This window comes from Miniopterus natalensis, chromosome 18 (genome assembly GCF_054644295.1).
Source record: "Miniopterus natalensis isolate mMinNat1 chromosome 18, mMinNat1.hap1, whole genome shotgun sequence".
Taxonomy (NCBI): Eukaryota; Metazoa; Chordata; class Mammalia; order Chiroptera; family Miniopteridae; genus Miniopterus; species Miniopterus natalensis.
Window position 1 is genome coordinate 6,139,128 of NC_142098.1, and position 119,690 is coordinate 6,258,817.

A 119,690-nucleotide genomic window follows, 5' to 3' on the forward strand; every position below is an offset into this window, starting at 1 on the left:
ACTGGCCCAGTGGTTCTCACACTTCGGGGTGCACTAGAATCACCTGGAAGGTGTGTTGCAGCACACATGGTTGAGTTCCACTGCTTGTCCAGGACCAGCTTTGAGAACCACTGATGAACTGATGATCCAGAGGGGACAGGACGGGAAGAGAGTGACTTGAGTGGGAGAGGCTCATCTAGGGAGAGGAGGTCATGAGAGGAAAATTAAATTCCTTGAGAGAGGAAAAGAGTACGTGGAATTCTAAGATCCCTAAAGTAACAGGATAGAACCAGGGGAGAGCGGAGTGGTAGCCCCTCCAAGGGAAATGTGTACACCTCGGATGGCTGGACTGAGACCCAGGCCGTAGCACAGATCCCATGCCCAGGTGTGGCTGGAGGTCCCAGAGTTGCAGGGACCCTGTGAGTTGTCAGCTCTGCCTTCAATAGTGACCAGGAGCAAGTTCTAGTCATGCTGCTGGGAGGGTACTTGGAGTTGTGTTTAGTTTGATTTTAGAAAAATTAAAGGGTGACTTGTTTTTTAACACATCTAAGATCACAGAGTAAAATTCATACCTGCTACAGATGGTATCAGTGGTCAGCACCTTCATCTTCCCAATTGCAGGGGCTTAGCTGACAAGGATTCTCTTTCTTGAGCACAGAGAAACCAATGGTGGAAGGACTTCAACAGATAATACAGGTTAGTTTGTGGATAATCGCTCAGTGGAAGTGTCAAGAGTTGGTTGAAATCACTGCTAGTTTTCCCTATCACTAAAGCTTTTTATTTTATTTTTTTTGGTTAATCCTTACCTGAGGATATTTTTTCCATTGCTTTTTCAGAGAGTGGAAGGGAGGAAGGGATGGAGAGGGAGAGAGGGAGAGAGGGGGGAAAGGGAGAGAGAGAGGAGAGAAACATCCACGTGAGAGAGCCACAGCTACTGGTACCCTTCCACACAGGCCTCCACCCGGGGCGGGGAGCGAGTCCCCAACCCTAGGTACTGCTCTTGACTGGGAATCGAACCTTTGATCCTTTGGTCCCCTCTCCCCCCAGGATGCTCTAACCACTCTACAGCACCGCTAGGGCCGCTAAAGCTTTTTTAATGATAATAATAACAATCTTAATGGTGAGAAAAACACTGGCCAGGTGCTGAGGAGCTACCATACCAGGTACCATGAGCAAGGATCTCCAATTAGTTTACTTATTTTGAATCCCCCCAAATCCCTACATGGTAGGAATTTATTATTCTCATGTTATAAATGGGAGAAACTGAGGTTAATAAGTTGTCAGGAATAGAACCCGGGTCTGTCTTACTCTGTTTACATGGAGGATGATGTGGCTGTAAGGACAGATCACCTCTTAAATGTTAAGATTCAGGGAGAAGTCAAGGGCGGGGGTGGGGTGGGGGTGGGACGGCTGAGGCCGGACCTCAGGGAGGCCTGGACGGGGAGGTTGGCGGCTCCTCCCGGCTCCCCAGGGCCCTGTGGCCTCAGCTTGTCCCCGCACGTCACCGTCGCCCTTCTCAGCCTACAGATGCCTCGCCATCTGGTTGTCTGTGGCTGGGCTTTGGCCACCCCGGTACAGCTGTGCAGACTGGCCCCAAACCCCACTGCCAAGAGGGAGGATCTGACTGGCCCAGCTGGGGCCAGGTGTCCACCGTGGTCCGATCGGCTGTTTCAAGAGAGGGCGCGGGAGGGGGAGAAGGGAGGCGGAGGGGTGTGCGGGGAGAGGTCTCCCCGGGTAAAGGGTGTGCTCCGAGCAGGAGGCACCAGCTGTGCAGGCTCCCTGGGGCTCCCAGAAGGAATCACCCAGCAAGAGTGGAACCCCTTGCCCAGGTGTGGAGCCAGGCCCACCTGTGTCTACCTCTTGGCCCCACTGTAACCTTGGGCAAGTCCTTGAGCCTCTAAAGCCTCAGTTTTTCTCAGTTGTAAAAGGGAGAAACTAGGACCCACTCGACAGGACTGTTGTGAAGGGTAATGTCTACTCAGCATCCCGCACCTAACAGGCCCCCAGCATTAACGTCAGGTGGTCCCTAGGTTATGGGAAGGGTCCTTGCTGTGCGTTTTTCCAAAATAGCTGTATGGACCCTAATATCAAAATGAGAGAGGGTAAACCCATCCGTTTGTCTTCTAAGTCTTATTTCTTGAGTCTATCATTAACCTCTGCGTGACCTTGGGCTGGTTATTTGAATGCCACAGGACCTCAGTTTCTCATCTGTAAAATGGGCACAATCATTCCCACTACTGGCTACCTTCTCCAATGCAGAGCTGAGGTTTTGGTGGGCCCAGAGATAAAAAAGCAAGAACTTCTAGGAAAACAATCATTTACAGGATTTGTTGAAAAGAGAAAAATGGTGCTGAATAGAGCAGAAAATTCAAACACCCAGCCCAGAGGATCACGAAAAAAACCTGCAGAAAACTGGTTAGCTTATTCCTTCCATTGAGGCCCATTATTGCCAGGTATTCTAATTATTAAAGAGAAATTAAGAATAAAATATTCTATTTCTTTAAGAAATATTTAAGTATCTGGTATATGTTTAAAAACTTTTCATATTTGTATTAGTATTTAAAGAAAAAATCGTCACGGAGGTCAAATAAGACCTACTGTGGGGCCGCCAGTTTGAGACCCCTCCTCTGAGGCTGGCATGAATGTCTGGGCCTTACTCTGAATGTCTGGGCCCACTCCGGCTCTGGTCCAGCCTCTGGCCAGGCCGCGGCACCCTCCCCCACGGCAGCCTCCTCCTGCCTGCTGCCAGGGATGACTTCAGCTGGAAGACAAAGGGGCCTTCATGTTCAAAGGCCAGAGGAGGGGGACGGCTCATCCTCGGTCCTCCACAAACAAACAGGGTGGCTTTGATCTGGGCAGGGGTGGGCGCAGCAGCTCCAATTAGGCGATCAGCCCGTGACTGGGCTAAAGAATGTTCGTAATAAAATAAAAGATCTAAGTGGGGGTAATGAAGGGTAATGGAAAAATGGTGTCACTCAGGGTTTTCTCTGAGCTGGCCCATTTGAGGTGGATTAACCGACTAGTAGGGGAGAGAGGACAAGGGGCCCTCGCCCTCATCCTGGGTGCCCCGAAGAGACAGCAGGACCCCATTTCCTGACGCATGTCCCTCCTCACCTTTGCGGATGCCGCCCCTCCTTTCCAGAGTGACCACTGTCCCTCATTCAACTCAAGTGAGTCAAGACGTTCCCCGGGGACCCTCCTGGGGAGAAGATGCCCTGCTGTCCCACCTTTGTCGCCATCACCCTGCTGTGAGGTGCTTCACTCTCTGGAGCCTGACCCATGAGTCTGGTCCTGCCTCCCAGCAGGGCTTGGGCTACTTCCTTCTAGAAACTTTGGTTCCTTGGAGGCAGGAACCTGTGCGTTGGGATGGCAGGTCTTCCTCAGCGTCCACACGTGTGCACCATGGAGGAAGGGCCAAGAGAAGACATTGAGCTCAGGTCAATGGTGTGATATGTCAGTTTCTGCAGAAGGAAGCGCGGGAACACCTCCAGCATGCCAACTGCTTTATGCTCATTACCAGGCCTGCTGCACGTGGCTGCTCCGGTTGTGCCCTGCACAACCCATGGGGTGTCGTGCAGCTTAGGGAGTGTCTCCTTCCATAATTCCATTGTCTTTATGGTCATGCGGCAAGGCAGCCACTGGTTCTCAAGTGGGGAAACCGAGGCTCAAGGAGTTGAATAATGTTCCCCAAGCAGAATGACTAAGCTGGGAACATGGATCCTGCTGGCTCCTGTTTATGTTACTTCATCTGAATGCGACCCTGAAGGTGACAACCTGGAGTAGGTATGGAGTAGACACTGCTCTAGGGTTTTATGCTCATGAAATCATTGAATCCTTGCCCATCCCAATGAAGCGGCTACAGTGAATGTCATCTCCGTTGACAAACGCAGAAGCTGAGGCAGAGTGTGGACCAGACTGAGGAAGTTGCCCAAGGAGATTTAGGAAGCAGAGTTGTGGGTGTTTGAAGTCAAGGAGCGGGGCCCTCAAACCCCACGGTGTTACCCACTGCATGTCTCACCCTCATTCTTACTTCATCCTGGCTACTTGGTCTGATGTGGGTCTCCCCCGCCTTTTAAATTGGTGATTCCATTCGCATGAGAAAGCCCAGGGAGAGATTTATTCTGTTCCAGACCATCTTTGTCATTTCCATGTGTGCAGGGACCACTGATCAGGAATTTCCTGGAGCGATGGGGACCCAAGTCACCCAGCCAGCTCCTGGGGATCCATCCAGGGGCAGGAGGAGAAATTCCCAGGGTCCCTCCCTCCCTGCACCGGGTCCTGCTGCCGGGGAAACTGTGAGTACCGTCTGGATTTATCTGTAATATATGAAGAGAAGGCAGGCCTTTCCTTGACGTGGAGCTCCTTTGGCTTTTCCATCCTTTTTCTATTAGCTTCAGCTAATTTGTATGACGACTTCCTTTGCTTCTGAATTGGCAGCGAGTGGATGTGATGGGGTATTAGCCTTGCTCCTGTCTTCTCAGTGACAGGAGAAGCGGCTCTTTTTAAGAAGACGGGTGACTCCGAGGAGGTGGCTGTCTCCCATCCTCCTGGCGGTGGAAGAGGGGGAGTGTCCAAGAAACGGAGTTCTAGAGTGGCGGCTCTGGTTTAGCTCTTGGAGCAGAGGAGATTGCGGGGACAGGGAAGTCAAGCCAGTGCCCGGACAGGCAAATCCAGGAGGCCACTCTGGAGGCAGCTGTAGAGACACCTGTGCGTTTTTCCCCTCACTGGTCTCAGACTTTTGAAACCCATCAGACTTCTGAGCTAGGTTCATGAAGTCCTACCTCTCCCACTAACAGGCCAACCTCTCCGTGGTGTGGAAGTCCAGCTAGGACCGGAGCGGAGCGAGGACAGCCCCTGCCTTCCCGGCACTCTGCGGTGCTGAAAGTCCTTGGTGGTGGGTTCCAGCTGGCTTGCCCGCCCAGCCTGGGGAGGCCTCTGCTTTCCTCGGTCCACAGGTTCAACTGTTAATCTTGTCCAGAAGCCCCGCACATCACACCCATAATAGTATTTGACCAAGTGTCCAGGCACCCGTGGCCAAGTCAAGTTGACGCAAAAAATTCCCTATCACCACCTCCCACAGAAGCCAAGTCCTTGAAGGAGAGATGGCGATGTGTCCTATGCCCGCTGGCTTGGCATTGCTGGGAAAGGTCTGTGCATAGAAAGCCACATGCTACTCTGTGGGCCACGGTAGGGCTCCCTCGGGTAAACCTGACGGTACTCATGACCCCATCCTTGCTGAGGAGCACCACTAACCTGTACTCCACATCCCAGCAGTTGTGCTCACCCACCCATCACATCCACAGCCTCCAAATTTCCCCTCTTACCCTCAGCTCCAATCCTGGGTGGGCCAACTGCCTGCACCTCAGGGTGGACATCCTGTCCCCTCCTGCCTCTGACAGGCCACTCTCTTCCCGTCCTGGTGTGGCTGCTGGGGTGGCCTTCAAAACGCTCTCCTTTTGTCACATGCCCAGGATGCTGGACTGGCAGAGTCTCTGGAGAGGGGGTGTCTTCCCCAGCCCCTCTTAGAGCTGGGAAGCTGAGAGCTGAGGCCCAGAGAGGAGAAGGGACTTGTCTGAAGTGGCTGCCCGGCCCTTGGGCCCTGGGCTTCCTGTGTGTTCCCCAAGGGGCAGAGTGAGGAGGGGGATGTGGGGATGACCGGGAGTCCGCATGCAGGTAATGTGATGGGGTGGGGCGCATGTGTGTGCCTGACGTGTGTGCTGTGCACGTGAGTAGGTATGTGGGTATGTGTGGCTCCTACAGAATGACCTTGGGCAGGGGATGCTGAATGGGGGGCTGAGGGCAAGGGGGATGGGCGGGGGCCAAGTAGAGCTGGCTAATGGATAAAACCACTTCTCTGGGGCCCTAAGAGGGGGGGTGAGAGCTCCACTTCCTTCAGACACAAGCCACCTCTAGCATACCTTAGGGGGCTTGCAGTGAGCTGTTCTGCCCCAGATCTCCTGAATGAGAGGGGGTGGGGGTGGAAGTTCACCAGGGTCCTCCTGCCACCTGGTGCCAGGCAAACCCCGGGTCCAGCTCTGTGGAAGTGCTTCTAGCTGTGTGCCCTGCTGGTGCTCAGCCCCTCAGGGCACGATTTCTGCCATCTGTACAGAAAGGGTTGTGCCAGGCTGGAGGCGGTTTCCAAACACCAGCTTCCAGGCCAACATCTGCCCCTGGCCTTGGCAAGACCAGAAGAGTAGAGACAATGCAGTGAGTTGTTCATGAGCCTAAGTGCATTCAGTTTAACGGACCATCCTTTCTTCTGTGATGATGTCTTTCTTCTTTTTGATATTCAAATGCCCTTAAAAAATTAAATTATAGATGCTGTGCCTGTGTGTGCACGGTCATATGCGTATGGGAGGGAAAGGCAGAGTAGTGACCCAAGTGTGGTCTGAGGAGGCCTGGGACCCCTCAGAGCTTTTCAGGGGGTCGACAAGGTCAGAAATAGTTTCCTAGCGACGCTGAGATGCTCTGTGCCCATTTCACTGTGTGGACATTTGCACTGACAATCAGTAGCTGGTGGGTGCAGGAGCTGGTGGGTGCGCTGCAGTGAGAAGCACTGGTGAGGCTGTGATGCATTCGCAGGACGAAAACCAGAAGAGACAGCATCACTTAAGAATGTCCAGAAAGCAGGAACATTGATTGATTTGCTAATTTCTCCATCCTTGAATACAGCCATCTTAATGTTGTGTGTATTATTGTGTGCATAAAGCATTTCTCCGGCATGCCGAGATACAATAGTTATCTTAGGAAAAGTATCTGTGCCATTGTCTGAGTTGAGAGCTGAGTACCACTTTTACTTGGGGGAAAAAAAGAGTCACAGAGAAATTAGGGTTATTTGGACTTGACAGACGTTTTCCTGAAAAGGACTGAGACGTGCCTGGCACCTCGAGGAAAATGATGGAGAGTATTTATTGCCAGTGATAAAAATTCAAGCTTTCAAGATAATGGCTATAAATGCCTGGGATAGAATGAGCGTTCAATGACCACTATCCTTCCCTCCCCCACCCCCATCTCTCACCTTCTTCCCTCTCTTCTTGGTGGAGATTAGCTGCTGGGTCCTGGCTGGCAGTCTCTGAGAATTTAGCATGAGCACAGGGTAAGCTGCTGTAAGATTTGTCCCTCCAAATAGAGCAGCTAATAGAAGTTCTTTCTCTTGTGTAAGACTCCAAGTTAAGAGGTAGTCTGGGAGTGGGGTGCAATTTGACTCCATGAAATGGCTCATGGCCCAAGCGACTTGCATCTCGTTTTCTGCCCGCCCCATGGTTGAACCTGGACCTCTGCACTGTGTCTATGTTCCAACCTCTGTAAAGGAGGAAGGATCAGGTGAAGAGCAACACACATCTCTGCTTACATCCATCCACACATGGCAACACGTAGCTGCAAGGGAGGCTGGACAATGGAGTGTTTGGCTGTGTGGCAGTTCTATCACTAAAACGAACAGAGGGAAAGTGGGTACTGGGGCACAGATAACTGTTTCTACTACAGTGGATGTAATATCAGGAGAGAGAAATATGAGATTAGCAAACATGTGGCACCTATAGGCTCTCAACTTCAAAGAGATTCTCAGGAGAAAACCCAGAGAGGCTGACAAGGCCTCAGCACTCGGGCACTGCTTCCTATCCTCACCTTGTCAATCTATACATGTGATCTAGGCCATGTACCTTCAGGTTTTCTCCAAACATCTGAACCAATTAGGTGTAGGAGGGACCCTAGAGATGCCCCCTCATTCTATAAAAGGAAGACTGAGCTCAAGTCAGGGAGATTCTTGCCTGATGACACACAGTGAGTCAGAGTTAGGGTGGCCAGTTCTAAGAGGTCAAGTTCACCCATTTAAAGACATCACCAAAGACCAGGCTTGGTTTTGGATGTGGCAAGACTGGCCCAGGCACGTTGCTGACTTAGCTGGGCAAACATTAGTGCCTGGGCGTGGTCAAACTTTCTCTTCCTCTGAATGCCAGGCTTGTAGGGGTTAGATATCATAGATGGAGGCAGAAGTCATAGATTGAGTCCCAGATTACCACTTATAGATCATGTGAGCTTGGGCAGGTTATTTCAAGGTTTGAGACTTACTTTCTCCATCCATGAAGTGGGCCTAATACCTCTCTGACAGGTCCTGAGTTCTATGCATGGAGCAGTGGAGTTATGAGGACATTCTGCCTTCCTCGGGTAAGATAATGTCCCCCTTCCCCTCCTCACCTCCATCCTTTGGGGGACTTTTGCCTTGCCATTCCAAACTATGGTTGGTGTGGGGCTGCCAATCAACTCCATTTGGCCACAGGATTGGGCACCGAACTCAAGTTGACCTAACCAATCTCCTCTAGTGATTGGCCCAGGAATGTGCACATGACCCAAGCTAGACCAATCAGAATCCTTCCCCAGGATTTTTCTCACCAGAGCTGGGGAACAATAATTCTCTTTCACTCTTAGCACAGTTTGTTAGGTTACAAGTCTGAAGCTGCGCATGTCTGTCCTCCCAGTACCTGGGTTATGTGAGCCCAGAAAGTTCCTTTCTGCTTGGGCTAGTTTCAGTTGGATTCTGTGATTGACACTTATAACTAAAAAGTCCTGGAGAAAACATTATATTTTGGTGTTTTTATAATAATAATGAGAAACCCTTTTATCACCTATTTACCAGGTTTTGTGCCAGGTGCTCCACACATTAGCTCGGGACTCACCTCCATCTGTGGTATTTGTGTGCTCACCTCCCTGAGGCTGGGTTTGTCCAAACCCTTTGTGGAGCACCCAGCTTGGTGCCCGTCCTGTACTAGGTGTAGAGCAGCCTGATGACATCCCTCAGTGGGTCACCTTGGACTTGGCATCCAGTGTGAGGTGGCCAGTGCAGACAGCTGCCACCACACGGGTTCCACAGGCCACATGGAGCTGGCCCTCTGGCCAGGAGTTGGCTGGGGACTGAGGTGGCTGCATGAAAGTGGGAAGGATCCCTACTCCTGCTTGTCCCGAGCACCCCATCCTCAGCTCCTTCTTTCCTACCAGCATGTTAACAGCTGGCTCCAGAATTCCTCCTGGGGGCTGTGAGAGTGGGGGGGCAAGGAATTGTTTCTACTAAATCGCTTAGGCTGAAGGTAAGGCCTTCCCAGGGCTCCAGCTAGCGTGTGGTGTGTGTAAGGGAGCGAGGTGTGCACAGCCACTCACAGGGAGCCTGGCAATAGTGGGCCCTCGGCACAGCACAGCTTCTCACACTTCGGCCTCCCTGCCTGGACTTGAGGACAGGCGAGGACCCTGTCTGATTCATCCCTGTGTCCTCTGTGCCCAGCCCAGTCCTGGGACATTGGAGGGACCTGGTACCCGTTTGCCAAGGGACTGGGGAAATAATGCTGAGGACAGTGAGGGCATTTGTAAAAACTGGGCAGCAGGCGTCAATCTACACCCTGTCTTTTTCCCTTTGGGTGAGAGCCTGAGGCCAGGCTGATTATCACAGTCCCACCCCTTCCCCGCCTTCCATTTTCTTTGGGATGAGTTGACCAAGCAGAGGGCGAAACTGGTGGCCACAGGCTGGGTTCCAGCAGGAACACATGTTTCATTTGGCCTGAACCATGACTTGAACTTTTTAAAACTAGTTGACAATATTAAAATTTGGTGATTTCACCTAGAAACCTGGATTTCCAGCTACTCTTGCAAAATCAAAAGGTCCAGCAACTCCGGGCCCTCAGGTAGTCACTGGCTCTGAGCTGCAACTGTCCCTCTAGGCCGGGCATGCACCCCCAGGTCAAGCTGGTCCAAGCCCCTCTCCTTCGATTCCTGCCCCTCCCCTGGTGAGGTTGTGACCTTGGTTCTATGGAGTCTGTGGGCAGTGCCGGTGACCCTTCAGGTCTCAGTTTGGCAAATCATGGCCATGCGGGGGCTTCTGTCTGTATGGGGAGAGTTCTCACTGGAGGGAACCTGTGGAGGTGCCCTCCAAGTGTACTGGCCAGTGTGCCAGTGCTCACGGCCAGGCCTCCATGGGCACCGTCCTGCCCACTTTCCCTCCCTTCCCTACCTCAGCCAGCGAGCCAGGCTGCAGCATTGTTTTGGGACGCAAACATACACACGTTATTGGAACCCCAGATCAAAGGCGGCGTCCCACAGACCGCCTCTCAATGGTTCCTTTGTGCTGGCGGAAGCCTGTGAGGAGTTAGGACCCAGGCAGAGAGGAGGGGCTGGGAAGGGGCTCAGTACAAAGATACTTGTCACCCAGAGAAGTCTGCGACGATGATGTTAAAAGAGGCGCCAGGTGGAGGATGGACCCCAGCTTGCTGTTGGAAGATGCAAATTAGGGTTCTCAGTTCTGTGAAGAAAACACCAGGCCCTGTGTGTGGCTTCTGGGGAAGGGACAGCAGCGACTGGGTTCAGGAGCAGTGGCCTCTGTCTGCCCTGGGTGGGTGTGATATAAACAAAGCCTCGTGGAGCAATAGGGTGGCAGTGACCTCCTGTTGGGCACAGAGGCAAAGGAAACAAAAATGGCATGGGCTTGGAGAAGGCCGGGAACACCAAGGGGACAAGTGTCACCTCTGGTCAGATGGCTCGTTTGCTCAGCCATTCCTGCTTTTGTCAAACATTTCTAAAGCCCCTACTGTGTGCCAGGCACAGAGTAGTGCGAGGCGGGTACAAGCATGACTGACGGGGTCAGGGTGGGCAGGGTGCTCTGCTGTGCCCACCTCATCTGTAGAAGTGGCATCGCTCTCCCCCCGGGGCCTGGGCTGGACTGGCCGCCCTAAGCCCTAAGCGGTTCACACACATTGTCTCATTTATCTCTAGGGCTGGTTTGAACAAAGAAGTACTTTGAGAGTTCAGCTGCTGAGCCAGGAATCCTGCCTGCATGGGGGGGGCGGTTGGAAAGCAGGTATGAGAAGGGGGTTCCTAAGAGGGAACCCACGAGGACTGAATGGAGGTCAAGAGGTCACTGTGGTGCTGCAATTCGGAGGAGATGGGCAGACACTTGCTGACCCCTAAGCTTCACAGGGCCTCTGTCCTCAGCCCTCTGTCTACACTCTCTCCCTAGGGGATCTCATCAATGTCAGGCTTTAAACCCATCTATGTGCTTATGACTCCCAGGTACATCGCTCCAGCCTGCAGCTCACTTCTGAACTCTAGGCTCATAGATCCCGCTGCCTACTTGATCTCGCGGCTTTGATGTTCAACAGGCCTCTCAAAATAACGTGTGCAAACTGAAGGCGCTAGCCCGCCCTGCAGACCAGTCCCACCCACAGGCTTTCTCCTCTCAGTTAACAGCAGCTCCCTCCTTCCAGTGGCTCAGGCCACAGCCCTTGGCATCTTCCTCAAGGCCCCTTTCTCTAACTTCCAAATACATTCAGCATCAGACTTCTTACCTCCTCCACGGCGATTGCCCTGGTCTGAGCCACTGTCACGTCATGCCTGGGCTGCTACAGTCACCTCTCTGCCTGTCTCCTTGCTTCTGCCTGGTCTCTGGCCACCCCCCCCAATCCACACTCAGTTCTCAACACAGCAGCCCAGTCATTTCAGGCCTTGATTCTCTAGCTCCCACCTCCTTCCATTAAAGCTGAAGCCCTTTGCCCGAGGCCCACGAGGTTCTCGTGATTGAGCCTTGTCACCTTATGACCTCACCAACTCCTTCTCCTTGAAAGCCCCTCCCCCCCCCCGCTTCAGAGCCACTGGCCTCCTTGTTCCCCAAGTATTCTCACATGTGCCCACCTCAGGGCCTTTGCACTTGCTGTTCTCTCTGCCTGGACCTGCTTTCCCCTGGTACCTTCATGGTTCCCTTCCTCATTTTCAAGCCTTGGCTCTGGCCCCTCTATTGAAATTGCAGCCCTTCCCCTAGCATTTCCTCACCCTCTTTCCCATTTGATTTTCCCCCGTCAGACACACCACACCCTACATTTCACTGACTTACTTTTGTCTGTGTAAGAGACAAAATAATATAAGAGCCTGGTACAGATTAGGCCCTCAACAAATCTTTGCTGAATGACATAATTAATAAAAGAGAAGCACCTTTGTTTCTTGGGCCCCTCCTTCCTGACTTCTGTCCCTCCTCCCCAGGACTGTTACTCACTCAATGAAGAGGCGTTTTGTCACCCGGGTAGCTGCAGAGAAAGCTGAACCTTCTAGAGCCTCCGGGTGTGATCTACAGACCAGCAGTGTCAGCCTCATCTGGAAGCTTACCAGAAATGCTGATTCTCAGGTCCTGCCTTCCAACAAGTTCCCAGGGGAGCCACATTAAATTCCAAACTGCCCTAATCTAGGCTATTTGACCCTAAGCAAGAAAGGGGGACCAAGGGTCTCTCAGGGACCCAGGGCCAGCACACATAGGAAGCACTGACAAGGCCTGGACCTGGGAATACGCAGTATCAGGCACCGAGATTGTCTATCTGTCTCTCCCCACCCGGTTTACTAGCTCTGCTGCTCTCTGACTATGCCTACTCTGCTCTCCCTGCTTGTTGGTCAGCCCACATGGACTCCGCCAGCTCCTCCAGCGCCTGGGACTAGGGAGTTCCTCAGCTGCGGAGACCGCCGGGGATGGGACCTCAGGCTCTAGGCCTCTCTGTTCGAATTCTGCAGAGATGCCGATTGGTCAGGCTTGTGGGTCACACATCCAATCAGCTGTGGCCAAGGAGTGAAGGGGTCCTGTGGTACCAACAGGTAGCAAGGCCACCCTGAAGCTGTGCCCGGTGGGGTGGGGTGGGAGTGAGGGAGGGGGAGGAGGGGGAGAAGTGGGAGAGGGAGAGGAAGGTAAGCTGGAAGGGAAGGCAGGTGAGGCAGGCAAATTGACCATGAGCATCACTACAGCGGCTGCTTTTCCTCGTATCTTGAGCTGGGGCTTTAAGAAGCCCTTGCACCCACAGGGTCTCATGTGTACTAGGTATTTGATTGCTCAGAGGCTTCGAGGTGCCCAAATATGTCCTAAGACGCGGAAAATGCCCACCATAGACACATATGGGGGCACCCTCTCAGGGAGCCTGCCCACCCTGCCCTTTCCTCGAGGAGCTTTCCTTCCTGTCATCCTCTTGGGCTAGGTCCCTGGATTTAGTACTTGGAATCTCAGGCTAGTCCAGCATTTTCCAAAGTGTGTTCCACTTGTTTCTACTTGAGCTTCCTAAAAAGGGTTCCCTGGTCTGGTGAGTTAAACAAATAAACAAATAAAACCCTGCTTAGGTTGTTCTCCTTTTGGAGAATTGAAAAGCTCGGCTGCCCACTGAAGGTTCTGACAAGTCCTGCAGGAAAAGGAATGTGTATCCCTTTGGCCAAGGCAGGGCTGCCCAAAGTTTCCCATGGAGCCTTTTACACACATGTGGTATTTGGTGGAACCCATTTTGGGAGCTGCTGATCTTTCTGACCCTTTCTTCTGTTTCATAAACGGGGAGACCACGTGTGGTGATTAAGTGTAGGCTGACTGCACATAACTGGAAAATGAAGGCTTAAAAAGATGGGAGTTTCTTTCTCCTTTTTGTAAAAGAAACCTGGACATGGGCAGACTGGTACCATGACTGGAAGGGCTTCCCAGACAAGCCGGGAGAAGGGCAGAGGGGCAGGAACAGAGGAGAGCAGGGGCGCAATGAGGCCCGGTCAGTTCTCTCCCTCCTCCAGGGTCACCCGGGAAGTCTGCGTGTCCTCTGAACTTGCTAGAACACCCTAGACCCAGAGGAGTTGGTGGCACAAAAGTTCAGTTTAGTTCAGTCAACATTTAAGCTCCAGAAATGGTCCTTGGACTTCTTTCCTCTAATACCCAAATACAGTGGCTTGGGGTCCTCACCCCTTGTTCTGGGGAAAGCCCAGCTTCCCCCCACCTCATCTCCAAGGACTAAGGCTGATGGGGTCTGGCATTCCTCCTGGCTGCCTCTGGCTCCCACCTTCCCCTCCATGACCATCTACGTTCCAGACAGCCTGTGGCCTGTTGCCCTGTGGATGACGCACCTTGGGTCTCCTTTCTGACTCCTTCATTTTGTCCTGTGCCACTACCCCAGAAGTGTGGTGAGGATTTTGCCGAGGTTTGGAGTAACTGAGGGCAAGTCGAGCATAGAGCTGAGCAGGTGACAACTGCCAATCACTTATTAGTCATCATTGTCCTGAAAATTAATGCCCCCCCCACCTCCTCACTGCCTGTGCCCCTTCTGAGGCCTGTGTTATTTCTCTCTTCTCCCACTCTATTTCCCTCAAGACCCTTTTCTTCCCTTTCCTGGTTGCCATCTCCCAAATCCCTGTGCCTTTCTCATGCAGGACAGTTTCACTGCCCCCTGGCCGAAACCAGGTTTCCAGCCCCTGAGCAGTGCCTAAGCTCACCAGGGAACTGTGGAAAAGCCACTCCAGGGACGGGGAGGGGGAAGCACAGACTTGGACATTACGTTTTTCTTTAGTATACCTCAGATCAATTCTTGGCACCCTTCCCACTCTCTTATTGACCACAACACGCCCCAGGGCCAGAGGTAGGGCTGTGTGGGTTCTTCTCGTTCCACATAGAGCACCTCCTATGGGCAGTGCTGGGTACTGCATCTAGAGATGTAAGGCAGGCAAGACCCCAGAAGGAGCCCCAAGCGGAGAAAGAGGGGAGGGGACCTAGGCTATTCAGAGTGGCCAGAGCTCTTCAGGTTAGAAGGTCAAGGAGGGCTTCCTATAGGAAGTGGCATTTGAAGGGGGCCAGATCAGATGGCTTAACCTGGGGATAAGCATGGGGGTGGCTAATGAGGGTGATGTGGTGTTTCCCCCCCCAAACTTCCCAGCTCCACGTCTGACAGATTTCACCTAAACCAGCCTTGCTAAATCTCAAGCCCCATGAAACCCGTTTCTGCTCTAATCTCTCTCTTATCTCTTCCTTGCCTTCCTTCCCCATTCTCCTCCCCCAAAGGATGGGAAATCTTCAAAGAAAAAGATGTCACTGTAAGTATACAGCCCAAGAAGTGGGCCAGATAAATTATTAAAACACATAAAAAGACAGTGAGTCGTGGCTCAGGAAGCCAGCAGAGACCGAAGAGCCACCCCAGGTGGGTGGTGGGCTGGTGGACCCTGGGGAGCCCCTCCTCAGAGCCCTGGACAGGCTAAGTTTTCACTGGAAGGCCCACCTCTCTGGTTTCTTGCCCGGGGCCAGGTTGGTGGTGGGGGTGGGGGGGTGTCCCGATTCCAATACAGCAAGTCCCAGGCGCCTGCTGGGCTGGGAAGGGCCAGGCTGGAGGTGGAGGGGGGCCTTTGTGTCTGGGCTGGACATTTGGGATTTACTTCCCCCAAGACTCAAACTGGTAACTGCAGAGTTTTAGTTGTTGCTTTTATCTCTTTTTGAACTGTAAAAAGAAATTCCCGAGGGGAAGGGGGGATACTTTTTTCTCATGAAAGAAGAAAGCCATGACTGGTTTAAGGAAGTAACCAACTTTCTGAGTACTGTGAGAAAGAACACTTAGAGTTTTGCTTTGATTTCCACGCACCCTGGCACCGGTGTGGGGGTGGGGGTGAGAGAGACAAGCAGAAACCCCAACCAAAAGCCATTTCCTTAGATCCGGGGTCTGATTCAGATACCTCCCCCCTCCCACCCATAACCTGTCACCTTGCTCTGGCTCTTGCCTTTCCCTCAGGGTTCTCACTTCGACACAATTGACATTTTGGGCTGGATGCTTCCTTCTTTTGGGGCCTGTCTTGTGCACTGTAGGATGCTTAGCAGCAACTCTGGCCTCTTCTTCTAGATGCCTTCAGACATTGCCAAATGTCCCCAGGTGTGTGTGTGTGTGTGTGTGTGTGTATGTGTGTGCAAATTGTCCTCACTTGAGAACTATGGCTAAGTTAGTGTTGCCTTCTAACTTACCACACTGTTTGCCTGGCATCACATTAATTGTTTCTTGCCTGTCCTCCCAGCAGAGGATGACATGAGAGTGGGGATTGTCTATTTTGTTCACTGATATATCGTAAGTGCCTAAAACAGTGCTTGTCACAGAGTTGGCACTGAATCAGTGTTTGTTTCTAGACGGGAGACTCTCTCTGTGTGGTGGAATGTGAAGTCTGGACTGTGTTAGGACAGCCTGATGCAGGAGAACAGCATGGCAATGGGATCCACAGGCTTGGGTTTAGTTCCTAACCAGGTCACTGGCTGCTGTGTGACCTTGGACAAGTGACTTCACCTCTCTGAGCCTAGTAGGTTCCCTCTTTTGTAGACCAAATACAAGCCTGCATCAGAGAGTGGTTGGTTGTGAGGGCTATCCGTCACTTAGACCAGCGATTTTCAACCTTTTTCATCTCATAGCACATAAACTAATTGCTAAAATTTTTCGGTACTCCAAAAAATATATTGTTTTGCCAATTGACAAAAAAAAAAAGGTATAATTTTGATTCATTCACACTGGACGGTTGTTGTTGTGCTGGCTGTTGTCATTTTTTAATTTGACAGTCTAAGGGAAAAGAGGCCAGTGCCCCTGACTAAAGAATCAGGTATTGCATGTGGTACTCCGGTTGAAAATCTCTGACTTAGACAATGGCTGGCATATAGTAGGTGGTAGATATTCTTTAATTGCAACATATAATGGACAACAATTTACCTGCTTATAAAATTAGCCTTCGTTTCCACCAAAACGTGTGTAAAAACAGGAAGCTTGGAGGATGGAACTAAGACACTGTTGGGGGGAGATATGTCTGACTCTGGAAGGCCATGCAGCTCCCAAAGTCCTTTTGAGGCATGAAGCTGCTCCAGAGCTGTGATGTCCAGTGCAGTAGCCACTAGCCACATGTGGCCACTGGTTGCTTGCAATGCGGTTAGTCTGGGTTGAGATGTACTCTCAGCGTAAAATACACACTGGATTTCAAACACTTAGCGCGAATCAAAGAATGTAAAATATCTCATTGTTGAAACTATAATATTTTTGATATAGATTAAATAAAATATATTATTAAAATTAATTTCCTCTGCTTCTTGGAACTTTTAAAAACAAATGTGGCTAACTAGGAAATTTAGAGTTACGTTTGTGGCTCCCATTTTCTTTCCACTGGGCAGGGCCACACTAAGGAGCTGGCACAAAGGGCAGTCTTGCGTCTCCATTTTACAGATGTTAAAACTGAGGCGCTCACAGAGAATTCAGTCCAAGGGCAAAGCTGGTCTCCCTCCCAGCCCTGGGCTTTCTTTTCCCACGCGCAGGCTGTCCGGTACCAGGGCGAGCTTAACAACAGGCCTGTGGTGTCCCCAGCAGAGAGGGCATTCTCTCAGGGAACCACAGAGGTGGGGTGGAACCCCTTGATGTCGCCCTCCCCGCTGCAGAGACCTCTCCAGACAAAACAAATAAGCCCTTGGGTCTGGCGAAGTGCAACTGCGAGCGGAAACCAAGGAAGATCAAAGACCCATTGGTTACCCCCTTCCGGGCGCGCAGCTGGCAGCTCGCCCCGACCCCAGGCGGGCACCCACAGGCCCCTGGGCAGGGGATCCGAGCGATTGGCCGGCAGCTCGCTGCTTTCGGACACTTGTCGCCGCGAGGAGTGGGCTGGGTCCACAACTGGCAGGGGCGCGGTAGGGGCTGCGCCCAGACTCACATCCACACCCAGGGGGCGAGGCGGGGGGCGTGCGGCCAGGAAGGAGCCAACATTCCCCGCGAAGGCAGGTCTCGGGAAGACTCGCAGGGCCGCGCAGCCCGCGCGCAGCAGCGGCCTCTCCAGACCTCAGTTTCATCACCTGTGTATTGGGGCCCTGGGTCCCGCCCAGCTCGCGTCGAGGGAAAACGGGGTGAGGGGTGAGGGTGAGGGTGGGGGGAGGCACATTACTTATAGCGACAGGAGCGGCTGTCCTGGCCGGGCAGGACCTGGGAAGGTGTTTGTCCCAAAAGCCGCAGGCCAGCGGCCCCGACCCCAGGCCCAGCGCAGGGTCCCCAGCCCCCGCCCCGGCCGGGGGACGCGCGCGGCGGCCTGGCGGGGGCGCTGTGTGGGGCGGCGGCGCCCGCCGCGCCCGCCCCCGTCCCGCGGGCCCCGCCCCGCCCGCCCGGCGGCCCGCCTCGCCTTTGATGCGCCGCGCCGGCCAATGGGCGCGCGGGGAGGCGCGGGCGCGGCGCGGGCTGGGGGCTCGGCGCGCCCGGCGTCAGTCGGGCCGCGGCGACGGCGGCAGGAGCTGGTCCCGGCGCCGCCTCGGGCTGCGCTCGGCTCGGGGGCTGCTCCCGGAGGAGGGCCAGGCGAGGGGCGGCGAGCCGCGGGGCCCCGGGCCGCGCGCATGGCTTAGGGGCGCCCCGCCCGCCGCGCCCCAGCATGGGGAAACTTCACTCCAAGCCGGGTCAGTGCCCCGCCCGCGCGCCGCCCCGCGCCCCCGCCCGCGCCCCGGTCGCTAACTCTCTGCCTCTCCTTTCTTTCCGGCTCCCGCCGCCCGCGATGTGCCCGCAGCCGCCGTGTGCAAGCGCAGGGAGAGCCCGGAAGGTAGGGGGGCGCGGGGCGCCGCCGGGATGGATGGATCGGCCTAGCCGCGGGGTCCCGCTGCCGGCCGCCCCAGCCTCGCGCTGGCCACCAGTCGCGCACACCGCCCCGGGGCAGCCTCCGTGTCCCCTCCGCCCCCCCTCGGTCCTGCGCTCCCTCTTCTGAGCCCCAACCCCTCCCCTCGCGGTCCCCGCCCTCCGCGCTCACTGCGCCCCCTCGTCGGACTCCCCAGCCCCTTCCCCCAGGATTCTGTCCCTTCTTTTTTTGGCCCCCAGCCCCCTCTCCCGAGACCTTGGCTCCTGCGCCCGCTGTGCCCCCTCTCCTGACCCTCACCCCCTGTTCGGTGCACCCGGCTTCAGACCCTCACGCGGGTTCTCAGCAGCCCGTCCTCTGGACTCGCTCTTCTGTTCCCCAGACCTTCCTCCTTGGGCACTGCTCCCCCTTCGCGCTCCCCTCTGGGTCCCTGCTCTTGGGGCCTCGCTGAGCCCCCTTCTCCTGTCTCTCGGGCTGTGCCCCGGCTCTCCCCCTCCCAGCACCCCTGCCTCTGCGGCGCGCCCACTCCCTCCCTCCTCTCCGCGGTAACTTCGGGCCCGGGGGCCAGACTCAGGGCTGGTGTCGTCCCGCCCAGGTGACAGCTTCGCGGCGAGCGCTGCCTGGGCTCGGAAAGGCATCGAGGAGTGGATCGGGAGGCAGCGCTGCCCCGGCGGCAGCTCCGGACCCCGACAGCTGCGGGCGGCGGGCACCGTTGGCAGAGGAACCCGGGTACGATTCCCACAGCCCCCCCTTCAACCTCGGAGATGGGTCTCCAGACCCCCCCCCCCGCAACTTTTACCACCTTCTTGGCACAGCCTCTAAGTCCAGAAGTCCCTTCTGAGCCACCCCTGCCCACCAACATGACCCTGTCCGCCCCTGCCCTGAGGAACCTTACAGGTGACAGGGGTGGCAGTCTTCTGCCTGGTTGGGAGCAGGGGGAAAGGTCCTAGGTGAGGAGGTGGTGCAGGTCCAGGCGATGGGGTAGCTTGTCTGTGCTGGGAGGACTTGGGGGCCTGCTCTTGTTTTTGTGGCCAGCATTCTAAGGTGGGCTTAGAGGTGGGGCTGGGCAGAGGAAGCAGGTATCGAAGGGTATCTGGGTGGAGCTCAGGACTGTGCGGGCCTCCATATATGCTCTGTGTGTCTGTGGCACTGTCAGTACCATCTGCCCGGGAACCCCAACAGAGCAGCCTGCCGTCTGGGTGGCAGAGCTTGGGAGGCACTGAGGCCCGGTAGACCCCCTAGCCTGGCCCACGAGGAGAGCGCCTCATTCTGCTGTAGCCTGGGCCCACTCCTGAGGGTCCCCGAGGTTGGAGTTGTTCCTGGGGAAGCAGTAGATGTGACAGGGGAGTGAGCGAGTCCAGCCCCAGCTCCTGGCCTGGGACTGGTGTTCACAGATGTCCTCTGAGCTCTGGAACTCGGCACGGTCTTTCAGATGGTCTGCGTGGAACTCAAGCAAGCCAAGGATCAAAGGATGAATCAACTTTTTGATGTGACATTTAATTTTTTTTTAGCTTGGAGGGGAAAAGACTGAGTCTCAGGTCTGGTTAGTTCTTTGGTCTTGTCCATGGGCTGGGGAGGGGCCAGTGGAGTTTTCAGATGTGTGTGTGCATTTGAGTGGTGGGGCCTGGGCTGGCTGCAGCTCAGTGGCAGGGGCCAGTGCTGGGAGGTGAGCCTGTGGATAAAGCCGACTCTTGTGCACGTATGAAATAACCTCTGCTCCTGGGAGAAGCTCCCATCTGCTCCTCCACCCTCCACTTAGCTGGGAATTTCTCTTCCACATGTCTCGTCATCTGTAGACTGGGTTGGAACTGGAGCTGCTGTCCCCTAGCACGGGTCACAACTTGGTAGGTGGGGGCACTGTAGTTAGGGCCCTTTAAAAACAGACCTGCAAACTTCCCTGTCTCCCCCAGCATTTCCAGTTTATGATGTACATATTTTTTTAAAGCCCAATGAAAATGATCCGATTTAGCCATATGAACAAATGCATTTGTGGCTCAAGACAGAGCCAACTGAGTGGATTTCCATTAATCAAGTTTGGGGTTTTTTCCGCCTGTTTATTTTTACAAAGTATTCCTGCAGAATGACATTTTTTGCAGCCGCCCCTCCCCTTTTTCCCCCCTTTCCTAAACTGCCAGGCAGCCTGCTCCATGCTTTAGGGGAAACTTGAAATACAGCGAGGGCTTACTTCAACTGACTTTTATCTTCAAAGCCGTAACAAATGTTACCCGCATGTTTTTGGTGGGTCTCCTTGGCATCCAGTCCTGGAGGATGGGAGGGAGGAGGAAGGAAGGAGAGAAAAACAAAAGTCTGTCGTTTTTAATTAAATAGTAGTGTTCCCAGCAAAAGGAATGCGAGCCAGTAAAAGTTGCCATGGGGGGAAATGAGGGAGGGTGAGGAGGGGCCCCAGCTTAAGTCGGTGGCTTTGGTGAAGTCACGGAATTGTGTTGCCTGGTTCCTTCCCCCAGCTGAGGACAGCACGGGACGGTGCCTGCCCCCCTTCCACATCCCCCGTCTCAGAGAAACGCTGAGGGGTCATTAATGTTTGTTCAAAGCACTTTTGAAGATGCAAGACACAGAGCCATGAGCGTGACATATGTTGGTGGTGGAGGGTGGGCCCTGCCCTCCAAGATACTAAGGGGAGGGAACTTCTGCTTCCTCGGAGTTGTGCTTGGTGACTGGGACCCAGACACCTGGGTTTCCACCAGCCCTGGTCCACCTACTGGGTGTTCAGAGGTGGGGGTGGCAAGTGCACCCTGGGGAGAGGTCAGGTGAGCCCAAGGTGGGGGCCTGCAAGGTGATTTCAGGTGGTACCTGGAGGATACTTTTAATCCTAATAGTTACGGTTTTATCAGAAGAAAAAAAACTAGGACGTCAAACCCATGATTTCTTAGATATTATTGCTTCGGATGAAATTAAGTTGAAAGAGGTCACCTGAAGTTGACTCCGAGAAAAATAACTAAGTGCCAGTAGTCACAATGGTGAATGTGGGGACGGGATGCCCACAGTTTGGGAAACACTGATTGTGAGCAGGACCGCTGTGGGCAACCCTCAGTCTGATTTACTCCCTGACTTTCAGTGGCAGGGAAAGGGGGGTTGCAAGTTCCCCGGTTACATCATCAAGATGTAGCAGGATGCGGGCTCCCAAGCCTGCTGGTTCCAAGGGCTGCCAGAGCCCCCCCCCCCCCCCAGCCCCAGGCTGCCTTGGAATGGGCTCTGTCTCAGCCCCTTCCCCAGCCTTTCACCAAAGTGTCCGAGGGCACCTTAGTGGTTCTCTTATTATTGTTATTATTACTATTATTATTGCAATGATAACGACTGTTTATTAAGTGCCTGTCCGTGTCGAGCGCTTTGCTTACATTATCTTAATCCTCCTCATACCCCTGTAAAGTTACCAGCCAGCTGGTGGGGACTCTTTTTCTCCCTCTCCGGAGCACTTTCTAGAACAACGGCAGCCACCACGTGTGGCGAAGCCCTGTGCCGGAGCATCTGCCCGGGAGGGCCGCACCTACTACTTCCCAGAGGGGTGGCAGCCTGCCAGCTGCCAGTGCTTCGGGGTGAGGCAGGTTTTGGGGTGCACAGAAGCAGGAGGGGCCGCTGCTTGCCCTCTTCCTCCCTGACGGGGTCTTGATAGCTTCGTAAATGTTCAGGTGGGTGGGTGCAAGTCACACGCAAGGCCCTGGGGTGTCGGAGGGTGACCTCGTTGGCACTGACCTAAGCCTGTCTTCCTGAATGCAAAACGAAACGAGGCCAGGCTCTGCCACCAGAGCTTGTCACCTGTACAGGCCGTTGTACCTTTGTATACCTTCAGAAGCGCGCCTGTAAAATGGGCATAAGAACATTCTTATCCCCAGCCGGGTTATGGCAAGTAACTCTAAAACGGGGAGGCTCGCTAAGACACTGGTGGAGATGGGGGGCCCAGCTTATGAAAGCAGAGTCCCCCTGCCCCATACACTGGGGGCTCACCTGGAGGGACACAGGCTAAGGCTGTGGCTTCTGTCCTCTCTGTGGGTTCAAGGTGAACTCCAAGGGGACATGAGCTCAGGGGAGAGAAACGATGAGGAACACGAGGTATACAAGTGCTACGAAAGGAGCAATCGAGTGAGCAGCTCCTGGGCCTGACAGCAAGGGGCTCCACCATGAGAAATTAAAATAAGCATCGAAATCTGAAAGGGATGGGGGGATAGTCTTGGAAATGGGAAGCAGCAACAGGCACTACAAAAGAAAACCAGTTGGAAATTCTGGGTCTGGACACTATAATGGGTGAAATAAGAAAGCTTAATGACGTAGAGACATAGATAGAACCATACTTGGAGTAGCAGCCCGTGTGGCTGTGCCCGCTCACGGATTTAAGACGACCGCCTCCCCGCCCCCGTTTGGCCCCTTTGTTCTGTGAGAGGCCTGAAGGGAGCCTGAGCCCGGTGCAGGCAAGGCTGCTGCTGGAGCAAAGGTGGCTGCCGGGCAGTTGGGAAATTTGATTAGGGGACACCTAGTGCATTTTGGTATTTAGGGAAGATTGGGAGGGCGCAGGCCCGGTTGGAGCCCGCGGGTCCCTGTGGGGCTGGGCGCTGAGGTTGGAGGCCGGCCCAGCTGCTGCCCGAGTGCCGGATTCCCGGGGAATTACCCTTGAATGATACCAGTTGGCACAATTAAAAAGCCCCGTGTCTTCAGCATATGGAAAGTGTTAGGCCTCCTTACGTGGTTTCAAAGCTATGTGCCGGGAGGTGGACTTGACATTTGAGGTAGAGCATAAATTAAATATTTGCTGTTTTGGAATTAAAAGATGACTTGCTTTGAGGCTGGCAGAGGCACTTGGGCCTCCCCTCGCTGGCATCTTTGAGTTCTTCACGGAGGGTCTTTGCCCCTGGCACCCAGGCCAGCTTCATACCCTTGCCTAGGAGCTTTCTTTACCCCTGGGGAGGAGGGAGGAGGACTGGGCAGCCTGAGCTGGGCAAAGTGCCAGGTGGGCTTCTGGTTTCCAGTAGGCCTTGGCCCCTCAGGACGGGGCGTGGGGCGCAGTCCCATTCTGAGAGCTTTGGGCATCTCTGTGGCATGCTCTCTGGTCGAGGCCTCAAGGATGTCCTGTCTTCCATTGGAACTTTTTTTCTTTGAGGAGGCCGGTTCCCTGAGTCAGGCTGTGTGCGTATTTTAGTCCTTTGAACTCAGGAACAGTCCCTGTGTGTTCACATTCTGTACAAACCCAGGGACAAGCTAGACCAGAGGACAACCATTGCGTGTCCCACAAGCTCCTGGAACCTGGGGTGTGTGTCGTCTCTTCTCCCGGTGGAGATGTCAGAGTGAGGGGAGAAGGCGGCCAGTGGGTGCACAGAGGGTGCCCCTCTTTATATCAAGAAGCTCAGGCTCCATGCTCAGGGACCGAACTGTCCCCGAGGGCTTCAGACATCAAGGCTGAACCATCGAGGAAAGAGTCACTTTCTGGGTAATGCATCTTCCTTGTGGTAGCCCCCGGGCACGTAGTGGGCGCTCGGGAGCTATGTGCTGAAGGAATGAACGAATGAATGGAGGGTAGATTAGGTCACCGCCCCGGCCTCCTCCCACATCTGCTTCCCAGCCCCGTGGGACCGGACGCAGGAGTAAATGGATTAGAACTTTCAGGCGCTCAGCTGTTAATTAATTCCGATCAATAACGAATTGTCATTCCTCATGAACCCCCTAGCTGTGCCAGGCCTTGAAGATACAGTAGCAAAGAAAGAGACGCGTCCCTGTCCTCCAGTGGCATCCAGTGTAAAAGAGTAAGCAGGTAAACGGGCTGACTGACAGTAACACTCATGAGATGCTGTGAGGCAGCCTTTCGGCCAAGACCTGAAAGCCAGTGAGGAAGAAGTGTGGGCAGAGGGGCGGCACGTGTGCAGGGAGGTGCCCAGGCTTGCGCTTGTCCGTGGAAACGGGTGACTGTCGGGTTGGGCAGCCCAGAAGGGACTGTGGGCTCCACGTGGCTCCACAGCCTATGGGGACTGGACATCTCTCTGGTGCCCAGTCTTTCGCAAGGCCCTGCGCACTCATGGCTCTCAGCATGTTGAGCTACTTGTCCCTCTGGACATGTGTGAGGGGTGGAGCTGCTGCGCGGTCAGTGTGCCGCCCCAGCCATCAGCATGCACCCTAGAGCTCATTACTGCGGAGTGTCATGTACTTGGGGGCATTGCTCCAGCTGTTTGGATGGATTGGTGGTACCCCTGCCCTGTGGGGGTGGGGGGTCAGCTGAAGGGCCAGAAGCCTGGCAGTGGTGGGATGTGGAGGACCTGTGGGGTGGGATTGACTGCCCAAGGGCCAGGGGACAGAGGCAGTGACAAGTCCATCCCAGAGAGAGCTCATCCTGGCCCAGAACCGCTGTGAGTCTGTGCCTAAGGGAAGAGGGACCCTTGCCTTAGTTTACCAGATGTGTCCTAGAAAGGGGAGTGCAAAGTGACCCTCATGTCAGTGGGCAGTGCCAATGTCCCTGAAATCTGGGGGCTCTGGCATCAGGTACCCTGTGATCCTCCTAGTTCAGGGGTTCTTGCAGCCTCGCTCACTGGCTGTGGGTTCACAATGTGCTTTGGTTTAGAAACTTTTGGAATTTTTAGGTTGCTTGTTGGATTCCAAAGCAGGCACTTCTGGCTGCCTCCCCGACTTCCCTCTCTTTTTTCACTCACACATGTTCTTTTTGTGGCTCTTGTCTCTCACAGACATTCTTTCTCTTCCTCTCGCTCTCCCTCTCCCTCTCCCTCTCCCTCTCCCTCCCCCCTCTCCCCCCTCTCCCCGAGGAAGGAAAAAATTCAGACTCTCACAAACAAAATATCTGCCATTCCATCTGAGGGAGAACTGAGGCAGGAGCCCAGAATATCCTGGAAGAAACGCCAGCAAGAGCTGAAGGCCTCAGTTGTTTAATCTGGAAGGCGCTCTTTGATGTCACCGTGCTCCGTTTATCCTGGGAAGCTGCCTGCTTCTTTACGGCTGGCTTCAGCCTCTCGGCATGAAGAGCGGCTGAGTTCCTTCAGGGTGGAGGAAAAGCCTGATCACTCCCCTAAGGGCAGGCTTGGTGATGCCGCTGCTCCTGCCAGCCCAGGTGGGGAGGAGAGCCTTTTCCAAACAAGCATTTCCAGAGACATAAGTAATTCTTTGATAACTTCCCGGGAAAGCGGAGGGGCCTGTTTATCCATGTGGGCACCGGTCACGGGGCCTTGTGAGGAAAGCCTCAGGTCCCGCCACTGAAGTCATCCTCAGCCCCAGGAAGGTGGCATGCACGGGCTCTTGCCAGGGTGTGTGTTTGCTTTGAGGGCACCATGAAATTGGTCTAGGCTTCACTTTCCTTACTTGGTGAGCCACGTGGGCTGTGGCCGGTGTGTGTGGCCTTGTGTGTGGCCTTTCAGAGGACTCCAGGGAGCTGGGTGGGCTTCACAGTGGTGTGACATCAGCTGAAGAGCCCTCCCTTTGGGTCTTGGATTTTCCAGCTAAGAAGCAGGATAAAGCACTTATTATATTTTTAGCAACTATCTATTGAATACATTCTATTCAAAGTTATTTATGCATCTGTGCAATACATACTGAGTACGTACTTTAGGCCACGTACAATCTGCTCTATCAATCAAGCATGGTTCTTGTTCTCGTGGGGCTTACACTCTAGTACAAAATATTTTTAAAAACAAATTGTGGAGTCTAAGTTGTGGTATTTGCCTCAAAGGAGAAGTACTGGGTGCTCTGAGAACATTTAATGGGGATCACACCTAATCTGAGTGGTATTCGTTCCACAAATCTCTTGAGTGTGCTTAGGGTGTTGTGGAAACTGTGAGAAATAGGATGTAGTTCCTGCCTCACAGAACTTAACGTTTAGTGGAACTAAATGTCCATCTTTGTCTCTCATTGATTTTTCTTTTCTTATTGCATTGGTTACATACCTATACTGTTTCATAACCATTAAGAATGATGTTTGTTGTTTATCTGCTTAAGAAAGCTTTCTTCAACTCCTGGTTTGCTAAGGTTTTTAAAAGCAGGAATGATTATTGAATTTTATCAAATGTTGCTGGGGTGTTGATGGAGCTGATCATTCTTTGCAAATGTATGATTTGTATGCATGATTTGCATGGCTACATTTCCTAGTGCTCAGCTTTCTTTGCACTCGTAAACTAGATCCTTGTTGTGATAGATCGCTGTTTTAAAATGTTTCTGTGTTTGCTTTGCTAACATTTTACTTTGGATTTTGTATGGATATTCATGTCAGATTGTTTGGCTCATAGTTTGGGAAGGTGGGTATGGAACAATGAAGACAATGTTAAGGGACTATTAGAGGATGCTCTGGGGACACTGCGTGTTTAGAGCAGCAAGTGCCAAGTGGTCTACGGTCAGAGGTGGTCTTGAAGGAGCTGTGTTTTAAGCCCAAAGGTGAATGGGGGGAGGGGTGGCGGTGAGCAAGGCAAGGTGGGGATCTATAATGGCAGTGCGAGCGTGTGCAGGGTGGGCCAGCAGCATGCGGTGAAGACGGCAGTTCATTTGAGATGCTGATTGAAGTTCAGTTAGCTGAAGAGGGGCCTGGGCCTGGGCCTGGGCCTGGGGGCCTTCTCAGCCATGGTAGGGAGCTTAGTCTTTGTCCTTAGGGGAGACAAGGGTCAGGCCCTGTGTGAGGGGCCAGCAGGGCAGAGGTGAGCCCCGTGATCTGGGGGAGCTCTTGTGAATGGAAAGAAGGAATGTGGGGATGGCTTTCAGTTGTAAAAGTACTTTGGAGGACCAAGAGGAATCAAGTGACTGTCTTCTATGGCTCAGTAAGAGATTCCAGGATGTCTGCATTGGTCCCAGCACAGCACTTAGTTCTTAGCTGCCATCCAGGGAACCCTTGGAGCTATAAGTGATGGGCCAGAGAAGTCTAATAGGACATAAGGTAGAATAGGGTGGCGGTTAAAGAGCAAGGAGTCTGGAGCTCAGTGTCCTGAGTTCAAATCTTGCTGCACCGTTTTCTAACTGTGGGACCTTGGGCATAGCATTGGACCTCCATGTCAGCCAGGAGGAGAATGGGCTGTGGTCAAAGAGAACTCAGAGGGGTTCTGCTTTGGGTTTGGAGTGACGGTTGGGGTGTTTGAGATACAGAGAACAACCAGGTTTGGTAAAAATGTCTCGAACCAAGGGTTTGGGAAGTGCAAAGGCTCGGAGGCATGTGTGGTGCTTAGAGAAGATCTTCAGCCCACTTCGGCATGTGACTTAGGATGGGCCACAGACTCTGAGACTTCAGGGCAGAAATACGTGGTCCCACAGAGGGCCTGGGCCACGCCTGGGGGCGGAAGGTGCTGTTATGTCTGGTAACCCATTGTGAGCCCTTGCCTACCCACTGCAGATCTTCCCCTGTGACTATTTTTTTTACTGATGTCTGCGCACTGCAGCTTCTCTCCTTTCTGGCAGGGTGGGAGGTTGGGGGAGAACCTCCCCGCACGTGAAGTGGTGCCAACCTGGATCTGATCGGCTGGCCTGCACGTGCTGCCTGAGCCCCCGCCTCGAGTATAGAGCTGGGCCCTGGAGAGGGTGGGGCAGAGCATAAAGGGCTCCTGTTAGTGGGATGGGCCTGTCTACCCTCAGGCCACAGGTGAGGGCTGGGGAAGACCACAGCCTCCCAGGATGTTTTTCTAAAGAAACTCCCGAAAGCCACGTGCTCTGCCCCTTGCACAGAAGCTATGGCTTAGGGCGGCTCCACTGAGGGGGCTTGGGCATGCTCCTTAGGGGCGCCACTCCATGCCTGGCTTCTAGAGGGAGCCTCGTTACAGAGCGGCTTGACCTTGACTTCGTTTGTTTTCCCCTCGACTTTAAGAGCAGAATGACAAGGTAAGGAAACTACTACAAACCAGGGACACAGCTGCCCTTTCAGTGGGCACTGGAGGCTTCTCTTCCTGTTCCCCTGCCCGGGAATCCAGAGGGGCACACCTCAGTCAGTCCTGGGTACGTGCCCCCTTCTCCATGCTCTGTGGGCGCTGCTAAGTGCCCCCCGTGAGCTGAGCCCCTCGGGTGCTGCGCTGAGTGTCCGCTGTATCCAAACCCTGGGCCAAGTGCTGTCTGTGCTGCTCAGTTTTCACAGCGTTGTTATGAGGCAGGGACAGTTATCATCCCCATTCTACTGACAGGGACACTGAGGCTTAAAGAAGTCTACTCCTTATGCAGAGTCACCAGGCTTGTAAGTGGAATCTTGCTCCAGCCAGATTCAAATTTAGGTCAGTTGGATTTGAGAACCATCTTAAATCAGTTTAGATGACTTTTTCCCCCTTAAACTATTTTATTACCGTATTTGTGGCTCATAAAATCAATTCAGTGACCAGCATTTAAAAAATGAAATAGAAAAGAATAAATTTATGTCAGAACTTCACATGCAGTAAGAGTGAGTATTGCTTTGTGTAACTTTGTGTGTGCTTTGTAGACGTGGCTATAGATGTGGGCATCCATATTTGGAGCTGATTAGCTAGATGGACCTAGGTTATCTGTATCTACGCACGCACTTCTGCCCAAACCCATATGCACAGGGGCCAGTGATAAACCATAATTCTTACAGTAGGTCACCATCAAAGTTTGGGAAACACTGGGGTTTGGTCATGGGTGTGGGCTCTGAGCCTGCATGCCTGGCTTTTAGTCCTAGCTCTGCTTCTCACTAGCTGTGTGACCTTGGGCAAGTTCCCTACCTCTCTGTGCCAAAGTCTCCTTCGTTAGCTTCAGGCCTTTTGGTTTGTTGACTTGGTCAGAAGGAATTCTCCCAGGACGGCCATGGGTGCTTTCTTGCTTAGGGCCTGAAGAAAATGAGGAGTCCTTTGTGGGTCTCATGTCCTCTTGCCTGAGAAACCACCTCTGAGTGTGAGCAGTGGTAGCTGCCTCCCCGGTAGGAGGACACACGGCGGGGTCCTTGGAGGCTGGACAGAGCACAGTGTTGGGAATCCTGAGCTGGGGTGGGGTGGGGTGGGGTGGCTTAGCTAGCAGGCAGGTATCTATTGTGACCTCTCCTGGCCTTTGCCGCCGCCTCTCAGAATATAGTGAAGAACGGGAGGGTGTTTAGGTTGTGTTTGCTGTATAACAGATAACTCCAAAATGTATGACTTAATCATTTTATGATTTGCTTAAGGTTGTGCCTTTGCGTAGGGCCTGGCAGGGCTGACTTGTCTATGGCTCCATGTGGCATAGTTGGGGTGGCTCAGACAGCTAGGGGCCACTGCAACGGGTGCACTGGGTCATATGTCAGGGCCTCGGTGTTCTTCCAGGTGGCCTCAACACCTGGCTAGCTTGGGCTTCCTCATGGTATGGTGGCCTCAGGGTATCAGGCTTCCTCCCCAAGAGAGAGGAAGTGGGAATTGCCGGGCCTTCTTAAGGTTAGGACAAGCATGGGCAATGCCACGTTCTCTTGCTTAAAGCCATTCATGGGTCCGGCCCAGATGTAGGGGAAGGGACTGTACTGGGGCATAAATACTGGGAGGTGGGGTTCACTGGGGTCGTCAAAGTCGTCTACCAGAGAGGTTGTGGTCTCCTGGACAGAAACTATTGAGAGGCCGAGGGAGAAAAGGACTGCATGGTGTTGGTCGGGTCCTGGATGCTGGTGGTCACAGCTGGGTGGGCAGGGACTGTCTTGATGGAGGGACATCAGAGGCAGGCTGGAGTGGGTCATGCGGCTTCTGGGGAACACCTGCACGTGCAGAAATACATACTCGCGAGAGCGTCCATGGCTGCGTTATTCAGAAGAATGAACACTTTGTCACGGCTCAGACATCCGTCGCAGGGTGCAGGCTCGCGAGCCACGGTGCCGCGGCCTCACGCCTCTCCCCGCGGCGCCTGAGGCTGCGCTGGAAGGAGGCCCGCCAGCTGTGGCCTGAGCGGTGCAGGAGCCCAGCCCAGGAGGAACTTGGTCTTGGTTTTGGCATTACACAAAAGTCTCTTCGGGGCTACACGTCCTGTATTTGCAGGTGCACAGGGAAGGGTCTGGAAGGATGCCCCTCAAAGCCTGTTCCCCTGAGGAGTGCTGGGAGGAGGTGAGGAGAGGAGGAATTTCACTTTCTGCATTACGCATTTCTGCACTGTTGACTTTTCAGTGAGCGTGTACTATGTTTGTATCTTTCAAAAAGCTAGTACAAGAGAGTGAGGGTTGAGGAAATAGCATATGTAGGCAGCTCTATGGAGCTCTACTGGTGTGTGTGGGGCAGGGATAGGAGGGGGGGTGGGGTGGGAAGGACTCAGAGGCTGACCTGAAGACCACCTGCATCTGAAGCTCCTCAGTGCTGTTTAAATGCAGAGACCTTGGGTCCCTGTCCCCAGAGGCCCTCTGAGTCAGAGCCTCTCTGTACTGGCTGATAACTGTGCTGACGGGGACCCTGGAGGAAAGTGGGGAGGGGTGGGGTGCAGGGCGGAGGCGGCTGAGGCAGGATGGCACTCCCCGTCTGTAGAACCGTGGGATCAAGCGAGTGGCCCTGTGGAGAAGCCGGCACAGTTCCTGGCTTGTGACAAACTCTTAGTTCATGTCTCTGTCTCCTTCTGTGCCCTTCCCCATGGCTGTGGCTCCTTCAACCAAGTGGCCTCTGAGCTTTCCTGACCGTCATCAACACCTGGCCTCTGTTCCATGGTCACGGGGCCTCATTTTATACCTGGAGGAGGGGATGTTAAAGGCCCTCTACCTGGTGCTCTCCAGCAGGACTTCCTGTGAGGATGGCAGTTCTCTGTGGGAAGAAAGTTCTGTCCCCAGGAACTGTTAGCCACCTGTGCTCTGAGCACTGGAATGTGGCTACTGTGGCTGAGAAACTGAATTGTAAGTATATTTTATTTGAATCAATTTAACTGTAAATTTAAATAGCACAGCTCTGGACCAATGGAGAAGACCCAACACTGCAGTGCAGCTGGCTAACCCTAACCCTATCCCTAATCCTAACCCAACCCTATCCCTAATCCTAACAGTAACCCTAACCCTATCCCTATCCCTAACCCTAACAGTAACCCTAACAGTAATCCTGACCCTATCCCTGACCCTAACCCTAACCCTAACAGTAACCCTAACCCTATCCCTAACCCTGACAGTAACCCTAACCCTATCCCTAACCCTGACAGTAACCCTAACCCTATCCCTAACAGTAACTGTAATCCTAACCCTATCCCTAACCCTGACCCTAATGATACCGCAGCTCAGCTACCCCCCATCCTGAGGGCTGTCCAGGGAGTTGCTTGCAGCAGGTGGTGGTGGGAAGAAAGCTCTGCCCTCAGGAAGCACTGGGGAAACCCTCCGGGGGACTTCCCAGACCCAACCCCTTGGAGTCCTGGCTTTGGTCAAGCTTGAAGGGAAGCAGCCCCAGCTGGTCATTGTCACAGTCAGCGATGGGAAGGGTTGTGGGGTTCCAGGTGGGTGGGTAGGAGCACCTTCTGGTGTCATAAATCGAGGTCCTGCTGGGCAGCTGCTTCTGGGTGCTCGGGTGAGGACCCATCCCCTTGGCTCTGGTCTGGGGCGCTGCAAGGCAGAGCCCACCTCCGGGGCTGGAGCAGCTGACTGGGTGCGGCCTGCTTTTCCCCAGTAGCAAGAGCCAGTGTTTATCCAGAGCTTAATGGTTTGCAGATCCTTCCTCACAGTGATTTGTTAGGCCATTACTATTTGCAGAAACCTGGCCAAGGTCCATAGTCATCCCCTGGGGAAACTGAGGCAGACTGCGAGGTCTGAGACCGGGTTGCGTGTGGCTCCCATCCTATCCTCAGGGCAGAGGCTCAGAGAACGTTTGCCAGGTGAATGAGTGTGTCTTGGGGGGGCCTGGCAGCTTGGCCAGAGGGCCCGGGGTCTCAGAGGGGGCAGGGGCTCAGGTTCTGGCCTCTGAATCCCACCTCCTCTCTCAGGTTCCTGCTGCTCTGAGTCTCTGAAGAGCACCCCTCCTTGTTTCTTTCCTACCCCTCAGAAAGGGCCTTCCGCTTTTTTCTTATAAATAAAGGAAGTCGTGTGCATGGGTTAAAAAAAAAAACGGGGGGAAGAAAATTCAAAACAGTACTAAAGGGAACAGAGGAAAAGGGAGCCCTCCCTCCCACCTGATCCTCCGCCTTCCAGGTGTCCGTGGTCCCCAGTTCCTCGGAACTTTTCTCGCTGTACCCCGTCTCTGCACACTCACCCCGGCATGGACTGTGGGAGCCTCTCAGCCCACAAGACTGGGAAGGGTTGGCATTTGTAGGTTAATTGAAAAATTCATTTAAGATGAGGAACCATAAAAAAGTGACAGAGGCCTTAAACATTTTCTTTTAACTTAAGTTGCACGTTATAATCTGGTTCTGCTCCTGGCTTTTTTAACTTCACAGTGTATCTTGGAAATCATTCCACATCCGTACGTATAACCTTACTGCGCTGTGGCGCTCAGCCCTCCATTGTGAGGCCGGCCCGCAACGCCTTCCACGGATCCGTCAGTGGCCACTTTAGGTGGATGGTGTGCATTTCTGCGGCTGTGCTTCTGGCCCGCCCCAGCCACACACACACTCTACACCCTGATGTCATTGCCAGGGGTGACTTTACTACTTTTCTGGCAAAGCCAGTCTCTCCCCCAGGTTTTGTCTTCAAAACCCAGAAGGGAAGCGGCTTTGGGAGGAGTTTGTGGTTGAGTAAGTGTGGCCTTGCTCTGGTGGATTAGGCAGGACTTTTTGGGTTTTAAGCCCGTCTCACCTGTTTTATACAAAGGCACGTTATTGGCTCATGAAACTGGGAGCTTTGGAGGGTGGATTGAATTCAGGTACAGCTGGATCCTGGAGCTCTGGCTCTGACCCAGGATGCTGGTCTGTGCCTTCAGCTCTGCGTTCTTTTGGGTAGGCTTCATTCTCAGACAGACTCCCCCAGGTAGTGGTAGTTTGGCTCCCACCAGTCTGGGCTTTCATCTCCGGCTGGAAGAGAGTTCCAGCCAAAGCCCAAGCTGGGCTCCCTTGTTTTGATGAGTCACATGCCCATTCCAGAACCGATCTCTGTGCCCCTGATGTTCCTGGGAGTAGGGACTGGTATTAGCTACTCCCAAACCTCAAGGGCAGGAGGTAAGAGTGGGTGGTTCCCTAAAGAAAAGCCAGCAGTAAGGAGAAGGCTGTGAAATACATGCTGGGTGGGCAGAGAGCACCTGCACAGCCCGGCCCCCGGGGTAGGACTCCCTGACCACAGCTCTGGCCAGCAGCTGGCGAGCATGCATGGGAACAGGCAGCTGACCGTCTTGGGAGAACTACTCCTTGACAGTGGGCCTTGGAAGAGCCTGCATGGTTTGCCACCTCCTCCATACAGCCCACATGGGTCACAGCCTTACCTTCAAGCTCCTGGCCTTTCCATGAGGATCATAGATCTATGATCCTTAATGCTCAGCAGGTAGGTAACCAACCCTTTGGGGCGACCACTAATTCTATTGGTGTCTCTCTCCTCAAATAAATGCTCTTATACCTTTCACTCCACTTTCAGGGTGCCCATAGCCCCAAGGTTAAGAACCCTGCCTTAGTTTGTATGGCTAGTTTTTTAAACCTCATTTTAACTTTTTCCCCCCTACGTGGGCCTTCTCCCAATTCCAGGGGGCTCAGAGCTTTGAACCTTAGTTCAGATAAGGTTTATACTGAACCCTGTTGAAGTTGGGTCTTAAGTTTCCTCATCTGTGAAATGGGGAAAAGAATACCCACCTGCTGGAGTCATTTCAAGGATTAAATGAAATAATGCACATAGCGGTTTACTGCTTAGCCTGCAGTGAGCTCTCAGTAAATGTACCCAACAGCCTGCGGAGCTGTCAGTAGGTCTGCACTGTTCTGGGTTGACTTACTTTGTCTGCCCGGGTCCAGGACAGCACCTGGACAAGCTTGGGTGCTATTCGATGGGTGAAGAGAGACCACCCTTTTCGCTCAGGAGTTGCCACGTGATGATTTTTTTCCACTTCCAGATGGGGAAACTGAGGCCTGGGAGGTTTCAATGACTTAGCCAGGTGTCTCGGGGTTAGTTTGGGTTAGTTATGACTGCCTTTACACTCCAGTTATAGGGGACCCCTCCCTTCTAATCTGTGCCTTCTGCCTGGATAAGGGCAGGCCATAGGTGACAGCTCACCTGTGCATGGTAGCTGCTTGATGGATTTCCCAGGCTCAGCAGGGTCCTTTCCAGTCTCAGACCCCAGCCAGTGGGTCCCTGGCCTGCCCAGCTGGACACCGGGTCCAGGGTAGTGGGCATTGTTCTGTAGAAATTCGAACTGGGGCTTTGCTTTGAGATTAATACACAAAGTCCCTGTGGTTAGCGGCAAATTAATCACAGCGCTAAGGAGGGACTGTCTGGGTAGACATGACTTCATGAGCTTGTCATAAAGTCAGCCCCTGCCATGTTTCACTCTCCAAGATTTTTGACTTTCAGAAAAGGAAGCACAGATAGAGTTACCAAGTTTTGCAGAAATATTTGTACTGGGCAGAAGATTGCTTTATGGCGAAGCCAGTTATTTCAGGAGACAAGCAAAGGGCCCTTTCTTTTCACGTCTGTGGGAGGAAAATATTATGCCGGGAAGCCTGCTTCTTGGACAGGCCGTTCGAGAGGCTAGGCCACATTTCTGGAGCTGGGAGTGGGTGACAGGTGGTGTGAGGGCCTGGGGGACCCCGAGCGTGCCCCCACTTTCTCTTACCCCTCCATGGGGAGTTGGGGCTTGTTTCGCAGGTAGAGGTCCCCCCAGTATGTGAGTCTCCTCACTGGGGAGACAGCAGGTCTGGGGTCAGAGCTAGCTCTGCCATTTACCAGTGTGGGGCTGGGTCCTCACCTATCTGAGCCTCAGTTTCCCATGTGTAAACTGGGGGTTACATAGCTCTCGGTGGCATGGGCGTGTTGTCAGCGTTAAATGAGAGCATCCATGCCAAGCTCTTACTTGTTGACTTGGTTCACGCTCTCCGTGGAGGTGAGGCAGGTCGGAGGCCGACAGACGGGCCTCCCTTCATCCACGTTCCCAAACCAGCTTGTCCCGTGGCTCCCTTTGCTGGAGCCTTCGGGTGCAGGGGGCTGTCTCCTGAGTCCCGAGTGAAGACGTCCGGTCTGATGCAGCGGGTGGGAGGCCGGGCCACCCCAGCGTGGCAGATGTGTGGGCCTCCTTCCCTGCGCTGGGTCGGTACCGCAGTTCTCGGAAGGGCCTGTCCTCTCCGGGAAGTTCGGGGAAACATGTTGGCTTGGTGGTACTCAAGGAGGGTGGGTTTGACCTTTGGGGAGAAGAGTTTGCTCCCTCCCCCTCCCTCGCGCAGGAAGGATGCCTGCCAGGAGCTCTGTTTGCGTCTGGAGCAGCCATGTGCCTGATAAGGAGGCGGCATCCTTGCCCCCTTCTTGCTTCTGACCGTGATCCTTTTAAGTTGGGCCGTGGGGAGGGCTCATTTACTCTGTTCCCTTCCTCACCTCCCTTTCATGCTATAGAGTGCGAGGGAGAGTTTATCTTGTTCTGCAGGAGATCTGTCGTCTTGGCTTGGGAACGGCATCCAAGTTTACAGAATGGAGTCTGGTGCCCGGAGCCTTCGGGTAAATATTTTGGGAAGTTGGATTCCACCGGCTTTAGGGCCCGTGGGCTGGGCAGCGCGTGCTTTTCCGTGACTGGACGGCCGAACTTGGACTCTGCTGATACAGTGCCGGGTACATGCTGAGGCATCTTAGCACCCAGGATTCCTGCCTCTTCAGGGCCCCCTTGGGCTGTGCCTCCGCCCTCCCACCCATGCCTATGGCTGCTTCACTCCCTGCAAATACATCTGCCCCCCTTTATCCTCAGAGCCCCTTGTCCTTCTCGTGGAACCTCCAACATTCATTCACCACCCCCATCCCTGAAGCCCGCCCCCAAGCCTGCCCCCCGTTCCTAAAACCTCCACATCGCTTTGCTGACACCACCTGTGTTCTGCCCTGGGCTGACTGAGGCAGATAGGTGGGCCCTGGACAACATCCATGTTCTCCTGCCTCAGTTTCCTCATCAATACAATGGGATGGAAATAACAGACCCCCCTTCCTAGGGGGAGGGTGACAAGCTAATACCTGGGAAGCCTCAGGGCCTGCCATGCAGTAGGGTTTGGTAACATTTCAGTCTCCAGACTATACGCTCCTGGAGAGGCCAGTTTTCATTCACCTTTGGGTCTTCTTGAGAGCATGGGGTTCTGTCTGTAAGGCCTGAGGGCACAGGAAGTGGAACCCGCAGGCTGGGAGGGGTGGGTTCCTTGGCTGGAGAAAGTCTCTCAAACTTGGTTTGTAAAGAAGATAAACGCTATTGCTGTAGCAGGGTGGTTGCAGCACAAGGGACATGGTCGACTAGCCACTGGTGTCACACGGCCATTGAGCATTTGAAATATGGCTGATTTCTAAGGCTTAGTATGCAAACAAAGCATAGAAAATTCGTCATCAATGATTTTCACATTGATTATATGTTTTAAATGGAAGTATTTTAGATATGTTGGCTTAAAGAACATTTAATTTCACTTTTTTAAAAATGGGGCTACTGGAAAAATTAAAGTTACAAATATGGCTTTTGTTCTATTCCTATTGGGCAGTACTGGTCTAGATTCCATACCATTTGTTCTTGGGGACAGAAAAATCTCACTCTTTTTAGTTATAAAGCACAGATATACATATAGGTCTATATAAATAGACACAGATATCTGTGGTATTAACATTTCACGGTGGGGTGATAGGAAAAAAAGCCTAAATACGCTCTGTATGGGGCTGGGGGCAGGTAATGAAGAATGAGAGATCCTGTTTCAGAGACAGCCAGACCTGAATGAGATGCTGGCTTTGCCCCTAACTAGCTGTGTGACTTATGGTGAGTTCCTTAACCTCTCTGTGCCTGTTTCTTCACCTGTAAATGGGACTAGAAATACATCCCCACCTATCTGTCATGTCGATTAAATATGAATGCCTCTGAAACACTTTGCTCAGTACCTGACAAACAGAAAGCAGGTAATAGGACAGTTATTATGGTTATTCATATTAATGTGCAATTAATATTCATATGTAATTACTATTAATGTAATTAATATCCAGAGGCCGAACAGGGCTTCCACTTCCAGAATTTACTGAGTAACCATAATGACTTTTTGCCTCTGTTTTTCCATCTGGAAGATGTGTTGCTGGAACAACCTGCTCAGCACTGTGCCAGGATGTGGGTGGGGGTCTACACTGTGGGCTGGTCATGGTGGCCTTTGCTGGGCTCATGGCTGACCCTCTGGCTGTGTGGGAATCCAGCTGTCAGGGCTGTGCTGGGCTGGGCATCACCTCCCGGTGGCTGCTTTCAAAGGGAAAACCGGGAGGAAGGTGGAGGCAGACGGAGAGGGGCTGTCTGCTGACTGCCCGACACAGACAATTGGATTAAAGGTGCCCTTCAAGGACTTGGAAATTGTCAGTGACATGGGGACTGCAGGCAGCCACCTTCCAATAACAAAAGCAAATTCCCTCTTCTGAGATCACAGTTTGAGAGACACAGATGCTGAGGCTCTTCCTCCAGTGGGAGGAGGTGATGGAGAGGCCGGTGAGCAGTGCAGCTGGCTGTGCGGCCTGGTGCACTGGGGTTGATGCCCATGGTGGCCTTGGCGATTGGGTGCGGGTCTTCGGAGTTTCAGGTGGCCTGAATCCACGTGGAGGTTTCCAACAGCCTCTGGTTTATCTTCTGTATTTCAGCCAGGCTGCTCGTACAATGCAAATGGGATTTTATAGAACTGTGCTCCTACTTAAATCTCTACCTTGACTTCCCGCGACCTCAAAGGTATAGGGTCCTTCCCATGGTCTAAGAGACTGAGCATGATGCGCCCGTTTCCCACTTCTCAGCCCTGCTCGCTTCCTCCTCACCATTCGTGATCTTTTTGGAACACCCCCCACCCCCCCATCCCAGGGCCTTTGCACATGCTGTTCCTTCTGCTTGAAATGCCCTTCCCGATACTCTTTGCTGGGTTCTCCCCTGCTCGCCCATCAGGACTCAACTTCCACATCACTGCCTCAGAGCAGGCTTCCCGGAGGCCCCACTCAGAACCTGCTTCCTTCCTTACTACCGCTCCTGCTCCGGCCATGTCATCTCTGTCCTCATTCTTGTCCTCCGGGTGCTCGCCTCCAGACCAGTGCTCATCAGTGATTTATTCCTGTGGTAACTGAGTGACAGCTCACCTCCCACAGGAGCATCAACTCCGAGGTGTTGGGCAGTTACCCCCGGGGCTCCAAGGCCTGACACAGTGGGGGGCACGTGAGAGGGCCTGTTAATCTGTGCAGAATGAAATCGCTTTGCTGTACGTCCTGGGCAAGGCCCCTCTCCTCTCTTGGCTTCAACCATCCTGTTTGTAAGTGGGGGTGGTAGGACTCAGTCACTTCTAAGTTGCTTCCATCTTGGACTTTTTTAGGAATTAACCTGTGCTTTTTCTTGGACCCCATACGTTACTTGGAAGGCTGGGTGTTGCAGGGTCACGTGTCCTACCCTTTCCTTTGTGCTCCAACTGGGCAGGCTCATGGGTCTACTGTGGGACCCTGGGAAACAGAAATCCTCTGCGTACCTACTAGCCCTTCCCTACATGTGGGCGCTCGGCACCCCCAAGGTTCCTTTTAGTAATGAGCTTGGCTGCAGCGTGGCCCTGGGGCTTGAGCCCGTCTCTGCCCAGCCCAGAGAATGCTGAGGCCAAAGGGGTGCTGACCTGCCCATGCAGAAGAGGGAGGACAATGGGCTCTGAAACCCGGTGAGTCTGAATCCTGCTACCTATCAGTTATGTGACTTTGAGCAACTTCCTAACCTCTGAGACCTCAGTCTCCCCATCTGTAAGATGGGACTAGAGTTGACCCTCTTGGGGCTGGTGTATGAGTTCAGTAGCCGTGCTTGTGACCCCCGTGGCCTGGCATAGATGAGATGCTCAGTACAGCTGCTCTTGTTATGATTAATAATTATTCCTTCACGAAATTGTTCTCGTGAGGGAGAAGGAGATAGAAATCTTTCTGGAATTTCTTCCCCCATGGAAAGGTCTTCGTGATTTCCTTCCTTCTGGAAACCCCCTGCCCTCAGCACCACCCTCTCCCTGTCCCTCCATTGTTCCCCCTACACTCTGTCTGGTCACCGGCTAACTCATTAGTGTCTCCAGTTAGAGGGTTGCTATGGAGACCTCCTTGTGCCGAACTTGCCCTGTGGGCCGGTGCGTGCCCTGTTACCCCCCCTCGGGCCCAGGGGCTACAGTCAAGGGTTAGGGGGACAAGGGAGGCTCAGTGTGGAGTCTGGGCCTCCATCTTCCCCTTGAGCTGCCCTGTGGAGCCAGCAAGTGCTTTTTGGGGTCAAATCAGAACTGGCCGGGGCTCTGCCGCAAGGGACCTCCCTGCCTAGGCCGTCGTCTTGGCTCAGGGCTGGAAGAGGGTCTGCCCTGGCAGCCCTGTGGAATCTGAGACCTGGGGGGATTAGCACCCTTTCTGAGCGCAGCTCTGAGCCCTCTGGAGTGTATCTGGCAGCTGTTCCCAAGACTGCCTCTTGTGCATCGGGGTAACTGGGGAAATTCAACATATAACTTCTGGGTTCAACCCCTGGCGATTCTGACTCAGTGGGTGTTGAGGCCCCTTATGGAAATAGGCCAGGCCCGCTTCAGCCACAGGGATGGAAGGGGGAGGGGTGGCGACCCGAAGAGGATCAGGGTGTCATTGTCACAGATGGGGGAGGGGTGCCCAGCGGCACCAGCGACAGCTGTTAACTAACTATATCTGGGGTGCAGCCCTGGAGTCTCCTTTTAACATACACATATACATATATGAATATATATGAATGTATATGTATGTATATTACATGTGTATACATATCTATACATTTCTAAATTTTATTTGTGCCTTATCACAGCTTTTTTTTTTTTTTAAAATTATGTTTTTATTGATTTCAGAGAGAGGAGGGGAAAGAGAGAGAGAGATAGAAACATCAATGATGAGAGAGTCATTGATTGGTTGCCTCCTGCATGTCCCCCCCCGGGGATCGAGCCCGCAACCCTGGCATGTGCCCTGATGAGGAATCGAACCACGATCTCCTGGATCCTAGGACAATGCTCAACCATTGAGCCATGCCCAGCTGGGCCCTTATCACAGCTTTTTGAAGTAAACGTTCTCCCATTTTACAGATGGTAAAAGTGAGGCCCTGAGTGACAAGGTCCCTTCTTCCAGGTCATGAGTATCAAGTTCTGGAACTCGATATTGAATCTTTACTTAGGACTGCCTGTGCTCCCCCGGCTTCCCCACGGCCTCTCTTGGGACTCAGTTTTCCTGCCTGTCAGATGGGTACACTGTACTATCCTTGACCAGCACCCTGGTGGACAGTGCTTGGAAAGTGGAGCTGGGGATTGGAAACTGGGGTGCGTGAGTCACCCGTCCCGACGCAGGGTGACTCCTTGAAGTCAGGACTTGGGGCTGAGGTGTCCTGGGAGGGCCTGTTTGGTTTGGTTGACGTTTCCGAGTGATGCTGGGCCTCACTGGTACTCTGGCTGAGCTGACACAGCCGTCTTTCCCCAGGGACTAAATTTAGGATTCCTCGGCTGGTGGCTGGGCCTTGGCTTGTTTTTGGAAAGTCTCCATTCTGCTCCTCCCGCTGCGATGGCCAAAGCTCAGGCATGACCAGAGGACTGTCTTGCCTGGTCTCCACTCACACACTCCAGCCTGAATCGATCCTTCCGAGTTAATTAGCAGCTGGCCCCGCAGGCCTGACGTGGCGGGCAGGAGGGCCGTGCTCCTGGTGTGCCAGGAGCCAGGGGGTCCCCTCCCCACCGCGCAAAGGCAGAGGCCCTCTCACGGAGGCACTGGGGTTTTCTTTGGCACTCGGTGAGCAAATGGCTCCCTCTCCCTTTTCTTCTGAGCCCTGTAAAAATAAAAAGTTAAAAGACCCTCAAGTTTGAACAGTAAAACCAAATACATGAAACCAAGCTGTTTCCATGTGGGGGCCACAGGCTGAACACCCAAGTTTGAAACTTCCTCTCGTCGGAATTTATGGAAGGCTTGGAAACTTTCCCTTTTCCCTTTAAACATCAGAATTGGCTCGGGGCATTCTTTAAAAGCACAGCCCTGGTGCTGCTCGCAGCTTGATTTAATACAGCTTGAATACAATACTAACTTCTGAACCCGCTCTCTTCAGAGAGACGTGGAAACTTGTTTCATGACACCAGTAAGTAGGGTTTTTTTTTCCTTTAGCCAAGAAGTATATTCTAAGATTTATTAGATTCTCCACTGCCCTCCCCCTAGTAACCCAGATTCTCACTGGAAGTAAAGGAAGCTTGCTCAGAACATGTTCTTTAACTAGGGGCTGGAAGACAGGGAGACCAGTCCTGGGGGAAATGTTGGCTCTAGAAGATTCAGCAGTGGCCGGGGCCGCTTCACAAGCATTTGCTTCATAGACCAGAACCTTAGGACCTGGGCCTTAGGCATAGCAGCAGAGGGGTAATTGTATTTTGGGGAGACAGGGCTGAGTGGGAATGGGGGTGGGGACATTGGGGAGGAAAGTCAGCCTTCCTGCCAAGGGGAGGGGTAGGGTCGGTCAGCCTGTGTTCCTGGGAGAGGTTATCTGAAAAGCCAGAGATGTTTTCACAGTTTTCCCCCAGAACTAACTCAGATTCCTTCTCGCCTCTGCCTTTGTGTGTGAGTCTCACATCTGAGGGCTCCTTCCCAGGGCCATGGGGTCGAGTTTGGCCTTTAGGATGCTCAGGGGCTCCAGTGTTGGGAAGGGGGTGTGTGTCCTTTCTTGTTTTCTCTCTGGATGCAGCCGAGGCTCAGCTGGGTGACCTGCACACGTGTTTTTGGCTCCTACAGCATAAAACATTTTTAATCCACTAGTTGCCAGCATTTAAAAATTGGACATATTACATAAAAATCCAAATATGAGAGGATGGAAGATCTGGAAACACCAGGCCTACATTTGGGTGTGGCCATCATTGGGTGCACCTTCTAGAGCAGGGCTTCTCGACCAGAGCTGGAGCTGGGGACATTGGCAAGTGGGAGACATTCTTGGTTATCACAGCCTGGGACGGGTGGATGCTACCAGTATCTGGTGGATAGAGGCCAGCGGTGCTGTTAAATATCCTGTGTGCACAGGACGGCCCCTCATATCAATAATGCCAAGATTAAAAAACCCTGTTATGGGGAGCCTGAGGGTTTCCTTTGGCTTCAGAGCTCTCCAAGCCCACTCCTGGCTTCTGGAAGATTCTAAGTTCCCGAGGGGCTGGTTGCCAGCCCCTTGGCTTATTCCTGACTTTTGTTCAAAGTTGAGACTAGTTGCCCCTCCCCTGTCCCAGCAGTTCATTGGGTGGGTGGGCAGGATACACTCATTGAATAACTGTTTTTTCCAAAATAATTTTTTATAACTTATTCTTGATCAAGCTAGTAGGCATAATTATTTGGAGGCTTTCTGGTGGGCTGCATGTAGGAGGCAGTGGCTGATCTGGTGAAGCAAGGTGAGTTTTTCCTGCATTGCTTTTGCCTTGAGCTGCCCACCTGGTGAGGATTTGTTTTCTAGACCCATGGCATTTTCCTTTCTTCTCCTGATTTGGATTGAGTAACCCTAGTTATAGCAAATAAACCTTGATACTACAGTGGCTTACCATACTAGAATTATATTAATTGCTCATGTACCAGTCTGAAACAGGTATCTTGGTTAGAAGGTGACTGTCACCCATGTAGTGATTTAGTGGCCCAGGCTCCTTCCATCTTTTGGCTCGTTCATCGACCAGGGCTTCTGAGTTCTCTGCTTCCAGCTGATGAAAGAATGAGAGAATGGAAAAACTCTACCCACTTCTTATGATCCCTGGGTGTAAGGTAGCACATAGCATGTAGTTGCATGGCCCCATGATGCAAGGGTGCTGAGAAATGTAGTCCCATCTGGGCAGTCATCTCCCCATTGACAGCCCACACTGTGGAAGGGGGAGAGTGAGTATTGGGTGCAGGTATCTAACTCTGCCCCAGCCCCAACTTGAGTCCCTGGTTTGGTTCTGTCGCTGTCTTGGGTGCTGTCTCTTGCATTTACTCAGCACATCTTCTGCCAACTCCTGACGGAGATTTCGAGTCCTTGCTATGTGGGGCTACTGCTACTTGCTCAGAAGCAACTGCGTTGAAGGAGCTGGCTGAACAGTCAGTGCCCACTCTCTGTGGTCATTTTGTGGCTCTGGGTACTTTGTGGGCTTCCACAGAGCTGGTGACTTGTTTTTCTGATCCAGGATGATGTTGAGCTATTTTGCAACATCCCTCAGTGGCTGTGAGCCGCCAGGGCTCAAGGAGTGGGATCTAGGGGGGCTGGATTGTGTGGAGGGAGACTGCCTGCTTGGTCTCCCTGAGCTGTGCATGCTGGAAGGTGCATTTCTTGTCCAGCAATGCATTTGTCTCTTGTCCAGCCATAACAAGGCAGCTTCTGGACCAGATGCCAGCCTTGATCTGAGGAGCTCCCTGGGATGTTTCTGAGAAGGCCAGAGTGCATTGCCCGCCCAAGGATGTCTCAGCTAATTAGTCCATTAGAGTTGATGGGCCTCAGATCATGAATTTGGAGCTGTCTGCTAATTATGCCTCAAATGTGATTTTAGTTAAACGATTAAGGGCCCTCCCAGGGCTGCTCTCCCTGCAGCAGCCCCTTGGGCCTCTGCCTGGAGCTCTTGCCAAGATGAGGTTCTTCTCTGTCCTGGGAGAGATCTGCTCCCTCCCAGGGCCTGAGGGAGGCTAGATCTTACAGGTGGCCATTTCCAGACTGAAGTCTTTGCAAAGAATGTGGCAACCTCACACCTTCCAGACATTCCTGTATATGTGCATCGAGGGGAACGGTGCCACTCACTGGTCAGCACACCCATTTATTCTGTATGGGGTCTCAGTGGCTCTGGTGACCAGCAGGGACTCTGGGTCCAAAGCCTACTGCCTTCGCCTTGGGGTTCACCCCAGAACTGTCTGTGATTCTGATGGGAACGCAAATTTGCGTAGTCAATGCCTGTGCTGCAGATCCCCCCAGGCCTGCTGTGGATTAAACCTAAGGTGTGTTTCTGCTCCGCCTCAGGCTGCGTGCTGCCCCCGCGTAGGCGCTGGGCTGGGTGGGCTGCACGTAGGAGCTAAGAGGTTGTGGTGAAGTGGCTGCATCTTCTTTGTTGCCCTCCCACTGAGAAGTGGAGTTTATTCCTTACCTGGGATCTGGGCGGGTCCAGTAATTGCTTTACCCAGTAGAATGCTCTGGAAGAAACAGCTGAGAAGTCCTGGCAGCTTCTGCTTCTGTGCTTTTGAGAGCCCCGAGCTGCCATATGAGCAGCCCAGTGACCTGGCAGGAGAAACCACGTGGAGAGGTCACGGAGAGAGTGAGTCCCTGAGACAGAATGGAGTGAGAGGGGGACCCAGCTAGCCTAGGGTCTCAGCCAAGCCTGGCCTTCCAGCCACGCCTGCCAAAGTCCCAGATACAAGTGAGCTATTTCGGGTGCTCCAGCCCAGTCCCCATGACTGCAACCCCAGCCTCCATCTGCTGGCAGCTGCGCAGAGACTCAGGTGCCGGCATAGCTGACTGGCTGAGCCAGTCCGCCTACAGCATCATGAGAATTAATAAGTGGAGGTAATAAAGAGGCAGTAAAGCCACTAAGTTTGAGGACTGTTGTACAACAATAGATAACCAAAATAGAGGTGTAGCTAATGTCAGCTTGCGTGGAAGAAAGATGACATGTCCCCTGGCACGCAGTAGAGCGTCGCCTCATGCATATAGAAGGGAGCAGGGACAGAGCAGTAAGTGGTTTTATTTAAGGGACACAGCACACAGGTGTGACAGAGTGACAAGGGTCATTACTCCAGATGTGACTCAATCCCTTCATGGGTGTCAAGAGTTCTAGGATTCAAAGCCTGATCGAGATATGGAAGTTCATTGACAATCTCTCGTGGAAAGCAAACCCATGGATTTAAATGGGTTTTCCATTCCACACAGTATTGCTATTCACGCCCTTAATCTCAGGAGGGTTTTCCTGTGTCAGAGGGTGAGTATATTCCCGTGTATATACATATTTACATACATACAACTATTTTACATATGTGTGTTTATGTCTACTTAGCTGTTGCTGTGTAACAAGCCACTTCAGGGCTTAGCGACTTAATAGTCATCAGTCACTCCTCATACATCTACAGGTCCGTTGAGCGTCTTTATTGACCTGGGCCGGGCTGGGCTCCTCTGGGTTGGGTTTGTTTCTGCTTCTGAGGGCAGCTGCCTGGTCTAGAAGAGAACTGGCTGGGACCCGTCGATTCCTTCATGACCTCGTCACATCCCTCCAGCAGGCCAGCCAGGCATTTCCCATCGGTGACAGGCATCTGAGAGAGGAAGTGAACACCCAGGTGGCTTATCAAGTCTCTGGCTGAATCACACTTGCTCTGGTCCCGTTGGCCGGGGCAGGTCACAGGGCTGAGCCCAGAGTCAAGGTGGGAGGGCACCGCTGAAGGGTGTGAACAGATAGGGCCATTATTGCCATAGGCCTGCCATGGTGGGCTGAGGCACCTTTTTCCTGCCCACAGGCCCTGGAATTGCCACTTTCCTAAGGGGAAACTTGCATTGTTATTCAGCCTGTCGTTTTCTCATCTGTAAAATGGGCACCATGCAAGGTAATCAAAAGAAGACAAGTGTGAAGCATGTGGCACAGTGCCTGGCACAGAACAGGCACTTGGCAGATGTCAGCAATTATAATGATCAGCTTACTTATAAGCAACCCTGGGTCGCAGGCACATGGTCATTGGTAGCTACTGGCACTGGTTGGTGTCTGTTCCTTGGCCTCTATGGATAAATGATGGGTCTCTTCCAGCTAGGGTGTCCCCACCGACTCCATCTCCCCTGACTGTGGGCAACAGGGGTCTCGTGACACTACAGCCCCATCTTGCAGCCCCCATAGTCCCAAGGGCTCTGGGCTATCGTCTGTAGATGGGAACAAGTTGCTGACACCCAACCTAGGGTCCAGACGTTGGCCCAGGTGCCCATGGGCTGGATGCACAGAGCCCCCTGAGGAAGTCCCAGGACTGCTGGGGGGCCCTGTGGTGTAGTCTTCCCTGGCTCCCCTGAAGGGTCAAGAACGCTGCTGCATTTGGGAGGTGGGTTCATTTTTGTTCCTTTCCCCTCAAAACTTGGCCTTTTAAAGGGGTTTTGTTCCAGGGTAGGGAAACCTGTCATTAGGTTCAGATTTGGACTATGTGGTGCCTGCCACCATTCAGACACTGAGGAGCCCAGAGGCATGGCCAAAGTCCCTTGCTGGCATTTGTACCAAATACGTGGCTGGGCCCAGGGCTGGGATGCTGGCAGTTTCAGCCTGGTCTGCGCGGGAGCTGGATGGGGCTGTGGCGGGAGTGCCGGAGAAGGCGCCCAGCAGCTGGGCTCTGTCATCTTCTGGAGACATGGCCCCTGTTGGCCAAGGAATCTGGGCCTGCATCTGAGATGAAGCTGCTTTGGATGCACACCCCCGGCCCTGGAAGCGGCGGAGCACCCTGGGCAGTGGGCCCAATTGGGGACTTGGGGCCGGGATGCCGGGAACTGAAAGCTGGCCTGACTTCTGAGGCCTGTGGGGCTGGCTCTCCAGAGGCCTCGCTGCCTCCAAGATCCAGCTGCCAAGCAGCCTCGACTCAGGCAGGGCCTCCCGTCCTCCGAGCGCTGCTCCGCCCCTCTTCCCCCAGCAGGCCCCCATCCCTTGCTCTGTGCCTCAGTCCCTCCACCCTGGCTGCACAGTGTGTCTGCCTTGATTTCTCTCTTCTCTTCAATTAGAATCTGTAATAGTAGTAAAAACAATAGCAGCCAGAGTGACAGTGGTAATAGCTACCATTTATCTAGAGTCTTCCATGTGCTCAGGCGTGCTGAGCCCATTACGTTGAGTGTTTCATTGTGTCTTTGGCTATTTAACGAACAGGCCCAGGAGACCACCGTTCCTGTGTATGGTGAGGATGCTTATGTCCATTGTGTGTGTGCTTATCAGACTCGGCACCCAGTGTGGGCCTGGCTCTATGGTGCTGTGACTGTCCTCACGCTCTGGATAAGTGTCTGGAGTGGTCAGTTCACATGTGGAGCTGCTATTTCTGCCCACGGTCACAGCCACCCTCTTGCAGGCCTGGCAGGCACCCAGTGGGAAAGGCAGAAACACCCACACACATTCATGCCTCCTGCATGTCAAACCAGCAGATGCTAGAGACATTCACAAGCTGTCATCACTTTTGGGGCCGGGGGTCCTTCTGTTTTTCTGTTACAAGGGCATCTTTATGTACTTTTCATTCACCTTGATTTTTATTTATTGTACACACATTTCTATAGAGCTTCCGACGAGCCAAGGCACTGTTCTAAGTGCTTTGCAAATATCACCTAGTTTAATCATCACAGCAACTCCATGAGGTAAATATTATTTCCTGTTGCTACAAAGGAGGAAACTGAGGCAGAAGGAAGTTTAACACCTTGCCCAGCATCACACAGCTGGTAGGTGACAGAGCCAAGACCCAAACCCCAGGCAGTCTAGGGGCAGACTCTGGGCTCCATGCCACTCGGTGATGCTGCTGGCTTGTGGCTCCACTATGAGCTCAAGGCCGTTAGCACTTGACCTACTGTAAAATTAGGGCTGCTGGGGTCCTTCCTGCGTATTTCTTGAAGGTATGTGTTTGCACTTCATTCCACGAAGGTGCATGTGCGCTGTTTCTCACCCACGCAGGTGCAGGTACGCTGTTTCTCACCCACGCAGGTGCGCTGTTTCTCACCCATGTAGGTGCAGGTGCTCTGTTTCTCATCCATGCAGGTGCAGGTGCAGGTGCAGGTGCGCTGTTTCTCACTCATGCAGGTGCAGGTGCACTGTTTCTCACCCACGCAGGTGTAAGAGCGCTGTTTCTCACCCACGCAGGTGCAGGTGCACTGTTTCTCACTCCACACAGGTGCAGGTGCGCTGTTTCTCACTCATGCAGGTGCAGGTGCGCTGTTTCTCACCCACGCAGGTGTAAGAGCGCTGTTTCTCACCCACGCAGGTGCAGGTGCGCTGTTTCTCACCCACGCAGGTGCAGGTGCGCTGTTTCTCACCCACGCAGGTGCAGGTGCACTGTTTCTCCACACAGGTGCAGGTGCGCTGTTTCTCACTCACGCAGGTGCAGGTGCGCTGTTTCTCACCCACGCAGGTGTAGGTGTGCTGTTTCTCACCCACGCAGGTGCAGGTGTGCTGTTTCTCACCCACGCAGGTGCAGGTGCGCTGTTTCTCACCCACGCAGGTGTAGGTGCGCTGTTTCTCACCCACTCAGGTGCAGGTGTGCTGTTTCTTACCACGCAGGTGTAGGTGAGCTATTTCTCACCCACGCAGGTGTAGGTGCGTTGTTTCTGAGTCTGAGCTGCTTGTCTCTCTATGGTCAGTGCAGTGCCCTGGGCTAGCACTTTGGGACCAAGAGAGCAAGGTGCGAGGCTGATCCCAAGTCTGGGTGGGGGATACATTTAGATCCACAAATTACCTTCCTGCTCCCACAGCACTTCTACTCCAGGCAGTCCTGAGAGACTGACTCCTGGTTCTGTGAATGGGCGGTGGCCCTTAAGGGTGGCCTGAGGTAGCAGAAGGATGGAGGTAAGGGCCTGGCTGAACTGACCTCATCACGAGTCCATAGAATCAGGGACTTTTGGAGCAAGAAAGCCTTTGAAGACACCTTTTTTCCCTGCCTCCTCCCTTTTTCCAGGTGGGGAAACAGGTATAATGCGAGGTTCCCAGGCTAGCATTTTTCCCTCACCATAACCACATGTCTCCCATGAACAAGACTGGGAAGTAGGGCAAGACTACGGAGGGATTTGAGTTGGTTGAAAATAGGGAGCTACTAAGGACTGCAGATCAGGGAGGGATCCTGTGAAAATAAAGGAGTGTGCCATCTGGACTGGGGTGTGAGCCGAGGAGCTTGGGTGGCAAAGTGCTTTTCAGGTTCCTCTGGCTGAACCAAGAAGTCAGGCATGGAGGTTGCCTGGGGGTAGGCCAGGGAGCTGTGTGGGACAGTGTCGAGCAACCCAAGGGGCCGCTGTCTGCTCACGAGTGGAAGAACCTGGGCTGTGTGTGGCATATCACAGCCTGGGTCTCAGGTTGGAGAGGCCTTTTGCACCTGTCCAATTTGCATTCTGGGCAGTGGCTTGGCTGCTGCTGAGGACAGAGCTGGCTGAGGCTGCAGGAGACACCAGGCCTGTGTTTTGAGCAGGAGCCAGGGCTGGATTCTGGAACAGACAACCGGCCCAGGTCCAGTCCGTGTTGGCCCTAGATCAATGGAAGCCATCACAGGGCCAGTGCATTGCCTCCGAGCTGGGTGGGGCCTCCTGGGATTGCTGTCCCCAGAGTCACTAGCTCTGAGAACATTATCAGCATGTCCTGGTCTGCCAAGGGCGGTCTTCCCTCTGCCCAGGCCCCCTGACTCTGATTCCTGGTCTCTGCTTGACAGCTCACCCAGGATGTTTTTATCGACACAGAGAAAACACAGGGCCTGCTGGGAGGAGGAAAAGGAGGGGTAGCCGTTTGCTTTTTGGCTGCTCTTTGTGTTCAGACACTGTGCCAGCTCCGTGGGGCCTCCTCAATGAGTTTTTCCACGCATGTCGGGGAGACTGGCGACCCATAAGTAATAATAATACAGAGCGCCGAGGACTACAGTGGGGCATCACAGACAGCCGGGGCTGTACTGAGTCTGGGGACCCAGGGTGGCTTCTCCAAGAGGGGACCTTACAGCTGAGGCTGGGAGTAGGTATTATTAGGAAGTACATAGAAGGAGAAAGTCGGGGGAGCATTGTGGGCAGAGGGCAGGGGTGGGAAGAGTGGAGGGGAGACAGAATGGAAGGCATTAATCATGGGGGAAGGTGGAGTTGGGCAGTTGCAGGGATCGAGCAGGACTCATTCATCGGTTAATAACAGAAAACAAGCTCAAACTGGCTTAAACAAAGGGGACAATTCAGTGGTTCTTTTAACTGAAAAGTCCAGAGAAATACTGGCTTCAGGTATAGTTGGATCCAGGTGCTCAGACAGTTGTCAGAGCCCATTTTCTATTGCTTCCCCTCCTGGATCTGTTTTCCTCTGTGTTGGCTTTTTTTCTTAGTATCTCCCTGTAAAGAGGTAAAATGTTCTCTTGTGTCAGATTCCCATCCTCACATCTCATTCCTGTCAGCAGAAGAGAACAGATGTCTTAGAGTCACATCTCTTTGGCCCAGCTTGGGTCAGGTGCCCAGCCTTGTGGCCAGGGATGTGCAGAGTTTTCATGAGTCAGACTTGGGTCATGCATCCACCCTGTGGTTGGGGGAGAAATCAACCCTGTCCACACCTTATGGGTGAAAGTGGTAGTGGTGGGGTTTCCAGATAAAATACAGGACACTCAGTTAAGTGTGAGTTTCAGGTGAAGAACAATTTTTATAAAGGTATACCCCCAATACTGTCTGGGACATATTTATCCTAAACAGTGATTGAATCTGAGATCCAAATGTAACTGAGTTTCCTGTGTTTTTATTTGTGAAGTCTGGTGAGCTTCTGGAGGGTGGCCCTCCAAGGAAGGTCAAGGTCTTACCAGGAGAAGGAAAGATGGATGCAAGGGGGGTGGGGTGTGTGTTTCCAAATCACAGATGTGTACTGCGGAGGCGAAGAGAGGGACCAAGAGCTTTTCTTGAATCTTGATCCTTCCTGAAGGTACAGTCTGTGAAGTCAGCCCTAAGAACTATGGGTATTTGGTAAAAGAAGTCCCGGGGGGGGGGGGGGGTGAGGAACTCAGAATGGGCTTCTGGTACTTGAGTTAGGCCCTAGGGTTAGGGAGAGGCATTCATGAAGTGGGGGCAGGGTGAGTGGTGGGTGAGAGAAAATGTCCCATCTCCACCAGCCTGCCAGTTAGGACATCAGGGTCCCTGGCCCCTCACCTAGCTGGACTGGCTATGGGGTGACAGATGTCTTTGTCTGAGACTAACCAGCTTGCTGTCCACCAGCCTATCTGCTCCCTATGAATTCACCAAATATGTCAGGCTTCCTCCAACGACCAGTGGTAGAGAGCTGGGTGGTTGAGCAGCGAGCTGGGTAGTTGAGTAGAGAGCTGGGCGGTTGAGTAGAGAGTGTCTGGTTGAGCAGAGAGCTGTCTGGTTGAGCAGTGAGCTAGGTGGTTGAGTAGAGAGCTGGGTGGTTGAGTAGAGAGTGTCTGGTTGAGTAGAGAGTGTCTGGTTGAGCAGAGAGCTGGGTGGTTGAGTAGAGAGCTGGGTGGTTGAGCAGAGAGCTGGGCAGTTGAGTAGAGAGTGTCTGGTTGAGCAGAGAGCTGGGTGGTTGAGCAGAGAGCTGGGTGGTTGAGTAGAGAGCTGGGTGGTTGAGTAGAGTGTCTGGTTGAGTAGAGAGCTGGGTTGTTGAGCAGAGAGCTGGGTGGTTGAGTAGAGACCGTCAGGTACCCCAGAAGCAGAGCCTACAAATGAGGGTCCTAGGCAGGTGTGCAGGTGATCCATGCGGGGCAGCTCCCCGGGCAGACTAGTGGGGAGGGGAGGAAGAGGGGTAGAGTGGGGAAGAAGGCCAGCAAGGTGCAATTTCCAGCAAAGTCTTAGGCAGAATTTCCAGCAAAGTCTTGGCTTCCGCCTGACCCTGCAGGGAGCTCTGGAGTAGAACTTGTGCCTCCAAGTGGTGCCTCCTGGAGGCAAGGAAGCTGGGCTCCTGTTCTCCTGTTCTCCTGCTCCAGGCAGTCACTGGAGTCAGGGCCACCTGGGGACAGTGGGGGTGGGGTGGGAGGGTTTAAGTTCCTCTGAATCTGCAGACAAAGCCCTAGGGATGTCCTCTGAAGAAACCTCATACGTGTGGGCTGCTGGTGGGGACACCCAGACTGAGGGGTGAGCCACCATCAAAGGGCCTGGATAAGTTGGGAGGAGTTGCATGCTGTGAACCTCTCCAGGGGGTTTCTAATGCAAATTATCTTCAGAGTCTGGAGCAGTCCTTCAGAGAAGAGCCCAGGACCTTCCCCAGTCTACATGAACCAAAGCTTGTGGGAACTGGGCCTGAGGGTGTGAGCTGGCTGACTCAGAGCATCCCAACTTTGGTGGAATTGAGGGGCTCCAGTCCTTACTTCCTGCCCCTGTGGGGACTGATCTTTTTCAGACTGGTTTGGGTGTTCCTGATTCTAATTGTGGCTCTGCCACTCTTTGGCTCTGTGACCGTGGCCAAGCCCTGTCCATTTTTGAGGCCTTAGTTTCCTCATCTGTGCTCTGAGAGGTTCTTAACCTAAAGTTCACAAAAAAGGTCAATGTGCAGTTTTATTCCCTTGGCATTTTTCTAGGGGAGAAATTCTCAGAAGAGTTTGGACCTCCCACAGGTCAGAGCCTCTAGAAAAGGGCTCTGGCCTGGGCCTGACATCCTGGGACACAGGTGTCACATCCCAAGAACCCTGGCCTTCCTCTCAGGAGGCCTTGGTCCCTCCCAACTGCACCTTGTTCTTGCCTCCCCTTGCAGAGCCTCAGTCTCCTCATCTGTAAAAGGGCTGATTGTTCCCTTGTTGACCTCTTAGGGTTGTTGGGTGATCAGGTGACCCAAGGAGTGCAGTGGGACACAGTGTGGGTGTGAGGGGTAGAGTCACTGCCATGAATGCCTTCTTGTCCCTAGGCCCAAGAGCGTCCTCAGACCTTGGATGCTGGTTATCTAGCATCTCTCAGACCTCTGTGACTTCCCAGGGACCACTCTGTGGTCACTGGGGTCCCTTTTCATACAAAATATTTTTTTTAGGTCTTTGCTTGCCTCAGAGTTGAATGTGGTGTGCAGCTGTTGGGGTGGGGAGGAGAGAGCTGCCATCCTCCCCTGCTCCCAGGGACAGCTCAGCTGGCCCGATGCCATTTCTGGAATCAAGGCCTTGTCTGCATTACATGACCACAAAAAAGGGTCTTGCCAGCCCCCCAGCTCCCTATGCGTGCACAGCCAAGAGCGGTGAGAGGCAGGTGGTTTCTGGCCGTGGTCTCTTCATGGTCCGTGTGCACAGGGTCGCTGTGGGAGGGGGCAGTGGGGTCTGGGGGTGGAGAAGCCCATTGCCTCCACCTTCCTTCCCAGCTGGATTCAGAAAATCGCCTCTTTCACTGGAAAGTTGCAAACCTCACCACCACGACCCTCCCCGCTGACTTCTGTGTGCGAGTCCTTCTAGGACCAACTTGGGCTGGTTTCTGTTTGCTCTCATGCCTTCTCCAGGATGCTTTGCTGTTATTTCTGATTGTAGAAGTGATCATGCATGCTCATGTCAAGCAGTTTGACGACCTTGAGCCCAGTGCCCAGGCATGACCTCTGGGAACATTTTGTGCAGTCTGCCCAGCGCCTCTGGCTGCCTGGAAATGCACGTAGAGAATGTAGCCCATGCTGTCGAGTTCTCCCTGCCCTTCGGCAACTGCTTTCTCTTTCGGGAAAACATGAGGAATGTTTCTCCAAGTCAGTAAGTATAGAGCCGCATGTAGTTGTTCAGCACATATTGGTTGAGTGCCTCCTCCATGGTCATGGATATGGGGTGTGTCAGATGGCAGTCAGTGCCCAGGGGAAACTAAGGCCGAGCCTACAATTTCAAATAGAGGGGTTTGGAAGACCTCACCCTGGGAGCAGGTGACTGAGCTCATCCCGTAGGAGGGGAGGGGGGGAGGAACTCCAGGCAGAGGAAAGGGCCGTGCAGAGGGCCTGAGGTGGGACCATGCCAGGGGGAGAGAGGAGGGCAGAGAGGGGATGGGGAGACAGATGGTGGGTCTTTGTAGGACATTAGTAGGACTTTGGAGAATAGGAGAGGATGGGGGCAGAGAACAGGAACCGACTGCCACTGTCCAAGTGAGAGAGGACAGACTCTATGGCCGGGAGTCCGTGGTAGGTGAGGAGGTGAGCCCTTGCTGGCCTCAGGGACATTGTGAACGCAGAGCCAACCGACCAGATTCACGGTGGGGTGAACGCGCAGGGGTGGGGAGGTTGAAAGAAGCTGCAAAATGACCCCTGGGTTTCTGGCCTGAGCAGCAGGAAGGAGGGAACTGCCCTCGTGGATATGGGCAAGCAATGGGGAGGACAGGCCTGGGGCTGCACGACTCAGATTGCACACGGGCTTGAGACACCCTGGAATAGCTTGGTGCTTGTGGGGGGCAGGCAATGATGCTGTGTCATTCTCCATGGAGCAGCCGCTTAAAAAGCTTAATTTCTTTTTAGTATAAAACTATTGAGGGAGAGAAGACACGCAACACCACAAATCCAAATAGTTCTGAAAGCTGGACAGCGAGGAGATAGCTCCCAAATCCCATTCCCCAAGGGCAGCCACTATGATGGAAGTCTAGCATATCCTTCCAGAGAGTTCTGGGAAATGTGTCTCTTTTGTTTTTTAGCCAGTGGATCTGACCCTGGACCACTCCTCACCTGCTGTCCCACCTGACAGCCCCTGGGACCCTCGGAGGCTCACTCAGAGCAGAGCCATTACCTTTTCTGTTCTTTCATGTCCCGTTCTTATGTGACCCTCAAGGCACTTCTGTGTCACAGGCTCATCTTACAGATGTGGACACAGATTTATAGGCACAGAGCTGGTGACACCCAAATAGCTAATATACCGAATAGACTGAGCTCTCTGGGAGCCCAGAGAGGGACCTTTGATTCTGCCCAAATTCGGCTGTTGCAGGGAGGCTGGGTGTCAGCAGTCACTGGTGCAGGGGAGGGATAGACCTCATGGCTAGCAAGGGGGAAGGTGCTCCAGGCAGAGGAAGCAGTGCAGGCAGGCAAGGGTTTGGAGGCCCCGGCATGTGGTCCAGCCTGTGAGAGGAATGGGGAGGTCCCCAAGGCCCCCAAAGCAAGGACTAGGACCAGAGGGGCAGGAAGATGATTTCTGCAAGAGCTTGGGGGCCAGATGGGGTGGACTCTGTGTGTGTGAGAGTGTGTGTTATGTGCATGTTGTATATGTGTATGTCGCATGTGTGTTGTGTGAAAGTGTATGTATGTGAGAGTGAATGAGTCTATGTGTGTTACATGTATGTTGTATGTGTGTATAGTGTATGTGTTGTATGAGTCTGTTATATGTGTGTTGTGTGTTATATGGTGCGTGTGTGGTGTGTTATATGCATGTTGTGTTATATGTGTATCGTGTTATATGCAGTGTGTTGTGTGTGTGTTGTGTGTGCTGCATGTTGTGCATTACATGTGTGTTGTGTGTGTGAGAGCGTTATGTGTGTGTGTTGCATGAGTGAGTGTGAGTGTGCACACACAGCAGGAGGGGTCCAGAGTCTGGCCCAGACCATTGCCCTCTTGTCCTCTCCTGAAAGCGAGGACTCCTGGGATGTAGAAATGAGAGATCTTGTTCCACCTGTTTAATTGAGAGAAACAAGAAGCCCCAACCCCGCATTCTCCAGGGGTTCCAGGCTGCATGGAGCCCCCAATGGGGCTGGCTTGTGCTCCAGACAGGGGCGCACACCCTTTCTTCACAGTGAGGTGGCCGTGGTCTGTGGGGACGCCGTTCTTTGCTCGACAGATGACAGCCCTGCCTGTCATAAGCAGCCTGGCTCATAGCCACCCTGCTCAGCAGGGCACGCGCGCTGGACCCTGGCAGCAGAGCCAGCGCCTGTCCCGGGGCCAGGAGCTGCTGGCAGAAGCAGTTCCAGCTGCTCGAAGATCAGAGCCACATCACAGCGCCTTTGGCCTCTCCCGTTATCGGCACTCGGCTGTGCGGTGTGGTAGGCCAGTGCTGGGCAGGTCAGCCGTGTGGCGCGCCAGCTGTGTGGCAGGCAGTGGCGTGGTGGGGTCAGCGGTGTGCTGGGTCATGGGCTGGTGGGGTCATCTGTGTGGCAGGCAGTGGCACGGCGGGGTCAGTGGCCGGGCAGGAGGGCAGCTGAGTGCAGTCGGCGCTGGAGATGTCACTTGAGGCCTCACAGGGCCCACCTGTGACCAGGTGTACGGCATCCCTGAGCACAGTGGGGTAGATGAGAGGACAGGAAGGCAGAGAGTGACAGATGTCGGAGAGAAGCAGCCGCTCCATTTATGACCTGCTGGCCAGCTGGCAGCGTGTGGAGGGCCTCACCGTAGCACTCATTCCCCTGTGCCAGCTGTACCACGGTGCTGTTGTTTCCACATTCAGGTGAGGAAACTGAGGTACAGACAGGTAGAATCATTTGTGCGGGGTCACACAGTATAGGGCGGAGGAGCCAGGGCTTAACATCAGACCCTCAGGCCAGTCACCTCCCTTCTCCAAGCCTCGGTTTCCTTGGGGTGAAGCACCAGCTCCCCGGGTTGCTGGAGAGTTTAGTAACGTACCTCAGGTGCTGAGCAGAGCCCTTGGCACAGGCCAGGCCCTCACGACAGAAATGCTGCTTATTGTCATCACTGAGTCCTCTGTATTCATCACCTCGGTTACTCCCTCGCCCCGCAAGCCCATCACACCCTGGTTTCCACCATAAACACTCTTTTGATCGCTAGTAGGGAAAATCCCAGGGAAGCCAATAATGGACTCGCAAAGCCCCAGGGGCTGCCCAGCCCTGGACAGTCTGCCTTGTGTTAGGTCATCTCAGCCTAGAATCACAAAGGTTGGAAGATTCTGGGTAATGCCCAAGTTTTCTGTTGGCCTTAGCCAATTTTCTCCATGCCCAAAAATCACATTGTGGAAACAGGAGCTTTTGAGGAAGTCCTGCAGTCGGGGAGGGGGAATGCTTGTGGGGCTGTGAGCACCTTTTACTCGTCCTTACCAGGTGCTTGCCCTTCCCACCTGTTGGAACCAGCCTGGTGGCTCAGGGTGGGGGTGGGGGGAGAGGACTTCAACACTGGGCTCTTTAAGCTCGTAGTTCCCAAAGCATGAGCCACATTCTGTGGGGAGATGGGGCATGGGCTAAGTGGGGACAACTCCTGGTTTAATGGTTCTGTATCTGTTAAAAAATAAGCATTATTTTATTTTATTTTTTTAAAATATATCTTTATTGATTTCAGAGAGAGGAAAGGAGAGGGAGAGAGAGATAGAAACATCAATGATGAGAGAGTCATTGATCGAGCCCGCAACCTGGGCATGTGCCCTGACCGGGAATCTAACCCTGATCGCCTGGATCCCAGGTCGATGCTTAACCACTGAGCCACACCCGGCCGGGCAGCATTATTTTTTAACCCGCCCCCACTAGGACCTCACACATATGATTGCACTGGTCTTATTGCTTATGGCAATGGTAGGTTTGAGAGAAAGAGAGAGAGTAGCAATGTGAGGACAAGTGTGGCAGCCCCGTGAGACCAGGTTCTGGGGGTAGTTGGGACACAGGTGTGTGGATGCTGACCGCTTGCTGGGGGGACAGCCCAGGAGTAGACTTCACTGGCCCACACTGCTTGTGGCTTCTGCTGCAAAGCCATCTTTGGAGGTTCTCTGCACCCTGGAGGGTGCAGGGCCTGGGGCTTGGAGGAAGGGAATGTAGCGACCCCAGGTTCAGGCCCCGGGAGAAGCCCTTCCTGTTAAGCTCTGCCATGCCACTGCCTTCCCACTACCCACCCGCCTTCCACCTTTCTGATACGCAGTCCCTCAAGTCCAGAAAGTGTGTAAGGCTGCAGTCCCCAGGGTGCGGGGAAGGCATCTCTCAGCAAGGCCTGCCCGCAGTGGCGCGGGCTCCCCAGGATGCAGGCCAGGCTGCTTTGTACAGTGTGCTGGGAGAGGAGAGCTCGCCAGGAATTTCCTGGGGCAGCTCCAGGGCAGACTGCTTAGATGGAAGGGTTTCGGGGTGGCCGGGTCCTGCCTCCCAGCCTTTGCTTCCCTGGCTGGCCGATCCCAGCCCTGTGCATTCCTGGGATCTCTAAGTTGTACTGGGTTCTGTGGGTACCAGGAGTTTCCTTTGAAACCCGTGGCACCAACATCTGTTAGCTCTTAGAGCACAGAAAGATTGACAGAGAACTGCTGGGGCAGGCGGCGGGGGAAGATATTAAGCTCAGGAGTATGAAGTCGCAGAGACAAAGAGGAAAAACCCCAACTGAACTCCAGCCCGCTCCCCAAGGCCCTGCTTTGATGTGGTTTCCTGTCCCCGGAGGCCTTATAAGGCACTGTGCCTGCGATTCTGGGCTCCGGCTGGTGCTGGCTGCACAGGGCGCCCAGAGGAGCTGGCGTCTCTTCCTGGGGCCCCTGTGGGGCAGAGGAGGGCAGTGCTGGGATTCTGGAAGGAGATAGGTCTTGGCCCTGGGGCCTGAGAGGCCACCAAGCCCGGCCATTGGGCAGGGGGCAGCCTGGCACCAGGCTGGTGGGTCAGGAGGTCTGGGGATCCAGGAGGCCTTTGAGGAGAACTTGGAGCAGAGGCTGAGGCCCACTGTCCAGGGGACCTGGGAGCAGGGGGTGGGCAAAGTGATGGCTTCTTATGGGGTGGTGGTGAAGGGTGTGGGCTCTGGAGCCAGATGGCTCGCCTTCAGTCCTGGCTCTGGAACTGGTTGAGTGACCTTGGACGAGTCATTAACCCCTGTGCCTTAGTTTTCTCATCTGTAAAGTGGGGACAGTAATGGTACTAGATCAAAGGATTGCCATGAGGACTAAATGCGAAGCCCTATGAAGAGCGTGCCAGGCCCTGGCTGGTGTGGCTCCGTGGTTAGAGCATTGGCCTGCACACCAAAGCGTTGAGGGTTCGATTCCCGGTCAAGGGCACGTACTTGGGTTGTGGGTTTGCTTCCCATCCCTGGTCTGGGCACATGTGGGAGGCAACCAATCGAAGTGTTTCTCTCTCACATCAGTGTTTCTCCCCCCTCCCTCCCTCTCTCCCTTCTTCCCTCTCTCCCACTCTCTGAAAAGCAATGGAAAAAATATCTTCTGGTGAGGATTAATAAAAAACATATATATTAAAAAAAGAAGACGAGTGTGCCAGGCTGGGAGCGCGTTTCTAGGTGACCGTGGGTGCCTTGGCTCTGGCGAGCTTTTCCGCTTCTCCCAGGAATGGTCTGGTGGCCATCTGACAATAAGCGTAGGAGTAATAAGCAATAACCACTGACCTCTTGGGCCCCAGGCATGGTATCAGGCACAGTGCTGAGCACTTGATATTCAGTGGCTTACGTCATCCTCACACGCACCCGAGACATCGTGAGGGCTGCCCTCCCTGTGCACACATTGAGATAGTTCCTTCACCCAGAGGGCCCAGCTTGTGCCAGGCAGAAATGGGATTTGAACTGTGGTCTCACCAACTCCAGTTCCATGCCCTGCACCTCCTGCACTGTGGCTCCCAGTAGGGCTCCTTTCTGGCAAGAGGCCCGAGTGCCTTCCTGCACAGTGGTCCTGAGGACCTGGCAGGGGACCTTGCACGCAGGGCTCTCGCCCAGGGCTCTGCCGTGTCCCGTACCTCATGGGTAAAGGCTGTGTGGACCTTTGAGACCCTTTGGACAGATGGGTCTACTTGGCCACTGACCCACAGGAGCTGCTGGCTGGGCTGGTTTTCTTGCACTTCTTTAAGTGCGATCCTTGGTCCCTGGCAAGTGCCAGGGCTCTGAGCCACCTCTGTCTCTGTGCCCACAGGAACCCTGATTTCACTGTACATGCTCCGGTGGGGCATCAAAGGAGCTGGCTTGAGTCGTGGCCCTGCCCCTCATCGGCTGGTGCTCCAGAGCCAGGCACCGGGCCTCTTGGAGCCTCCTCCTCATTTAAACACAGGGCCAGTGGGAACCCCTTGATATGGAGGTTCTGGGGAGGGCTCTTTGCACTTGGTAAGTGGTGTGAGTGGCTGCCATTATTTCCGGTCTCATATGCTCCTTGAGGGCAGAGGGCGCTTTCTTTGTAGGAAAAAACCTAGTATCAATTATACCTGTCACTTCATAATTTGCAAATCATTTTTAAGAGCATTTATTCCTTGAGAGATGGAAAGAGGCGGGCCATTGTGATGCTTAAAGGACTTACTCTCTCTATAAGGTGCCTGGCACGGTGTCTGGCACATAAGAAATGCACAGGCATTGTCAGCTGTCATATTATTGTTGAGGCTTATCACTATGCCCATTTAATAGGTAGGCAGACTGAGGACCACGCGACTGCACTGCACTTCCCTGGGCCATCTGGCTCAGTGGATGAGATGAGTTTTTGCCGTAGTTGAGTATCTGCAGTGTGTCAGCAGACCATGGCGCTGAGGAGCTTTCGAAGTGTTATACAGAGCAGAGCGTGGTTTAGCAGGAAGAACTTGCCAGAACTCTGCTTTAATACATCAGAGAGCATGGTCCTCCCAGCAGACAGTTCTCAGAGAGCATTGAAGCCATCATCAGAGGATGCTGTGGGTGCGTTCTACACCTCACAAGGCATTGTTACAGGGTCCCAGACAACTGCTTTGTTGATGGTAACACCTGGAGTCTTTCAGCTCCTCCAAGTGTGCCACTAAAAGACACGCGTGCTCCAGAGCCTTTGTCTCGCGGATCCCGTCGGCCATGCAGGGAGCGGTCAGGGTGGCGGCTGGGGTCAGCACCGAGCCCCGCACTCCGGAGGACCTCAGCATGCAGAGGTCTGTGGTTCCCTTGAAGACAGTCCCCGGCTCCTGTGACAAAGTACCACCGCCTGCCAGCCTCTCTGTGGAGGCGGCATCCGTCTTCCCCTGGCATGAAAGATCGGCTCTAATTGGCTGCTGGGGCGTGCCAGCCACCTAATGATACCACCTGAGTGTGTCCCTTCCCTGTCACTGTTTCCCAGGTCCCCCGTCAACTCTGGCTGTGTTAACACAAACAGCCAGTTTACAAGCCCCGGAAATGTTTGGTGATTATAATAATTGGCGGAGGAGGGGAGGGGAGCCATCCGGACTGAGGAATCATGTGGCCTGGTTTTGAATCGGTGGGACACCTAGGGTCTGAATGGCCACCTTGTAACAACCTTTGAGAAAAAGACTGCAATGCCCTGAACGATTTTAAAGAAGAGAACAGAGAAGACCAACCCCAAATTCCCAAGCGTTAGCTGCTTATCTTTAAAACAAAACAAAATGAAATGAAATAGGAGAGTTACCCCCAGCTATGTCCAATTGGTCAGGTGGACTATACAAAGCAATTTTAATATTTTAATTTAATTTTTCTCTTAAGACGTGCACTGGGTTTTCTTTTAAGCATCAGAGGAGCAGGATCCCCCCAGCTTTTCAAGGAGAGGGTGCTTTTTCTTTCCCTTTTCACTTATTTTTTCTTCCAGAAAGGGTAGCTGGTGATAGCTGCTGAGTTTGGGCTTTTTTATCGCTTGCCATTTTGTGGTTGGAGAAGTGCTGCCACAGTGTAATTGTGGGCATCGGGAGCGATAAGGCCGTGTAATCCTCCCAAACTCACTGCTTCCTACATAAAGGAGCATTTCTCAAAGCGGGTGCCTTGGAACACAAATCCCACATCATGCTTTGGAAAAATAAAACTAGTCTAACGAGGTTCGAGCTACCACATTATTTGGGTACTCACAGTGTCCATTGCCAAGTAAGGGACCTTGTTTAACTTTGTTTAAAATAATCTTTTTTGATCACAGAACTCTTCTTGGCAGAAAACCAATAAATACAGAAGATAGTTTGACAACTAGCCTTAGCCTTTTGTCTGGAGTTATCCTGCTGGGCTGGGGTCAGAGAGATGGGACCTTTGTGGACATCCCAGAAATTTCCCAGCCTGTGGACTAACCAAGCTCCCTGGGCCAGCCTGACAGCCCCCTCGGGGCAGCCTGATCCAGCCGAGGGGGAGCAGCTCTGCCCTCTGGGATGAGCTACTTGCCACCTTTAACCCACGCGAGGGGACCAGGCAAGGCGTGTGCAGGGAGGCGTGTGTGTTGGGAGATGTGGGAGGTGTGATGGAAGTCAGAGCACAGAGGGTCCTAAATATCATGCTGAGGAGTTAGGGTTTATGTTAAGGGTGGTAGGAGCCCACCCTGGGGCACACGGGCCTCTATGAACCACCTAGACAGCCAGCCTCCATGGAGGAAGGATCCACATTGAGATCTCTTCTTGAGCCCACAGGGCAGGCTCCTTGGTCCGCCTGGAGGGATAGATGAGGGGCATTTTCTGATCTGGTCTTTGTCTTTTCCTGGGGTGGAGGGTGGAACTCTCCTTCTGAGGGAGCAGTGTGTCCCGTGTTGTTTTGTGGTGGGCTACGGGCCGAGAAAATCACTTCCTAAACAGCAGTGCGATGATCAGTTCTTCAGGTGTGATGGGATTGTCCTCGGTGGGCCCAGATTCCCACCAGAACAGTCAGAACAGGGTCCCTACCTCCTCGTGACCAGCCAGGCACATGCTCGCGACGCCACCTTTTCTGTCCCCGTGCCAGGTGCCTACCTGACCCCGAGATGTCCTTCATACCCCTCCCTGTCTTGTCTTCCTCCAGGAGCTCGTGGGTGAGGTTTTCAGAGAAACGCTCAGCGAGGATGAAGAGGAAGACTTTCGACTGGAAGGTACTAGAATCCATTACTTTCTTCCCAGAGGGCAGTGAAGTGGGGAAGGGGCCATCTGGTCTACCACATGCCCTGCAGACCCTCCAGAAAATCTGCAGTCCAGCTAGAGGGCAGGACTCGGGGTGGGGGCCGGGGGAGCTGAGGAGCAAGAGGGGAGTGTGGCTTCCATAGTCCAGGCCCAGAGTGGAGCCAGACCACGTGGGTTCACCTGCCGGCCCTGCTCTGTCAGCTGTGGGACCTTGACAGGTTGTTTGACCTCAGCTGCTCCGTGGCGAGGTGACCACAGTGGCTCCTCATGGGCCCCTCACGCAGTGTCAGGCATGCAGGGAGCACTCCCTGCGATAGCGATTATGTTTCCCATTTCTCCATTCATTCACCCACCTGGAGCACACGCGTGCACACACCCGCCCGCCAGCCCTCACCTCCCTCCTCTTAGTGGCCACGCCTTCTTTCTTCAAGGGGAAGCACCGTGCTGAAGAAAGAATTAGGACACTAGAGGAGAGGGCCACCGCCGCCACTGGCACACTAACTTGACTCTGGCCAAGCAAGGGACCTTTCTGAGCCTTTGGCTCCACATTTGTAGCAAAGCAAAGAGGGCCTTTCCCTGCCTGGCTTCCTGAGTTGGTGCAAGGAACAATGGCACCTACCGGTGTTTGCTAAATGGGATTGCATTTCCACTTTCTACTCTGACTCAGAGGAGAGAGTTGCTGAACTGATGCCTCCTTACAGCAGTGAGGCCCTCTGTGCTGGGGAGGGACAGGCAGCTGGCAGGAGAGCTGGGGGCCCAGGGGTCTCTGGGGAGAATCTAGGCCTTGAGAGGAGAGCAGACAGCCCCAGCAGGTTCTCGAGGGGAACTGTGGCCACATGTGGCCTGAGAGCCGTTATAAAGGTAGACCCTCAGGCCTGCGAGTCCAGTCTGCACTTTCATGGGCTCCTAGGCGACCTGTATGCACACTGCACTGTGAGAAGCACTGTTTTAGGAGAGTCATTCAAGTGTGTAGGAGGCAGGCTGGGGACCCAGGTATGTAGCGAGCTTTGCTCACTCAAGAGCAGGTCTTCAGTCAAGGGGGAGGCCCCATGGACAGACAGCTTTGTCCAGGCTGTGGGTGTTTTCCTTGACCGTGGAGGCCTGTGGATCTGGTGGCTGCACTCAGGGGCTCCCCACGTCTCAGTGGTCACCCTGACTCCATGGACAGATGCCAGGATTTGGTGCTTAGAGGAGATCTGGGGAGTCAGATAAAGGTCTGCAGGATGTAGGCCTGGGACTTAGGTTGACCCCAGACACTAATCTAACACTTTTTTCATTTATCTGTTCATTTACCCATTCACATGGGAACTTACTAGCAAGTTCATTCTCTGGTACATCCACTTCTCCACCTGTCATTCGCTTACTATCCATCCAACCACCCACTTGTCCACTCATCTATGTATCTATCCACCCATCTCTCACTCATCCCATCACCCACCCAGCCACTAACCCATGACTCACCCATAGCCCACCCATCCAGCACTCACCCAGCCACCACTAGCCAGCCCTTATCCATCACCCACCACCCATAACCCATCCTCTGCCCATGTAGTCATCATCCATCACTCTTCCCTTAACCCACTTAACCCCCCAGTTATCACCCATCTGTCTCTCCATCTGTTTTTCCAGCTACCCATTGTTTATTTCCTCCTGGGTTAATGTCCAAAATGAGGCACTTCTCTGCCCATTGAGGCCCAGTCTGAAATCATGCAACTGATTTCAAATGAGTTGTCTTTCCCCCTACAGCCAGACAGGAAACGGCCACCCATGGAACCCACCTCCCTCTACAAGGGGGGTGACTTTGGTCAGCACGAGCCCTGATGTAGTATAGCAGAAGGGGCACTGGCCCAGGAGCCCATCGATTAGGCTCCCTCCCAGCTCCGGCAGTGACCTGCTGTGGATCTGGGCCCAGTCCCTCTCTCAGGGCCCCCTCCCCCTCTGTAATGATGAGTGGGGACTGGTGGGTGCTCAGAGGATGGGGGCACTTTTCAGGGAGGATGAACTGCAGTGGGGTCGGTACTTACAATGTTGGGCACCTAGGAGGTGCCCGAGGGTCCCAGCTCCTGTCTAGGACAGGGCATGAATTTTGGGGGCACTTGGTCTGACCTCATAGCCCACTAGCTGCTTGTCAGGCTTCTAGGGCAGTCTGGGCGCCTTGCCAGCCATGGAGGGTTTTCAGGCACGTTGGTGCCACCATTGATGAGCAGGGGGTTGGGAGCCCCTCACCTGCTTCGGTTTCCCATCTGGGGGTTGGACTAGGTTTTCGGTGGTCAAGTTGCCCAGCCCCTTTCTTCAACAAAAGCTTACTCAGAGGCATACAACGTAAAGCGGCTAGAGCAGGTTGCAGAAGACATCCTGTTACAGACAGCGTGTTATCTTTTCTGTAGCAGAGGGCACCAGACACTACTGTTTCCTTGTTCATGTGTGCATCTGCCACATATGTGTGTTGTTGTGTAGCCAGAGGCCTAGGCAGGCAAACACAGTCTCTCCTGAGTACAGGAGGAGAAGCCTCAAACTGGAAGGAATGGTCCAAGAGGACTGTCGTGTTACCTGTAATTAATGTTTTAACTTTTACAAGAACATAATCATATATCTCTTGTGAAATGAAAGACTAATGACAGAATTAAAAAGTGAAAACAATAGGTAAATAAAGCAGTAAGAGTGGCAGCTCTGGCTTGTACCTGGCCTGCCTGGTAGAAGGCTGGGCCCAGTGACCAGCTGTGGCTCTCTGGCTGCCCACCCCAGGATGGGGGATGTGGCTGTGACCAGAAGGCCACCCCACTTGCTGGGCTGGTGAGCACAGGTGCTGTGAGTCCTGGCCTTGGAGAAGCGTCCACCTGGCCTGGAGGGGCTGGGGGTGGGGGCTCTGGGTGTCCCTCTGAGCGCCGGCCAGGGAGAGCAAGCTGAATCCTGAATCTCTTCTTTGTCTTCCTCTTGGCCAAGTTCATTGCCTCTTGGCGGGCTGGAGGGCTGTTTAAGGGGGGAAAAAAGGCCATCTGAGGCGTGAAGATAAAAAGAAGTCTTTTAGCCATCCCAGGAGAGCGTGGCTTTAGCTCCTGCGTTGTTATGTAAAGCCGGCCCTAATCCAGCGTCTTACCCGTCTTAACTGGCCAGCTGGGGGCACAGGGAAGGGGATTAGGGCTGGGCTGTGCGGGCAGGGCTGCTGAGCTCCTTTTGAACTGTGGGGAGAACAGTAAACATCAGAAGTCCCAAGCTCCGAGCTGGCTGGGCGTGGCGGGGGTGGGCACGGGGCTGGAGTGGGGAACAGGGGAGTGGAACCCTCCCTCTGCTGACCTGGCCAGGGCAAGGTCAGCCCCACGCCTCACCCCAGCACCCACGGACTTCCCAGCCTCCCCAGTGGGACAGACTGTGGCTTGTGACCTGAGGTGAAAATCAGTGCCAGGCCTGTTGGCAGACTCGTCACTGAGCAGCTTCCGGGAAGTGCTGGGCCTGGGGTCTCCTCCTGACCCAGCTCAGGTGACAGCTGCTGCTCTGCGCCCGTCAGAGGGAAAGACCCATAAGTGGGTCTCCTCTCTCCTTCCCACCTACTGCTGCTCCCAGCCCTGCCCAGCCTCTTGTCTCACCTCTGCCTCTCACCCTCCAGCCTGTGCCCACTGACCCTCAACATCCCCAAGTGCCTGTTTCTTGTCTTCCAACATCTTTGGGGGTGAGGGGAGGCAGAGTGCAGTCCGCTTGGCATTTCCTGTAGAAAGCTGACTCCTAGAACCCAGTCTAGCATGCTGGTCCCACTCGGAAAGGAGCCCTCAAGACCACCCTTGTTAGGCGCCCCTCTCCCTGGGGGTACAGCTGCTTCCTCCTGCTCCCCACTTCCCAGCCTGGGTTGGGCCTGGCAGGGCCTGTGGCATCTCTGCTTCCCCTGCCCCACGGACAGATGTGCCTGGAGCAGCTGGTCCTGCCCAGCAGGGCAGTGGTGTCGGGACTGAGACCTGGGGGCCTGTCCAAATGTGCACTGTCCCTGAACATTGCCTCTCCCAGCTGAGGCCACAAGAGGCACCTTCTTCCTCCCTCAGGTCAGACCCCCGTTTCAGCCTGGCTTTCTGAGACTCACTGTGTGACTTTGGGTGAGCCACTTAACCTCTCTGTGCTTTCGTTTCTTCGTTGGGGGCAATCAGCATTTCTTCCTCAGGTCTCTTGTGAAGACAGGAGCTCATCTGCTAAGCCCAGAGAACAGCCCTGGCTGGCCCAGTGTGTGTGAGCTGTCGGGATTTGTGTCATTTTGTGGGCCCATCTTTCTCCACAAGGGGCCAGCCAGTGGTTATAGTCATTTACTCGTCCAGATCAAACAAGGCTACTTTCAAAGCTTCTCTAGTGCTATAGAATCTCTGTCTCCTACTCCCAGAGCATGGCCCAGGGTCTGGCATGCCACAAGTGCTCAATAAATACTCACTAGAATGAATTCAGTACAAGGAAGTCACTGAAGTCAGGTGACCCTCTGCCTTGGGCCACCCAGGCTGGGCCCTGTAATCCCCTGGGGCCCAGGCCAGTCCATCCAGACTCCGGGGTGTGAGGTGTCAGCCCTTCACAGAGCTGAGGAACCCTTGGAGGGCCTTTTCATCCCCTCCATTTGGAGTTGGAAAGCTGAGACCAGAGAGGGGATGTAACCTGTCCAAAGTCACACAGCCGATTGAGGACAGAAATCAGGCCTGGAGTCCTCCTCATGCAGTGAGTACTGACCGAGCCCCCACTGCAGGAGGGGGGCCCTGCCGGACCTGGCTTGTCAGCTATGAGCAAGGTCAGGGTCAGGGCAGTCACGTGGTGGAGGCAGGGCGTGAATAAATAAACCGGGAGTGAGCCTGCGAGTTTCTGCTGGTGGAGTAAACTTAATCTGCAAAGGGGTAAGACCAGGTGAAGGGTTGAGTGTGACAGGCCTCTCTGAGGAGGTGACATTGTCGCTGAGATGCAGGTTCCAGGGAGGAGCCAGTCATGGGCGGATGTGGGGGGAGAGTAGTCAGAAGGAGCGAGCAGAAGTGGGGTCCCGGAAAGAACAGAGAGGAGGCGGCTGGGGCAGGAGCTGGGGCAGTGGGCGAGGGTGGAGCCGTACACTTGGGCTTCACGCTTTTGGAAGAGAAAGGCTGGCCCGGCTGCAGGCAGGGGAGGGCCGGATCCTGACTTCCATTTCACCGAGATGACTGGCTTCTGAGAAGGCTGGGCGGGCGGAGGGAGGGAGGGGCTGTGCAGAGGGGAGGTGAAGGCTGCAGTGTCGCCAGAGGGCACGTGTTGGCCTATGGTGGAGCAGAGTGGCTGGGGAGGAGGGGCCTGAGGGGGGGGGATGGGGGGATGAAGGAGAGGAAGGGGTCCTGGGTGCACCTTAGACTCCTAGCTTACAGAGCTAAGAAAATGGTGCTGTCACTTCTGAAGAGGAAGTTTGCCCAGGTGACAGTCAAGGCTTTGATTTTTGGATGTGTTGGAGTCAAGATGCCTGTTGGACATCCAAGTAGAGATGCTGAGTAAGCAGGTGGTCACTGAGCTGGGAGTTCAGGGAGCAGATGGGGGGAGAGAGACAGATGGATGGATGGATAGATAGATGATAGATAGATAGATGATAGATAGATGATAGATAGATAGATAGATGATAGATAGATAGATAGATAGATAGATGATAGATAGATAGATAGATAGATAGATAGATAGATAGATGATAGATAGATAGATAGATAGATAGATGATAGATAGATAGATAGATAGATGATAGATAGATAGATAGATAGATAGATAGATAGATAGATAGATAGATAGATAGAGGCACAGAGAAACAGGGAGGGAGAGGGAAGGAGGGAGAAAGAGAGAAGCAGAGAGGGGGGAGGGAGAGAGCAAGAGAGAGGGGGGCAAGGGAAGGAGGGAGAGGGGGAGAGAGGACTTCTTGGGACACAGACACCGAGGTTCCCCGTGACCCCTGGGCAAGGCTGGTCGATCGGAGGGGCTGGCTGTGGTCCCTGGGAGTCGGAGAGGAAGGGGAGCTCACTGGAGAGCAGCAGCACCCCCCACCCTAGGGGCAGGTGGCCGCACCCACGGGCTTCTCTCCCTCAGTTCGGAGCCGGAGCCGGAGCCAGGCCCGCTGGCCTGCCAGTCAGTCGCCTGACTCCACTCCTCTGCAGTCCCCGGAAGCCCGGGTTTCAGCGGCGACAGCAGTTTCTCTCAAGTCTGCTACTCATAAAAGCTCTGCTCGCACAGTGGAAACTCTGACTGGTGTCAGATACCGGGGAGGCTTTCATAGTTTCAAGTAGCTCGGGGTTAGATTTTAAAAGTTGGATTTCATCACATGTTTTAACTTGGGCGGGGATGGGAGAGAGTGGAAGGGACATGATATTTTTAGCCCAAAGAAGGCTTTTTTCCCTTCCCTGTCCCTCTCCCCGTGTTTTCCCCTCCCTCCCTGAACAGATGTTCCGTCTCAGTCCCGTTTGAACCTCACAGCGAGTGCTCATCATCTTGATGCTCCGATGAGAGAAAAGGCCAGGGTGCTATTTGTTGGGAAGGGTCCCCCCAAACCCCTCTCCTTTTTCCGTTCCTCTTTCCCCTCAGTCACAACTGGCACTGAAATAACATCTATTTACAGTAAAGTGCATCGTGTGAGGCAGGAGGGTGGGGAGACCCGGGGGGCATTGCTGGTCTCGGGAAGGGTGGCCACGCACTGGTAGGAGCGACCAGAAACCACCTTAGCGGGTCCTGTGTTGGCTAAATTAGTTTTAGTGGCAGTGGTTTTTCCTGAAAGACAGGGGCTCTAAGTAATGGATTGTTAATTCAGGATTCTTTTGGTTCTTTTGGATACTCTACCCAAATTCGCTAAAGCTTTGGTGCAATTGAAAAATCCTAGGGTAGAGCTTGGGTGAAAAGGGCTGGCTGGACGCGGGAGCTCCAGCCACGTCGTCCACATGCTTGCACACACTCTCTGTCCCTCTCTGTCACCTCGCCTTTGCCCTGTTGGCTCCTCCCCAAAGGTGGCCAAGGTGATGGTCTGGGCTCACGTCCTAGGGGCTCAGCCACTACAGGAGAGGGCTCCAAATCTCACTACTTCTTGCAGAAGTTTGATTCTCTCTTTACTGGCCAACCTGAGCCTAGGGTTTGTGGGACCCAAAGCTCATCCCTTTCTGGGAGCCCTTCTTTAAGAGAAAGAATACATGATTCTTTTGTAACTATGGACTAGATCTATATCCTGAGAAACCTAAATAAACATCCTCAACTCAGCCTCCCCTGAGCTGGATTCCAGAGAAGTCGCTCTGATATCACGTGACACGGGGAAGTATGGGAAGTCAGAATGGAAAGAGACAGCAGTCTTAACGATTAAGGATAAAATCCCTCATTTTGAAAATGTCATAAAAACACCATGTGCACACACTGCTGGTTCCAAGTTGGAAGGGGCTTGTGCATGGAGGGGCCCAGACGCTCAGCTCATTTGCTTCGCCAGGAGCTCTCCTTTGCTGCTGACCTGGGACCAGCCACAGTGGCCACCAGGATGGGATGAGCTGGGTCGGGTCTAGGTACAAAGTGTACCCCTGAGCCGGAGTGGGGACCAGCCCCCGTAAACCACATGGATTGAAATGGGGGTGCCGAGGCCCACCAGAGGAAGTCCATATGCTGTGATCGGAAGGAGAATGGTTGCAGAACAGGCAGGAACAGGTGTCGCTGGTGTGACAGGGTGCAGAGAGTGGCCCAGGAGTCAGGAAAGTAGGATTTTAGTTCTGTTTCTACACCTTCTGGGTCCAGATCCTAGTTCGGCTGCTCTTGCTTCATTTTGATGATGACGTTGACTCCACATAGTGTGACAGGCCCTGTGCTATGTACTGAGGCCACGGGAGGATCGGTTAACTGAGTAATGGTGATAAGGGTGTAGCACGGCTCCCCAGTCCCGGGGCCTGCGGGCATGCTTCTCGGAGGTGGGGAGGCTTAAGCCGAAGACCTGAAGGATGAGCAGGAGTTGGAGAGACAGAAAGAGTGCTCATGGCAGGGGTCACGCATGAGGGCATGGCAGGGTCAAAAGGTGAAAGGCAGTTCCGGTGGAGGGACGGGCTGAGAGGCCCGAGTGGGCAGATCCTTTTCAGAAGGAAATGGCCTGATCGAGTTTGCTTTTTAAGCTCACTCTCTTCTTTTGTCAAATGCAGACAGTAGCACGCTCTGCGTGGCGTTATTGAGGGGTGTTAAAGAAACAGTGTATGTTCTTACCCACTTTACCGGTGTCCCCAGTGCAGCCCACAGCCGTGGAGATCTGTGCATCTCCGGGACCCCCGCTCCCCAGGGAGAGCCTCCTGCACAGAATGCAAGAAACCATTTGGCCTGGAATGTACACACGATACCTTTCTCTTTTTACGCACAGCAGATTACCCCACCTAATTATATTTGGCATAGGCTAATATTAAAATTCATCTGCCTTTCCTCTGACAGCTGCTGTCGGGGGTTGGGGAGTCAGAAACATCCTGGCAAGCCACCCCGAGACGAAAATATTTGCGGCAGATAATCTGTACGTGGACCATTGAGAAAGGACAGTGGATGTGTTAGGGCGAGTGTCCAAACTCCAGCAAGGAAGCACTGGCCTGTGTTAAATCTGACACTGTGTTAACCGAGTGCGAGCCAGGTAACTGGCCGAGACAGATGTCTGCGGTGCCTTGGAGTGTTATGGTCATTTCTGGTCTTTGGTGGGGCTGATTTAGTTATAACCCTGTTTCAAATTTGTCTCTTCTTCCAAAGTTTAATATTAGCCAGACCTTTCTGGATTGTGTTAAAGTAAGCGGGTATCCGCTGGTACCATTCAGGGTATGGATTTTAGCCTAAGTACGGGATTCAGGTATAACCTACCCCTTTTCAACCATCCCCTTCCCCAGGCTCAGCCAAGCCGGAATCTGTGGTGTGCTTGTTACGTGGCCTTCCTCGTGTCTACCGTGTCCACCTGTGGGATTTGGTGCCGTTAGCACACCATGGTGGGCAGCCTGCTCTGTGCACGTATGGCACATGCCATCCACTGTGGGCAGATCTGGGCCAGTAGCCAGCAGGGCCTCAGCCCTCAGGAAACTGGCATCGTGGCTGTGTGGACGTGGCCGGCCCCCGTGAAGCCATCAGAAGATCCCAGCTAGGACTGCACAGAATAAAGTGCTAGCTGATGGAATGAGTTTAGACAGCACTCTGCTAGCAACAAATATGTTTGTGGAAATTAGAAAAAGGGGCCCCTCCTCAAGACACCTTTCACCATCTGTCCAAAAAATGTCATAGGCAATCCTAAATGTACACTGCCGAACACAGGCAAGGCACGGCGCCTCCTAGAGCTGTACCGGTGTACAGCCTGCTTCTCACAGCCAGCCTCCCAGTGACCCCAAATGACTCTGCCCAAGCCAGGGGAGCAGAGCCCTGAGGTGCTCATCCTGCCTAGGAGGGTGGCGTGTGGGCCGACGAGTCTGTTTTATTTCACAGCCCTTCTTCTTCTCGAGCTGTCTGGGTGGCGCCAGCTGTCAACGGCCCGTGCTGGGTCTGCTATGCCATCCTGCTCCCCAGGTCACTGCTATTTGCCAGGGTAAACAGTCCCAAGAAAGTGGCCATGGCTCTCCCAGCCTGCTGACCCAAATGAGCCCGGGTGCCTCCTCCCACAGGGCCCCTGGGTGGGGTGGGGGATGGGAGTCGAGACCAGGATCAAAGTTGCCACATTCAGGTATTTCCTCCCTGTCCCAGTGTTCCTCAAGCACCCTCTTCTCTCTCTCTTCCTCCCCACCCCTCTTTTTTTTTAAACTGGGGGAGGGGAGAAGGAAGAGACTGTCTTTGATCTCGGTGGAGGAAAAAAGTCTGTTCTGTTCAGGCTTTTGGCTAACACAACAAACAGTGTTTAAAATTTAACTTTGCTTAATTAATTAGTAATTCTGTTTAATGCTGTCTGATCTCCCTCCAAAAGGTATTTTGAAGCTTGAGAAGGGAACATCAAAGGGAGCCGGGTGAAGATGGTCAAGTAATGCATTTAATCTGGCAGTTGCTGGGGGTGGAGCGATGCCAGGCTGCGGCGAATGCGGGAAGCATCATCTGGTAAACATAGCCCGCTCCTTGGCTCCTCTGCTCCCGTGCCAGGGTGCAAGGAGGGACCGGGAGCGGTTTCCAAAGAAAAGGAGCTCCACCCACTGCCCCCAGACTCATTTGAGCTGAGAACTGGCTTTGAGAAAGCAGTGTTGACATCTCCTTTCTTCCGTGGTGTGGCTGGGCAGGTTGTGTACTGCTCAAGGGTTCCCAGTCAAGCGGGTGAGCAGCAGGTGGAACCCAGCCTGTGCCCCGTGGATCAGGGTGCCCTGGGGGGGTGAAGGCTGCCTTCACCTAAAGCGCAGTTCACAAACCTTTCTGTGAAGGGCTCGGAGAGTACATATAGGGTGTCCCAAAAAATGTATACATACTTTATGTATACACGCTTTAACAGCTGGTAGCTCAATTTTGAAAATGAAATGCATTTTAATAAGCACTGCCTTTATAATTATTCAAAGTGTGTGTGCATTTGTTGGGACATCCTATATTTTGGACTCTGTGGACCATACAGTCTCTGTTGTGACTACTCAACCTCTGCCATCATAGAGTGAAGCAGCCACATGTCCCAATAAAACAGGTGGTGGGCTGGCTTTAGCTCACAGGGGCGTGGTTTGCCAGTCCTGCTCTGTGTCACCCCCCGGGTACTCCAGAGGCAAGTGATGGGCTTTGCATTTCTCCTACTCTGTCCCTTCTTTTCCTTCTCTTCTACTTTCTCCTGCTTTCCTTTCCTCTTTCAAATGAGTAGTATCTACTGTGGTTGCTGTGACTTGCAATTGAAGAGTGACCAGAGCCCCCCTGAAATTATGCCCCCCAAAAGATCATCTCTGGGAAAACAAATCGCTAGGCTGAACAGGAGTAAGAGACAGAGTGGGCTTGGAATCTGGTACCAAAGCCCATCTCAATAAAAGCATCATTCCCTCCTGAGGTTGGACCCCAGCAGCTGCGGTGAGCACCATTCTCCCTTCTCCAGCCTACCTGTGAGCCCAACAGTGGGTGCACGGATGGGTGGATACATATACATATGTATGAATGAGTGAGTGGTGGATGGGTGGATGAAAGGATGGCTGGATGGAAGGATGGGTGGAAGGATGGCTGGATGGCTGGATGGAAGGATGGTTGGATGATAGACGGATGATGGATGGAGGGATGGGTAGGATGGGTGGATGGATAGATGGAATGGATGATGGCTGGATGGATGATAGATGGATGATGAACGGATGGTGGATGGATGGATGGAGGGAAGGAGGGAAGGCTGTTTTTTCTGCACAGGGATGGCTGGGGGTGGGTGATGGTTTGGCATTGTTTGGTTTCAGAGGGTCCATGTGGATGTAGAAGATGGTCCCTGATTTCCAACCCCTGACCCCTGGCCCCTGACCCTGGTATTGAGGTCCGATAGGCTTTCTGATAGATTCTCTGACACCTCTTCGGGCCCTTGGGCAGGGGACAGTAAAAGGGTGAAAGGCCATCTTTGGTGGGGCAAGGGGGTGCTGACTGTCCTTATTCCAGGTCCCTAGGGCCCCAGGACAGGATGGCTCCCTGTCCTACTACCCATCCGGGCCCAACCCCATGCTGGTAAGGGGCCCCCAGTGGGTGTCTGGGTAGTTTTCTGAGCTAGGATGGGATGAGGGACCTGCTGGTGAAGGCAGGACAATCCAGGCCACCCTGATCTTTGAAAAAGACACATGGAGCGGGAGAGGGGTGGTAGGGATGTTTTCCTCCTCCCTGGGAGAGAGAAAGGAGGAGAGGCAGGGAGGACCTGACAGAGGACAGGCTGTTTCTCTACAGTGGGAGGAGGGGGCTCCAGAGGAGAGAGCAGGGACAGAGGTTTCTTTTCTTTGGGTTTTATCAAGTGGAACTTGAAAGGCAACATTGAACCTGAAGGTGGTTTTCTGATAACTTCTCTTTGAACTTGAAGTTTGGTTTCGATAAGCCTGGCCGGCTTACATCTCCAGCCAGGACCTCTGCAGAGGGAGGCAGTGGCTTTGAAGATGGAGCTGGCCTTTGTTTTCCTGTCTTCTTTCTCTTCTCTGCAGCACCCAACCCTGCCCTCTGGGGTGGGGGGGCAGGGGGGTGAATAGAGAATGTTGCTGGTTGTGACAGCACTGTGTTGTCTCTGGGGGGCAGTGCTAGGTTGGGGGATCATGTGGATCTGGGCTGTCAGCTGGGACCATGGCTCAGCTACATCTTTTGCAAAGCCAGCGTTTATTGAGCACTTACCAGATTCAGGCCTCTGTGCTCAGTAGGCACTTTTCTCATTGCCCCCTCCCAACAGCCCTGTGAGGGAGAGACCATTCATCCCCGTTACAGATGAGGAGACTGAGACCCAGAGAAGCCAGGTGCCTGACCCCAGGTTGCACAGGTCAGTGGCAGTCAGGATATGAAAACAATGTGCCCCCTCAACCTGGGTACTCCAGCCAAGCTCAGCCTCACCCATTGGGAATGCTGGGTGCTTCTAAGGCTCAGAGCTTCACTTAGTGCTGAGGGTGAGGCCAACACTCCCCAACTTTCTCAGACAGGCCTCTAAACCTTCTTGCCTTCTTTTAAGTGGGGTGACAGTGGTGCCTACATCTCTGTGGCCTGGTAGAAGTGAACCATGGCAGTGGCAGTTCTGGCCCAGCAGGACACCAGATTTGGGCTGGAGGAATCAGGGTGCCCAGGCTGTATGCTTGGCTGTCTTTGCATCATGGACCAATTGCCCGCCTGACTCCCCTGGGCTCACCATGGCACTGAAGGGGACACCACCTGGCCATTGAGGAGGAGCAGGGAGGAAAGGACTTGGTTGGATCCACTGTCCCAGAAATAGTCAGCGTCAGTGACCTTCTCTGACCCTGAGGATGCCCAGTGCCCTCACCCTGGGTCCCCAGCCAGAGCCCCTGACAGCTCTAGGGAGTTGTTGCCTTGCTATGGGAGCATTGCAGGCGGGGAGCTCCCTGCACCCTGCTGGCTGTGCAGAGAAGGAAGGAGGCACCCGGGCATGGCTGCCCTGACCCTCAGGCCCAGCCAGGGTTGGGGGGTAGCTGTAGACACAGCTAGTCATATCAGTTGCCGCATGGCCTTCCTGTCCCCACCTGTCTGTACGGGTGACTGGGAGCATCCTTGTCTTCAGCCCTCCTTCCCTGTCCTGCTCGCACCCTGGGCTACCTGTTTTAGAAATGATGCTTTTGTGTCCTTTTGTATTTTAAGGAAACATAGCTACCGACTCTGCTGATTCCCCAAAGATTACATGGAGAGGAGGACATTTGTCCTTGAGTAAAGCTGGGACCCTGCCTGCTGGGCCTGGGCCCTGTGCTCAGTCATAGCTCACTGAGCCCACACAGGAACCCTCCATTTTACAGCTGGGGAAGCTGAGCCCTGGGCCACATATCGTGTCAGGAGGCTCAGAACCCAAGCTGAGAGTTTCCTCTGCCCAGGCTGGCCGAGAGGCACCAGGCCCGCTGAGCAGAAGCAGCGTGGAGCGGCAGCCTAGCACGAGTCAGCCTGCTTGGGTTCAAATCCCAGCCCTGTCGTGTACCAGCAAAGCAGTTAGCCTCTCTGAGCCTCACTGTTCCCATCTGGAAAGTGGACCTAATAATAGTCTCTGCCTCCCAGGGTTGCGGTGAGGACTGAGTAGTCAACGGACAACCGGTGTTTAGTCAGCACTGTGTTGGGCCTGGTGCTGTGAGAGGTAAAACAGGACAATAAATCACAGTCTCGGGGTGGCTGAGTGACTCTGAGGAGACGGGAGCCGTGAGCACAGTCTAGAAAAGTGCTTGGCCAGGCCAAGCTGCTTCTCTGTCTTCAGGCAGAGACAAAATGGGCAGATGGGCTGGAGGTTTGAAGAACCTAGAAGGCTGGGCCTCTGGTCAAGGAGGATGGCTGCCACCCTGGGTTGCCCTCCTGGCATCTCTAGGGGTATTCATGGGAAAATGGGGTCCATAGGTCATGTTCTCTCATGCCCACCCTCCCCACTGCTCCTGGAAGGACACCCAAAGGACAGTGACCTTTGGCTGAGGGGTGGACCCCTGGGTGAACAGAAGCCAAATGAAAGGCACCGGGTTAGCTTGCTTCCGATGATATGCTGTGTTTGTGTGCGTGCGTGTTCACGTGTGTGCTGAGTGCACACATGCCCGTCACCAAGCCTGTAGAACTGCATCCTGTCCTGTTACTCCTACTGACCATGTACCAATGGGCTGTCTGCTGGGCCCAGGCAGGTGGCATCTTCGAAGAGGCCAAATGTCAGCATGGAAGGTGTGAGACTTTGGCTATGACCTCGGGGCTCCAGAATCACCATGGTGCCCCCTCCTCCACTCCTCTTAACGTAGTGGCGGCCACAGTCTGCTCATGTGGGCTTCAAGTTGGGACAGAAAATGGAGCGGAGGCCTGAGAGGCCCACTGTGGTAACCTGGGGGGCTGGCATGGACGAGCCCTGGGAAGGGGGGTCCCCCAGAGCAGCCTGGACAGCCCCAGAGGGCAAAGCAACTTTGCAGCAGATGTGCAGGGCAGGAAGGGGCCCGGCGCCCTGGAGGCCCTCGCTCTGGCCCTGCCGGCCGGCATCGCATGCAGTTGAGCCTGGGCCCCTCACGTGTCCCCGTCTGTTCCCCCACAGTGGCCCTGCCCCCCGAGAAGCCCGACGGGCCGGCCAGTGGAGATGAGCAAAGGATGGAGAAGTCGAGCGGGTCCTGCCTGGGCTCCAAGAAGCAGCTGAAATTCGAAGTAAGTTTCCTTTCCTGGCGCAGGGCCTGGAGAGCAGGGTTTTCTCTTCTCGGTGCTTTTCAAGGAGGAAGCTGAGGCCCGACCAGATGTGGAGGCCGCTCAGCACCCGCGTGGACAGGAGAGGGGGGCCCAGGCCCAGACGTCCCCCTTCCTTGCATGGGCCTGTTTCTGGAAGGGGCCAGCTGACTGCCTGGGACTGCTCATGGTCCACGAGGAGGACTCACCTGGGAAGTCCAGGTGGTGGGGGACCCACATGGCGGGGGTGGGGGGGTAGTTATTCAACCCGAGTTTCTGAACTTTAATCCGAGTTTTTTCTGGAGCTAAGCGGAGGGGGCCGGGGAGAGGGAATCAGATAAATGCTGTGTGTGCATGCACGAGTGTGTGTGTGTGTGTGTGTGTGTGTGTGTGTGTGTGTGTGTGTGTGTGAAAGCGCACGTATATACGTGCAGGTGTGTGAATGCATGTGTGTGAGCGCATGTGTCTGTGCAGGTGTGCACACGTGTGTGAGTGAATGTGTATGCATGCATGAGTATGTGGGTATGGGTGTGAGTGCAGGTAGTGCATATGTGCAAGTGTGTGAGTGTTTGTGCGTGCATGTGCACACGTGCAGGTGTATGTGTGTGAATGCACGCGTGGACATGTGTATATGAGTGTGTGTGTGTGCGTGTGTATATGTGTAGGCATGTGTGCGGGGTGAGTGCTGTGCCACCTGCAATGGTTCCTCAGAGAGCAGAGTGGGCAGGTATCAGACAGACAAACCACAACTGAGGGAAGACCGACTTTGAACTCAGCATGGGCTGCCCCGGACTGCTGGAGGGAATTGGCTTTGAGCTGTAGAAACTGGGGGCAGGGACACCATGCTTGGTCACACTTGTGCCAGCATCCTGAAGCCAGGTAGCACCCCTCTGGGGGGCTGAGCCTGTCCTCATGCCATGCCAGCCCAGGCAAGATGTGGAACAGGACGGTCTGAGAGCATCTTTGCTTGTTTTCGTAGAATCTTGGGCTCTTGAGGCCATTTGTGGGCTCTTTCCCAAATGGCCATTCTTCCTGGAACTCTGTCTGTTGTTCAGCCAGCCCCTGCACACTTCTGGCCCATGACAAAGCTTGCTGCTTCCCAGCTCAGAGCACCTGTGGTTAGACACCCCGGGTTGTCGGAGTGAGAATAAGACGTCACTGCTGTATGAATCATTACGAAGACAATCGCAGCTGCTTCCACTAATGGGGCTTTTCTATGTGCTAACCAGTTTCCACACGTTTCCAGTTCCCTCAAAGCAGACCCCAAGTCAGAGACGAGGGGGTAACCCCAGGGAGCAGGGAAGGAGGGAAGCCAATAAAGGGTTAAGGGATGTGTCACAGCCAGGGCAGCTGGGGCTCAGTCCCTCTGGGGTCCCTCCAAGAGTTGTACAGAATGGCCTCAGATTTTTCCCCTGGAGGGTGCAGAAGCTGGAGTCCACCCTGGGCATGCAGTCCCTGGCTCTTCCTTTCTGGGCTGCCAGGAACTTGAGGCGGGAGGTCGGGAACTGTCCCCCACAGCTAGAGATGAACACCGAGGGGACTGAGGGTTTGAGGGGTAGGCCAGTTAATGCTCCCAACAATTTTATGAGGGCAACACTGTCATTTTCCATAATTTGCACAGGGGAAACTGAGACACACAGAAGACATGCTCAGGGTGGCGGACATGCAGCTTTGGGGGCTGCACATGGGCTGGCACCTGAGGTTGTCTGGAACTTTAGTTCTTTGTGCCCACCCTCTCCTGCCTTCCAGGTCAGGTGGCAACCCTGGGAGTTGCAACACAGCTTCCCAAGTTACTGTGCCCTGTGTGTGTGCGCGTGTGCACGCACATAGGTGCAAGTGTGCATCTGTGTGCATATGTGCAGGTGTGTGTTCATGTGCGAGTGCACAGGTATATACATGCAGGTGTACATGCATGTGTGTGAGCACAGGTGTGTACAGGTGTGTACACTTGGATGTATGAGTGTGTGCATGCATGTATGTGGGCAGGGTAGCTCTTAGTCCTTGGTCCAGCTTCAGTCCTTCTGAGGCCACAAAGCCCTCTCTCAGACCCTCCCTTGGATTGTCCTTTGACTGTGAGGACCCAGAGACTGTCTGGCACCCCTGCAGGCATCTCTCCTCAGGCCATACCTCCTCCGCCCAGCCTGGCTGCTCTCCGTGCCAGCCAAGTCTTGGTCATTACTCTGCAGTGGGAAGTGGCAGCCCCATGGCCTGGCCTCCAGGTGTTCCAGCCACTGGGTGGACAGCCACGCCTGTGTGTTGTCTGTGTCTAGGAGCTACAGTGTGACGTGTCTGTGGAGGAAGACAGCCGGCAGGAGTGGACCTTCACCCTGTACGACTTTGACAACAATGGCAAAGTCACCCGCGAGGTGAGTGCGCCTGCCTGGCCTCCGGCCACTGGCCATGCCCTTGGTCACAAGGCACTGGTTGTGTGCCTGGTGACTGCTGCCCCTTTCCTTCTTCTGAGGTAGGTCTATCCCTAAGGGTAAACTGTAACAGGAGCAGTGCAGGGTGTGGCTGTGCTGGAAATAAGGCTCCTGGGAGTTTCAGAGAAAGCTGGAGGGGTGTCTAGAGCTTCCTGGCAGTGGAGAGAGGTGACAGAGAGGAGGGGCATTTGGGGTCCTCTGGAGGAGGAACAGCAGGCAGGTGCCAAGCCCCAAATCTCCCCAGGGAGGACCCTGAGCCCCAACAGAGTCCCATCCTGCTCCCTTCTCTGTAGTCCAGCGATTCAGGCAGGGGCTAGACCCTGGGTATCACACAGGCAGCCACCATAATCCCAGTCTAGCCCCTAGATGTTCTGGCACAGGCCCCCAGAATGTTTTGGTAAAAATTAAAATTAACACAGGCAACAAAAGTGCAAGGAGATAGATGTGACGACATCAAAACATAAAACTTCTGTGCATCAGAGGACACAGTCATCAGAGTAAATGACAGTCTGTGGAATGGGAGGAAATATTTGCAAATCGTATATCTGATAAAGGAATAAAATTCAGAATATCCTGAATAATATCCAGAGAACTAAAATTTAAAATAAAAAAGGAAATAATTCAATCAAAAAATGGACAAAGGACTTGAACAGACGTCTCTCCAAAGAATACGTACAAATAGCCAATTAGCACGTGGAAAGATGTTCAGCGTCACTAATCATTAGAGAAATGCACGTCGAAACCACCATGAGCTCCCCGTCCACCGCCGGAGTGGCTACAATAGAGACAGACAGGATCCGACAAGCGTTGCTGAGGAAGTGGCAGAACCGGAACCCTGGGCGCCGCTGCTGGGAATGCCAGCCGATGCCGCTGGCGCGGAGAACAGGACGAGGTCCTCAAAACATTATTCATAGAATTCCCACGTGATGCAGCCATTCCGCTTCCCGGTGTATAGCCCCCCGAATGGCAAAGGGGCCCTGAAGAGATCCACGTACACCCACGCTCACGGCAGCACTGTTCCCAGTAGCCCCAAGTGGAAGCAGCGCAGGTGCCCGTCAGCAGACACGGGGATAAACCAAATGCGGTCGGTCTGTGCACACAGGGAGTGTTTCTCAGCCCTAAGAAGGAAGGAGATTCTGACACAGGCTACATCACGATGAACCTTGAGGACGTTGTGCTGAGGGATATAAGACAGCCACTAAAGGACAGAATGTCTGATTCCGCTTACGAGGTACCTAGGTAGTCAGATACGTAGAGAAAAGTAGAATGGCAGTTGCCAGGGACTGGGGGGGGGGGGGGGGGGGGGGGGGGGAGTTGAAAAAAATAAATAAATTAGTTGCCAGTAGCAAAGGTTCTGAAGGTTTGACAGGAGACTGGGTCTGGCTTCTCTGAGATGCCTCTCAGCCAGTCGAAGGGCAGGTCAGCTGAGCCGAGTGGCTGCCACCTGCTGTGGGCGGGGCCAGTGCACACACCTGCCTGGCCATGGCCGTGCTGAGTGTCACCTCTGCTTAAAGCGCTTGTGGGTGGGGGATGGAGGGAGGGCTATGTCTGTCTGTGTTCAGGAAGGGTTGCTGGGCAGGTAACTGACCTTCTGTGGCTGAGCAAATACCTTTTCCAGAGGTTTCCCACGTCACGTTAGGCAGGAGGCCTCCCCTCAGACAATGACCTTACTTATGCCCAGAACAAAGGGAGCCCTAGAGAGGGGGACCTGGCCCAGGCCTGCATCCCCAGTCAGAGTCTGAGATGCTCCTGGATCATGTGGTGGAGACCGCTGCCTCGGGGAGGGAGGTAGCCAAGGCCCAGAGAGAAGGTGAGATTTGATCAAGTCCTAATAGAAGAGTTTGTCTTTGGGGACACATCTGCTTTTCCATTTTTTCATTCAGAAGGTCCTCATCAGACTCAAGAGATGCTATGGGTGTCCCCCCCAGTACTCCCTGGCTCACCTTTTAGTTCCCTTGATGCTATGTGCTGTGGGCAGACATTGTCTACCCTAAGGGCTTTCTCTGGTGCCTGGAAGGTGTCTCAGCCTTCGCTGAACAGCCCAGAAGTCAGGAGCATGAGGCACCCCAGGGCAGCTCTTAACCCCTGAGGGATGAGACTTAGTCCCCCGTGAGGGCCCCGGTGCAACTGAGCCCATTGCCTGTGGCTGTGACCTGCTCATTCAAGTTTTCTGCAGTCTCTCCCCCCTTCACTCTCCCTGCTCCTGGGATCCCCTCCCAAGTGAACCCCTATATTCATGTTTCTGCCAGAGGCTTGACTTTGGGGACCCAGAGGGTTGAGCATGTCAGGTTTCAGCAGGCCCTCCGGTTACTGTTTTGGATGCGCTGTGGCTGAAACAAGTGTGGTTTCTGCTTCCCTCCCAACCCTAGGACATCACCAGCCTGCTGCATACCATCTACGAGGTGGTTGACTCCTCCGTCAACCACTCCCCAACGTCCAGCAAGACGCTGAGGGTGAAGCTCACCGTGGCCCCCGATGGGAGCCAGGGCAAGAAGAGCATCCTTCTCAATCACCCCGGTGAGGGGCTGGGGGTCGTGAGCGCTTTCGCTGGGAGCTACTTTGTGGACGGGTGGGATTGGAGCAGGTCCTTGAAGGAGTGGGGTTTGGAGAGGGAAGGGATTCCAGACGGAAGGCCCGAGTGAGCAAAGCGTGGGGTGGGCATGTGTGTGGCAGGCAGCTATGGCAGGGGCTGCATTGTGATGGGGGGGAGCTGAGCAGGACAGGTAGATATGAGACCCCTCTATCTAGTCCTGGCTCTGAGCGAGCGCCCTGCCACAGGGCCATTGGGCGGCCGCTACGGCCAGCTTTCAAGGGCTGGGTGCCAGGCAGCTTGGAAAACTTGGGCAGGTCCAGGAGGCTGGTGGGCATAGCTCACCGGGCTTTTTCTCGGGCGGGACTCAGACCTGCAGAGCTCCAGGCCCAGAGCAGAGACCAAGCCCTCTGAGGAGCTGCGAAGCTGGGAGAAGAAGCAGAGAGCCACCCTCAGGTACAGCGGGCACAGGCGGGGCCGGGCAGCCCAGTGCACCTGAGCACGGTCAGGCACCAGCTGTGTGCCTGCATCTGAGGGATCCTGAGCAGGAGGTTCCCGTCGGTGCTCTCTTTAGGATGCAGTGATTTCTAATGACAGGCTCACAAATTTCAATTTTTTAAAATAACAGCATATGTCTCCATTGCTTCACCCAAACGCTGTAGGCCAGGTGTGTCCAGGATTCAGCGTTTGTTGGTTTGCAGAGGTTCTCACAGTGCATTTCCTTTGTGTTACATGTGGGATCTGGGCAGCCCCTCAGGATTTAGCACGTTGGTGTCTCTTTAGGGAGATGCACGAATGGCCATACTAAGTGACGTAAAGACTATAGCTACCTTCTCGTCGCTTAGGGCAGCTTGGCTGCCAGTGGGTTATGCAAAGCCTTTGTTTTTAGGCTTTGGGGACTTCAGAATTGTGGGTAAGGGGCTTGGGGCTGCAGTTACCTTGCACCTGGTGCTATTTCTTTAATTTCAAGGAGGGAAGGAAGAGAGGGTGGAAGAAAAGAGAGAGACTTTGAAAAGCATCGAGTACACTGTAGTGTAGAGCACAGAGCCGCCTGAGACATGAGGCTATGAGTTCCCACTGTGAAGCTGGAGAGGAAATGTCTGCATTTAGAGAGGCACTGGCATAGGGAACACAGAAGGGGGCACACAGGGAGCTGACAATTGCAGGTACCCAGGCTGGCTGCAGGAGTGGGGGCTGTGCTGGGGTGAAGGGGGGGGGGACGGGGGTGCTGGCAGATCACGGAGGCCCTGCAAGGGGAGGGGCAGGGACCGGAGAACAAGGCGGCCCCTGGCAGTACCTCTCCCCCGGCCCCCTCCATACACACGCAGGGAAGGCCCACGGAGTCTGCCAGCCTCAATTCCAACGGTTTGGGGGCTTCTGCTGCCCACGCCTGTCTGTGGCTTGTGGCAGGCACGCGTGGTTTGAAGCCTGGCTTTGTCGACCAGTAATCCCTGTCCCTTTCTTTGGGCCTGTCCAAAGCCAAGCCCCCCTCTAGGCCTCCCAGAAGGCCCAGGGAGGCCAGGAAGGGGTCCACCTCCATTGACAGGAAGAAGTGGAAGGAATGGAGGCGCAGCGTACTGAGATGGCCATTCCCTCCCTCACACCCTCCCCAAGGCCCAGAAGCAAATGAGCAAAGAGCCCAGAAGGATTTGTCCCGTGGCACCCAGGAGGCCTGGGGCTGCCCAGCCCAGAGCACTGTCACTTGCCTTCCTGTAATAGGTTGCAGGGGGACAGCCGCCTGGAGCAGTCCGGCTGCTACCACCACTGCGTGGATGAGAACATCGAGAGGAGAAACCACTATTTAGATCTCGCCGGGATAGAGAACTACACGTCCCAGTTCGGGCCTGGTAAGGCAGGGGGGTGGGATGGGGTGGTGGCTGGTGGGTGCGACGGGCAGACAGTGGTCACCATCCCCCCCGGGCTGGGGGAAGATACCACATGGATAGAACAGGTTAAAGATGTTACTAGAGATGATATCACAAACATTTTTAAAAAATTAAGGTAACATGTGCACAAAAGGAACCAAATCAAATAGTACCTGAGGGCTTGTAACACAGTGAAAACCAGTGGTCCCCAGCACACCCCGCCCACCCACCCCTGTGCCCCTCTCTTGGCTCTTTTGTCCCGCGAGGACCCCCACTTCCCTAAGCGAAATGCTGCTCCATCTTTATCAGCCCTGCTGTCTGTCTGAGCTCTTGCTGCGGTAAATGAAAAGGGAGCGCGGGGAGTTTCGCCCAGCCCCCTTTCCCTCCCCTCCTACGTATGACTTTTCCCTGGGTTACCTCCAGAAGTTTAGGAACTTCCTGTAGGCCTCCTTCGTGCCCTCACGGCCTCAGTCACCAGTCTCTGTCTCTCTTTCGCAAGTCTCTCTAGGGAGAAGAATTCTTTTTAAAGAGCTAACAAAGAAATAGTTCTTGCCGCCTAGCAAACGGCAAAGCTCCATTCCAGTGGCTTCCTCCAAGGCCGGGAGGAGACAGGTGGTGGGGAAGGTGGGGACATTCTGATACGGAACAGCTGGCCTTCATCAGTCTTGGTGAACGGGGGTGGGGTGATTTGTGCACAGTGCAGCACCACACATAGTAGGTGCTCATTAAATATCTGTTGCGTTGGTTCCTAGGCTCCCCGTCAGTGGCCCAGAAGTCAGAACTGCCCCCCCGCACCTCCAACCCCACACGGTCTCGCTCCCATGAGCCAGAAGCCATCCACGTCCCCCACCGAAAGCCCCAAGGTGCAGACCCAGGCTCCTTCCACTGCCTTGACACCCCGTTCGCCAGGGTCGCGGAGGTCCAGCAGCGGCTTCGGGGTCCCCAGGATGGGAGCAAGCACTTTGTGAGGTCCCCCAAGGCCCAGGGCAAGAGTGTGGGTGCAGGCCACGTGGCCAGAGGGGCAAGAAGCAAACCCCCTCTGGGACCCGCCGTCCCTGCGATGTCCCCGTCCGCCCACCTGGCCACCAGCCCAGCCCTCCTCCCCACCCTGGCACCCCTCGGGCACAAGAAGCACAAGCACCGAGCCAAGGAGAGCCAGCAGGGCTGCCGGGGCCTGCAGGCGCCGCTGGCCGTGGGCAGCACCGTCGCGGGGCGGGACCACATGAGGGAGCTGCCCGCCGTGGTGGTGTACGACAGCCAGGCCGGCCAGGCGGTCCAGAGACACGAGCACCACCACCACCACGAGCACCACCACCATTACCACCACTTCTACCAGACATAGGGCCCCTCCCAGAGCCCCTCCCCGTCATATGAAGGACCCCCTCCCCCAAGTCCCCAAGGCATTATTATTCTATTAATTATTGTTATTATGACGATTATTGTTATTAATAATTATTGTTACTCCACTAATATTCAGCTAGCCTCCATGTAGAAGATATATGGAAACACAGAACTAAACTTTTATTTATATGTTGTGGGGACCGCTTAACTTACCCAAGAAGTGACTCTGGGTTTGGAAGTGGCCTGTAGATGGCAGAGGCTCCCTCGGGTTCCCAGCTGTGGTTTCTTGCAGGCCCACCCCCTTCCCAGTGACCCCCCCCCCTGCCCCCAGGAGCCCCATCTCTCCCAGGAGAACAACCTTTTCTGGCCCGGCTTCCAGAGACCCTTGAAATCTCCGAGAAGATAAACAGCTGCTACCTCTTAGTATTATTCTGGTTTTATTTTGCCCTTACTGATTGTAACGTGCTACAAAGATTTCATCGGACTGCAGATGCGCCATCTTCCTGGCTGCTGTGTTATGTCTCAACCTAGAAACCTTAGCTGTCCTTTCTGGAGCTCTCTTCCATGCCTTTCCGGTGGGATCAGGCCCTTGCCCAAAACCAGTCCCGTCTTTTCTGTCACGCACAACATGAAAATGCACTTCTCCTGTCCCTCCTTCTCCTTGCTTCTGTAGAAAGACACACACACGTTTAAAGACTGCCCCCGAAACTGGACTTCTCATCTAGAAACCTCGGAGAGGGAACCAACCACATAAACAAGCGTGGCTTTCCAAGGTCGGGCAATGCTGTGATGTTGGTTGTGGCGGAAGATGTGGAAACTTCGAGTTCTACCCCTGGCAAAAATATATACGTCCCGACGTGGTTCTCTGACGGCTTTCTGTACCTATAGCTAGACGCCATCTGTCCATTTCTATGTATCTTTCTATAAATATACACTCTCAGGTACCTTTCCTGGTGTGCCCAAGTCCATGGTTTGCTTCTAGACACTTCCAGTTGGGGCCACTGTCCATTAGATGTGAATCGCCGCTCGTCTGCCCTCTGGGTCCCTTCTGTGGTTTGGGGTCTGACAGCTTTGGACAGGCCTGTTGCAGCACAGAAGCTTGGGGTGAGTGGGACAGTGGCCAGAGCTGGACTCTGGAGTAGTGTGCTCTCAGAGCAGGTTTCATCGGATCAGGGCCTGAGAGGCCAGGAAAAGGACCACTCTCACCCGTCAGGGACACTCACATTGTGTTATCTACAAAGTGGGCAAAGCCTGAAGGAGTGCAGAACCCTGGGGAGCACCGGGGTGTCGCTCCCAGCCCTGTGTGCAGCGGTGCGAGGGAAGTCATCCTCAGCAGACGGGTGGGTGGGGGAAAGGGAGCCACCTGAGGAAGCAAGGAGCGACTTTCACTGGAGGGATGCCGCCAGCCTGTGGGGACCCTGCAGGGACATGAAACCCTGGCCTCACTCTCCTGCCCACCCTGCGTCCTGTTGGGGTCCTCATTGGCTGAAGACAGTGGTAGTTCAAGGGCAGGGAAGCTGTTGATGAGGGTCACCTGGCGGGCATTCTTCCAGGCCAGAGAGGAGAGCGAGTCTGAGGGACCCAAGCTGGAAGAGTGAGTCCGGCTGCCTGCCTTTCTGCTGCTTGGTCTCCTGCTGCCATCTCCTTTTCCAGAGCCTCTGGTTTGGGGTCAAGGTGGTTGGTAAGGAGTAATTTTTGAAAATAGTGGACTTAGTTGTTGTCACCATATTATTGGATTAGTGACCAGTGTGCCTGGGACTGGATCAATACAGTTAATCCTCAGGGCAAACCTACAAGGCAGCCATTGGAAGCTCAGGAAGCATGTCAGGCTCAGAGAGGTTGAGTAACTCCTTTGAGATCACACAGCAGGTGGCAGAACTGGGATTCTAGTCTTCCCCATGGTCCCTCAACCACTGAAGGTTCATCACTGTGTCTGGGCTTCTCACACTCAGCAGCCAACTCAAACTGATGGGAATATAACCAAGGCAGGGAGAGAGGAGGGAGGCCCCCACCCCGGACTATGCAACCAAGTGGAAAAAGATCTTGCACTAGGGGGAGCCCAGGGGAAGATTCTGATTGGCTGGGCTCAGAGCTGATGCTCATGCCTGGACCAACCACCATAACCCACTGGGGTCACATGGCCAACCTGTGGCAAGGGGGCGGGGCCTGCACCAGAAAGGAGGGGAGGGATGCTTAACAGACAGGCGCTGTTGGTGCCCCAGGCCCAGGATTGCTGCAGCCATGGAAACGAACCAGGAGTTGGGTCCATGCAGGGAGCCTCTCTGTGGCCTGGTGGCTTTAGAGCGGTTCCTCAGCCTCTGAGAGGAGGTCCCATGCTGCCTCCCCCAGCCCCACGGCTGTCAGGATTCTATTTCTTGGTAACTGGGATTTATTTTAAAAATCATTTTGAAAATAGTAACACATGTAAAAGATTCAAATAGTACAAAAATGTGTGTAGTGAAAAGTACCTCCTTTTAGCATCCCTGACTACCTCGCAGGGCACCGTCTAGGGCCGTTCGATGTGGCATGGTGGGTGGGCACAGACTGGGGCCAGGCTGCCTGGATTCAAACCCCGACTTCCTCTCGGAGTGCTTCCCATGGTGTTCTATACTTCTCAAGTCTCGGTGTCCCCTTTACGAAGGGGGATCAGAGAAGACCTGCCCCACAGAGTTATGGTGAGATTTTAGTGAGCTAAAATTGTCTGACCCTTGGGAGCATTATACAAGTGTTAGCTGCCATCATTTGCAAGAATAAATGCATCTACATAAGATATCTCCCCATTTAAATTTTGTTATTTTTTTTAAAAGACACTTTTTTTTTCAGAGCAGTTTTAGGTTTTAACAAAATTGAGAGGACGGTACAAAGATTCCCCATATACCCCCGGCCCCCACACACGCATGCCTTCCCCATTATCAGCATCACTCACTAGAATGGTACATTTTTTTTACCAAGGATAAACCTTCGTCAACACATCATAATCACCCAAAGTCCATAGTTTTCCTTGGGGTTTGCTGTTGGTGTTGTGCAGTCTATGGGTTTGGACAAATGCGTAATGACATGTATCCACCTTTATAATACCATACAGAGTAGTTTCACTAAATACTAAAACCTATCCGTCTCTCCCTTACCCCCTATTGTGTTCATTTTAAAAATATTTCAAACACAATTTGAAACAGAAAATTGTGTCACAGTGACTGTGAACGCCCCCAGATTTTACAAAAGCTGACATTTTTCAATATTTTTTTCAGATCTATTTTTAAGAAAGAAAACATTGCCGTTACTACTGCCTAATCCCCCTCCCGCCCCACCCTTTTATTTTTACCCAAGGAGTAGCATAGTATTCATACTCTGCCCCTTTCCTCTGTGACCTACTGTCTTTGGAGATCTGCCTCCCTGGGTCCTGCAGCTCTGCCCCCTTCTCTGGAACAGCTGCTCAGACCCCTGCTGCTCTGGGGCTGCCCCGCCCCTTCCCTGCAGGCATGTGGGTCACCCTTGGCCATGGCAGGGCCTTGTGCCTGGCTTGCTTAGGTGCCCACCAACAGGAGACAGAGTAGCAACATGGAACTGCTGAGTTCAAGAGCACGTGGGATTTCAGTTTTGGTGCTATTGTAAATGACCTCTAGAAGAAGTTGTACCAAGTAGTTAGAAGTTGAAGGCACAAGAAGAAGAAAAAGGGAGGGAGTGGGGGGGGGACTACAAGGAGTCAACCATGCTCCTTGTTGGGGCTCCGAGCACACTTTCCTGCAGGCTGGGGTGGGTGAGTTTTGCGTTCTTTGCAAGTTTCCCGAGCCCCCTTCCAGAGGAGCTGTTGCTGCTTCCTGGCCCTGAGCTCTGAGCACCGGCTTGTCGGGGCCCAGGACAGTTGTGGGGGAGACTGGACTTCTGCCTCACCCGCGTGCGTACAAGCACTGGCTGGATGCTGACCCGTCACGGGGAACCGAGGGCATCTGGGGTGCTCGGGCAGCCAGGAGGGTGAGGTCTGCAGCTCCCATGACCGCTCTCATCTCCTGGGGGCCTGGGGGGTGCACTTCTGGCCCAACCATGCCAATTACACTTTTCGGCAAGGGAAAAGCCGGGGCGATTTCTTTTGTTCCCCCCCTTTCTCCGTGTTTAGATGGCCGATGATTACTGGGCCAGAGGGAAGGCGTCCTCTTAGGGCAGGAGGAGGGGAGGCTGCCTGTCCCTCAAGTGCCATTCCTGTCAGACGCCGGGGCTAGTAACCCGCTTCTGTGAGGCCTGTCAGCACTTGGGGAGTGAAATAGGACCCCTGAGACGTGTTTCGTGCCAGTGAGCTGGGACACACCCCATTAAAGGTAGCGCTGCCTGCCGCCCAGCAGATGCCAGGAGACCCTGGGCAGCTTTGCCCTGACCCAGTGCAGCTGAGCATCCGCCCTCCCAGGGCCCGTCTTTGTCCCCAAGGCTCATGGGCTTAGCCCCAGCATCACCCCTTCCCCGACGGGCGTGCCTGGTTTACAGTCTATGTAGGTGGTTCAACCGCACCCTTCATTGACTCCTAAATGTTGGGCCCTGTCACTCCCTCCCCCAGTCATTACAGCGTGGTCACTCCCTACAGTCATGCCATTTTAGGGGCTCTGATCTGTTTTCTGGTCCTGTCGTCTTCTCCCAAACCAGCAAACCTCTGAACCTGACCCCTCTTCTCAGGGGCTCACGACCTTGGGTACTTTTACTGGGTAATGTATTGCTGTGCAAAGGACTCTATAGCAGCATGTGCCTTCAGCACGAGAGGGGGCGGGGGGCAGATGAGACTCATTTTCTAGTAGCAGAAAGTAACCCTGGGAGGACATGGCAGAGGCTGGTCTAGATTCCCTGTCACCAGCTGTCCCACCCACGGGTGCCCCTTCCTCTCCACGCTCTCCCCACAAAGTGAAGAAGCCCGGTGTATTCAGTCCACGAGCTTGGCAGAGACAGGAGGGTCTCTGAGGCCCTCCAGACATGTCTTGGGCATAGATGAGCCCGGTGGCGGGGGTGGGGAGGTCCAACCAGTAATTCTTGTCCTCTGAGTGCTTTTCAGCACCCGGACAGGTTGTGCCTGGGCCTCACTTCCAATGATGCTGATTTACTGGTCTGGGGTGTGGCCCAGGCATCGAGACGTTTCAGGCTCCCAGGTGACTTCCTGGGCCCAACTGAACCTTGGTTGAGAACCCAGTGGGCTGAACCTCGGTGGAGCAGGTGGAATCCCAGGGTCCTTGCCTTAAGGGGTATGTGTATTAAGGTGTAGGGGAGACAGAGTTCCCCCCACCCCTGCCCTACTGGGACCTCCAGAAAGCTTCATGATGTTGGAGCAAGCAGCCATGACCACACCAGAGGACAGACTGGAGAATTCAACAGCAGCCCTCCCCGTGTGGCCGAGTTCTTTTCCTAGCTGCCCAGCCTCCAGAGCCCTCAGTAACCTACCCATCCTCCCCTTACAATAAAATGACAGGCTCCCGAAGAGAGCCAAATTTAGGGAGACTCCCAGGGATGTCCTTCAACAAGAGCGGGCCCACAGTGACCCCTTCCTCCCTTGGCTCTTTAGGGAGATGCTGGTGGCCTCTTTCCAATCTTTGCACTTTGCTTCGGGGTGCTTGCTCCCTGGGGTGGGGGTCAAGGCCAGCCTTGGGGAATCGGGGCTTGCTGGGACCACCAGCGAGCCCTGCTTTGCTGTGCTATGGACCCAGGCTTGGTTACCCAGCCACTGGGCACCCTCCCCTGCCTACTAGGGTCTGCTTTGGGGTTTTTGTCTGGACAGCCTTCAGAGGGCCCTTCCCAACCTCCAGGCCTGGAGGTGTGCAAGGGGGGGGGCGTCAGAGTCCTAGAAGGACTAAGGTGCAAGCAGCCTGCGGGGAAGACAAGGGTCCCAGGATGAGCACTGGAAGAGAGAAGTCCGACCCCCTGGGTCGCTGCTCAGATCTCCCGGTGACAAGCAGAGTGGCATCAAGGCCTTCAGGGACCTGAGCGCTAAGAGGGTTACCAACCTCCATCCCCCACCTGCCCTGAGATTTGACTTCCTCCTGCTACACTAAAATAACTCTTTTCTAGACATTTTTGATTACAAAATTCTGGATAAGTTCATCAAAGCTGACCTTTTCTATATTTTCAAACAAGGCCTCGCTTCCTGGAGCCCACGTGGTTGGTGCCAGACACAGGGCCGGCCCGCAGCGGTCAGCAGCATCCTTGTGTGGCTGCTGCCTTCCTGCTGGTCTGGAAAGTCCGTCAGGCAGGGACTCCCGTGTTGCATGGCACACAGTAGGTTGTCAATAAATGGAAGAGAGGGAACGAAAGATAAAGGAGGGCTGGAGGGAGGGCACTGAGGATCTCACACTGTTTATTGGACCGGAGGGATTATGGCTCCTTCCCGCCTGCCAGTCCTTGACTGTGGAGTTTTACGAAGTAGTCATGTTTCAAATGCAAGTTTGATAAAGCAATAGAGCCTCTCCAACTTTTAATTTTGTTAAATAAGAACATAAAGAAAAACTACAACCTCTAACTGTGTAAAAAAACTGAGAACCAAACCAGACTTAATTCAGTTTTATTTCGAGAGGAAAAGCCCTCACTGTGCTGTCCTTTCCTCCCCCTTGGACATCGGTGAGAACCTGGCCAAGTGCTCCTTGGGTCGGTGAATGCTAATGTGTAGGGCCTGAGTTACCCCTCCCATTCGAGATCTGAAGCTCAGGGCGAGGGGTGTAGAGAGAATGGACACTCTCTCCCGAGGCTGAGCCCAGACCAGCTACAGGCCCCTTATGCAGGCTGTGGCCTCAGCTGCCCACTGGGGGACCTGGGGACAGGCAAGCACAAAGCACACAGATGCGAAAATCGTGGCACTGAATGGGCCATGAACAGAACATCTGTGTAGAGCGTGAGAGCTGAAAGAGGAAGGCTGAGTGTCTCCTGGGGGTACCTCAGCTGGCAGTGTGCACGGCAAGTAGCTCAAAATTCCAGCTGCCCTGAGTGTGACTACCAGCCACCATGCTCGCTGGGAGTACTGACCTGGGGTCCCAGGTACCTCTGAGTGAATGGGTCTCATCCGTAATCTGTGACTATCAGGATCGCCTGTAACATGTGCTTGTTTGTGCCTCTGATTGTTTGGTGAACATCTGTTTCCACCAAAGCCCTATTGCGGTCACCAGGGTTATTTTGTAATCATTCAAAGGCTCAGCACAGATAGGTGCTTGCGGGATATCTGCTGAGCAACTGAACGACGCAGATTCCTGGCCTCCCACTCGGCCCTAAGCCAGGCCTGGCACGTGGCCTGCTTTTGGCACTCGGCACAGCCCTGCGGTTGGGATCCATAGATGAGCAGCATCTGGACAGACCGAAACCAGGAATGTGCGGGATATGAGCCGGGTAGCCTGGAGAGAGGATGTGCCCTGGGACCTGGCCCATGGGCTCCTGGCATAGTCCGGGTCCAGGGTGACTCCGAGTGGCCCAGTCCCCAGGCCAGATCTTTTCCAGATGGAGAGGGGCCCCTGGCCATCTTAACCGAAGTCACCTGACCCCATTTCCTCTGACTCTGTCCTCAAAAAGCAGCATCTGATTGTGATTTGGCTCAGAAAGTCTTGGCCAAAATATTCTAGAGTGATCCATGTGACCTTTTCCCTCCCTCCCTCCCTCCCTCCCTCCCTCCCTCCTTCCTTCCTTCCTTCCTTCCTTCCGAGAAAGGATTTGAGTGTCATGTTCTGTCTTGCTGTGCAGTTTAGCTACTGCAAGTCAGTCTCGGGTCTGACCACTTTCTGGAGACAGAGCTGCCCAAATCGTTTGCTCCAGGCTTGGGAATAGCAAAGGGTGACCCAAACCTGGCACTCAGTGCCCAGAGAGGTCCTGCTCAGAACCCGCTGGCCTTTCCCTGGACCACACCTACCCTACGTTTGTCTCCAGATCCCTCCATCCATCCGTACTTTCAAATATTTACTGATCAACTACTATGTGTCAGGAACCATGGTCAGAGCTAAACAAAGCAGACAAGCCCTGCCTTCACAGAGCTTTCAGCCCAGTGGGGGGAGAGCTGTCACATAAAATTACATAGTTCTCAACTGTGATAACTTCTGGGGAGGTGTGTGAGGGAATAACAGGGGGGACATGATTAAAATTGGGAGTCAGAGACGGCCTCTCTAGGAAGCTATGTTCAGATGGAAACCTCAAGGATGCGGAGGAATTAGCCAGGTGAAAAGCTAGAGGCAACAGCTGGTGCAAAGGCCCTGAGGTAGGAGTGTCGGTGGGCATTGGATGAACTGATGGAGGCCAGCAAGGCTGAACATGGACAGCAAGGAGGAGTCTAAGGGAGCAGAGCCTGGGGACAATAGTGGAGAGTTTGTGCATTACTCTGGGGGAACATCAAGGAGTTGGAGGGACAGCAGGGCAGGTGGGGCAGGACGTGACCGTCTGGCCACTTAGTGGAGAATGGATTGGGACCAGTAGCCTGGAGGGGGAGCTCGCAATGGTGGCCTGTTGGAGAGACATAGCTTATGACATTCCTACCCATGAACGTGCTCAGGATACACCGGGGATCAGCGATGCCTTCCCCACTGTTGAATAACATTCTTCTTAAGCGGGGGAAGCGATGAAAGGCAAAGTTGGAAAGAGCTAGAGGGCAGAGGCAGAGAGCCTGGGAGAACCGGCCTCGATTTCCCCCGGAATGGGCGGAACTGGCCCTCGGGAGGCGGAAAGGGGCGGCCGAGCTGCACCCTCCGCCAGGAGAGGGGAGAAGCGGAGCGGTATTGACTTAAACGGGGGGATTGAAAGGCCCTGCGCCCCCGCTCTGCGCCTCGCCTCTCGCAGACAGCCCGGGACCTTTGAAGTCGGGCGGCCCAGTGGGGAGCGGGCTCCCGCCGAGACGAGATGCTGGGGGGCGGGGAAGGGGCGGCGGGCTCTATTAGGCATGCTCTAGCGAAAAGAAAGGCAAATCCAATGATAATGTACATCTGTTTCGGGGAATTTATAAGCTTTGAACATTTTTTATGGGCAGATAAGTGGGTCCTTTTCTTCCCATAACTTAGAACTTCAAAGCTGAGTGTGTGGATAATGCAAATTGCTGAAATTCGAGATTTTCCTACAAAGAGGCTCCCAAAAAAAAATGAGGAAGAAACCCGGAGAAGGGGAGAGAGACAACGAAGGCTAATTGATGCCGTAGTCTTTTATGTACGCGACACAAACGGGACAGAAATTGATTTTTATGAAACAAGAGGTGGGCGGGAGAGACAGGGAGAGGAGGCCGCCCGAGGCAGGTGTGGGGGCTGGGACTGGGGCCCCGAAGGCCAGTCTTGGGAACATGGTCCCCTCCTTCTTGGAGCCCTCGCCCTTAAAGGGGAAGGCAAGACAAATGGACACAAGGACGATTCAGAGCCAGCTAAGGCCCTGTCAGCCCAGGGCTTGATCCGTCCAAGGTCCTAAGGAGCTTGGGGTCTGGATGGAGCCTGAGGCCTGGGGCGCTCAGGGCATCTCCTGCAGGCATGATCCCGGGAGCTGGGGCGTATTCTAGACGGCAAAACAGCGGGACCGGGACATCCCGGGGTCTGCCTCTGCCACCAGTCCCGCCAGCCCTCTGTGCTTTCCTTGTCTCACCCCCCTCCCCCACCCAGCAAGTAGCCTGTGAGCTTCTTGAGGGCAGGGGCATAGTAAACATTCAATACATGCTTGTTGAATGACTGACTGACTGACTGAATGGATGGATGGATGGCACTGAGCGCCCAAACCAGCTCGGGCTTTCCACCACTCACACGTCCGCAGCGGGTGATTGGGCCGGGGAGGGAAGGTAGGGGCCTGTTTGCGCCTCGTGGTTGACCCCAGGATCCCTTCTGCGCCCAGGTGATCAGTCTAAGCCAGTCTCGTGTTTTAACTTACAGTTTGGTTTTAATATTTACAACATAACCAAATAGGAGTTTTTGGGCTTGTAAAGTTCCTTTGGCATTACAGGTGTGAGGTTTCTTTTTTCTTTCTTTTTCCTCCCATCCCCTCCCCTCTTTTATTTCCTTCCCTCGCCTTCAACAAATTTAGAGGTGGGAGGCCTCCTCTATTAATTATTCTGGCTCATCTAAGCCAGTCGCCTCCCTCTGTCCTCACTCCTGTCCTCCTCGCAGCCCCTCTTGGTTCTTCCCAGCACGCCGGCTCTCTCACCCCCTCACCGCCACTTCCCGCTTGCCCTACAGTAGCCCGTAGCCTGCGTTCCCGCCACTCTCGGTCCAATACCCTGCCCTCTGCCACCTCTGGGACTCTGCCCCACCCACCCGGCAAACACCAACTCTGGAAAAAGTAGAGAGCTCAGGATCAAGGGCTCTGGGGCCAGACGGACAATTGTCATTAGTACTAACTTGCCATTGACTTCTTCGTCCCTAAGTCCAGTGGGCCTTGCAGTAGCTCCGTTTCTTGACTTGGTGGCTGCACTCCATGATGGTGACCACGCCCGCCCTCCCCAGACGCCCTCTGCCCTTGGACTCTGTGCCCAGGCTGGCGGTGCTCCCCTGTGTCCATTCTCCCTTTCTTCCTGGCACTGGAGACTCTGGTTTTGGGTTCAAGAAGAAAGCCTACAGCTCTCAATCTCCTTTGCGACTAAATTTTGTGGCTAAATTTTGATCCGTAGGAAGCATCGCATGCAGCTCCTAGGGATCTTAAAAGATAGCTCTAGTTTATTCCCATTACTCTTTTTTCCCCTCCATCTCTTCTTCTATTCTGCTGCCTGGAAAGCAGATGTGATGGTTGGAATTCTAGCCACCACTTTGGACCTTGAGGACAAGGCAACACCCTAGAGATGGTGTTGTGTCTGGAAGAAGCCTGTGTCCGTCTCCAAAGACTCAGAGGAACAGGAATTCTCTTCCAGACCTGGGCTCTTATATTTGGACTATGAGATGAGGGGGTGGAGGAAGGTGGAGGAGGGTATGGGGGGTAAATGCTGATGGACAGGCTCTTGACTTGGGGTGGTGAACACACAGTACAGTGTACAGATGATATGCTATAGAGCTGTGCACCTGAAACCTGTATAATTTTGTTAACCAACCAGTGTTACCCCAATAAATTCAATAAAAAGGAAAGGAACAGTTTATAGAAGCTGTAATGGGGCTTTCACAGAGTTAAGACAGGCTCAGGAACCATGGAGACGGGGGAGGAAGCAGTCTCTTCCTTGCTCTGGGCCCTCTGAGGTGCTATGGTGCCAAAATCCCACTGGAGTCAACGTTCCCTTTAGGCAAAGCACTGCCCGTTCAATCCTCACGGCAACTTTCTATCCCGTCCATTTTACAGATGAGGAAGGTAAGGCTGGGAGCTTATGGAATTTCTCTCTCTCTTCCCAGCCCTTCCCCTCCTCCCTCCCCTCGCTCCCCCTCCCTCCACTCCACTCTCTCTCTCCCCCCTCCCGTCCGCCTCCCTCCCCTGAGCATCTCCTGACCACCCATGAAAGGGGCTGTGGTGGGCATCACACTCGCTCCCATCCTACTGGTGGAAGCAGGTGGCACGGCCAAGCCCAAAGGCAATGGGGCAGGAGAGCGCCCTCTGCGCTAAGGGGCAAGGAGAGTAAACGTCCGGACGCTGGACAATGCGCACTCAGGGCGATGCCCACTCTTGAGCAGTTAGACGAGCCGAGTCCAAGGCCCAGCCTGGCTGCCCCTCTGCCCTGCGGCTTGAGGAAGTCATTTCCCCTTCGTGGGTCTTGGTGTCCTGCACTGGGGTCAATGACACGGTAAGTCGCTGGCTAGTGTGACTGGAGGGTGGTCCCCAGGGCTGCTGGCAGTGAGCACAGGGCTGTGCACAGTTGAAAGGGATGCCAGAGGTGCTGACCCCAGTCCCCCCCCCCCCCCCCACTGATTAGATCCAGTTTGACCTGGCCTGGGGTCCAGCTGGACCGACTGCCATGGATGACAGCAGCCCGGCCTCACCTCCTCCGCCTCCCCCCTCCCCGTGCCCACTCAGACACCCCGTGGAAGGTTCTGGAGGCCGGAGGTGGCTTCCCGTCTCTTGGCAGAGGGTGGGATGGGGGTGAGGACGGGGTGGGGGGCATCGGGGTGGCCAGAGGACAGGCAGGCCTTCCCGTGAGCAGCCAGCCCAGCAGCATGTACCACTTGCTGACGGGGGGGCTACAGATGCGGGGATTATGAAAAGAGAGAATAGAATTTCCTGATAAAATAGAGGAGATTAAGTTAATGAAGGATCATTTGGCTGGCTTGAAAACTGTAATTAATAGGCATTAATTGTATGTCTAGAAGTTGCACGTGGCGTGGGTGCAGAGCCGTCGTCAAACACGACGACACCCCTGCCTAATAAAGTCGGGGCCCAGGTGGTCCTCAGGGCCCCCGACGAGAGCATCGCGAGGGGCTGCTGTGAGGATGAAAGATGTCACTTGCTGTTGTGCTCTTCCCTTCGTGACATCCTTTCGGAGACGATGCTTGTCATTAGTACTTTCATCTTTGGTTAAATAGCATATGGCTCCAGCTGATTAAAGCCCCCTCCTGGTTTCAATCAGCGACTCGGGATCAGGTTTCTCGTGGTGGCAGTGGTGGCCTTGCTGGTCCCGTGGTAAACTTTTCAGCCACGTCTAAGTCTGGAGAACAGGCGGTGGGGGCGAGGGAGGGGCTTGGAGCTGACCCTGGCCATGCCCCGGGGCTGGCCCTTCTGGAAGGACCTGAGCCAGGAGCCGTGCTGGGCTGGCTCAAGTTGTCTTTAGGGGACCAAGTTGGCTCGAGGCCAGGCCTGCTGACCTTGGCTGTGGCTGGAGGTGGGCTCTCAGACGCCCTCCTTCTTACAGAAGTGTAAGAGGTTGAAGGAAACTCGGAGGGGCGCTCACCTGGGAGGAAGAAGAGCCGGGGACAATGGGATCAGGCCGACAGTGTTTGGATCCTGGCCCACTGCCCTTGGCTGCAAGGCTTCACCAAGCTGAGATTCACTTTTCTCATTGTTATTGGATGACTTCTGTTAGTCTCCTATTATCCCCATTGCACAGATGAGGAGACCGAGGCTCTTTCAAGGCTTGAGAGCTGACTAAACTTAGTGGGTGAGTCAGAAAGGATGCTGATGTTGCAAAAAGGGGGGGCACAGAAATGAGGGCCTGGAGAGCTTTGACGAGGCTCTGCTTGATCGTCCAGCTCCCTGCCAGACATGAGCTCCTTCGGGACTGGGACTGCGCCTGTCCTGTTTGTGGCGGTGGACCCCATGCTAGCAATGCCCAGGTCTAAGTCATCCTCAATAGGTGTTTGGTGAGGGAGGGAGTGATCCCATGGGGCATGGCAGAGCGGACCACAGCTGGGGGTGTCCCACAGGTGGAGAGCAGAGATGTTTATTGAGATCACCAACTCTCCATATGCCTGGCCCCCTTGCAGCTACACGGGCCACACAGCTAGTCCTGGCCAGTGGACTGCAAGTGACTGCCCTGGGTGCAAGGATTTTGGATCCCGTGTGGTCTGCCCATAAAGCCTTGTATTGAGATGGCATAGCTGCAACAGCCAAGCAACTGGGCTTGCTGAGATGTTACACAGAAGAAAACTGTCTGGGAAAGTCATCGACTTGCTCTGGACTCTGTGAGAACAGGAAAGTAAATGTGATGTATTAATACCGAGATGTCAGGTTAGATTGTTATTGCAACATAACCAGCCTCATCCTGACGGATACAGGGTAGGGTCATTAAACTGAAGTCAGGGACAGAGGAAGGGCTGTAGCCAGGGATCTAGCTGGCATTTCATCCTAGCCTGTCAGGCTATAGGTCATCTGGTCAACCCCTGCCCAACACTCACCCTCTGGGCCATGCCCTCCTCTCTGCATGCCAGGCCTGGTAGGCTGCTGCATGGGGTGTCCTCAGTGGAGGAGGGTCCCTCGGAGGAGTTTGAGGCAAATACACTTGTGGGTACTGGAGACGGTGGCCATTCCTTGCCTTGCCACCTTGCTTGGTTTGAGCCTATGGAGAGGAATGGGGCTTGTGAATAGGAAACCTTAATAGCCAGGCTCTGCTCCCCACCTTTCATCTCAGTAGTAAATTATCTACTCTCCTCACTGAGCATAGTTAGTGTATTGATGTGTCTAACCAGGGGTGGGGGACCTTTTTTCTGCCAAGGGTCATTTGGATATTTATAACATCATTCGCAGGCCATACAAAATTACCAACTTAAAAATGAGCCTGCTATATTTGGTTAAACATTTAATTAGCTCACCCCTAATGCGATGGCTGGAACTGCTTCACTTTGGTGAGGCCTTGGCAGAGCCAGACCAAATGATTTCGCCGGCCATATATGGCCCTAGGGCCAGATGTTCCCCACCCCTGGTCACTCTAAACAAGTGGTGTACAGCTTCATTCCGCATCAGACTCACCTGGAAAGCTTGTCGGAACATGGACTGTGTCCTGATTCAGTAGGTCTGAGGTTGGGCCAAGTGATGCTGGTGCTGCTAGTCCAGGGACCACACTTTGAGACTACTGGGCTGTGGCATCTATGGCCCCAGATCGTGGAAGGCCAGCCCCTCTCCCAGGGCCACTATGCATCCCAGTCCCATGCATCCTAGTCCCCACCCTGCCAGCCTTCCCTTGCAGTGCTCCCAGGGGCTCTAAGACACCGGGATGACTGGGAGGGTCCCAAAATGCCTGAGCTTCCTGGGATAGGCCTTCTCCCTGACCTCTGGGGCTGACTGGGCATAACTTCCCTTTGTCCACAATATACAGCACCTCAGAGATTTGAAGGCAGCTATACAATCAGGACTCTTTTGGTTGATTAAGTGGCAGAATCCCAACTCAACCTGGCTTAAGCCTAAAAGGGAGCCTTCAGGCACAGCTGGATCCAGGAGTACAACCAATGTCGCCAGCACTGCCTCCTCTGTCCTAGCTGTAAGGCGGAAGGTTAAGTGCTGAGTGCGTGTCAAGATAAGGAGATGAGAGTAGGAGAGTCAAGTGTCCCTGGCCCCTGCTGCTTCAGTCCCTGAACCTGTAACATGGGACTGCCAAGTTCAAGGAGAGTGATACAGGCTGCAGGAGTCACAGGCTGTGAGGACTTTTGATCCATTTCTTTGCACTGTCTTTTGAGTGGAAAGATACCCAGGAAGGGACAACCCAGAGGTGTGACCATCCCAGGACCTCTCCATGTGGTATCTCACTTGGGCAAGCCTCAGTTTCCCTGTCCAGACTGTGCCCTCTCACAGAGTCTCCTCCAGTGTTGGTGTGTGATGAGCCTGGAGGGGCTGAAATTGTGCCTAGAAATGTGCAAATGGAGAAACTCGTGCTGGCCAAGTCCTTGGGGGCACTGTTGGCAGCGAGGTGCCTGAAGACACATGTTCAGCTGATAAAACATGATCATGGAATAGCCGTGTTTGGTCTCAATGAGAGAAAAGCCTCAACTCAGCATGTTAAGCAAGGAAAGGGAGTTGATTGCTGCCATGTTCAGGTACAGTTTGATCTAGGAGCTTAAGGTCATTGGGACTTGGCGTCTGTCTACTTCTTCCCACATTGTTGGCTTGATTCCATTAGTCCCTCTTGGGCAGCTCCCTGGCAGCTGCAGTCGGAGCCCCAGGATTGCTTCTCTGGTTCTGATTGGCTCATGCCCACTTTGCCACCATGGCTGGGGCCAGGGGCACACCAGACTCCTCTGCCAGGTCACACACGCAGCCGCAGCTGGGCTGGAATCAGCACCCCCCGAACCAGAGGGGGGTGAAGGGTGGTCACCCCAAAGCGAAACGGGGCCACTCTGCCCAGAAGAAGGAGAAATGCATTCTGGGAGGCCCACCCAACCCATGTGGGCTACTGGCGCCGAATTATCAGCCTGCCCGAAGCCCCCTCCTCCACCCCTGCCTGCAGCCCCGGCCCTTATCTCTGCGCCCCTCCCCTTCCAAATCCTAAAGGCCACCCAGCCCAAGATGCGCTGTGATCCTCCCCACTCCAGGGGAGAGGAAGGGGGCGGCAGTCACACTCTCTCATTAGTCTCTCTGACATCTTTTGTCACCTATCAGGGGATCGAGCAAGTCCTTTGATCACAGCAAGAGGAGAGAGAGTGTTTAAAGCAGCCCGCGCAGATCTGCTGAGCGCGAGGCGGGGTAGGGTCCGCAGCGGCCTTCAGAGAAGAAACACAATTTCCGCCTCCGGCCTGGCTTGTCTGAGGACGGGTGGGGATCCGCCTGCAGCTTGGGTTTTCAAATGGGCCCTGAAGTTGGGGAGGGCGACCCCAAGGGACTTGCTGGAGGGGGGCTTCTAGGGGGAAATCCGCAGCCCAGACTTTGATTCTCGGGAGTCACCTGCTGTTGAAACTGAATGGTCAGCTGGGTTCAGGTGTGGCCTGGTCTCCTCCCCCGTCCCCACCCCACCCGCCCCAGCAGTCGCCCCTTTCTGCCCCTCTGCTGGAGCTTGGGTGGGGTCCTCACCCAGCTTCTCAGAAGGAGATTTCGGGGAGGGCAGGGCACAGTGCCTGCCTCCCCCAAGAGATGCTGTGGAACATTCAATAGTTATTTGTTGAGTGCCTTCTACCTGCCGGGCACCAGGACAGGCTATGCATCTGATTCACGAGGCCTGGGGCAAAATGAAACCGTGGGGAACATGTTCAAACGCTTTACAAATTCCCCAGAGCCTGGGGCCCTTCAGAACGTGGGGTCCCGTACAACCACAGAGGTCAACCACCCACGTGGCCACCCTGCCTGCCACTCTTCCAGGTACCAAGGGTGAGAGAGAGAGACACAGACAGACATTGATTTGCTACTGCGCTTATTTATGCACCATTGGTTGACTCTTGTATGTGCCCTGATGGGATCGAACCCGCAACCTTGGCGTATCAGGGTGACACTTTAACCACCTGAGCAGCCAGGCCAGGGCCCATCCTTCCTATTCTCTTATTAAAATATGTTCGCTGTGATGCATAAAACACACAGAAGAGCCCAGCCGGGTGTGGCTCAGCGGTTGAGAATTGGCCTAGGATCCAGGCGATCAGGGTTCGATTCCCGGTCAGGGCACATGCCCCGGTTGGGGCTGCAGCAGATCATTGACTCTCTCATCACTGATGTTTCTATCTCTCTCTCTCCCTCTCCCTTCCTCTCTCTGAAATCAATAAAGGTATATTAAAACACACACACACACACACACACACACACACACACACAAACACACAGAAGAGCGCATTACCCGTGAATGTGCAACGTAGCAGAATAAATGCCCTTATAGCTCTCACCCAGGACCAGGAACAGGGCACCTCCACCAGGAGGCCCTCCTGCCCCTCCCACGCAGCCCCTCCCCCTGCCAGAAGTAACTCGGCTGTCTGGATTTCAGAGGAACTTTCTGCGTTTTTCTCGCCACCTAAGTAAGCGTCCTTAATCACGGTGGCTGAGGTCTCCTCTCTCAGGGTGTCGTTGAGTTGGAACCACACAGGCTGTGCTTTCTGGGTCTGGCCCCTTCCACTCAGTCCAGCTTGTGAGACTCACCCACGTCACGGTGCATCGCACCCTTCATTCCCACGGCTGAGTAAGACTCCCACGTGTGAATTTACGCCGATGTACTTACCTGTTTTCTTGCTGACGGGTGTACGGGTTGTTTCCAGTTGGGGGCTGTTGTTGGACATGGCCCTGCTCTGAAATTCCAGCTCAGGCTCCTTGGTGAAGGCCTGCCCGTCTATCCGGGGGTACATTCCTGAGAGCGGGAGTGTTGGGCCCTCACAGAGTCGCCCACGTCCAGCTTCAGGACAGGGCGCCAGGTGCTTTTGCTAAGAGGTTGGCCAAATTCGCACTCCCGACAAGCAAGGGATACTTCTCTGTTCTTTTTCCTCCCACCCCGGCTCCCTCTTCCAACCGTCTGCACTGGGCCCAGGGCGTGGGAAGGGGAAAACAAGTCCAGGGGCGCCCCCCTGGGAGTCCTCTCCCGGTCCCCAATCCAGTGAGCAGATGGACTGCAAGTCCCAGCACCATCTGGATCCTCAGAAGGTGGGAGGTGGGGTGAGGGCTGGGGAGGAGGTGGCACCTAAAGCCTCGCTCCAGGAAAGCCACGGGGGGGGGGCTCTGGGGTGCCCAATCCTCTCCCCTTGGAAAAGGGCCTCTGGCCCGTAAGGAGGGAGGTTTCTTCACGCCCTCTCCCCGGGGGCGCTGCTCACACCGTGGGAGGCTCCTGGGGGCTCGCGCGCCCCTCGCCTATTTTTACGCGCCCTATTCTGTTAGGGTTCGCGGGCTTCGCTGGCTTCCTCCTGTCGCGCGGGCTGGAGGGGGCAGTAGTGCACGGGCCTCCTTCACCTCTGGGGCCTCGGGCGGGGAGAAGAGGCTGGGGGAGCAGAAACCCAGGCGGTGACCTCCTGGGCCCCAAGTGGGGGTCGCCCTGGACCCCACCCAACACTGGCAGTGGCGGGGTGGGAGGCGGTTAAGGAGACAGCGAGGCATCAGCAACGCTTTTTTTTTTTTTTTTTTTTAAATTTCTAGCCTTATTTCAAACCCCTCTGAGTGGTTTTTCAAAGTCTCTTTTTCGGGAAATGCTCAGTTCCTGCTGTTTGGTCCGCGGCTCCGCGCAGCCCGCTGAGCTTAGGAACCGCCGGTGCGGCAGCGCCCCCTGCTGGTCCCCTTTACATTTCCCGACTAGCCGCTCGCCGGGCGCCGCGTGGGCCCAGGAGCGCTCGGGAAGGGCGGCGGGCGCGTCTGCATAGCCTGGCGGACGGCGGGCGGGCCCGGGAAGCCGGCGGAAGTGCTCACGCTCGCGGGGGCGAGCAAAGGCGCGCGGAGCGTGGGCGCCGCTTCTCACCTGCGTGGGGAGTGGCTGTAAAACGCTCACATCCAGCTGGGAAGTCCGGAGGCGGCGCAGACTCGAGAAGACGCCGGCAAGGCCTGTGCCGCTTTGCTGCCTGACTTAAGGAGAATCTGGAGCACTACAGGCCGGTTGAAACAAGCAGGGCATTAGGATACAATGAAACAATCACAGTAGCAGGGGAGAATATTGTATGGTACAGGGCAGTGCTCATGATTGATGACATTTAATCATACTTTAATTTTTCATACTCGGGTACATGTTGACGGTGGATACATTTATTTAAACCCATGGGATGTACACCACCAAGGGTGAACCCTAATGTAAACCGTGGACTCTGGGTGATGGTGTGTCAGTGTAGGCCCTTCAAATGTGGGGTTGTTGGTAACGGGGGAGGTTGTGCATGTGGTGGTGGTGGGGCGGGGGGGAGTCAATGGGCAATCTCAGCACCTTTTTCTTAATTTTGCTGTGAACCTAAGACTGCTCTAAAAACGAAAGTCTATTAAATTTACAAAGCAGATTCCATAAGAATATAAGACCCATCTTTGTTGTAGACTGGGAGAGCTGGTGGTGGTTGCTGCACTGGGGGGGGGGGGGGGGGCAGGCTGCCCTGCCCAGGCAGTGGGCATCCCCTGCATTTCCTACAGATGAAAGCTTCAGGAGAACCCTGGAGGGGGGCCTCTGGGGCTGCAGGGAAGGGAGCATGTGAGCCTGGAGTTGCTGCAGCCATCTTGTCACCAGGAGGAGAGAGAAGGCAAAGCCGAAGAAAGCAGAAGTGGCACAGAGGAAGTGAAAGTGAGGAAGAGAGACTGGGCGACAAGGTTTGAGTCTTTGGATCCAACTTGGCTTCAAGCTAGTCTATTCTCGGGCATTTCCGAGAATAAAGTCCCCCCGTGTCAGATTAACCTGGCCTTCGGTCACTTGACACCAAAAGGGTCTGTGTGCCCTAAACTCGGGCTCCCCAGAGGTTCACTCTGACCCTGTTACTGGAGGTGGGGATGGCACAGATGTGGCGTGACAGGCGTCTCTTGGTCAGTACCTGGAACCTTCCTCTCAGTGGACACAGCTGGGGTGGGGGCTGCCTCCTGTCTGCATCCTGTCCTGGGTCCCCGGGGATGGAGGAGATTCCTGCCTCAGGGTTGCATTTCTGCTTTCCATCTACCTAAAGCTCTTCCCCTCCCCTGGCTGCCGTGGCCACCTGCTTAGCCTCCCCTGTGGCTCCCTTAAACACATCCTCCTCTGAGAGGCCCTCCCTGACCATCTGGGTGAGGGGGACCATTCTGTCCCAGCTTCTCTCTGCTCTGTGAGTGGCTCCCTTCTAACATGTCACCTCAATAAGGGCAGGGACTGGGCCTGTCCTGTTCACTGCTATGTCCCAGCTCTTCGCAGGGTCTGGCACATGGGAGGAGTGTCACCCATCGTTGCTTACTGAGAAAATGAGAACACACATAGGTGGGTGGGTGAGGCTGGGGAGAGGCCCTATTCTGCTGCTGACTGGGAGGGTGGGGCTCTGTGCAGGGCCTGGGGGTGGGAGGGCTTTTTCTTGCTCTTAACAGGGGGCACAGTGACACTCACTAGAGGACATGCTGCAGGTTTAGGTTTTGGTGACCCCAGAACTCTCCCTCTGTTTGGGGGTCTTACCTGATATCAGGTAAGATATCTGCTTTGTGTCACAGCCACAGAACAGAGGAGCTGCAGCCTGGGTGGAAAACCAAGGATGTCAGGGGCTGGGGAACAAGCAGAGCTGAACACACGGATTAGGGACTGGGGGACCCAGCCCAGGGAAAGGAGGGACCTCTGATGGTCAGATATAATGCACAGAGGACATTGGGTGTTCCAGCCAATGTCAGAAACTTCCCTGCAGTATTTTCCAGCCCTGAGAAGATCAGCGAGAAGTCTCAGCTTGGTGAAACCAGGTCTTGCTTCTGTAACAGGCCCCCTGGCAGCCTCAGGCTGGGTTTGTCTCAGACAAAGGCCTGCGAGGCATAGTCACAGCCATAGGCTTCAATGTGTTTATTTTTATAGCCACCTTCTAATTACAGCAAGTGATTCTGAGTTTCTGTTTGGGGCAGTAATAAGAAGTTCCCCCAAGTAAAAGGAAATGGCCAGTGGCTGATGGAACAGGTGGTGGTGTCATTGGCTGGGAGGGAGGGAAAGAGGGTCTTGGAAGACGGCTCTTTGTAGTTGTTGCAGGAGGGCCAGGAAAGGTCTGGAGGAGCCCAGGGAGCCAGCTGGGGACACCTAGGTGGTGGTGGGGAGAAGATGGGGTGGAGGAACCCTTCTGCAGACTGCCCTGGCCATGGGGATGCTGCTCATCAAGGCACTTCGAAGTCACTTTAACACAGAGGGTCTCCAGCCTTAACCTGCACAGAAAGGAATCACTTTTGAAGGAGGGGAATGAGCTTGTTAACATGCAGGTTCTGATTCAGTAGGTCTGGGTGAGGCCTGAAATTCAGCATTTCTAACAAGCTCCAGGAGAGGCTGATGCTTCTGGTCCCCAGGCCAGGGGTTGTAATGGTGGGCCATGAGGAAGGCTTCCCGGAGGAGGGGGCTTGAGGAGTTGAAGAACTTGTTCCAGAATCCAAGAAGTGAGAAGGTCCCTGACTTCTGCAGCAAAGAGGAGATGCCAGGAGGAGACAGCCATGGGTCATCCCAGACCTCAGACACCCGTAACGGATGAAGACTGTTTGTGGCCAGAAGCACTGGTGACCAACAGGCCACAGCTCTCAAAGACCTGGGTGGGCAGCACTGAGTGTCATCAGGAAGAGACCAGGGGGAGCCCTGTAGCCATCCGTTGCGGGCAGTCCCTTTTTAGGAAACCAGAATAAGTCCATTCCCTGTGCACAAAGTGGGGAGCCAGCCTGTGTTAGGGGTCCTAATGGGGAGCGCCCTGATATGATTTTTTAGGTCCCTTCTACCCTATTAGTTTAAAAAAACCTCTCTCTACCACACACATGCACCGTATATGTGTGATTTTGAGGTGCACACTACCCCCACACTTGACACTCCTGCACCCAGCAAGTGATTCCATGTGGACCCTGACATCAGGGGCTAGCTCTTTGCTTGCCCAGCTTGCTTCCTGAATCTAACTCCTCCTGCCCCCTGTGGGGCATGTTTTTTTTCTTAGTGAATATTAGGTGCATCTCATAGTCAACAGCATTTTCTATTTAATGAAATAACTTGTAGAATCTGTGTGATTCACCGAGACAAGAAATCCAGTATTTCCCACCCAAAGCGTCCTTCCCCTGGAGCTAATGGAGCCACTTGAAGGCTTTCTTTGTCCCAAGGTGTAAGCCTGTTTTTAACCTTCGGGACAGAGCCAGGTGTGGCCACATGGCATCGCTGTTGAACACCTCCCGGTACAGCTTAGTGAGTGCTTGTCCAGGGCTCTGGCGATCCCTTTGCTGAACCGGCTTCCTGCACAGGCCAATGTGGCGCCCCACATTAAGGTTCCCAAGTCACAGCCTCTGTAGTTCCCCCTGCTAAGCTCAGCCAGATGGTTTAGGTCCTCAGGGACTTACAGCCTCAAACACATATTGGGCCCAAACCCAGCCTGTACCATCCATTTCGGGACTGGTGTTAAACCCAGGTCATCCAGGCTCCTTTCACTTTGGGGCCCTCGATGTCCTTTCCTGACTGCAGACTTCAGTCGGGATCACTCCAACCCATCAGAGAGCTTCCGAGAACATTGTGCCTCAAAATGGGGAGGCCCCCTGAGTGTCTTCTCCCACCTCCCTTCAGGGCCTTGTCTCCATAGCCGAAGGAGGCCATTCAAGAGACAGTTGCCTTATAAATGGAAATCCACCCCTGGGCAATGAGTTATAGCTTTCTAACCAGAGGGAGGTTGGCAACTGCTTTTGTTAAATATACCTTGAATCACAGACTCTTAGGACGTGGTTGCTTCTACCCTTCAGAGGATGACAGACGCCCCACCCACCCGGGGCCCAAGCTGGCCTTGAGGAGCAGGAGGTGAGCTTTTGTTTTGTGAGTTGGGCCTACATGCTAAGAGGGAAGAACCAGAATACTTAGGATAATGGGTGGGAATATTTGCTATTTGCTTAAGTAGCAACTTTGAGGGGGAAGGAGCAGACAGAAAATACCCAAGAACAGCTTCAGAGACGACCTGGATAAGCTGTGCCTGTGGTGTGCAGTGGAAACCTCTGCTCCAGCCACCTACAGAACACCAGGGAGATGGATCTTCCTCTCCAGTGTCCTGGCAGCTGGGTTCGCGGTTTTGAGATGAAGTGAACCTGGCATCTAAGGGACACAGGACACAAGCAGAGGCTTCCAAGGACACCCAGGGATGGGGAGGGGGGCTCAGTTCCACACATCCAGGGAAGTGGAGGACCAGAGGAGGGCTCGTTCAAGGTCACCCAGCAGGTTAGAGCCACAAGGGACCCAACATGGCTATTCCCATCCAAAATGCACCCCGAACAGCTCACAGAGCAACGGTGATCCCAGATCTGCCAGAGTGGCTCATCACAGATACTCCCGGACAGCCAGTTCCTTCAGGGTGACGCTCCAGGAGGTGTGCCTCCGCAGCTGGATGTCCTCCAGTCTCTCCTGCAGTGACACAAAGTCCTTGCCCAGTGCGTAGGCCAGGTGGATCATAGCGTCCAGCAGCGGCGCGTAGTAACGGTGGCCCTCCCGGGCGTGCAGGAGCTCCAGGGCCCTCTGGCCAGCCGCAAAGGCCTCGAGGGGGCGCTCGAGCTCCCGGTGGCACACTAGCTGGGCGCAGAGGGCCGGGACCACCAGCGCGGGGCAGTGGCCCGCCAGCTTCTCCTGCAGGGGCACCGCGTGCACCAGGATGTCCAGCGCCTTGGTGTACTGGCCGGCGCGCAGGCAGCCGAAGGCCTCCCGCAGCTCGGGCCGCGTGAGGAAGTCGATGAACTCGCGGGACCTGCGCACGCAGCGGATGCCGTAGAGCTGGCTCAGGTACTCCTTGAAGGCCAGCTTGCGCTCCGAGATCATCTCCTGCGTGAAGTTGCCCACCAGGTGCTTCTTGGGGAAGGCGATGTCTTCGATCTCCTCGCTGAACGTCTTTAGGAGGGTTTTCTGGAGCTGCTGGAAGTCTGAATAGCGCCGTTCCAGGATGGCCTTGGTGTTGTCGAAACTGCCCGTCTGGATGACGACGATTTGGTACATCTGTGGGGCAGAGAGAGCGACAGGCTTTGAGCACATCCTGACGGGGGTTTGAACCGACAGAGCGAGCCCGGCAAATAAAAATAATGATGATCGTGACTTAAAGCATACCCTGAAAGCGGGTGGTGGTTCTGTGGGATCCTGTTTTAAATTGCCATCGGGATCAAGACGAGAGTCAACCCAAGAATAAGCCCAGCGACAAGGAGGCATCTCTGGGGAGGAGAGCACAGGAGCCCGCAGGCAGGGGGTCTGGTGGTCTAAACGGGGCTTGGGGGCCTGCAGGGGAAGCTGGGTTAGGCCTGTGCTCGCCAGCTGCTCCACCCCTGGGAGATGGTTTTTAGGTGCTGTGCTGGCAGCGATGTTACCCAGCAAGACAATTATTCCTTTTCAGTTCTCTTTCGGGAGGACACTGATGAAGGGTACAGGCTGCCTGGTTTATAACTCCAGCCCCACCACGGTCTGGCTGTGTGGTCTTAGGTAGGTGATTTAACCTCTCTGAGCCTCACCAGGTAAGGATTAAATGAGTTTATGCACTGAAGCCAGTCAGCGGTCAGCACATTGTGCACGCAGTGTCCTCCAAGGAAGGTGCAGTGGCTCTTCCGTGGTCATTAATGTCTCCCCAACACAGGCTGAAATTCCACTGTGGCAAAGAGCAGGCCCAGCACAGAGCTTCCCACTGATGGAGCTCTGCCCCCAGGAACCAGCCAGAATTTAATAAGAGCGCTCAGTGTTCCTTGTGTTTACTTTTATGATCGACTTTTCTTTATGACAGGATACTGGTTTTCCATTTAAGGTATTTTTCGTAGAAATAAATATACTTAGTGTGTTTTTTAGTGAACCAATTTAAAGGAAAAATTAAGTAAATAATAATAAAAATGATACAGGGATGTGGTAAAAATGGCGCAGAGACACGGATGACCAACACTGGATAAGATGGGATTAGTGGCTGGTTCCTCCTTGGGAAGGCGCCGTGACTCACAGCTCCGGTGCTCACGGCACCTAGCACAGCGCCGAGCATGAAATCCTGCTTTTTTAACGTTTTCCCCAGAAGAGCTCTGCAAGTTCAAGTGTGTGAACCCACCCCACAGCTGGGAAAGCTGAGGCCCGCAGACCTTGCCCAGGGTGGGGAAGGAGCGGTGCTTACCACGAACTTGGACACCTTCCTCTCCTCAATGCGGGCCGAGGCAATCTCGAAGAGCAGCTTGACCGGCTTGCGGCAGCCCTTCTCGTTCCTCCAGTATTCCTGCAGCTCCCTCGTGGTCATGCTGGAGTTGGGGCTTGGGCTGCCTTCTGCGTCTGCAAGCACAGCACCCCTGAGGACTTGGACTAGTCAGTGCACTTGGGGCCAGGGCCCGGGAAATGGCTGGGTCTGCCTGGGGTAGGACATCGGATCCCCAGAAGAGCTGTGACTCCCTCCTCCCTCAGCCCACCAAGAACAGGTTCGGCCGGGCATCAGCCCACCCGGCTGAATGCATCCTGCCTGTCCTACCCTAGCGGTTTTGGTTGGATGCAGCGTGGGTCACAGGGTCCCCTTTCGGCCTGCATGTTGGCCACTGCGGAACCCCATTGTGCCGACGAGCAGGGGCTGTGGCTTGCCCATCTCTGCACTCCCCACACCGCTGGCTCCATGGGTGTCGCGGGCCTCCCGAGCACAGGTCAGTGGGTGGCACAGGGGGCTAGGAGGGTATTGGGCTCCGGGCTCAGCCTGGCTGGCCCCTGCCAACCCCCTCCCTTCATTGCCCACACTCCATGCTTTTTCTTGCACACACCACCCCTTCGGCCTCAACACCAACCTCCGCTTTCCTGCCTTGAAAACACACACGTGTTCCTTAAACTTTGCTTGAGCCCCGGGCCACTCTGAGAATCCCGCAGCGATGAGAATCCTTCCCGCCAACGTGCACAAATCATGGTGCATCTTCTCTCATGGGATATGGGTCCCGGGAGCCCTTCTCCAGCATGTTCTTCGGGACCCAGCCTCATGTCGTTTCATGGCATTAGAGTGAGAGCTGCCCACCTTGCCCTACAGCTTTTTCCGTGGCATCTCAAATTATCTCTCATTCCGGACTACACTGGAGGGCCAGCACGGCGTTGGATTTGTTCCAGGGTCTCCACCCCCCCCACCCCCCATAGGCCCGTCTCGAACCAGTGCATAAATGGGCTAGTGACTGAGCAGAGACTTACTCCAGGAGACAGTGCCACCGCAGACGCCTCGGCACTCTCTGCTCTGGACGGTCCCACTGGCTTCCTGGGACTCCTGCCCCACGGGCTTTCTCAGGCCCCAGCAGCTTGTTGTGGGGAATCCCTCAGTGATGAAGGACGGGACTGGTAGGTCATAGCCCGGCCTCCCCATTCCTCAGATGGAATTGCAGTGAGGGATGCTCCATACAGGCTCCGAGAGGGCCCCCACTGGAACTGAACCCAGTTGCCCAATAACCTGTACAGTGACCCCCATGTCGCTTCCTGCCCTTTCTTCCTTTCCTATGTGGCTTTCCCACTACCCTGCTCTTCCTCCTGGGACACCTGGCAGACAAACCACATGCACGAAATCCCTGCCTCAGTATCTACTCTGGGGTGAGCCAAGCTAAGAGAGCTGTGCCACTCGCTGTCGGTGACATTTGTTGAAGTACCCACATGTGTATTTCAAATGTCTTCAAACCTTTGTTCCCCTGACCAAGCCCTGTGCCCACCTGAGTCCCCTTCAGATCCTGGAGGTGGCAGGTTCGGGCCAGTGGCTGATGCTTCCTGCTTGACCTCTGCTGTGCTCTGGGCTATGGGTCCTGTCCATCCTGGGCTCCAAGGGTGCTTTGCACTTGCCATGTTCCAAGGCTGCCAGGGGGACAAGAGAGAACAGTGAGTGCCCACTCATGGTGGGCTCCTGGTGGGTCCTGGGGTGCCTAGGACCTGTCTCATAGTCCCCACTGTGAGCCCTCCTGCCCACCCAGCTGTCTACCCAACTGCTGGATGCTAAACCAGGGGCTGGCCCCGCCGGGCGTGGCTCAGCGGTTGAGCGTCGACCTGGGATCCAGGCGATCGGAGTTCCATCCCCAGTCAGGGCACATGCCCTTGTTGTGGGCTCCATCAATGACTCTCTCATCATTGATGTTTCTATCTCTGTCTCTCCCTCTACTTTCCTTTCTCTGAAATCAATAAAGATATATTTTTAAAAAATAAAAAAATAAACCAAGGTCTGGTCCTTTGCTGGACTGATGGGTCCAAGGCCAAGCAGGTCCTTTCTTCTTGTTAGGACCCTTATATTAAGGAGTTGCTCTGAATTTTAAATGAGGTGACTTCAAGCAAAGGTAACGGCTTTAGTGATGAATTGGAAGGAAAATGCTGGCATGTCCAGAAAAATGTCCTAATACTCCATTTGATCTGACATTTGTAAATGAACCTCAGTGTCCAGAGCAGGGACACTGGTATCTGCCTTCCCACCTCTCTCTTTGTCGTTAAGCGGATATTTTCTTAAAAGAAAAAAAAATTGTTTTTATTGATTTTTTTTAAAGAAAGAGGAAATGAGAAGGAGAGAGAGAGACACTGATGTGAGAGAGAAACATCAATCGGTTGCCTCCTGCACGCTCCCTACTGGGGATCGAGCCAGCAACCTGGGCATGTGCCCTGAAGGGGCATCAAACCAGTGACACTTTGGTACACAGGACGATTCTCAACCAACTGAGCCATACTGGCCAGGGCTACTGACAACATCTTATACCCACTTCATAGTCACCCAGGTTCTTCACATCCACTCTTATTTAATAACTCCCAAATCTATCATGACTCCCAAGAACAGATGAAGTTTAGCCCAAGGTCACACAGCTGGTGAGTGTGCCCAACGAGCAAAGCCAAATGCTAGTGACATGCCAGGCTGTGCCCTCTGCCCGCAATCCCCGCTCCCTCACGCAATCTGAATCCGTGTGTGGTAGGAGTTTTTGAATCTCCATTTTATGATAAAGGAACCAAGACTTTGAGTTGTCCACAGTAAAGAGCTAGTAGGTGGTGGGCAGGACACAGACGCAGGCTGGGCCGCCCTCAGAATCCTCTCCGCCCTCAGGGCAGGCCCGCAGCGGGAGCCCTGGGGCGCAGCTCCTGCAGTAACTGTCTGATCCAGGCGAGTGACTGAGATGACGGGGTGCCCGTCCAGTTCTTCACCTTCTCTGTGCGCCAGCGTCCTTTATACCGACAGAACCCCCTTCCTGAGGCTGGTGTCTGGACAGCGCCTGCTCGGGGCCCCCACACCAGGCACTGTGTAAGAGTCCCTCTCATTATCTGACCTGATAGATGCTTTGAAAAATAAATGACTCTAAATCAAGGTAGAAGTTGGAATAGCATTTTAAACATCTGAGATAAATTAGAAAAGACACAATGAAAACATTAGCAGAAATTCAAAATAAGAAGGGCGCAGGGGACCTTACTCCTTTGTAACAGGATCTGAGGGGTCTGCAGGTGAACCACAGGGGTGGAGCTGGGACTTGAACTCTGATTCAAGTTGCAATCCAGGCCTGGGTGTGAACCCCTGTGTTGCCTCTGGCCTGAGCAGAGGTGGGGGCCATGCTGTCAGAACAGTCCCAGGGGCATCAGAAGCTCCTGGAGGGTGGGGGTGCTGGGGGTTTGTAAAAAACAGATTCCTGGCTGCCAACACCAGAGGGTCCACTCTAGCAGGTCTGGGGGTGGGCCCTGGACTCTGCATTTTGCACAAGTAGCCCAGGACTGTGCTGATGCAGGGGTTCCTTGGCACTGCTTTTTGAGAAACACGGGGGTGATGAATTATTCCCCAGGTTCAAGAGGCACTATAGAAGCGTCTGGCACTTCAAATAGAGGCAGAAGAGGGTTGAGGAGGGGCTCCCTGCTCTGTCCCAAGCGCTAAGGAGAGCCCCACATACTGAGGCTGTCACCAATCCTTCTCTGGCCCACCCTTCCCCCAACACGTACTGAGGGTGGGTCACAGACAGCAGGGCTCAGACCCTAGGCGGGCAGAGAGGCCCACTAAGCTTGGAATCAAACACTGACCTCTGATTGAGGCTTCTGGCCCTTCCGTGTCCAGGGGTCCCAGAAGAGTGTCACATGGTCCCCTTCAGCTCTCTTTCCAGCTCCGGCTGTTGCTCTGCTCAGTTCCCCGTTTGAAAACAGGAAATAGGCTGTGTGACCTGCTCTGCGCCGCCCAGCCCATTGGCTGGTGAAAGATGGTATAGTGAACCCGACAGCCAGCCAGCCTGAGGCTGGGGCAGCCAGGCGGGCGGGGCAGAAGCCTCTGAGGGTTCGAGTGGGGCCTCACTTCCCACAGCCTCGCGGTGGCCTGGCTGTCCCTCTGAGTCCTGGACAATCTCTGGCCTTTGGACCTTAGCTCCCAGAGCTCTTTGGTGTTCATTATCCTATACTATGAGCTGGACATTAACCGGTGGGGAAACTGAGACTAGGAGCACAGAGCTGGGGGGACCAGAGCCAGTGTGGGATGTAGGAAGAGGTGGGATAGACTCTCGGTCCCATGTGGTCCGTTTTTCTGAGCAAAGCTGCATCCCACTCTCTGGACAGAAAGACCCAGGGAAGCCAGACCTCTGGGAAGTGACATGGTTCATGGCCACCAGCACTGTGGCCTGAAGGGCAGGAGTTGGGGACGAGACACAGAACAGAACCCCGGAAGTCCACTCTGCCTTCTCCAGCTCTGACCCCGTCCCTCCCCACTCAAGGCAGTCACCGTCCTGATTCTCAGGGGGTCACTTCCCTGCTTTTCTTAGTCAGTCAACCACCTGCGGACAGACGCCAAAACTGTGGTTTCATTTTACTCATTTTCTGAACTTTCTATAAGTTGAACCATACGTGCTTTTGGTATGCTTTCGTGTCTTCTTTCTTTCACCCAACATGTCTGTGAGTAAAACTCATCAATTTTAGTGTGTAGCTGGAGGTGGTTCCATTTTTATTGGTGTATGGCTCCATTATTAAATACATCATTATTTAGCCCTTGTTTGTTTGTTTGGTCTGCTGATTTGGGCAGTTTCATCATGATCCAAGCCGCTGGGGATGTTCTTCCCATGTGCGCAGGGTCCGTGTTGTCCGAGGTGAAGGGACTGGGCGGCAGGGTGGGAGCGGCCGCAGCTCTGCCGCTTCCTGAGCGCCTGCATCAGCTTGCACCCCGCCAGCCGTGCGTGGAGTCCCGGCCCCCCCTTGCTGACACTTGCCGTGGTCCGTATCTTCTACTTTAGCCGCCTTCACGGGTGGGCAGTGGCATCTCGCCGTGGGTTGCCGTTGCATTCCCTCCCGCCTAGTGATGCCGAGCCTCTTTTCCTGGGCTCATCGCCACCGTTCTGCTCTCTCTGGCGAGGCGTCTGCCTACGTCCGTGGCTCATCCTTCGATCAGATTATTTTCTTTCTGGTTTGTAGCTGTTCTTTACGTTTTCACAGGGTATCTGGCTTCTCCGGCTCTTCTCCATCCTGGGTTTGCATTTGTAATCTCTCAATGGGGGACTTTGATGAGTCAAGTTGCCAGGTTCAGACTATTCAACCATGTCAGTCTTTTCTCTCACCACCGTGTCATACCTTGAGGTCCTGGTGATTTCGCATTATTTCTGCAACAGCCTCACGCAGGCGGTGCGGGGGGGGGGGGGGGGGGGGGTGGGTGCTTAAGATGAGCTAAGGTGTGTGGCACCTAGAGCAAGCCAGTGCAGAGCAAGCGCTGGGCAAATGCGGGCAATTCTGGTTACTCTGAAAACCTTTCCAGTTTGCCTGTCTTGTTCAGGGTAGTTTCGTGTATGGGGCGGGGTAGGAAGTGGAATATTTACTCCCCATGTTCACCTACTGGCCTCGCTTAGTGAACTGGCCAGCATGCGGGCAGAGCCACGGCGCTTATAGAGTGTCTGCATATGTCAGGGTCTGTTTAGCTCAAGGGGAGTGTCCTGAATAGTGCGCCTCTGGCCTGCTAGCGGGCGAGCCACTGAGTGCATCTCTGCCTGGCACTGCCTGCAGGTGGCTGCTGTGGCCAGTGACACGGCTCTGTGCAGAGAGAGGCTGGAGCCCTTCTCCCCTCCTGTCCTCGGTCCTGTCCTGCAGCTTTCCTGTCTCCTCCCCCACCCCCTGCGTGGGCCTGGAATCTGCGAGATGCCAGGGTAGACAGACTCTGAGCCCTTTCCTACAGTCCTGTGAGCCTCCCTCCCAGCAGCCGGCAACCACAGGGCGGAGTGTATGGAAGTCAGTGCTTCCTCTTCAGGGACAAGAGACTCTCTTTGGAAACTCCCAGCCACACAGGGGTGTCTGGCCTGTGCAGGAAGAACCCAGCTGGACCAGAGTGACCTGCCAGCAGCTGGCTTTTCTCTGTAGCACAGAGCTCAGCGTGGTCGAGCAGCTCCATGGGTGTACAGATCAGGTGAGGCCCCACTGACATGAGGAACGGTGGCACAGGAGTGGGCGGCCCCCATTGTAGTACTGGGCAAGATGGTGAGAAGGGGGTCTTGGGGCATCAGGAAAGGAAATGCTGGCATCTTGGAGTCCAGATGTCTCTTACAGAATTCAAACACTTCTCGGATTCAAACCGCCTGGACCCTCCGTGGCTTCTCAGTGCCTTAGGAGCAAATTCAAACCCTACCTGAGGCTGGCTCCCCCCCCCCCCCCCCGGCTTTGTTTTGCCCCCTCCTAGCATCACTTAGACACAACAGTGTCTCAGACACGCCCCCAGTCATTGCCCTTGCACTTCTGTCAGCAAGCAATGCCCTTCTCTTGTTTCCTCCAAGACTGGCTGTTTCATTTTCAGGTTGCGGCTTGGTTATCTCTCCCTTGTGTGGCCTTTCCTGACCCCCTCTGTTGAGGCCTGTCACTGTTTTGCTTGTTTGTTTGTAGCTGGTCTTGAACACCATAATGGCAGAGACTATGTGTGTCTGTAGGTCTGTCCCTATAGCGGTACCTGCCACAGTACGTGGGTGCTCAGTGGCGACTGTGTGAAGAATGAGTGAATACTGAGTGCGTAAATGAATGAGCGGGTGATGCAGAGGGTGGTGATTGGGGCTGTGGCTCCAGCTTAGCCCTGACTCACCGTGTGCCCTGGGCAAGCCACCGCCCCTCTCTGAATTTCAGTTTCCGTAATTGCAACATGAGATTAAATGCAGTTTGAATTCTAGCACCATTGGGCAAGTAACTGAATACCATACACTACCCCTCACCATTGGCCCCGGCGTCCCACAGGCTTGGGACACCAACACTGACACACTGTTTTTGGTAAATTCAACAAGAATTTGTCACTGACAGGTGTGCCTCCACAGGTTTGGCAAAGAAAACCCAAACTGGCAAGGTGTTCGTAGGTGGCACAAAATTCAGTCATGTCAATTTTATTTCTCCACAGTTGGGCATACACACACAAGCCTTTAAAAATCTCAAAGGTTCTTCTACCACATGACCCAGCAATTTCGCTTCTAGGTGTTTATCCAGAAAAAATGAGCGCACTAACTTGAAAGATAGCATGTTCTTTTGGGTGAGAGGCTGACACAAAACACAAATAAAATAGATAGTGTGTTGTATGCAGATAAGTGTTATGGAGAAAAATATAAGATAAACCAGGGAAAGAGGGAGCCATGTAGGTGTCTAGAGGAAGAGCATTCCAGGCAGAGAGAACAGCAAATACAAAGGCCCAGAGGTGGTGGCAGGTCTGGCATATCCTAGGAACAGCAGGAGGTCAGTGTAGCTGGCAAAGAGTGAAAGAGAGAGAGTGTGAGGAGGGGGTTCCGAGAAGGCTCGGGGTGCAAATAGCAATCCTAAAGCCCTTCCTTGGCTTTACTCTGAAATGGGAGTCACTGGAGGGGTTTCAGCAGAGGAATGACACATAACTAGACTTTTTTTTTTTTTTTTTAAGACAGACTCACACTGGCTGCCATTGGAAGCATGGCCAACGGCTAGGACCTCTTGCTACCACCCAGGTAAGAGATGCTGGTGACAGAGGCTGAGGTGGTAATGGTGGTCTAGTAAGAAGTGGCTGCATTTTGGATGTATTTTGAAGGTCAAGCTGAAAAATTTGCTCACGGGTCGGCTGTGGGGTATGAAAGGTGAGTTGGCTCAGTTTTCCAGTTGCTCTCTCAATTTTCTCAAGTAATCTGCTATTACTGGGCATTTAGGAGGCTTCCAGCTTTTCACTGTTACACAGGAGATGGTGTGAGCATGGCTGTAGACAGATCTGCACACCACCTGGAATGATTTCCCTGGGGTAGTTCAGCCTTTCTAATGCAGCATTTCCCAACCCCAACCTACTGCCTATTACCCGTGCAGGTATTTACCTGGAGGCAGTGTGGGTGGTGGTTAGAGCCTGACTTTCGGTGCCAGGTCCCTGAGGGTGAACTTGGCTTTGCTGTCACTACTTGGGTAGGTTAATTAATTTTCCTGTGCTTCGGAGTCCTCATTATAAGGTAGGGATAATGATAGCCAGCCCCCGGGTGTGGGATTTACTGAGTTTGTGTATGTGAAGCCTGGCCCATAGTAAGAACTATGTAAATGTCAGTTCTTTTTCTTTAACTTGGCCTTACATTTTAAAACCTCCAAATACAAGTGTTTTAAAAGGAACATTTATATTAATGCCTCGAATGGAAAACTAGTGTCGTTTGCTTGGAACAATGAGGAATCATCACGGTGTTAGAGAGGTGCTCCAGCCCATAGAACTTACCGGAGTCGCCGGCCTCAGCTCAGACAGAAGGACAGAAAGAGAGATGATGTATGTAACTCCTCACACTCCCAGAACACGGTTCTTGGACCTCACAGTATTAAGGCTTACTGATCCCTCAAGGGTGTGTTGTATTCTGCCACCAACAGCCTTCCTGGCTTCTCATTTCACAGAGAGAGAGTGGGGAGGGGCACTTGTGCTGAGAAACTCTCTGGTTCCCTCCAGTTGCAAGGTGGCCCGGAAAGGGGGATGCTGGCGGCCGGGTGGCGCAGCCAGGGCGGGCCGGCCCTGCGGCAGCCCTGCGGGTCTCAGCGGAGCCCTGAAGGCCGACCCAGCGGGGGGAGGCGCCAGGGCCGGGAGGCGTGGCCAGCGGGGAAGGTGGGCGGGGCCGAGCTCAGAGGGGCGGAGGCGCCGGGACGGGGGGCTTGGTCAGCAGGGAAGGTGGGCGGGGCCGAGCGCCGGGGTTGGGCTGAGCGCAGGAGCCTCTGGATCCTCCAGGCTCTGCCCTGAGCGCGCGGAGGAGGAATCGGGGCGTCCCCCCCACCCCCGCCCAGCTACGTGCTCCAGTGCCCAGCGCCCGGAGAGGGCGGACACCGAGGGTCCCGCCCCCGGGACTCGGACACCTGGCTTCGGAGCCCTCCTGGCCTCCGGGCTTAGGAAGGGATGCTTCAGTTTCCCCTGTGGGGCCCCGGGATCTGAATGGAAGGTAGGTAGACGGAAAGGGGGCGTCTGGAGGTTGGGGAGCCCCCTGGCGGGCTGTGGCTACAGAAGAAGAGGAGGGTGGGGATGTCCGTAGAACTTCTGGGCCCCATGAGCCTTAGGGGTCTAGCGAGAGGCGGTGATCTGGGGGTGGGGCCAGTGGAGGC

At 54.1% G+C, this 119,690-nt stretch overlaps 2 protein-coding genes across 2 annotated transcripts; one reads left to right on the forward strand and one right to left on the reverse strand.

Moving 5' to 3' along the window:
- The first annotated feature begins 18,111 nt into the window (after positions 1-18,111).
- NKD1 (NKD inhibitor of Wnt signaling pathway 1) lies at positions 18,112-85,725 on the forward strand. Its single transcript, XM_087826611.1, has 10 exons — positions 18,112-18,175; positions 18,283-18,315; positions 18,941-19,074; positions 62,434-62,500; positions 77,119-77,225; positions 79,511-79,606; positions 82,033-82,180; positions 82,565-82,649; positions 83,913-84,040; positions 84,811-85,725. The coding sequence occupies exons 1-10, from the start codon at positions 18,151-18,153 to the stop codon at positions 85,398-85,400; spliced, it is 1,413 nt and encodes a 470-aa protein (XP_087682737.1). The 5' UTR covers positions 18,112-18,150; the 3' UTR covers positions 85,401-85,725.
- Positions 85,726-107,949: 22,224 nt separating this feature from the next.
- Positions 107,950-112,016, reverse strand: SNX20 (sorting nexin 20). Its single transcript, XM_087826800.1, has 3 exons — positions 111,887-112,016; positions 110,344-110,495; positions 107,950-109,202 (listed from the first exon to the last, which is right to left on the reverse strand). Exons 1-3 carry the CDS (start codon positions 112,014-112,016, stop codon positions 108,537-108,539), a joined length of 948 nt encoding a protein of 315 aa, XP_087682926.1. The 3' UTR covers positions 107,950-108,536.
- Positions 112,017-119,690: the final 7,674 nt, after the last annotated feature.

Excerpts from the sequence above, each read along its gene's own strand:
- NKD1 (XM_087826611.1), top strand. The coding sequence starts at position 18,151 with ATGGGGAAACTTCACTCCAAGCCGG. Across the intron at positions 77,226-79,510 it reads AGAAGCAGCTGAAATTCGAA|GAGCTACAGTGTGACGTGTC; the intron begins GTAAGTTTCCTT and ends GTCTGTGTCTAG. Across the intron at positions 82,650-83,912 it reads AAGCAGAGAGCCACCCTCAG|GTTGCAGGGGGACAGCCGCC; the intron begins GTACAGCGGGCA and ends TTCCTGTAATAG.
- SNX20 (XM_087826800.1), bottom strand. The coding sequence starts at position 112,016 with ATGGCAAGTGCAAAGCACCCTTGGAGCCCAGGATGGACAGGACCCATA. Across the intron at positions 110,496-111,886 it reads AGGATCTGAAGGGGACTCAG|ACGCAGAAGGCAGCCCAAGC; the intron begins GTGGGCACAGGG and ends CTGTGCTTGCAG. Across the intron at positions 109,203-110,343 it reads GGAAGGTGTCCAAGTTCGTG|ATGTACCAAATCGTCGTCAT; the intron begins GTAAGCACCGCT and ends TCTGCCCCACAG.